The 119,397-nt window shown below is 38.5% G+C and overlaps 3 protein-coding genes across 4 annotated transcripts; 2 read left to right on the forward strand and 1 right to left on the reverse strand.

The window, feature by feature from the left end:
* The first annotated feature begins 7,339 nt into the window (after nt 1–7,339).
* ALDH1L2 (aldehyde dehydrogenase 1 family member L2) lies at nt 7,340–44,187 on the forward strand. The gene is made up of 23 exons (XM_074581135.1): nt 7,340–7,650; nt 13,532–13,673; nt 15,910–16,144; nt 19,632–19,797; nt 20,637–20,738; nt 22,512–22,601; nt 23,632–23,766; nt 24,166–24,291; nt 25,702–25,793; nt 26,639–26,786; nt 27,537–27,656; nt 28,823–28,950; nt 32,806–32,956; nt 33,662–33,732; nt 33,839–33,944; nt 34,320–34,407; nt 35,154–35,247; nt 35,498–35,594; nt 37,050–37,148; nt 37,909–38,074; nt 39,352–39,457; nt 40,613–40,812; nt 41,839–44,187. The coding sequence occupies exons 1-23, from the start codon at nt 7,600–7,602 to the stop codon at nt 41,892–41,894; spliced, it is 2,769 nt and encodes a 922-aa protein (XP_074437236.1). The 5' UTR covers nt 7,340–7,599; the 3' UTR covers nt 41,895–44,187.
* On the reverse strand, nt 43,713–48,888 carry NOPCHAP1 (NOP protein chaperone 1). The gene is made up of 4 exons (XM_074581168.1): nt 48,766–48,888; nt 47,430–47,516; nt 46,548–46,684; nt 43,713–44,359 (listed from the first exon to the last, which is right to left on the reverse strand). The coding sequence occupies exons 1-4, from the start codon at nt 48,842–48,844 to the stop codon at nt 44,177–44,179; spliced, it is 486 nt and encodes a 161-aa protein (XP_074437269.1). The 5' UTR covers nt 48,845–48,888; the 3' UTR covers nt 43,713–44,176.
* A 2,318-nt stretch (nt 48,889–51,206) lies between these two features.
* Nucleotides 51,207–108,797, forward strand: SLC41A2 (solute carrier family 41 member 2). 2 transcript variants are annotated; one of them, XM_074581150.1, is made up of 11 exons: nt 51,207–51,327; nt 59,130–59,874; nt 62,491–62,598; nt 68,114–68,185; nt 69,041–69,185; nt 71,029–71,175; nt 81,133–81,280; nt 81,849–81,928; nt 95,456–95,587; nt 96,518–96,666; nt 106,833–108,797. In XM_074581150.1, exons 2-11 carry the CDS (start codon nt 59,320–59,322, stop codon nt 107,016–107,018), a joined length of 1,722 nt encoding a protein of 573 aa, XP_074437251.1. In that variant the 5' UTR covers nt 51,207–51,327; nt 59,130–59,319; the 3' UTR covers nt 107,019–108,797. The 2 variants fall into 2 exon arrangements, 1 of the variants encoding a protein (XP_074437251.1); XR_012586291.1 differs by lacking the exon at nt 51,207–51,327 and adding an exon at nt 102,175–102,363 and having other exon boundaries at nt 59,178–59,874; nt 106,833–106,935.
* Nucleotides 108,798–119,397: the final 10,600 nt, after the last annotated feature.

The raw sequence follows: 119,397 nt of genomic DNA on the forward strand, positions 1-119,397 counted from the left end.
CCTTCCGAGGTTTTCTTACAGTCGGTAAGAGCGTGACACCCCCAGCACTTCCCCCTTTCTGATGCTGGAGGAAGGGAGCAGTGAGAGGAACTATCCCAGCTCTGGAGCTCAGCGACAGCTGCAGTAGTGTCATCTAATCACCTCACTGGCATTGGTTGTCACACAGAGCCATGAGGTACTTACCTGCGTGCCGTTAGTCACTGTTTTGTTTTGTTTGTTTTTTTTCCAGGGCCTTGGCGGGTATAATATCAGAGAATAAAAATAGAAGTACTTTGGAATGCAGGAGAAGTAGCTGTTCAGGGCCATTAACAATGGCCACAGCAATTACATTACTTCAGCAGAATCTGTAGCATCAGCAGAAAAGGAAATGGCTTCGAAAGCAGTGTCACCAGGAGCATCAGCAATTTCAGTGGGGAAAGAGCAACAGAAATAGCAGCTCCAATGAGAGATGTATCAGTAAGTGCAGGATAAAAGCTAACTGTGTAATGCAGCAGGTCTGAAAATAGCACCCGCTCTAAGTGTTTTCTGATTAAAAGGAATCCATCCTTTGGAACCTATTGATTTTAAAAGTTTCTAGGAAAGAAAGATCTGGTTGGCAGGTTTATTGTTGATGAGTTTTTACCCATTTCAAGTGCACTCTAAGAGGCCAACCTGGGTCTGTGAAAGAAGAGATAAAAATTTAGTTTTGTGCGAAACAACATAAACAATGTTTGGAATTTTTTTTTTTTTTTTTAAGGGAGAGAACTCTGCTTTGGTAAATGTTGTCAAATAATCATACTGTAAATGAGTCTCCTCCACTCATTGGTTTCTGTACGAACTTGAGATATTCATGTTGGGGTTTTTAAGTCCCTAGAAGTTTAATTGTGCAGGATGTTGACAGCTGGCTGTGAGCATGAGTGTCTCTAAGGAGATAACTATCACACAAAATGAAACCACGATTTATGCTAGACTTTAAGGATTGCATTCTGTCTATAGCCATGCATATGCAGCTTTCATTGAACTCAGTAGAACTGCTATATATTTATTCAAAGCCAAGTCTTCCTGTTTTGAAAAATAAAACAAAACAATATAAAACTTTTCTCTAAAAAGCACCTATTCATTCTTTGAAACAAATACTGATTCTTTCAGTTATGGAAGATTGCACATAAACAGAGGCTTTCAGACTGCTTGAAAAGTAGTCACCAGGCTTCTTGTTATCTGTCTCAGAAAAATGTGTCCTTGAATTAATTCTGCAGGATGGTACAAGAGAGAAACTTGTAGAACTGGCACTTGGTAGGGCCCTCCCTTCCCCACGTCTGAACTGAATTTGTAAAGAGCGAAATACTCTAGGGTTGGTTATTGCAAGGCTGTGAGATTATCAAAACTGCATGCAGGGTAACCCAACTGGTTGGTTTATACAATGGTCACACCAAAGAGTGCACTGTGATCCCCACAGCATAAGCTGATGTAACCCTTATTTTCAACATGGAAAAAAGAAAATTATTTCAAAAGAAAATGCATTGAAATAGTGCATTTCTGTAATTGAAAAAAAAAAATCACAGTTAGACTCATGTACGTACACCAGTTAAATTTTATGCTGCCATTCATGATGCGGTTATTTAAATGACTTATTACTAGGATTTCCTTTCGCTCACTAGGTGGCAGTGGTTTGTTGCTTACACTGAAGTTATTTAGGTCAATTCTAGATGCTGCTAGAATTTCTATTTCCTCTGAAGATCTGATTTAGACTTTATCTTGAAGCTGACTGTTTTAGTGACAGCAAGTCTAGCTCAGCTTTGATAAGTTTTCTGTGCTGTTTATCAGTGAATGGCTTTATGCTGTTCGCTCATGTGAAATTATTGACATTTTATAAGCATAATTTGTGAAAGTTGGGTGACACTTATGGCTTCCGTTTGTACCCAGAAGCTTTTATTTGGTACAAGCTTATAGGATGTTGCTAAGATTGCTCAAATATCTTTTAGCATCTTCAGATAATACAGCAGTCAGAAAAGTCTTTAGACTTTGTTTAATACAGTGATTTTTGGTAAGCTGAACGCAAGCATAGTTGAGAAAAAAATAATTTCTTTTGACCAGACCAAAATGATCATGAAAGTAAAATTTCATATTGGACTTTCACAAGAACTGAGTGAAATGTGAACGTAAATATGTTCCAGCTGAAATTACCTGTTACACTTGAGTACTAGAAACGGTAGGTGTGAGAATGAAGTCCAAAATATAGTAGAATTAATATGGTACTATGACCATTTTATTTATGGAGTGAAGTGGCTAGGTCTCTATGGATTCATAAATCAACAGGGGCTTGGTTCCATCGAATATTAAAAATCTCTTTTCCCTTGAAATTATACCAGTTAGAAATATCATTCAGCATTGGACAATACAGTTACCTGGTATTTTTAAACAGTATTTCTATGATGTTTGGAAGCTTATTGAAAACTTCAACACATCATTCAAACAGGAACCATTTTTATAAAAAAAACAATAGTGGAAAGCATCTAGAGCAAAACTTGCTTCTCGTGTATAAGGCAAAGCTTCACCAAGATTGATAGAATTGTAGTTACTTACAGAAGAAAGAATTTGGCTTGCTGGATCTGCAGGAAACCAACTATACTATACATTCCTTGTCCATGGAACATTTAATGCTCAGCTCTCTGAATATTTTAAGTAAAATAAAGTTCTTGCTCAAAGTTTTTGTGGCAGGATTCCCAGAAAGGATTTACTACTTGAGATTTGCTCTTTGCAACTCTGTTCCACAAAGATAAAACCAACTTTTGCAGAAGCAGTTCTATTCTATTGTATGGAATTTGAGAGACTTCCATTTATGCATACGAGTAAGGCATCTGCACATTTCTACTGGTTAAACTGGTAAAATAATTCCCTTTCCTCATCAAATACATGCCTCCTTTTGGTTACTCTGGAAAAAATGAAATGTCAAGCATGAGGTTTTAAATGGTTGTCTAGGTGGCAGAAAATCCGTATCAGTAGGTTGTGAAAGCCTTACTGTCATGTGGGTGTCTGTCCTGAAATGAAGTTAAGACCCAGTAAAAACAAAAAAAAAAAAAAGAAAAGAAAAGCAAGTTCTAAATATAAACATTGCAGAGATAAAACAAGAAATAACTTTCCCATGAAACCTTGCTTCAGCAAGTGGAAAAACATGAAAAGTTTCTGTTGTATAAAATTTGGGTTGAAACTTGTCATGCAATTAACATAGTTAGGGAATAACCAGTACAAAGCCTTTATTTTTTTTAATTGCTCAGTCTTTAAGACTGGGTGAATTCTGAAGTACTGAGGAATTTGAGTCTAAACGATGACTAAATCTTTATTCATCATGAAAAGCCCCATCAAGGCTGATTTCCAACGACAGAAAGCCTATGCAGAGCTAATTTAGTTGATTACTGAATCCCAGGGCATGATTTTCAAAAGAAAGCAAATCCTGGAAGATTCCAAGCAGTTTCCCAAGTACTTCAGTATGCGCACGTACTCGGCGTCCTGTGGAACACAGCCTTCCCTAATGATCTTGCCAAGTCTTGATGATATCTTCAAAGGCACTGAGTAGCTTCTGCTTCACAGAAACCAACAAGGATTTATAATGTTCAGATGGATTATGTTTTACATTTGTTCTGTGCATTTCTGCACATACAAACATATTTTTCTATGTGAGCATACTATTGAACAAGCATGTTTAACTCAGGAAGAGTTTCTGTGTACGTACTTCCCTGTCTGTTTTTGTGACTTGCTGACATGCATCTCTGGAAAATTAGGGAACAGAATGGGGGAAGCCCATGCTAGAAAGCTTACTATGGGTAATTGCAGGTTTTCTCAAAGCTAAATTTTGGCTTTAAGAAACAAGCACCAGAACTGGAAGAAAAAAATTAAGAAAACTTAATGTATAAAATGTGCGCCAAACCAATTGCATGAATTTACACTGACGCTACTGGAGCTAGGATTTCTCCCCAGATTAAAAAGAAATTTTGATAATTTGCAACGTACTTTTCTGACTGGGATACAGAAGTCAGCAGGGAATACTTTGTGTCACTTTTTCCAAACAACATAAAGCCCAGAGGAGTGCATTGTAACCATGATAATATTTAACACTGATGTTGGAGTTTACTAGGTCACACAAAACCTATTGCTTGTTCTCAGACAGACAGGTCAACCTTATCATTTTCTGCATGACAAAACCCATAGGATTTGAATTGACTGTCAATGTTCACACTGATTCTTGAAATTCTAAGTAGCCAATTTGTGCAATGGTTGTTAAAACCCATGCATATGAGTTCATGACTCTGACCATAAGGAAGAAGCTGATGGTATGCAGATACCATCCTTGCATGGGATTTGCACACCCTTATCGCTGTTTGTCTCCCTGCCCCTCTCATTACTACAAAATTTAAAGTAAACCCCACATCTTACTCCCCAGCTCTTCTTTATACCGTGGCTCTGCTGACAACAGACACCTCTTGTGATTTTTCTCTTTTGTCACCTAACACTTTAGTAGTCTATGAAGTAAATGGAGATACATTATTGTCTCAGTAGGTTTGGAGTTGTGTTTTGGAGATGAAGGTATGCCAACTAATTAAAACCTTGGTGCTTTACACATGCATTGTTGTATGTGTGTGTATAACGAATAGAGCCAGAAGTCATTACAAATTGCTTGCTTAGGAAAACCAAGTATTTTGCCGTAAGCCTGTGCATCAGTGGTTAAATGCCAAGTATGTGGTGTTCTAGTTGGAGAGGATTTGGGATCATGAACCAGGATTTGGAGTGTCATGAACTTCAGCAGTGCTTGAATCCAGTTCCAGACTTTGCAGTACAGGACCATTTTGATGCCAGCTTTTATAGTAGAGGTTGTTTGCACTCTATTGTATGGAATTTGTGCAACTTCCATCAAGTGGCGTGAAGACTACACATACACCGATTCCTTCTACTGTCTGAGTAGTAGTCCTTCAGTAAGGACAAAATGTCTGTACTTTTTATTTGAGCACATAGTGGGTTTGGTCAGTTGCGTGACTGTCCTGTGCATGCATGTTCATAGTCCCTGTATTGCTACAAAATGACCTATCAAACCTATCAAACCTGTCAAAAATGACCTATCAAATGACCTACAAAACTACAATTATTAATCTTTCTTAAAGAAATTTCTAATTCAAAAGGAAGATTAACAACAGGCATTTCAAATCAACAGTGCCTATAGTAGTTAAATGATGCATTTTAGTCCAACAAAATCATTAGTTTTAATGTTTTTATTGTACAATTTAAAGGGGTGTATTTTAAAGAAACACTTTTAACAATGAAATTTGGTAGATTTTATGTGAGATAATTAGAAGATATGAGGCTACATACCCATAGAAGTAGCCAGTAACAACAGAATATATAATATTTTAAAAATAAGCCACAAAGCAAGATCTTTTCGCTTTCTTAATGAAAATCTGGAATTACTATACACCGTCCTTTTAAATCCCATAGTACCACAGATACTAGAGAAGGACCCACTTGTATAAACATATTGTCTCCCTGTGTTAATGGGACTTTTTGATGAATTCTTCTAGTTTAGTTTTTAATGTCTCAGGGCAAAGAAACTCACTAATTCCTCCGGTTGACTATTCCTCAATCTAATAAATTACCACATACTCCAAACGAAGGCATCATGAGAAGAATCTTCACTGAAGTGAGCCAAGTACTCCCCTAGGTTTTTCACCCCTTAGAGAAGAAGGTGGGGGCCTTGGAATTAAACCCTGGGGGTTGCTATCGCACATCTTCTGCAGGAAAGCATCAAAAAATCAGTGAGACATGGATGTTTGCAAGGCTTTGTCTACTTCATTTTCTACTGTAGCAAGATCTCTGCAGGTCATAAATTTGGCTTAAGTGTTGGTTCTGACTTCTCTGAGGTGGTTCACAACTCGGCCATAGGATGACCAACTTCTCCATTTTTTCCTTTCTTGTTTTCTTGACAGGAAGAGTGTATTTCAGCCTTTTACTAACCACGTTCTTTAAGATTAAGTGTTGCTGGGGTTTAAACTTGACCCACTTGGCAATTATAAAACCATCGAATGGTTTGGGTTGAAACGGACCTTAAAGATCATCTAGTTCCAAACCCCACTGCCATGGGCAGGGACACCTTCCAGTAGACCAGGTTGCTTAAAGCCCCATCCAGCCTGGCCTTGAACACTTCCAAGGATGGGTCATCCACAGCTTCTCTGGGCAACCTGTTCCACTGCCTTACCATCCCCACAGTAAAGAATTTCTTCCTAATATCTGATCTAAATCTCCCCTCTTTCAGTTTAAAACCGTTACCTCTTGTCCTATCATTACACTCCCTGATACAGAGTCCCTCACCATCTTTCCTGTAGGCCCCCTTTAGGTACTGGAAGACCACTATAAGGTCTCCCCAGAGCCTTCTGTTCTCCAGGCTGAACAACCCCAACTCTCTCAGCCTGTCCTCATAGCATAGGTGCTCCAGCCCTCTGATCATCTTTGTGGCCCACCGCTGGACCCGTTCCAACAGGTCCATGTCCTTCTTGTGCTGAGGACTCCAGAGCTGGATGCACTATTCCAGGTGGGGCCTCACCAGAGCAGAGTAGAGGGGTAGAATCACCTCCCTCGACCTGCTGGCCACGCTATCTACTTTTGGGTTTGCTATTCATACCGCTTTTGGGTTCATTTTCATTTGCCTTCTGATGTTTTTTCGCACATTGAATTTGTATTTTCAAGATCTTCTTCATACCTCTGACAAGATTTTGTTGTGACTTTAGAAAAATATTGAAGTTGAAATATTTATGCTAATAGACGACCTCTAATGCTGGAACACTTTTTTTAATTATTAAGTAGAACGAGCTGCTTTAAAAATACCTGTCAATGTTGGCAATATGGTTTTCCAGAAAGTCATTAATGTTTTTTAACCTCATTACTGGCAATTTTTGGCGTGCAATAAACTAAAATGTAATATCGATAATCTACATCATCTTTTGACTGTCCCAGCAGATTCACATGAGTGTGTCGCTGACAGCCTTTGTCCGAGGGGACAAAGCTGGAGACACCTACTCTGCTCCGGGGCTGTACATGGGCAGGAGCTGTCGCGGCCCCCGCGGGGGGCACACTGCTGGGGCCACTGAAGGCGCCTCGGACCACAAAATACCGCCCGGGTGGCCGTGACTCGCGTCCCCGTGGGCCGGGAGTCCCTCACCCCACCCCGCTAGTCCCTGCCGTCGCCCCCGTGGGCAGCAGCGGGGAGGGAGTGGGGGGCAGAGGGGCCTGCCTAGCTCCCCACCCTCTCCCCGGGGCTGCCCGGCCCCGCCGCCGGGGGGACGCCAGGGGTCGCCGGGGCCGATCCCTCCGTGCAGCCGCCAAGGAGGGCGCGGTGGCAGGGGGAGCGGCAGGTGCGGGGCTTCCCCGCCTCCACCCCTCCTCTGCCCGCCGCGCCGGTCCCCGCGGGCCCGGGCGGGGGCGCGCCGCCGCGGCCGCGGCTGCACGGTGCTGGCGGGGAGCCAGCGGCATCGGCGGCGGGGTTGCATCAGACGAGGCGGTCCGCCGCGGCCGCGGTACACGCTCGGTCTTCGCCGGGCGGTCGAGGGAACCCCGGGGGCCCGGCGGAGCTCCGCAAAGATGCTGCGGACAGGCCCTCGGCTGCTGCGGACGATCTGCACGACGGCCGCGGTGAGTGGTGTGGGGCGGGCAGCGGGGGGACGTGTCGTCCCGTCGTCGTCCGTCCTCCCCCCGAACCCCCGGCGCCGCGCCGTGCCCCGGGAGCGAACGGCGGGGGGCTGCTCCTCCCCGTTCGGAGGGCAACCGGGGGCCGAGCAAGGAGGGGGAAGTGGCATTTTTCGGGATGCGATGCGTATTGTCTCCGCCGGCGTTTTAGTAAAGCGCGTACGGGCGCGGGAAGGTGAGGAGGGCTCGGGAGAGGGCTCGGTTCGACTGCAGAAGCAGCGTCTTGCCCGGCTAGTCTGCGGGAGGGATCGCAGCCATCATCTGGGCGCTGCATCTTGCAGGGATGTGGCTGAAAGCTGCAGGGAACGGGCACCAGCGATGCTGTGATAAATCCCCAGTAATCGTGTGCGGAGAACAATGTGAGCGTGGCTGTTGGCTGCCTCCCTCATGCTGGATTACCCCTGTGAGAAGCTGAAGGTTGCCTTCTCGGTTAGGAAGGACCATGCCCGTCCTCAGCGCTGGAGAGAAGCCCCACGCTTTGGCCTAGGAAGAGTGTTTAGTTTGTGACCTTCTCATCGCCAGTTCCCAGCTCCGGGATGGTGGGTTGCTCGGGGTTGAAGTCGATGGCCTGAATTCTTCTGCACCCCGTGGTTTAGTTTTTTACAGCTCTGCGCATTTGTTCCAACCCACTCTTTATGTCCTGTTAAATATATAAACTGCAGAACTCCTGCAACTAACTGCTCCCTGAAAGCCTTGCCCAGTCCAAATTGTCCAGATGTGTAGGTCTGGCAAGCTGAATGAGGCTGGGAGATTTTTTTTCTCTCCTAAAGGCTGTTCTTTGTTTCATGTTTGACCAGTCAGTTTAGCGTGAGGACAGCAGTCCTCCAAAGGTATCTATGTGGAAGGTGTTAGAATAAAGAGATTTAACACAAGCTTTTGGGAAATGCAATCAGCAGTGCCAAAACATGAAAATGAATGACTGGTGAGAACACGCTGCCTGTAGATGTGTAGATGGGAGGGGAGGCTCTACGATAGGTTTCTATTTGGAGGCACTGGAATTTAGCACAGGTAGGGGGAACCTCTGTAGAAATAAAGTTGAAGTACTGCTTTTCAAAGGAGGCATAATTCTACATTCATTTTAAAAAAGATGTATCATATTAAAATATTTACTAGCTTCACTAAATTCCTATACAGAATAAATAAAATACTGTGATCTTTTTAATACTAAGCTTCATAACCACAGTAGCAGTTACTAAATGTTAACCTTCAAGAAATTCGATTAAACTTATAAGCAATTGATTGTTAGACACACATATGAAAGAGGCAGTAACAGAAAATTATTTTTATCTATGAAATAAATATTCTCCTATGAATAGGTTTTGTCACATCAGACTGTTCTGAGAGATGAAAATGTACCTCTTGGACTTGCCTTCCATTTTTAGGAACTAAAACTTGACAAGATAGTTAGCAGCATTTGTCAGGCTGCTTCTCTATGCAGTGCTTAATGCTGTTTATTAGTTTTATTTTTGATTAAATGTTTTTGAGGAAAAGAAGAAACAGAATGGAAGCAAACATTAAAACACTGTATATCTTTTAATAAGCCATTGTAAAATAAATTCCAGTACTGTATAAACAGATGATCTGGCCAGAATTTTTAAATAGGAAGTTATAATAGGCAGTGAAAAAAAAGTGGACTTTCAGACAAGTTGAACATTCAACATAAGACTGCTTGTACAAGTAATTCTCAGGTTTTGTGCTCCTTGTCTTTAGCTTATTTTCTTCATCCAAATTGTGAGCACTTGGGTCAGGGAAACAGAATTAATATTAATCTGTGTTACAATATAAACAAAATAGAAGGTTGAAGAAGAAATTAAGAGTTCAGACAATGAAAACATCAGAATTACAGTAGAGTGAGCACCAGCTTCTAAGTTCTTATCTTTCGGTAGCACTGTCATAATGACTACATTATTCTATGATTACTAAAGTAATAAAAGAAAGGCCAGATCTCTCGAAGCCACCTGAGCTGCCTTGTTTGCCGTAACTAGGGACTAGGTAATCTTACAAAAGTACAGCAAAAAATCCACTCTGATATTACATGATCATTAACCTTCCCGTCTGTCTGTTAATTAACGTTGTATGTCTGTAGTCAGCCAGGCAACTGCAAAAGAAATCTAGTAGAGCCTCTCAACATCACTGACAGAAACAATAAAAAGTTTAATTGTTGCACGTGTTAGTAATGATGCAGTATCCATCCAGCACATTATTCAACAATAAGGTTGTTTTACTTTTCTTTAATGAGCTTCCTTTCTACAGCTGGTAGTGATGGTATGCTGGCCAAAATGTGCTATTTCTATAAGAAATTAAAAACCAAGCTGTTTTTCATTTCTGCATAATCTTGCAGAACTTTCCATTTTAATGGTGTGTTATGTCCACATTAAATTATTCTAAAAGGATTTCACACTGTCACAGGTCTAATTCATCTTATGTAAAAATGCTTGAGGAGAATTTCCAAAATAAGATACAGGGTGGCTATAAGATCTTGTGCAGTTGCTCAACTGTCATGTTTCAAATAAGACAAAAAATGAAGGATTGAATTTGTTGTCTGATCATGCTAGCCCTTCCACATATTCCACACATTTCTCTTTTTTTTTTTTTTTTTAACTCAGTAGAAATCCTGTGCATGGCTGACTTGTGGGTTTGGCTTCTGCTTTCTACTGATGGCAGGGTATGTGTTAATGCGCTACAAGCAACTTGCCACGTCTGAGCCAGATGTTAATAGAAATTACACAATACACATGTACTATTAATTGGAAAAGTAACTCAAGAATCACTGGTCATAGCACAATTGCCAAATCAATCTTGCAATTGAAATCAATCTCCTTTTGAGTAACTTTCTATAAGCGTGAGACAGCAAAGCTGATTTGCTGCCCAGCTAATCTTTTTGTGTACTACAATGAAGGAATGGGACTTAGCCAGTCTGCAATCTTCTCAGTTTTGCCAGTTTTGGTTTTTTTGTTCCTTTGGAGTCCGTGTTCTATGTTTACTCCTCACCATTTTTTGACTCAGTTCCACAACTAGCACAAATTAAGCATGTGTAGATCTGTTGATTTACAGCAACTCATGCTTTGTAACTGAAACTGGTATGTAGTTCCATGTAATATGAGAATCAGATTTATTGATGGGGAAAAGTGAACTGAAAGTTAAGTTTAGGAATAGCGGATGCATATGTTGTTAACACTTTGTGAATAAGTGGAGAAAAAGTTGCTCTCAAAGTGGTGATAAATTTGGACTGAAAATTACGAGAAGATTGTCCAAGTATCAGAAAAGCAACAGAGTACAGCAGTGAGTAAAAGTACTTTGAAATGGAGGTCAGATAAATTAACAAAAGCAATCGTATGATATGATTGCTTGTGATCGCAGAGGACTAGATTTGTTAGCTAAGGAGGTCCCTTCCAGTCTTGTGTTCTTACTGAGAGATGTTAACAAAAGGATGAAAGTAAAATAAGTAACTCTCATCTGGACTATCTTTAATGTTTCTTCAATGCACTAATTGGGCTACCACTGTAAATTAGCACTGTACAGAAATCAGGATTTCATACCATGCCAAACATGTTCAGTGATCCAGCAGGTTAATCTTTCTCCAACTTGCCTGCTATAGTTAAAATAATTAAGTGACTAGGAAAATCTGATGGTTACTTTTTATAATGCAGCAACATTTCTGCTGTAAAAGCAAAGGTATCAATTGTAAAGCATTGGTAATGGAATCTACCTGCATCCATTGGGCCTTTCCAGACAAAGATTGCAAGGATAAGTTGTGCTTATTGTAATTCAGAGTAAGGGCTTGTCTTTATTAAGAACAAATAGTGGGCGTATTTTAGGCATTACTGCCCCCAGTGCAGCGCTGGTTAGGAATATAATCATCATCAGTCTCACAGATGTTTTTTACCAGCCAACTATAGCAATCTGATTTTGCAAGAGTCTGAGTTATGTTTCACCTTTGCATCTTACTAGATGTTACTATTGCAGTTGCAGTAGTGCTGACGAATGCTGTAATACAGGGGCAGTTTTAGTACACAGTTTCATTCTAAGGGAAAATATTGTCCCTGGACAAATAGTTATTTCCTCTTGTTTTATACAAAAAATAAAAAGCACACTTCAATATTCCTCTAGTGGAACCTGCCATTTCATAACTCCCTTTTCTGAGGCTAGCTGAACCACTAAAATGTAATTTGAAAATAGAAAAATGTATCCAAAATATTTGAACTGTGAAATGAATTGCAATGAAACAGATTGTGGTTTTGAGTAACCTGTTTTTCAGGACATTCCTGGTTGTCATAGAACATGTCATGTGATCTGATGGGCAGTCCAGACCATTTTGTATCCAATCAATGATCCCCATAGTCAAGGTATCCTTGTGTCCCAGCCACCGTAAGAAAGGCAAAAGAGGGAGGAGAAAAACATACAAGTGCCAACGTACAGAATAAATGTCAGTGGTTAAGATATTCAAACAGTGCTTTGATTTCCCTTGTTGTTCCGAGCTTATGGCATCTAATGGGTCATTCAAAAAAATGGAAGTCAAAGTCTAGTGGGTAAAGATGAAGTTAAGAATAAGGGTGGGGAGTATGTGGATTTATTTTCTACCTTTCATTCAGGCCTCCCAAGAGGAGGGATCTTTAATGGTTTGAGTCTAGGAATAGTTTGTACTACACACAACTTTGGGGAAGGTAAGTTTATTCTGTCTGGACGTTTCCTTCATAACCAGGTCTGCAAGTCCATTTGTTTTTCAAAGGTTTCCAGTTTTCAGTTTTCAGAAGCTGATGAAAAATGCAAAGGCGGTGCCTATAGCGACAGTCCCACCCTTCTGCCAGTGCCTGCATGCTCGTTCCTGCTCCCCCGCTGGACATGCGCTAGGACCTGTGGCAGTGCAATGAACTAGATTTGTGAATAGATCCAGTTAAGAATAAGATGCATTTTGTCAGGTCAATGCTTCCCTACCTCAGTACCCTAATCCAGTTCATGCAGCTACAGGAATATCAGTTCTGGCATGAAGGAGGTGTTAGAGGTGAGGGACTGGAGATAGGGTGGGAGAGGAGCACAATTGTCCCTAAATCTAAAGGGACTCTGAAGGAATAAGTAGTTTTCTCAGGGTGCAAGCACATGAATGACATAGCAGTATGTGATATCCTGATATCATAGTAGTGTTGTGATTCTAACTATCCTAAAAATAAAAAGTTGTGACAGTTATTGGCACCAGTCCCTCTGAAGAAGCTTAAACGCACATGTCCAGTGTACTGGGATGCAAACACAGGAGGCAGTGGAAGTCAAACAAAGGAACCTTGGCAGCATTTCCTTGTAGGAGGATCAAATGAATGATCATTACCTTTAACTTTGCAGGAACAATGCAAGCTTGTCTTCTTTAGCCTATACATATTAATCACAGACAATATGCCACCATTTAATTATGGGGATTTAGAGGGCGTGTTCCACGCACCTAAAGTAAGCCTAGAAAAATGTTTTATGTATCTGTTTCAAAAACTGTATTTTCATTTCTTATCGTATGTGTTCTGACTATGAATAAGATCATGGAGCCTGTTATTCCTCTTGTAACAAGCAATGGGTCTGTCTGATGAAAATACTGAGAAAGCAATATAAACATCAGTGACAGTATCAGATGATACTTTTATGTTAAGTGTATTCTCTCTGAATGGTACATTGCCTGTCATTAATCTAAAAAAAAAAAAAGATTATTATTCCTTCAAAAGTGATTGGGGTAAAAAGACTATTCCATTTTAAATAGAAATTAACATTGATAAAGAAGGAGGAAAAGAGTAATGTAAGCAACAACTTTGCATCCTAGAACATGCATTGTTTTAATTCTTTTTACCAGGCTTATCAACATAAGCTAAAGCTAGCCCTGATAGGTCAAAGTATTTTTGGACAAGAAGTTTATAACAAGCTGAGAAAAGAGGGCCATAAAGTTGTGGGAGTATTCACAGTGCCTGACAAGAATGGACAAGCTGATCCTTTGGGTAAGTGTAACCCTAATCCAAATGTTAAAATTACAGGCATACATAACAAACTTGCCTTTTCGTGAGAAGGTGGTATCTATATGGGAATGATTTGCATATATTGCCTTTATTACACTGGATTCAGCACAAGAACTCTGCTTTAACAAACACAAGTCCCAGAACAGGTTTAACCTTGTTAGTTAGTCAGTATTTAAAAGTAGTTTCTAACCATACAGAGCCATACATTATGATATTTAAAAAATAAATTAATCTGGTTGCTGTTGCTTTATTTGAATGTACATGCTAGAGGTAAACATCCTGAACTAGATCTGTATCTTAAAGCAAATAGCTGCTGAGCCTGTGCTCAGGCTCAAGTGTCTGTCACCTTTTTCACTGTGCTGTCTAGAGCACTCAAGGCATGAGGCCAAGACAGTTTATCCCTGGCTTTCTGCCCTTTCTGACAAGCTTGCATGCGGCAGTGTACCTGCAGAGCCTCTTCATCTTCCACCTGGACTAGGGAAAACTCATTGAAAAGGGCAGAGGAGGCTCTGCTCTCCCTTTTCCCGTTGCCAAGATGCATAAGGATTTTCTAGACTTCCTAAAGAAAGAGTTGTTGCCTGACGGGTATTCAGAATTGTATTTATACAGCAGAATCCAGTGTAACAAAGAAGCTACTTTGGAATCATCTGAATTGTAACTTTTTTTATTTTCAGTTGCACTACAATAGTGAGTTAATATGATTAGCAAACGCGAGCGCCAGAATGAAGTACACCTTTGCGGATAATCAGAAATTAAAACTACATTCCATGGGTTGTCTCAAGTCTTTTTTCTTTTTTTTTTTGGTCAGGTCCTGACAGGTTTTCACAAAATTCTTATGAGGGAAGAATCAAACATAAATTTTGCTTACCTGGACTATGGCACTCCCAAACTAGCATATAGTGCTCAAGTTTATTATATTGTGTAACTCTACCTCATTAAAAGATTTAATCACACTTTGAAGAATTAGAGGAGGCAACTATTAGTTTAGAAAAAGACAATTCGACTATCCAGCTCTGGAAGCATACCATAATACTTGGTTATTTTATGTAAACTGTTGTTGTACAGTTATTACCCTAGCAGATGTAACTAAGCAAATCTTCTATCGATTTCAATCCTATATTTATTTTAACTAAACCATAGAATTAGTTTGTTTCTCTCCCAAGGAAAAAAAAAAGAGATAAATTACTAGATACTTTGTTGCTTTTTAGTTCCAAATGACTCAAACAGTTTAAGTCTGAAATGAAATTTGCTAATGTTTCTATATCCTCAGACAGCTATGATTTTTATTTCTAAAAGCAATTGCAGTACACACTAATGTTCATGGAATGATATTTAAGGAAGTATTTACTTAAGACCGAGGCTAATAGGCTAAAGATACTTCAGGTCAAACTCAAGATCCAATTTCAGAAGTGAAAAAGGTAAAGCAAAGTCCAAAAATGTGGTTAGAAATACAAATTAAATCAGGTGAATTTTCCATACCTCTTCTTGTTTCCCCTTTTCTTCCTATTACACATACAACTTGATGGATGTAGAAGGATGTATTCTACTATCCTACTGTCTGCGATGAGTTATTAAGCAGTTGAGCAATAGAATTTATTAAACCCATAAAAATTCTCTCTGCAATCAGTGCAGTTGTTTTTTTCTCACCTTTGAGCCTAATTTTGGGTGTAGCTGTGTGTCTCACAGATAAAAGGAAGTATATCCAGCAGGCATCAGTAAAAAGAATTATGAAAATATTACTGAAGGCCTCTGGCATCTCTAATTGTTTGCACCGCATGGCAAAATGCTGCTGACTTGAGTGATTATTAGTTGTACTCACATTCACATACAAATTGCTGATGTGGAAAATTAAGTTCTGCTAAAAGAAAACCTGTTGCAGGCAAATGTAATGACCGGACAGGGCATTAAGCGTCACTGTTAAATAGTCAATAGCCTTCATTGTTCTTTTCTGCTTTCACTGGTACTTATTAACCAAGTCATAAGGGTGAACTTAAAGTTGAGAATGACATAAGCTGAGGAATGAGAATCAAAGGCAGAATTAATAAAATATATCCAAGTGCAAAGGTTTTTAAACAACATACGGAACAGTACAAAGGGCGCTCCATAATCATACACTTGATGATCTGCTTGAGTTATCATGCAATTTCTCTCTGATTTCAAGTTTGAATTTTTAACACAAAATGTGAATTAAAAAAAGAAAATTGTTCTTGCCCCTCAGCACTGGCAGCAGAGAAGGACGGCACTCCTGTTTTTAAGTTCCCCAGATGGAGAGCTAAAGGCAAACCTATCCAGGAAGTAGTTGCAGCCTACAAATCGGTTGGAGCAGAGCTAAATGTCCTTCCGTTCTGTACACAGTTCATCCCCATGGATGTTATTGACTGCCCAAAACATGGCTCAATTATTTACCATCCATCCATCCTACCACGTCACCGAGGAGCTTCTGCAATCAATTGGTGAGTTTTGTGTGTCAAAACTACATGTAGGACACATGAGGATGTCGGTCTGTACCCATTACTCGTGGTAATGTTGGCACAGTTCTGTTGACTTGCAGCTGCCCTGAAGGAACTTCTCTGAAGCAGCTGAGTATTTGATTCATCAACTTCACTTCATGTCTGAGATTTATTATAATTTCCAATGCAAGGGCAGCTGTTATTCTGGGAAGACCAGTGCTGTGACATCCATATAATTTGGTCACACAGGCAAAATCAACAATCTGTAGTTCTCATAGGCGGGACACTGCCCTTCTGGTTCGTCCCCCACAAACGCTAGATCACTGTCACAACAGGGCTTGATGCAGAGCCTAAAATTTCACAGAAGGAAAGGAGAAGGGAGAAAAGAATCCACCAGAATAAACCTTATTTTACTGTCTTCCTAAGCAATGCACGGCTAGATTCAAAATGCTACTGTGAAAGAACTACACTGCAATAATGACCATAGTAGACTCAGATTTAGCATTCTTGTGACAACAGAAATGCTGTTATCACAGTGTTTAAATTCAATAAGAAATTCTCTAAATATGAAGAAACAATCATGAAAGTATCTTACAGGCAGCATGATGATTATCTAAAGACACAATATTATAGATTCAAAGTAAAGGCTTTTTTTCTTTTTTTTTTTTTAATCCATAACGGAAAAAAAGCTAAGCTGAACTACTTAAACAGAGGAGTAAGGGAGACCATTAGAGACATAAAGAAATCCTTCAAAAAGTGGCAGTTGAGTCCAAGTGAGTAAAATAAAAGAGGGCATAAACTCTGGCAAATTAGATGTAAAAAGAGAGTAAGGCAGTCCAGAAAAGAAATAAAGAACCAGAATTTAAAGGCATAAAATTGAATAATAACTATGTTCTCAAATGCATTCAAGGTGGGAGGTGTATACGGTGATATAGGTGTTTGATATAAAAAAAGGTGCTTATCAAAGAGAACACCATAGTAGGAAATCTGTATTCAGGATGGAGGAGCTTAAGAGCTTACTACCATACAGCCCTTCTTTGTGTAGAATAAGTCAGAACAATTCTCTTGTGCTGAACTGTGAGTAAAGGAGTTTTTAGATAAACTGATGAATGAATAAAAATCTCTTCTTAGGACCAGGGGACTTTCAAGCAGAGGTTCTGCAGCCTTCTGTTCCTTCAGATTGTGTTGGTGCAGGAGACTGGAAAACAGCAAGAGCAATACCAGTTTTAAACGGGCTCTGAAGAAAACCCAGGAAACTATAGACCAATCACTCTGATTTCAATATGTAATAAAGAATACAGTTTCTACACAAATGGGTAAATGTGGTAATGTGAAAGTGAGGTTAAGAAAATGGGTGGTCAAATTCAAAGTTAAAAAATATAATATACATAAAGGAAAAAAACCAGCTATATATAAGCAGCAATAAAATTTAAGTTTGTTGTTACTCAGAAAAGGGACCATGGAAGGATCTTAAATATTGTCTGTATCTCAGTTAGGACATGAAGGAGCTAGAAATGCTTCAGAAAAAGCTAAGAAAGGTGGTCAAAGCTGGTCAAAGAACAGCTTCCACATGATAGGAGAGAAATCTAGGCATCTTCAGAGTGGAAAAGAGGTCATTGGGAAGGAAATGTGCCAGCAGTGTAGTAAGCCACAACAGACACGTGAAGGTGAATAAGGAATGATTGCTCATTCTTAATCAAAAATTAGGGGGCGGTCTGCAAAGAGATCAGGTAGTAGGTTTTGATTAAAAGAGGAGGTACTTTTAACCCGTGTAGTCCATTATTAAACTGTGGAACTGCACACCTAGAGAGCTCTAGAAGCATGTTTTCATGGAGGAAAAGTTCATCAAGATCTATTCCACAGGAAGATGTAGATACTGACTCTCTTTCAGGAAGTTTCTGAGGTGAAGGTTTCCAGAAATGGGAATGTATCCCAATGGTGGATCACAGGGTCCTTCAGTAAGCACCTGCTCCTGCCCTTCTCAGATAAAGGCTGTTGTCCTAAGACCTGTAAACTAAGCTAGGACTTGGCCTTGGCTGACCATTCTCATTTTTCACCCTTGTACCCCTTGCTCTCATCATAACTTCTTTCATCTGTTGTGGCTACAGTCCTGGTGCTGATCACACCCCCCTTTCCTCCTACAGTGTGACCGAGAAAGCATGTGGGAATTAGGCATAGCTAAAGGGCCACCAGGCACAAACAAGGGTCCTAGGCCTCTGAGGGTTCTTCACTCCATCCTTTACAGCCTCTTCCAGCTGCTGCCACTTTGTTATCAGCAGCTGTCTACGGAGGGAGCTGATGGGTGGAGGAGGGGGCACACAGTAGTTCTCATCCTGTCACCTATTCAGCATCAGGGGCATTTGCCCATGGTACCTTCTCCTCCAGCCATGCAGAGGACATCTGCTTCTCACCAGGGTGCTCTTTCAGTGTTTGTACATAATATAAAAAGGAAGAGACGCTGCTTAAATGTGTGAAAAGTCTGATATGGGTTAGCCAAACTTCTGTAAGCTTTCACTTTTGTGAACCTGCCAACTTCCCCAGTTGGCTTTAGAGTTTGTCCCTTGTTCTGCACAAATGTGTGCTTTACTCCTTTTATTAATGCAGTTTTCAGTGACTACAATGAATAGTGATTTTTCACGTATGTAAGCCAGATCTTAGATGATCCTGTTACAACAGGGACTGGCAAGGCAATACTTACATGAGATTACGTCTTGCAGAAAATGGCATTGGTGTTTGCATGCAGGCGAATGGTTAAAAGCATGAAGGAAAGATACGTATCTCTCCATTTCTGGCTGCTCCCTTAAACACACTTCTTTTTGATTATACATCCTTCTGAGGCACATGTTATTCCAAAGGAGAACTGGAAATCTAAGTGTCTGAAATTCCCTTCAGATTCAGAGGCAGATCCTGAGCTGATGGGAATCGGCATAGGTCTATTGTAAGCAGTGCTATGCTCATTCACAGCAGCTGAGAATCTGGCTGGATATAAATTCCCGTAATAACTTTTCCTTAAACAGTTGCATCATTTTTCACTCTGAGTTTAGCTCTTTTTCAGCATGGGGCAACTGTACTTCCCTTGCTGACCTACAGATAAGTTGTGAGGCTTAGCTAATTACAGTAAGCTGTGAATTATTCAGATAATATGCTGTGTAGATGCTTCCATCTTTTGAATTATGTCATAACTATTGCACACATTTGGCTCTGTGTGTCTTACCACTAATAATACTTTAAAAATAATTATCACAATGAACTGTTTGATAGACATCCTGGATTCAGTTGCAGCATTTCTTATGTCACTTGGTGGAAACCACACATCAACATATCAAAACTGGGTTTCTGACTATGAAATGAGCAATGAAACTAGTATTAAAGATAGTTAGGAATTTCTTTTTTATCTACCTAACACAAATGAGTGTGTAACAGATAGGTTTATATCCCTGACTACTTTTCATACTGTCTGTATTTAATGTAAGGCTTTTTTTATGTCCAGGACTTTAATTCAAGGAGATAAGAAAGCAGGATTTACTATTTTTTGGGCTGATGATGGTTTGGACACTGGACCAATACTTCTGCAGCGAGAATGTGATGTTGGCCAAAATGATACTGTGGATGACCTGTATAACCGGTTTCTCTTCCCAGAAGGAATAAAGGCTATGGTATGTTTAGCTCTACTAAATATCCACATTTTAAGAGGAAAAGAAAAGCAACTGCTGGAGTTTGAAAGTGAAGGAAATATAGTCAAGATGCATATATTTGGTAAGACAGAAGTTGTAGTGCTCAGCTGAATCCTAGACTTCAGTGGAGCTGTGCTGCTTTACGACAGCTGAAGAAGTGGCCTCAGAATATTTGTTGCTGGCAGTGGGCAGAGCATATCCTGTTTCCACAGAAGTCAAGAAGCCAATTTGTCTGAAATGTAGCTCTTTCCACAGATTTCTTGAATGTTTTTACGAGGTGAAATTTTTTACAGGCTCAGAGAGAGCAGAAAGTTAGGGGTGGGGTTTTAAAAAAAAGGAGGGTGTTTTGAGTTCAGAGCCCTGGTGAATTGGCTTTGGATTTTCTATGCTTGTCCTTTTTTTGTTTTGTTTTAAAATGAAGAAAACAAAATGCATAAAAAATACTTAGCATGGCTCGTTAGGGAATTTTTCTCTCTCTCTGTTTAAATGCAGATAAATAACCTTTTGCAGAAAGAAAAAGGAAAGAGTTGAATGCAAACATACAGAGACGCTTTCTGGTCCTGCAGAATTTAGGCGGCTGCTATATATTTGGTGACTAGGTACCCCCATCAAATTTCTGAGGCTATGTCTTTTGTCAAAGAAGTTTAAGCATATATGTATGTTAGTAAGTGCAGCATTAGTCCTCTAGATTTTGGAAATCCTAGGTTTTAAAAATAAACCAGTTCCCCTTGTGGCAGGAAGTCTTTTTCTGTCATTCACAAGTAGGACTGAGGAAAAAGGGCAAACCAAGCTAACATTAAATTTGTTACTTTTTCACTTAGGTGGAAGCTGTACATCTAATTGCTGATGGTAAGGCTCCTCGTATACCTCAGCCTAAAGAAGGGGCAACATATGAAGGGATCCAGAAAAAGGAAAATGCAGAGGTAGTGTTAAATAACACTTGTTTGTGCGTATCAGTAGAAAAGTTGTTATTAACCCAGATTACAATAGTAGTGATATCAAGTTAACATGAATTTTAACTCAGCTGTTTCCCCACCTCTTGTTCCTGGGATAACTCCAAGGATACATGTTTCAGCAGCTACATATATTTAGAAACTTGGTGTCATACTTGGGATCATCTACACACAGCTAGACGGCATCTGCACCTTCAGCGGATTCTTAATGTGTTACCATACTTTTAAATGCAGCATTGAATGGAGATAGCTTTCTCTGTTTGCCAACAGTGCGTACTAAATTCTCTACCAGAAATAGATTTGATATTAACAAGAGCAAGTGTTGGCACCTTTCCTATTAGTACCAGGAAAAGAAAATACAGGTCATGTAAACAAACAATAGATAAAAAAAATATTTAAGCACCCATATAAGAACTATATAAGCACCCCCACTGCATTAGTTGGATCTTCTTTGTGGTTGGGAAGGCCACCATAAAATGGCAGTGAATGCTGCCTGTAATACCTTCTTTTCCTTTTCCAGACCAGTGCAAAAGTTAAAAAAAAAAAAAGTAAAAATTATTCCAACTATTTCAGTCTATTGCCCATGGTGACTGTAGTCCTTTCCACCTGAAATATTGTAGGTGATGCTTTTTATCATGTTTCAGTTCCTGACTTACCTTAGAAACAAATAGCTTTCCATAAGGATATTGTTTTTCATCCCTTTAATATAATATGAGGAGCTCCCTTGGAGTGAACTAGCTTAATCTCCCTGATGTAAAACTGTTCTCATTGGCTTATAACTTGCTTCTAAATATTCTTTGTGCGTAAACTGAGAAGGATGATGGGATGATGGCTGAGTTACTTTATTGAATAGCTATTCTGATACTTTCATTCATTTTGTACACGTATTGACAATACTGCAAAGATAAAGGAATACATTTGCACTGGTGTTACATATTAAATATACAGGACATTCTTAAAACATTATTTCCTTTTTCCTCAAAGTCTTACAGGACTTGCAAGTGGTAGCAGGGATTCCATTTGTGAAACAATTTATAAAGGGCTAATAAATTATTAGAAAGGATGTTAATAAAGGTTCGTAGATTTATTAAAGAACTTAGGATCCAAGCAATAAATAGATCATCTTCAGCAAAAAGTGATACCTCAGACATACACTTATTTATATTTATACTATGCTTATAAAATTTCTTAATCACAATATTAATTATTTATGGATGAATACCTGGTAGCAAGAGTTATAGTTTCATTATATTAGTCTGAGAAGGAGAATCTGTGAAAAGATATAGACTGCACAGAACACAGAAGCGTTAAGAGCATCCCATTTGATAAGTTTTTGATGATTAACCAACTGGAGATCACTGATCTTCCTTTATTACACCAGACCCTTTCTGTGTTCTTAAATAAATGGATAGTTGAAAGAGAAGGAGGGAGAATGCGTAATTAGAATCACAGAATGGTTCGGGTTGGAAGGCACCTTAAAGATCATGCAATTCCAATCCCCTGCCATGGGCAGGGACACCTCCCACTAGACCAGGCTGCTCAAAGCCCCATCCAGCCTGGCCTTGAACACTTCCAGGGATGGGGCACCCACGACTTCTCTGGGCAACCTGTTCCAGCGCCTCACCAACCTCATAGTGAAAAATTTCATCACGATATCCAATCTAAATCTTATATAGGAAAACATTACTAAATTGATTTGTACCTAAACAGAGAAGAATTAGCTGGCATGTCTTTATTTCCTAGATCTCCTGGGACCAACCTGCAGCAGCTCTGCACAATTGGATTCGAGGGCATGATAAAGTGCCTGGAGCATGGACAACAATAGATGGCCAGGTATGCTCTGAAAACCAGAATAGTCTTCTTTTCTATACCCTCTTTTTGACCTTTTTTATTATAAAACTAAAGGCATCCTCATACAGGTGAATACAAATGAGAGTTACATTAGAGTAGCTCTCATTTGATGATGATGTTTTTCATATATCTAGAACATGCACCTAAAAAAATGTACAGAACACAGTAGTTAAGATACTTTATTTTTTTTATGATAGATCCATTTAATTCAAAGAAAAATAAGAACAATATCTGAAAAAAAAAATGGCATGGTACAAAGCAATACGTAAGAAAGGTAGAACCAGACTGTGCCAGTCATTTTGGGAAGTAGGCATGCATTACAGTATAATGCAACCCATGCTGTACAGTGGGCAACATCACAGTATTAACAGCAAAACGAAACACTGTGAGCTACTGAAATAACAAAGAAGGTTTTATTTTAAAGAGATTTGGGCCTAGATCATTTGCAGAAATAAACAGATCTCATTTTATCCAAAACCAGCTGCTTCCTTTCAATGTATTAAATGTACTATACATTTGATCCACACAGTACTTACTTAAAATACTTAAAAAATCTCATTATCTTTACTGGCTGTGACGTGCAGAATTTGTTACTTAACTATTAGCTATCTGCTGGCAGGCTGCTCCAAAAGCCTGGTTCTGCCCTAATATCCAGGAGCTGTTGCTGATTTGAGAACCCAGAAAGAACAGAAGTGCCCAAGAGAGAGGCAGCATTGCCAGCCTGGGAGCAGTCAGGCTTCTGCCCGTCTCTCATGTTGGGCACGCACTGAGAAAAGCTGCTTCCCTTTCTGCGCTGGTTCCAGCATGCACATTGTTGCAGCTAGGCAGCTTTGCAGGTTTAGGCAGCTTGCAAAGTTTTACGTGTCATGGGTTATAAAGATACAGAAATAATGTTGTAACATGTTTTCCATGTGTAGGTACTTGTATTTTACTTATATTAAAGCTTCAAAACAGTATCATTTCTTTATTAGAATTTTAGAACATGTGCACTTTTAATTCCATTTATTTTTAGGTGGTTACTTTTTACGGGTCATCGTTACTTGATGCTTCAGTGCCTGCTGGACAAGAGCTGGCAATAAAAGGTGCTTCAAGACCTGGACTTGTAACCAAGAATGGTCTAGTCATTTTTGGTAATGATGGGAAGATGGTAAGTGCCCACCCTGGCAAACATAAGCATGGATGGAATAACTTTAGCAAGAAGTGCAAGTAGTGTGGAATTGTCAGGCTATACAAATCTGGCTGCTAATGATAGACAGCTAATTTGCTTGGAGTTAATCAATCCTCTACCATCCTATAGTGAAGACATTCATGTTTTGCTTCTCACTTGATACATATTCATTTCCAATATGGATTAAAATGTTCTATGACTAGAAGAGAATCTGAAAGACAAGTAGGAGTAGCCTGTGTTAAACTACCTGCATTGTAGCAGCTTTCCTGCAGGCCATTTATTTTACTATTTCAATAACCATACCAATGCCTAAAAACTCTTCACACAAGGATGTATTGCCTCCCAAATAATTTAAAATCATGTGCTCTGATTTTTCAGGTACTAGTGAGAAATCTGCAGTTTGAGGATGGGAAAATGATCCCTGCGTCTAAATACTTCTCTGCTGATGAAACAACTGCCCTGGAACTTACAGAAGAGGAGAAAAAGATGGCGGAAGATATTAGGGTAATTCAATAAACTGCTTTAGTAGGATATTACTTTAGACAAAAGCATTGCATACTTCTCATTATAGGCAAGGCATATCTTTTATTTAGCCATGCAAGTTGTTTTTTGATAAAATGTACTCAAAGAGGGGTTGAATCTTTAGTTATTGACATTCAGGTGGAACTGGGAATTCGCTAGAGTATTTACATGTCACTTTAGAAAGTTTTCTTTCAGATACAAGTGATACAAAGGCAGAGATTGCAGGGTCAGTTATGGTAAATATCTATGAATGATGAAGGTGGGAGTGAGGAGAAACAAACAGACCTTCACCTCACAACAGTGAGGTTTTCAACACTGACAGACGTGGACAGTTCTGAAACCCTTTCTTCACTGTGGTGTTACTCAGTAGGACGTGCTCAGATTGGTCCTGTCGGACAAGCTCCAGGGAGTCTTAGAACAGCAGTCTGAAAGAGAACAGTGTCAGTTTTCACTCTGTACCCGTGTGCGCTGTCTCTCTTCTGCCACGGCCACACACAGGGGGCTGGCTGCAGAGGGATGCAGCAACGGGGCAGCAGGAGCGGAAAGCTCTCATAGCCAGAGAGGCACTTTGCTGCCCTCTCCTGTAATCCATCCCTCTGTAGTGTCATGGGCTTAGCTGAAAGTCTCATTTGTCATTAAAGTTTTCTCTCAGAGCAAGTGAATCACAGATGTCTTCCCTTCTGCTAACTCTGCTACAGGGTCAATAACTTTTGGCACAGGTCAAGCAGCTTGATGCACTAATATTTTAAACCGCTGCTTCAAGATTACCTTGAACCTGCTTGCCAGCAACCTAAATGCTGCCTGGAGCTATTGGCTGACTGAGACAATAGCAAAAAGAAATATAAACTCTGCAGTTCATAATACTACCTGCTAACTCTGAAACCTAATTATAATTAATCGAAATGTTACGTTACCAGTTATTTCACTGTTCGTGTTGGTGGAAATCTCCATCTCATGTATGTAGCTTAAACTACTTCTCAGCTCTGCCCAGGTGCCAGAAATGCCATCAATCCAGTCACAAAGTGCTCCAGGCTGTCCTTGCCTCTGCTGATGACGTATTGCGTAACGCAATGGGAAGTTATCATTTGGAGGATAAGGATCTTAAAAAAATGGGCCTAAAAATTATTAGCATTGTACCATTCAGGCTTCTTGCCTGATTAGATGAAATTATCATGGACAAACTAATATTTTTAATAAGCTAATTATGCTGAAGAATTTATTGGCTAACATCAGGTCTCTAGACAGCTTGAGACCCTCTTAAAGTAATTTTCTGTTTTAGAATTCTTTGAAATAATACATGTTGTAGGCACAGACACCAGAGAAAATATGGTTTGATAAATATTTCTTGGCATTAGGGGATTATTCATTATTGTTATTTTTATGTATTACTAGGCTATTTGGAAGGGAATTTTGAGCAATGTTGCTGTAATTGAGGATTCCACAGACTTCTTCAAATCTGGAGCATCCTCTATGCATGTTGTCAGGTAAAAAATATTCAAAATAACAAAATTTTGAAGCCAAAGTTGATGGAAACAATGTTGTCATGGTGCTTTTAAATCAGGGTTGATCAAACAGTGATAAAAAAAAAATCCCTGTATATTTTCCAACACTAACTATTCCATTTCCTACCTTTGAAAATGTAGTACGGTTCTGCTCCCAAAATTAGGAGATATTGGCATAATCCTGCTCTTTCTATTGAAGGAAAATTCCCCTTAACTTCAGGAAAATCAGCTGTATGGGGGAGCATGGTGATGCTTGAGCCTGTCTGCATGCAGTGACGGGTATCTTAAGACCAGGGGGCTGATTGGGAAGCTGAGCAAAGAACTGAGAGGGAGAGAGGAGACTTTCACAGAAAGAACTGAGCCTATGCTTACAAGTGCACTGAGTTTATGCTGTGCTGGGTCACCTCAGTTACCTTCTTTTTGCAACTCACATATCCCAGGCCAACATCTCAGATGTTTTTTTTTTAACATACTAATTCTTGTTGTTATTACTTACCAGTCTCATAGAGCTCTGAATGACCTCCATGTATTGGTTAGAGTAGTCCCATATACTGCTTTATCAATCAGTATATGTTATTTGTAATTTATTTCCAAAAGTTTACGTAAAAGTACCCCATAACTGACATTTCATAACACCCCCAAGTAAAACAATGGATTTCAGTAAAATGCACAACTTCTGTGCCATTGTTGTCAGAGAAACACACACACATATTCACATGCATACAAACTGGTGCCCAGCTTTGATCCCTTTCAACCTTCTAGTGATTCAGTTATTTAAAGAATTCTTTCATTTGTAATTAAACTTATTCTTTCTTCAAAATCTTTAGAATGCTAGAAGAGATCAAACAGAAATATAGTGGACTGCAGCTGCAGAATGAAGATGTGTATATGGCCACTAAGTTTGCAGACTTTATTCAAATGGCTGTCAGAAAATTCAGAGGAGAAGATAAAGAAGAAGAGTTAGTCATTGATTATGTAAGACCTTTTATTTTGCCTTATTTCTTAATCTTTCTTGGGCTTGGGGGGGAGGGCAGACAATGCATTTTATTAGACTACTTGATGCAGTAGGAAAAGCAACCAAATATTTGGTCATACAAACTCTCCTTTGTGACTTTTTTTTTGCAACTTTTATATATTTGCATTTCGTAATGGAAATATATATGTAATGTCACTTAAAATATTCCAGAAACGAGGAGATCAAAAACATGCCGTAGTTTACAATAGCTCACACACGGGCAGATATTCCTGTCTCCCCTGCGTTGTCCTGCCAGTATGCTTCAGTCAGAATGGTTCCAGATCTTCTGCTTTCCTGAGGCAAACAGTGCTAGATTTTTCTCATAAGAATCTGGACAAAAAATTTCTGTGAAAGGAGGATTCTGTGTTTTTTTAAGTCATCAAGCAAGTCAGGATTTCTTTAACTTGGGAATTATGCATTTGACTGAAGTCCATTAAGACCAGCTTTAACCAGGGTTTAGTATTGGTTTGAATATCAAGATCCAATGGTAAAAAATACAGAAATCTGCTTAACTATCTCAGAGTATGTTTATTGGCATTCAGGGAGAATATGATTTCTGTTTCATTTTACTCTTTTGTCCACTCCTAACAGCCATATATACCTCCTAAAATCCATCTGGATGTTGGCTGCAGATAGCAAAGCTTGTTAAGCTACATTAAAATCTTAGTTATTAAAAATTTAAATTAATTTGTTGTTTATTTCACTCTTAGGTTTCAAAAAATGTGAACAACATGACTGTGAATATGCCATACCAGTGTTTCATAAATGGGCAATTTATAAATGCTGATGATGGAAAAACATATGACACTATAAATCCAGCAGATGGATCAGTAAGTAATTTCTAAATATGACCATTACCAGTTTTCTCAATTTCTTTGCCTGTTATAAAATCTAAACCACTAACTGAATATAGCTAATTTCAAAACCATACAGTACACATTAAATAGCCCCTAGAAATAATTTGAAGTTTTAATTTACTTCTCAGTTTGTATATTCTACAGTTTTCCATTTCAGTCAAGCCGCACAGCAAAAATAACCTACTTCCACTTCAACTATTATGTCAATTTCCATAACAGTCTGTATGTTTTGCTTTGATTTCATTCTTGTTTAGCTTTGGAAACAAAAATTGCTGAAGTTTAGTTGCTAAAGAAGTATTTATTTTAGGATATTGTATATATTTCCTGCCAGTCATCAACTTCAGTTTTTATTTTACTTTTTTTTACAAATCGGTCATCTTACGGCAAGTGTGACTTTAAAATGTCCCTTTAAATTCTCAGCAAAGAAAATGACTTTTCAGTAGGAAAATATATACAGTTGCACTTCAGTCCTGAACTACTGAATCTTGGTTGAGCAACTCGTAACTATGAATTATAAATAAGAAGAGCAACTCTAATGTCTACATAATTGCCATTTAATTCTGGAGTAAATTAATTCTGCTGAAATCAATGCCACAAATTTCGCTATCATCAGAAGTCAGACTCTGGTACTTTTTCTGAAACTCATTATGGAATGGAATAAAAGTCATAACAATTCTGTAATAGAATTTACAACACGTGTATTTATAGAACACAATCATCATAAAATACCGTGTGTATATGGTGGTTAATGGTAACAGAAGCTCCATTCCTTAGGAATGGAACATGTGGGAGTCATTTTAGCATGTTTAGATATTAGATCATAATAGCACATATAGAGGCTTCCACATTTTGTAATATCACATTGATTTTACATATGGAAAGAGAGTGTGAAATCCAGTGGGACAATGCACCTTGCTGTTAAGAAGAAAGATCTTGGAATCTGAGTCCATGCAGCGTCCTCCAGATTCAGCCACCTCAGTTGTGTCTGAACTTTTTGCAGCCTGACTCACCCATGACAACCGCTGAGGTTGAGGTTATTAACTATTTGCTTTTACCTGGACAAAGAGTTTTGGAAGAAGGAATAACACTCTGCATCCCAGTCTCTCAGTTTGAGCTAACACAATGCTCTTTTTGGACAGATAATAGCCAGTGTATCTTCTGCTTCGTTGGCTGACGTTGACAAGGCAGTGGCAGCAGCAAAGGAGGCATTTGAAAATGGTGAATGGGGAAGAATGAATGCAAGGGAAAGAGGGCGACTCATGTACAGGTACGTGAAAGGCAGCTTGTGTTTGTTTCATTTTCTTAAATCTTATTGCTTTGTTCCTCTGAAGAATTGTTGCATAGTTTTCTGAATATGATGGATATTCATAATCCCACTGTCAGAGGTACCAGACTAGTCAACTTTTCATCACCTAATTTACTTCAGTGACTCAGGTCTTAGCTGAATAACCTTTCTTGTGGCAGAAAAGAATCTTCTGATTTCTCACTGCCACCACTTTTTTTATTATTAATTATGAATGGCAAAAAAGAATTTGAAGAAAACATCTTTTAAATACTTAATGGCTTCAGTTAATCTCTATGGATTTTGTGGCAAGGATTGAAAATTTCCTTGTAAAGTCCAAATTCTTCTGTATACATGAGGCTAAGTTTTAAAGGCAGAGTCTACCTATGTTAGGTAGGCGGAGACTTTTGACCTTGCTAAGCCTGCCTGCATCTGCTCTCCATACAGTAAACATACAGTGACACTGCCACCAATTTTGAAATAGACTGTGACTGATGCTAGATTTTCCAGGACCATATGCCAGCGTACTTCTCACCTGGCTAAAGACCCACTGTAGGAGATGTGTTGTGGTCTGTTGTGGAAGAATTGTCCTGTGTAGAAATTCTCTAAGCTGAATCCTACTGAGACACTTCCAGCTGAGCTGAGGCACTTCCAGCTCTCTTTTGTATCTGTTTCACTGTGTCAACCCTAGATAATGCCTGCTTCTCTTTTTGGCTGTGTTATTATTGTTTCAGAAGATAAACAATGGTTTTGCTGAATGAATGGTATTTTAATGGTGAGTTTTAAGCCTTGATGGGCAAGAGATGTTCTTGGAAAGATGACCATGTTAGCTAGATATTGTGAGAGCAATAGCGGAGGCAGCTAATAAAAGCTCAATTCCTATGTATTCTCCATACACAGCATGATGCTTCTGGTGCCTGACAGCAAGCACAGGGAGAACACTGTCTTGCAAACTTGGGGTGACTGGAAGCTTCAGAGCTTCTCTTTAAAGAAAGCCTCTTTTGTGGAGCTATATGAAGAGCTTTCACTGCTTTTTTAGTTCTAGGACATGCAAATGAATGAGTAGAGATGGGTAAAGAAGCAGATCGCTACTTTTGAATGCCCCAGGTTCACATTTAGTTAATGTGATGATGGAAAACCAATTGTCAGCACAGATGTACTAGTCAAGTTCTGATCCTGTTCAGTGGATGGAAAGCTACTAGTTACTGTGCTTGACATAGCGGTTGGCTTTAAGGAAGTTAGGATCTCAAATAGACCTGAAACTTCCTGCCCTAAGGAACTCATGAAGGAGTAGATCCTGTGTATCGACACCTTTCTTCTGCAGGGTGTAGTCTGCAGGCTCATCAACATTACTGTTGGATGTCCTGGTCAAGTCAGTTGTGCTGAGGAGACTGCACATCTGTCTAGAGGCAAGAAAAGGAATTTTTTTCACCTTCAGAAAATATAATCTTCAGTAGCGTGCCCATACCCACTGCTATATGAAGCCTTTATTGTGCTGTTCCAGGAGGCTAGCCCTGGACGCCAGAACACACAGCAGAAGAAGGATCAGTTACACAGTGAGCAGCTGCGGGATGGCAGCAGGCTATGCATTCGGGTGGCAAGGCAAAATAACAGTCTGGCAGTTTGGTTGGGTGCAAGGGTGGGTCACTGCTCTGGGTAACATCTGTGAGGGTGTGGAAACTGAAGATCCATCTCATTCAGAGCTTTGGAATATGCAACTAGAAGATGACCCTGTTCTCATAAGGGTTTAGCCTGGTGAGACAGGAAGGAGTTGGGAATCCATTGCACGTCTGTGGTCTGGCAGCTAAGGAAGAGGAGCAGGGGGAATTGTGATTCTGTACTTGGGATACTTGGGCTGTGTCCATGTAGTGTACGCAGCAGATCATTTGTTATCACATTAATATAGCTGTAAGACTTCTTACTTTGTTAAATGCTTTGGGTCCAAATTCCCCTCCCCTCTTTTACCATAGCCTTATGAACCAAGTAGATGTAATTAAAAATAAAAAAGTATTAAAAAATGCCACGTTTTACAAGACATTGAGGTATTTTAGCAAAAAAGAATGAAAGCAAAACTGAAAAATCTTTTTGTCTCATAAAGTATGTGACCAGGCCTTGGAAAAAGGCCTGTAGGACTCTAAAAAGTTGAGTAGGCATCACAACAGCAAGTCAGAACTCATATTCAAATTAAATACAGTTGATCACTTAAATTTTTCACAAGGGTGCACAGATTCAAAGCATGTACAAACTTGGGTTTAATTTGTATTAGGAATGTAGAGTGCTTGAGAGCCCAAGTTAACTCTGCCCCAAAGAGGAACTTTTAAGGTCTTAGAGCTACTGCTCTGCATTTTACAGTTGCAAGATTTGTAAGCATAACTGTTAAGCACAGGGAAAATGTAACTCCCCTGCACTACATAGATTATTCCTGGATTAAACTCTTCTCTCCCTAGGTGACTGGCTTTGTAGGAGAGTTATACCAGAGTGTTTATGTTGCAAACCACTCCCAGTACGAGTGAAGGCTCTCTCTGGTCCACCTTAATTCAAACAAGGCCCCTTTTTCTCTGGCCTCTGTTCAAACTAGAGATTTTGAGCGATGAACCAAAGAGAAGGTTTGTACTATTAAAGCCCGTAGCTCTGCTACTTTGTCTTAAGGCATCATTAATAGAAGATATTAAGCATACATTAAATGGAACCTTCTCGTTGTCCCTGAGGTGCCATATCCATTCTTTTACACAGTATTGCTGATTCCTGACCTGTAGGTGGGTCTCCAAGATACAGTTAAAAAAGGTATTAAAGAGCATTTTTCTACATCTCTGCAAATGCTTTAAATGGGCAGAATTTACATAATGGAAAACTGGGTTTCACACCCAGTTTTTAATACTCTTTACAGGATCTAAAATGCACTCGGTTAAGCTCTTAAAATCACATGGGAGTTCTGATTATATTTCTGAGTATCAAAACACAGATAGAAGCTTAAGAAAAACATTGATGCATCTGTTTCACTGCTATGTGAGAGATCTAAGACTGAATGTAAAAAGTCATTCATGCAAACAGACCTTTCTGCCTGAGCAGGGGACCACTGAATTACAAGAGCTCCTCATAAGTATAGGTATCTGTCTGTCCAGATGCATTTTTGAGACACTCTGATAGCTACTGTTAACTCAATAATATTCACCACAGTCTTACACTTCACCATATTGTTTCATAAATCTAACAGATGGAGAACTTGAGGCCCAGGGAGACCATGGCCCAGATTTTCAAAGGTACCAAGGCATATAAAATTCAATTTGCATTACAGCTAGAGAGCTCTGCCTTTGGACATCCGTGTGCCTTTGAAGCATTTAAGTATTTTAGTCCAATTTCAGACAATACAAAGCAGCATTATGAAGCTAGGTTTCTCAAATCTTAAACTAGGATCTTGAGTGCTCCTTCTTGGTACTTTTGATTACTTGATATTTCTTACATTACCGTGTATTTGCTTTCTGACTTACTGGTCTGATTTTCTATTGCTGCCTCCTGGTAGTACAACAGAAAAAGAGTATAGCTTTTCTAGTTATTATTTTATTTACAAACTCATACTTGAACAATCATCAGGTAAGTTTTCACAGTCCATGTCTTCATCCAGTGTCTACTACAGCCAATGTGAAGACATTTGCAGACCTTAACAGGCTATTGTTCAAGCTCTTACTGATATCAATGAGCAGCGGCTCCAATGCTCCACCTCCAAATTCAAGGGAAATGCTATTTTAATTGCGGATCTCTGCCATACTAAATATCATTTTAAGCTGTCAATGGTTAGATGTCACTTCTCTTTCACATGAATTTGTAATGATTTTATTAAAGACTTGCAGACCTGATGGAAGAACATCAAGAAGAATTAGCAACAATAGAGTCTATCGACTCAGGAGCTGTCTACACGTTAGCTTTGAAGACCCATGTTGGAATGTCTGTGCAAACATTTAGATACTTCGCTGGATGGTGTGACAAAATTCAGGCAAGTGAATATGTAAAGGTAATAATCAATGGCGGTGCTTCCCTACACTTTTTTTTCTGACACAGTGCCAAAAAGCAGTGTTACCAAAAGTAATCAAGGAATCAAAAAATATATCAAAATCAGAATTTTACCTAAAATGGGTCTCCCTGGCAATACAAAAGTGCAATCTGCTTCCAATTGGAGAATATGGATTTAGAACGTGACTCTCAATATCTAAGAAAACCATTGAGGTGTCATGGTTGATCTACATGCTTAGTCAGCTCTTGATTATTGATGGAGCAAAATGTCATTGTGGTCATCATGTGGGTAAGTGCAAAGACTCATGTGCTATGTCACATTCTGACTGAGGCTGGTGTGTTTGCTTGATGACACAGTCCGTGGCACAGCTTGAACAGCATTTCCTCAATTATCTTTAAGATACGCAATTAAGAATATCATTCAGCTTTTTTTCGTCCATCAGACCCTCACTTTATGTTCTTTGATACTTTTGTTATCTATGCTTTTATTTCATCCAGCTGAAAATCAGGAGTTGACTACAGTATCCATAGTATGAAATACAGTAGAAGCATCCCTGCCCCTTTCTCTGATGCAAAAATGCTTTGGAAAGCCTACTCTGTGGCTTTCCAAAACATACCTATATGGCAAATATATTTGTAATAAAAATGATTGAACAGTATCACGATGTGTCCCTCCGCTGTTTTTTAGGGTGCTACAATTCCAATTAACCAGGCCCGGCCAAACCATAATCTAACATTCACCAAGAAAGAGCCAATAGGGTAAGCATCACTTTTTTCTTCTTAGTGACAGCCTTGACATACAGAAAAGACATTCAAAAGTTGCCATCAAAATTTTGATTTTTCCCTGTTTTTTCCCTACCTTAAGTGTCTGTGCAATTGTTATCCCCTGGAATTACCCGCTGATGATGCTTGCATGGAAGAGCGCAGCATGCTTGGCTGCAGGCAACACACTCGTACTCAAGCCAGCTCAGGTAAAAATAAAAAGGGTTGTACAGGTGGATCAGGTCCTCCACTATTTATTCAGGCAAAATAATTCAGGCAATCTAGTGGATTTCACCCATAGGTTGACTGTGTCATATGTTTTAAAGGGCACGTATGAAAATACAAAGTGCCTTGATGATACAAGGTACTGATTGGCTTCAGTTCTACCCTGCTGCTTGATCATGATCTTGAAAATTCATTTATTTTCAAGAATGAATTCTTTTCTGCAAGAAGCCATCAGTATTAATTTGATAACTGTGAGTACGAAGATGAATATTGTATCAAAATTCAGATGTATTGAATGTAAAAGATATCATCACACATTTAATTAAAATAGGAGACCTAATCTAAATGTTTCTACTTAGGTCACACCTCTGACTTCCTTGAAGTTTGCAGAACTCTCAGCTAAAGCTGGATTTCCTAAGGGCGTTATAAATATTCTGCCTGGTTCAGGTAAAACTTCAACTAACCATTTTTCTGGGAAGAGTAGGTCATGCTAAAACTGGTGAACTAGCATTTTACCTTTTTGGAGACCTATTACATAAGTGCATGTATCTTCATAGGTCGTAGGCTTGCATCTATGCCATACAGCGATTTCACATATTTCCAGAACAGAATTGGAAAAATCTGTATGTCACCTGGCTCTAGCTAGTGGTAAGAGCTGTCAGCCTACACCCTTTATAAGTTCACACAAATAGCATGAATGCTCTGGAAAAGAATGTATTACAGAGAAACATGTTTCACTTGATTGTAAAACTTCATTTTTTCTCCTAATCTTATCACCACTCAGAAGTATTTAAATGTGACTGTGAGGCCTAAAGCAAGCTGGTAAGATGCAGATTGGTCACTATAGGTCATGGTCCACACCATTTTCCTCTTTCCCCTAAGGAAGAAAAGTGATCAAGTAACTGTATGGGGCAGGTTCTGTTGCAAATCAGATTATTCCACCTATAGTGGAACATTAGGAAGGAAGTTCTTTAGTCCAGGCAGGTGGGGGAATGTGGAGACACTAATGCAATCCAAGTTAACTAATATGAGATTTTTCATAGTCATATGAATAAAGCTGTAAATACAAATAAGGATGTGATACTGTACTTCATTGACATATTGTTAGCTCTTTCTGTGTGACAGTGCTGCTGCTGCAATGGTAAAAATTGCCTATGCGCTGCCTAGTTAAACTGTTTTCCTCACCTCGATAGGTGGCTTAGTGGGACAGCACCTGTCTGAACATCCAGATGTTCGCAAAGTTGGATTCACTGGTTCAACACCAACTGGTAAACAGATCATGAAGAGGTACTCTCAGCAAAAGATGCATAAATAAACACTGCTTAACCTAGTTCTGAAGTATCTTATTATCTATAGTGTACATGTAGCAGTAATAGAAAGGCATAACTACATATGGTTGTGTACATTTATGTAGAATTTTTCTAAGCCACTACTGGAAAATAGAGGTTTGTACATTTATACAAGATACGATTCAAAGGAAATAATGAAATAAGCTCTTTAAAAGTTGGTTTTATATGATTATTTCTGTTTTTTACAGTGCAGCCACTAATCTGAAGAAAGTTTCTCTTGAGCTTGGTGGTAAATCACCGCTGATCATATTCAGTGACTGTGAACTTGACAGAGCCGTAAAAATGGTAATGTTACTTCAAAGTAAAATATATTCAAAGCCTTTGTGACATACCCTCACAGTATTACAATATTCTTCTTGACTTGCCAAAAACTGCAGTAGCCTGCATGAAACATCATGCAATCCGTTAGAAAACAGACACTCTTTCTACAGGATGTTTCTTTATGCCAGCACAATTAAACTGCTTGTGCTGCACCAAAAATGCAGGGATCAGTACTACAAGATATATACATTAGAAAATGCACACACAAAAAAGAAATATATCTGGAAGGTATTTTCACTAGCCAAGTTAACACATTAAAATTCATTTGTCAAAATCTGATACTCAAAAAAAAAAGCGCTTAAAAAATGAAAGCCTGAAGGTGAGTTAAAATATATAATGAGCTCCCTATTGCCATATAGTTCTTCTTAATTCACTATCGATCGTGATAATCCACCTTACCAAAGTTCATAAATAAGATGTGCAAATGAGAAATTCAGGGAATTTAGGGAGCTTATTTCCTGCTCAGGTAATCTGATTCATCAAAATGACAGCAGATGCAGTTTCCTTGCTAAGAAGCAAACAAAGATCTTCCACACTTACCCAAAGTACTAATTCTGTGAATTCTCTAAGCCAGCGTAAGCAGGTACTGCTACCAGGAAGAAACTATTATACACTTTCCCCATTTTTGGAGTGTCTTTTGGCAGGACAAGTGTCCGAGTGACTGCACAGTGAAGGATATGTGGAAAATAATAAAAGCTGAAGCTTCGCAGTCAGCGCGCTGCTTGGCCCCGCCACTGTTCTCAGCTGTAGAAGTGAGAGGGTGACGCAGAGGCTGGCCTGGGCTATACCTGGCATCGATGGCTTTAAATTGTTGTGAAACAATGCTTTTTTTGCCACAGTAGCACATGATCCCGGTCATACCTATTAATGCCAGGACCCTAGGCCTTTCCAGCTGCCAGAAAACTACTTTTTTAGGAATTTTATTTGTCCTGCTATTCATTCCCCCACCTCCCTACCCCCCTGAAAAACAATGGCAGATATCAGATCTTGATGAATAAAAAGGAACAATCTGAATCCACACTCTTTAAATAGGAGGCGCTCTGCAGATTAGAGTTAGGTGATGCTCACCCAGTTACATGCGACTTTTGACACACGAGGAGGGCTCAGTGGATCAGCAGCTTCGTATTCACTGGTCGTGCTGCCAGCCCTCTTCTCTGTGACGCTGCAGCAGATGTTTCTGTGGAACACTGGTGGAAATGGGAAGAGCAGTGCTGAGGAGTTCATCCTGAGCCATTTGTCCTCATGGAAGCGTGTTTGCCGGTTATAAGATTAGTCTGCTTGTTGCATTGATGATGTCCCTTTACATAAAGCGTGACATGTTGAGGGTCACAAACACAGGATGCAACCCAAGGGAACAGAATGAAAGGGAGACCGAACAAAAGGACGCATATAAATATTAATGTTTTTTTCCCTGATCAGGGTATGGGAGCAGTATATTTCAACAAAGGAGAAAACTGCATTGCAGCTGGCAGACTGTTTGTGGAAGAATCAATCCATGATGAATTTGTTAGAAAAGTGGTAAGATATTCAAAGAACAAAGTTTAAGCAGATGCTTTACTGTGGCACAAAGAGCCACCAGTTTTAAGACATTTGCATTTCTTCTAATTTTCAGTTGTTTAAATCAAATTGTTAAATTAAATATTGCTAATAGGCAATGTTGTTTCTCGGGAGCCTCTTTATAGGGTTAAAAGGAAGGCACTGAAAGGAGATATTTTCATCAGTAATGCACAGATAAGTGACATTGAACTAGATATTCTACCTTAAGTACATTGTACCTTGAGGCCATCTCCTGACTAGGAAAGTAAGATTAAGAAAATTACTGAACTTAGGTCAATGTGATTGAAGGCTGCAGTGAAGTTCAAAAAAAAAGGGATATTGGAAGTGTAGCTAGAATAATACAAAGGTCATTATTGAAACTCCAATAGTACCACACTGTACCACTGGAAAATTCATTCATCTAGCTCAAGAACAGGAAATCACTGTGATAACTCATTTACCACTATAAAAGCTAACATTTACCTGCCTATCTTAATAGCAGAAAAGAATGAATGCATGAAAACAGCATCAAAACCTTTCAGAAGTAACCAGAAATTATCAAACGTAAGACACCGTACAAAGCCTCATTTTAGAAAGGGAAGAGCTTTCCACCTTTTAAGAATCCAGCCCTTTCTTAGAGCCAAACTTCATAGTACTAACAATGAAGCATCCCAAATCGCTGATCACTTTTAACAACTGTTTGCTGTGTTATGTAACTTCATTTTAATTGGGTAACCCATAGGTGGAAGAAATAAAAAAGATGAAAATTGGTGACCCGCTTGATAGGTCTACAGATCATGGTCCACAAAATCACAAGGCACATTTGGAAAAGCTGCTGCAATATTGTGAAACTGGAGTAAAAGAAGGAGCCACTCTAGTGTATGGAGGAAGACAAGTACATAGACCAGGTAAAATAGTGTTCAAAGGTGTTTGGAACTTTTACACTTTAAATAAAAGTTGTCGTGGTTGTCTCTTCTGCGTTATGTGAAGTGGCAATATCATGGGAACAGTACCAGGTAAGCCCAAGATAACACTTGAGGACAGGACTTTCAAGTCTCATATTAAGAGAACCTGCGCAACTGAAGCATAACACGAAATTGAATCAGAATCTAATCTATACGGGAAGTCTTCTGCCGATTTATTCCTGTTGTTTGTGAGGCATTGAGGCCTTTTGTGCAACATCCTTGAACTATCAGGAGCCATAAGTGTAATTATATCCATTTAGATCAACAAAACACTGAAGATGACTGAGGAAACTGCTAGCAGAGTCTACGTAAGGTATTATTATTAGAAGACTTTTTTGCTATCTAAAGAATATGTATGCTAAGTTTAATGGGAAGGCATGAAGGCAACATTTTCTTGTGGACATCAGTCCTTTATCAATAATGAAGGAGAAACATTTGCGTCAGAGTTTCGAAACAAAATGATTGCATCCCCAAATAAAATGAAAATGGAAGTTTATAACCATATGAAATCAGTGTAACAAAGCTAGATGGGAAATCTTATGGGAAGGGGAGGTAATTACAGAAAGTCTCTGAAGCTGATTTTACCCAGTTGCACTGAAATACACTCGCTCACCAAGATGTTGGTGACCAGGATTTCTTGTGTATAACACCAGGACAGTTCTGGACTTGGCAATGGTGAACTAGTTTTTGGACAGGTTTTTACACCCTTTAGAAGTGAACAGTTGTTACGTAGAGGTCCTTTCCCTCAGAATTTTCTTTACTTCAGCATCCATAAATCTTAGGCAAAATCGCTGCTTGTTGCATGTTTTTTCTTGTTTGGAATATCCAGATTTTTATGGCTACAGTCTATCTTCTTGTTGGGTAACAGCAAAAACAGTGGCCTCTGTGACATGCTGTAACCTTGTCTTCCTGCTGTCAGAGTGCAGGGTTTTCCCCAGAGGGTTCCCCTGGGCTGTGGCATGCAGACCTTCCCGAAAGGGCAGGGAACAGCACAGGTTGTTGCTCTGATCCATACAGGCCATTCTCTTAACCTTTTTTCTGCTGTTTCGCTGGTGCTTACGTGCATCTCCATCCGTACTTCATTCATATCAATCTTGGTATTTTCTGTTTTCAAGTCGCAACTTACCTATGACCTCAAAGTATGGGAAAGAGACAGCCTGGACAATACAAACCATGAAGCATCTTCGCCTTGCTTAAATGATGTTCTGTCCTCTGTTTAGGTTTCTTCATGGAACCCACTGTATTCACAGATGTTGAAGACCATATGTATATTGCCCAGGAAGAGTCCTTTGGTCCTGTGATGGTGATTTCTAAATTTAAAAATGGGTATGTTCTCCTCCGGTTACCGTTAGAAACTTTCTCATTTTCACTCTAAGTGTAGAAATGATAGTGTAAATAGTCTGATTTTGTTAAATCTTGTAAGATCAGTCTGAATTCCTGGATCCTCTTCCAAATAAATTCTGAGAAAATACCCTCTTTTTTTGTAAGGGGTATCCTGCTCCATGTTGATGTAGAACTAATGCTACTAACAGTGTGTGACAGGATGGAATGCAACCCTAAGTGCCAGTTCTTAAATAAGACTTAATATTCAGTGAAACATTTTTACTGAAGTTGATGTGGTAATTGCAACAGCTTGATCAAATTACAAAATGTGTATTTTTTCCAGTGGAATCGCTTCGTTTTTGTTTTGTCACAAAAGACCACATAGCATTGTTGTGCATTGTGTAACATTGGCACATTACTGTTGCAATTGAAAATCCCTCTGTGTATTTCGTAGACTGCCAGTTTTAATAGCTTCCATTCCAAACCATAGGAATTATTTTACGCACAAATGAGATTAAAACCCTATATGGAAACTTCATATAACTATTTCCACCAGGCGTCATTTTCTGCAGTTTGATAATGCAGTTACGAATCAGCCACACAGATAACCCTTCACATCTATAGATTTTGTATAGTGATAACGAACTGCACTGAGGTTTTTAAAGTTTTAAATTATTATGGATTTTTGAAGCTATACGGAGATGAGATGCAAATAGAAAATAGCACTCTGGACATGGCCTGAAAAGTTGTGTCTCAATAGAAGGCTGAGTTTCAGCACTTATTCTCCATTAACTTGTAAAGCAGGGCCAAAAATTTATCAAACTGATTCATAATCTGCTGCCAAGCTCTGCTTTACAAATATTTTTGTATTGCTCTAGTCCCCAAAGTTGGTCTGCGCCGTGCAACTTTTCCTTTGACACTTCTTAGTGTAAATCTGAACCACTGAAATGTAAAGTTACGAGCTTGAAGCAAACGTATGAACTTCCATAAATCTGTCGGATTGACACACAGATTAGTCCTTAATAAATTGCCTTCAAAAAAGCTAAGTGGAGAAGGAAAGAGCATGGGAAAGGGTGCTTCAATGACACTGAAGGTGGAAGGTTGCTAACACTTGTTTATTTTACCTAGTTGCAATTAAATATTTTCTTTCCCCCGTAGGGATGTCGATGGAGTGCTGCGACGGGCAAATACCACAGAATATGGCTTAGCTTCAGGAGTTTTCACAAAAGACCTAAGCAAAGCTCTCTACATCAGTGAAAAGCTAGAAGCTGGAACGGTTTTTATTAACACCTATAACAAAACTGATGTGGCAGCACCATTTGGTGGATTTAAACAGTCTGGCTTTGGGAAAGATTTAGGTAAGTTGGTTCCTTCTCTCTCATTACTCATCTGACAGTCCAAATCAATGGAAAGGCAACCTTACCCGCATACAGTGTATCTAGTAAAACAGGAGCGATGGATGCATTTCCTGTGTCTCCTACATTCCTCCAGTTACAGTAATCTAGTTCCTCTCCCATCCCTACAGTATTCCCACCTCAAATACCTCCAGTTCAGCCCTTCCTGTACATTTGCTAAATGATGCTACGGCAGGCAGAATATTCCTCTCCAACTCCTCTCAGAGCAGTCACGTTACAGCTTGACCAGAGCTGCGTACAGGCTACAAAATGCTGTCAAGCAACAAAGGAATTGGCCAAAATCTTCTTTCCTTTCCTTCAGAAAGAACTTAAGTTTCTCCTCTAAACTTGTAAGAGCATGGGAAACTTTTTAATGTATGCCTTAAAATGTCATCAAAATTTGCCAACAGCCACAGAGAAAGATGCATTAAAAAAAAACCTTTTCTTTTCCAGACCAGTTTTTAAAAAAACCGAAGTCTAATCTGTCAAAGAAACTTTACAAGTCTGGGCAGATCATGCGTTGCGGCAAAGAAAAATAAAAGAAAAAAAAAATTTTCAGTGACACAACAGATTTTTGCCTTTGGAATGTCTAGCAAGTATCGGGCATTTCCTGAAAGCAAAATGAGTAATAGTATCAGGAAAAAAAGATTACCAATTTTTACAGAGCTGCTTTCCCATACCAAAGTTCATAAATTCAACTGGGAGCCCCCAGTGGCCATCCAGGGGCTGCCACTGCTGCAGTCCCACCCAGGTGGCTGCTTGTTAAATTCCAGCCCCTTTTTCTTTCCACATTTGTTGAGTTTGGTCTCTTCTTGTCGAACCAGTTCTGTAAATCTCAGTAGGAGGGTAAATTAATTAGTTTCCATTGTTCCTTAAGGACCCAAATATTGGCTAGAGCATTTTAAATTTCTTCTTCATAATACAGTTAGTCTCTGACAACATTCTCTCATTTAGCTGCTACTCTAACTAGTGAATATTGTGCTTGTACAGGTGAAGAAGCTCTTAATGAATATCTCAGAACCAAGGCTATCACTGTGGAATATTAAAGGAACAGCTTCACTTGGAAAGTAAACTTTCGGCAGAGCTTGAATCTTAGTGACTCCAGGAAGCACTTAACACCATGCCCAGGATATGCTGTCTGCAGTGCTACCAAAAAAAACCAAAACAAAACAAAACGAAAGAAGAAACAAAACACCCTTTCCATGGATATGTTTCTATAAATCAGGTCCAAATTTTATCCTTTCTGACAGATAAAAGCATTTGGAAATTAACCTTAAGTTATTTACATTATGCAGCAGCAGTTGTTAGCACAGGTTTAGTTTATTTTTTTAAATACAACTAAAGAACGAGTTCTCACATGCCTACTTCTTACTTGTGTGAACACAACATATACATGATAATTTTAAATCCCTAGGCTTCTCTTAAAGTTGAACTAAAATATACTGATTATGCCATTTTTGCTATAAACCAGTTGAAGTTTTACAGTAGCAATTAAACATTCTGCTCTGGTGATTCTTCAGCAGTACAGAAAACCTTTGTGCCATAAGAAGTAAATCAATGCAAGAAAGTGCACTTACTATGATCTTTGTATAGTACATACAGAGTTCAACATCGGTGTTAAACTATGCATATCAAGCTAAAGTTACTGAAAATATTTTCTATCTTTTTGTTGATATGGAATGTGTGATCTGCCTGCAATTTGAAAGGTGGTTACATTAACAGATTAAAATAACTTTTTGTGTCTGTGCACATACTGTTACCACTGTTTTATACAGCATGATTATTACTCTCCATTTCATACTTTTTTTTTTTAGTCTACGGGAAAATCTCTTGTAAAATGACTGAGTTAAGATCTTGGCTTTCAAACTTTCTTTAGTTTGAAGGACATTTTCCATCGATTGAGACCTTATGTAACAAACTATGCCTACTAAGACCACTTGCTCTTCTTTGAGTGAAGCTCCACCCAAATCTTAATCTGATCTGTGGGCTGCCATTAAAAGTAGCAATCCCATTCTTGATTCCCAACCTTCCCCTTTGCTACAATATTTTGTGGTTTAGTCAGTTAATCCCAGTAAATCATGCCCCGATTCTATTTTTTGGAATCCGCATTGTGAAAGAAAGACCAGAATCCTTGTTATTTCTTACCACAAATATTATAGAAACAGGTATTAAAATTACAGCTTTAAGTATGAAATTCAAATATTCTGTAGATAATTGCAGATTTCGAGTCATGACATTAAGTTTAATATTTGAGCAAATACAATATAGAAAATTTTACTTTAATGGTGTGAAAAATACAAAGTTCCTTTAAGAAACAAACAATGACATCCAGGAGCATGACAGATACTTCTGAAATGCAAACAGATCCATGAAGTAAATACAACAGCTCAAATCATTGTATTGTATCACTCTGAGGTAAGTATGAGTGAGACATATTTTCACTGATTTTGGCTACGCAATTGTTTCAACGTAACCTAAGTACAGACCAGCTGAAAATTCACCTTTTTATTCTTCTGTCAGTGCGCAGTTAACAGTTGTTAACAAAATGGAGAGGACAGAAATGTGTCAGGGAAAGCAGGAGATGAAAAGTGTAGCTTAAAGGAATTTTAACACCAGAAAGGGAGACTTGAACATTTAAGTACTGAGGGTATATGCACTACAGCCACAAACGTTCCAGAGATGAGCTGGTAACCCACCTGTAATGATACGGAGCTCAGGGCAGGCACAGAGGGTAAGTAATCCTTTGCTGAACTCTCTCGAGTCATGGCTGTCCTTACCCATGTCCTCACCTCATCTTGAAATGACCTCAGCCACTGCTTTAGTGTTCAACAGTTATTATCATGAATGCAATGTGGACATACCTATAACGTACTTTAAAATAATGTTTAATATTGAAGACATCGTACATAACACTTTACAGGCCACGGAATATAAAAAACAAAGCTTTTTTCCTAGTTAACTCTTTCCTGCCCTTGAAGCAAAAACTTCTAGCACACTACCAAAACTTTTCTTAAAGCGAGAGAACAAGAATTTTAACTTAACTAGTTCAAGTGCCCCAGATTCTAGCTGCTTTCATAGTCTAACCTATGATGAAGTTCGTTTCCATGTTGTTTGATGAATAAAACCGTGCTTAATTATTCAGAAATCCAATCTGCCTCAGTCATGAGAGGAACCTGAATTCTCCACCATGTAAACTATAGCCTTTCACATGATCCTGAGGAATGCCACACTACGCAACAAGATAGTTTCAGGGGCCAAGTCTTCAAAGTAATAAAACATGATTTGATTTTAGTTTTGTTTTTTTTTTTTAAGTAAAATAAAAATGGATTTACTCATTCACTTCGCTGTCTAAAACTTCTATTTTGCCCTTTTCTTCCTTTTGTTTAGGAAACTTAATGTTGTCTATTGTCACTTCACCAGTTGTACAGTCATCTTCAGATTCTGAGTCATCTTCTGAAATCAGTATCTCTTCATCTGTATCAGAATCACTCAGTTCAACTACAGCCACATTCTGGACAAAAAAAACCCTTAGTTAACACATTGTACATTTCTATACCACTTCTATCATTCGAGTAAAACATAAAACAAACACATGAAACAGCCTAGAACCATAAGAAAACCACAACCACAATGAGAAAGACTTTCGGGTTCTCCTAGCATTATGACAGATATCATTCATGAACAGATTCCTAAATATTTAAATTGTAATTTATATTGCCCAAAAGCAAATATAAGGCCATTTTTATATATGCTGGTTTTGGCTGGGGTGGAGTTAATTTTCTTCATAGTAGCTAGTATGGGGCTATGTTTTAGATTTCTGCTGGAAGCAGCATTGATAACACAGGGATGCTTTTGTTATTGAGGTCTTTTCTGCTCCTCACACCACCCCCCCAGCAAGGGCTGGGGGGGCACAAGATATTGGGAGGGGACACAGGTGGGACAGCTGACCCCAACTGACCAAAGGGGTATCCCATACCATAGGATGTCACGCTCAGCATATACAGCTGGGAGGAGGAGGAGGAATGGGGGGGACGTTTGGAGTGATGGTGTTTTTTTTCCCCAAGTAACTGTTAATGCGTGATGGAGCCTGGCTTTCCTGGAGATGGCTGAACACCTGCCTGACAATGGGAAGCAGTGAATGAATTCCTTGTTTTGCTTTGCTTGCATGTGCAGCTTTTGCTTTACCTAGTGTACTGTCTTAATCTCAACCCACTTCCGACTTTTATTCTTCTGATTATCCCCCCCTATCCTGCTGGGAGGGAGTGAGCGAGCAGCTTTGTGTTTAGTTGCCGGCTGGGGTTAAACCACCACATTATATCATTATCAAAGACAGTATTGAGTCGATAGCTGAACTCAGATAGTTTAAACCAGATATTTAAACTGACGAGCAGGAGGCATCAAAACTGTCATTTTCAGTAAAGATTTCAAAAGAAATCATTTAGTGTACGAAGGGTCATGCTATATATAAACATGTGTGTTTATTTATTAATGTAGTTCATATCTTATAACCTAGTAGTGTTCATGGCACTACAACTACTGCAAAACAGCAAGTAGTTTAAACCACCACGATATTTTTTTGAAGCAAAAGTGATCATATATTTCCATATGCAGAGCCATGATTTTTGAAGCCTGTTTTTCTCTCTGAGAATATCTGTCTTAAATTGATAATCCTCACCTCAAAAACTTCCTGTATGCTGCAAAGCAAAATACAGGAATTGAGATGCAAATAAATTTCTTCAGTGATCTGCAAACTGCATTATGCTATTAATACCAAGGTCTCCTGGCTTGTTTGTTATAAAGCCAAGACACTTCTCAAACACTATCACATGCAAAACCTTTTAAAAATCCTGTCCAAGTTGCACATTCCACCTAAACATATTAAAACAATTTTCATGATCCACCTCGTTTCCTCACTATTTATTTGGAATTTTTCAGCATATACCAGCACTGGACAGCCCATTGCATGTAGGCTGGATGCAACCTATAAGAACTTTGAATCCAACCAGAGGCAAATAAATTATTCTGACAGCTCACACACACCAAACCCCTGGCTGCCTTATTTCTGCCTTTTATCTTGTGGGTCTGCAGGCCAGAAGGCACTTGTCTGGGACGTGCACATATCACATCACCTTCATATTAAAATGTTCTTATGTGAGCAAGTGGCTGCAGCACTTCAGTTAAAACGAGAAAGAAAATACTGATGTGAATGTAAATAAATAGACAAATAACAGCCATAAAGGATCACAACAAAACTAACAACTTTTCTAAAGCCAGGACCTATAGCCAGTCCTAAAGATACTCACAAAGCACAACTGAAAGCCAGTTGTTACTCTCATACTAAAGCCTTCTGTTATGCCTTACTACGTTACATTGTCCAGTTTCTGAAGCAAATTACCCATACGACATTTAAAATACAATTTGTGACTTTTGATTCAGAATTGCTGATTCAAAAGTATGTCTTATTCTGGCCTTAAACCACTTCATTCCCAGTCATTAAATTCTGCAAGTATGAAAACCAAGTAGTAAATGCTTAAACAAATAAGCATTTTTATTACACCTATGTTTTGAATTTGCAGATTGCACACTAAAATGGTAAAGATTTAGCCCTAACTATCAAATTAGCTCATTCTGAGATCAGAGAATTATTTTAATCACATTTAAATTTACTTTCTAAAATAAAAAATATAGTAAGTATTTACCATTTCTATAACTTTTTCTGTTGCGCTGTCTAGATTTTCAATATCAAACTGATGAGCTGGTGCTGTTACCATTTTTCTTCTTAGCTCATCATTGGCATGCGCCATCTGTGGTAAAAAGCTCTGTACTCGGTCCAAAACTGAAAAAGAAGTAATTATCTCACGTATATATACAAACAGATGCACATTAATTTATACATTTATACCTCAGAAATCTGAGCATTTACACAGATTCCATTTCAACTGTAATTTCCAGCTGTCTACCATATTTAAGATGTTTTAATAGAAGGATTTATTATAGTATTCCGTTTCCCAAGACATAAACAGCAAAAAGATATCGAATCTATTGGTCAGCATGTGATGCAGGAAGAAATCACTTCAATTCCATTTGGATTCTTAAAACAAAACGTGACTACTTTACAGAAAACTTGCTTGTAAATTCCATGGTTTTGTATACATATTGAGTGCCATCTTGAGAAACTTCCACATCAGCATTATCTCCAATGGAAATACAATTACGTCCTCTTTTCTTCCCCATTAAAGTATTAACTGAAGGTCTCAAAATTATGTGTAGCACAGATGCCACAGATGTCATGCTACACTAAAGAAAATTCAACATAATTATCAAAAGGGTCTCTAAAATTACGATGGTGGGAGAACAAATAAAGCACTTATCCTCTACAAACCTAACTCTGCAGAAGCAGCAGTGAAACGGTTGGTTAACCTGTGGGACGCGCAACTGCAACAGAGGACCAAGCACCAGTAGAAACAGAACACAAGAGTTCCTCCCTTTACTAATGCAAGGAAGGCACTGAAGCAAAAGTAAGTTATGTCAAAGATGTCACCTAGTACTTGACACCGTTCCAACAGCGAAGTCCTACTTACCATCACTCCTTGGCATCCTAACTGTCTGTAAAGTTGTGGCCGTCTTGCTGCTACGTTTTGAACTAATCAACAAAGTTTCTTCCAGCCCTGGAAACACACAAGTATTGGAGTGTTTACTTACGTCAACAACAAATGTCACATTTTAACTGTGAGGCTCTTTTCTTGCTGCTAGTTTTCCACCTTTCTACACGACTAAAAATGAGGATTCAATTGTCCTTGCTTCCAGGAATTCCACCCTGCTTCCCTGCAAATACCGTTTCTTGACTTCCATTTGGGGTGGTTGCCTCAGTACTTCTATAAGCAGTTGGTAGTGAATGTATAGAACGTGCTGCCACAAGAGGCTGTAAAAGCAGATGGATCAGCAGGTTCAACATAGAATTAGACAAATTCAGGGCAGCAGAGTCATAATCTGATATTACAGAAGGAACATACCCCCTAGCATCCCTACCCCTACAACTGAAGGTACTGGGCAATTACAAGAATGGGCAGCACACTGCGCTTAAACTAACAAGTTCTCTGTAATTACCGTTTCCTATTGCAGTTGTTGGGAGACAGAACACTGGGCTATATGGACCACTGGTTTGACCGTGCTGGTCACTTCTTACAGGCTCCCACTGTTTTTAAGTCCTTCGTCAAAGATTTATTTAGTGACAGCTATCGACACATGGAGAAACTACTGTCAATAACCCACAGCAAAACATACTGAGGTAACAACCAACATGTGCCAGTTACGTTGATTTAAATCCCTCCCTCACGTGCGTGACTGTGGTGCAATCAATGAAAGCAGGCCACAGACTGTGGCGGTGCTAATGACCTAAATAAGTATTTTCAAGAGTAGCATCGTAAAATCCAAATGATCTGGGGAAACTGCACAATTACACAAGTTAGTTCTTATGACTGCCAATACAGACACTGGCTCTTTACCACTAATTAAAATAAAGCTTTATTTTTTTTTTATCCTCACAGAAGCGTTGTTACGACTATCGATACTAATTTAAACTTTAGTTTTGGGGTTTCTCACCCTGTATTTACTTCGCCCAACACCAGCAGCGCCCCGGAAAACGGCAGCTCTTCAAAACACGCCAGATGTAACAAAAAGTGGGGTCCTAGCAGCCAGTTAGCCTGGAAAGCGCACACATACCCCCCCGCACTGGCAGCCCACCAGCGGGCGAGGCCGGGGGCTCACCAACCTCCCGGCCCGGGGAGGCGGCCAAGCTGGGCCCCGCCGCCTCAGTCCCAGCCGAAAGACGGGCGGGAGGCCCGGCCCGGCCCGGCTTAGAGAGCGGCGCCGCGCTTCCCGGCCGCGGGGCTCCCCCGCTCCCCGGGGGCCGCTCACCTCCTCGGCGCCCCACAGTCAGCAACTCCCGAGAGGCGGCCGGTCCGGCCGCTCCCGCCGCTCCGCGGTCCCCCGCCATGTGCCGCCCGTACCGGAAGTGGCGGCGGGTCGGCCTGCTCGCCCCGCCGCAGCGCAGCGCCCCCTGGCGGGCGGGAGGGGCAGAGCCGCCCTGTGGCTACCAACACCTCTAGCCATGTAAATCCGGTGTCGGTAATGCAGAAAGGAAAATAGTTCACGTTACAAATAAAAAAACAGCTCCACTATTTTTAAATCTTTATGAAAGGATTTGGCACGAAAGGTCCATCCCATCACTTGGGAGGCGAAGTGAGAGCACGAAACTGGGCTGTGAGCAGGGAACAATACTGGAATGCCTGCCAGCAGTTTTCTTTCAAAACCTCCCCATTTTCACTACGCAGAATTTGACAAATGCACCCGAAACTAAACTTCAGGCCCCGAAGGAACTTTAATGACCCTTTGGAAAAGAAACTTACACAACCGTCAAGCTCAGCTGGCCCCGGCCAACCTGTTATTCAAGGTTTGTTCTGCACTTTCTGTCCCTACCTGTTTATAATCTTGACAATGTGAAAACTATAAGAAGAGAACTGAATGGTCCGTAAGAGATGAGACGGGAAGTCCAAGCCACAAACGAGAAAAAGTAGCGGTCAGGTAACTTGTGTTTATATGCCCTCATTGCAAAAAACACAAGAAAAAAAATAGAAACAAACAAACAAAAACAACAAAAAAAACCCCAAACCAAAACAAACCCCCAAACCCAGATCCCAACATCTCAGAAGTAACAAATACAAAGGAGTAAGAAGCAGCAAACCTCCTGCAAGGCCTCAAGCAGGAGACTCCACTGCTGTTTTCCTGAGAGACACCAACCCGAGCAAGTGTCCTCGGCCACTCTCCCAGGCCTCTGGCGGCGCCAGGTCCATCCCACTGCATTCGCTGCCTGCTCTGCGCCTTTCTACCCAACTGTGCTCCAGAATTTCAGTTTCCCAGAAAAATCCTATTGCTAGCTTTGACGACTGAAAAATCTCAAGGACTGAGGTTTGTTTCTTTTTGCCTTGGGCCACAGAAAAATTAGTCTCTCTGCAATTGCACACAGCCCAAAATAACAGCACGTGAGTCTCAAATAATGTGTTTCACCCACGGGTATTACATGATTTCAGTGGAGGGAGGGGTACAACACTGTCAAGGAATCTGTAATAGGGAGTAAGGAAATGATTGCCCAAGATCACCAGACAAGCGATTAGAAAAGCCAGAAATAGCACCCTCAGGTGCTATTCCCAAACCTCAGGTTTATAGTCTAACCTGCTGACAGCGGAGGCAGATGCGATCTTTATCTGATTTGCAAGGCAGCCCAACCATGGATCCACACCACGCGACACGTGAGCACACTCAGGGTATGGATACTCACAGCTGCTACGAGGGTAAGGGGGCAACAGCATCCGTCGCCCAAATTCCCAATAAATTCAGGCTTGAGACAGCATTGATTGAATAGCTCTGAGGTCTGGGTTGCTTCATTCGTTTAATGCAGTATTGACTCAGAGTTCAAGCTGATGCTGTGTATTTCACTACTGTAGTGCAGATTGTTTTGGCCCAGGTCCTGCAAATACATTCTCCCCTGCTTAGAGTGTGTCTCAAAAAAAGAGTTCTGAGGATTGGTTAACCGGGCTCAGCAAGGCCTTGACTCCGTGTTTAGTTTGACGCTGGCAGCCGACTTCCAGCGAGTCACTCGCATTTAGGCGCCGGATGTTGGGCGCAGGCTCCACAGACCAGCTTGGGCAAGAACAGGAATATCCCAAATGACCCAAATACTTTAAAAAAACCGAATTTCCCAGGAAGCCATTTTTAGCCAAGCTGCAGTGAAGAACAAAAAAAACCCCGTCCCAGTAGCTCACACTCTGGAGCCAGCACAGTACTCTTGGCTCCTCGTCGCCAAGAAAGCTCCTGTGACTGGGAGCAGAGGCCTCCTCGCCGCCGGCCAGGCCAGCGCCTCGGTGGCTGGCGCCGCTCCCCGGCATTTTGTTTCCCCTCAGGCCGCCGAGCCCCCTGCCGGGCCGGTGCCGAGGGAGCGAGGCGGGGGCCCAGCTTCGGCCGCCGCCGCCGGGCGCTGCCCGCGGGGTCCCAGGCAGCGTAGCGGGAATGGGAAGCCCGCGGTTCCCCCTCAGCGCTGACGGGCGGCCGGAGCTCGCCGGGGGAGAACGCCGGGCCGGGGTGTGAGCGATGGCGGGCCCGTCCCCTCTCGCCGCGCCCCGTCCTCTCCCTTCAGTGAGCGCGGGGCGACAGTTGGCGGCGGCTCGAGCCCCCGGCGGCCGGCTCCTCCCCCGCCCGCCGCCGAGCCGGTGGCGGCGGCAGCAGCAGCGGCTGCTGCGCATCAAGGGCCACATCATCGCGGGGGCTGCCCCCCTCCCCCCCCCGCAGCCGCTTCCGCGCCTGCTCAGTGGCGGCGGCGCTCACCTAGCCCCGGAGCTGTCACCGCCGCCGGGCTGGTCCCTCCCTGCCTGCCGCAGCGATGGAGCGGGAACGCGGGCCGCCGCCGGCATCGCCCGCGCCCAGGTGAGGGGGAAGGCGCGGCCCGAGGGGGGCGGCGGCGGTGGGGTTTGGGGTATGCGGGGGGGCACCAGCCAGGGGAGAGGGGCCGGGGCGGGCCGGCGACCTGCCGCCGCGGGGGCGAGGGAGGCGGCGGGCGGGAAAGTTTCCTCACGAGTGGCGGAGCTGCCAGGCGCCGCGCCCCCCGGCCGGGGGCAATGTGTCCGCCTCACCCCAAATGCCCAAGTGCCGGGGCTGCTGGGCCGCCCGTCCGCCTCCCACGCACGGAACCGGTCCACGGCCGGCGTTCCCCCCCGGACCCGGTACTCCGGGCCCTGAGGTGGGTGGCCGCCCGCCCTCGCTGCCACCCTCTGCGCCCTCCTTAAAGCCCCATCCCGCACCCTGCAGCCCCCCCGAGGCTGGTCGCCGGCCTGCCCGGGTGTCCTGCGGCCGGCCTACCCAGGGATGCTGAAGGGGGTAGGGCCGCCCTCGCCCCGGTACCCTGTGCTCCTCGCACCCCCGCAGCTCTTTTCGTCAGGTACGCGTGATTGTGCACTGCTTCAGGTAGGCTGGACAATGAGCCCTTTCTTTGGTTTCTCTAGATCTGCCCAGCATTCCCAGTGGCCCTCGTTCCCTGGCGCTCCGCACATCCCTGTGTGCTTGCATTTCTGTTCCCACCTTTGCACCTACAGAAATGTGCCAGAACCTGCCACCACAGATGCAGGCTTCAACGTTTTGTTTAGGTTTTTTTGTTGTTTTTTTTTACAAGCGTTGTGATTAACGTGTTATGATACATTTATGCTCTTTCCATACTTTTCTGCCAAAAAAATAGGAGCTTTTTGTGACTTACTCTACTTTCTACTCTGTCATTAGTTGTCAAGTAAGTTCAAGTTGTAGCTTGTCTTTTTCTTTAATTTCAGTGAATGTTATAATTTGCCTGCCCCACTGTCCAGTTGTGTGTCTTCTTCACTCACATTTGATCCTAGATTATAGACCACACTACATTAGCCCAGCACTGGCAAATGGAACATATAAAATTAAATAATATTTTAGTCTTAGCGTCAGGAACAAAACATAAATACCTGAAAAAAGTCTGCTCATATGTCTTTTCTAGACAGAATCCTAGCAGGCTTTGGTAGACATCCTAAGTTATCCTCACTACCAGTTCAGCAATGCTGATAAAAGGATGAGAGCAAGTGGGAAGACCTGTTTTGGGAGCATTCCCTATGTATACTGCCTTAAAGAGATTGTGAAACTGGAGCAATAAATATTGCAGTGTGACTGGTAGACACTTCATAAGGAAAAGTAAGTGTATCATTTTCTTTTCAAATAGCTTAGGGTGTTATCCACAAAAAACAATGTGAAGTCTGTATCCTAGTGCCTGAGTTAATAAGCAATTCATCCCTCCTTGGTGATGACAGTAGAAACCTGTTATCAGGACCTCAAATAGTACAGTTATGACTCGTCCTGGTTAAGTACCTCTTGGTTCCTTAATCTATAGCACTGCATTATCTCTTATATTTCAAACTTTCCCACCAGCTTTTGATGGTCTGGATGTGATTTGCCTGGTATTTTTCATGTTGATATTCTGTTTGGGTGATTTTACAACCTGACCACATTTCACAGCCTTGCTACCTTGTTTCTGGCTCCGTTTTGGTCTCTTCTGATTGAGTTGCCTTAAAAGTGTAGAGGCAAACCAAATCTTTTTCTGACAGCTGGCTTTCTCTTCCTTGAGGCCAAAATCGAAAGCTACCACGTTCAGGAAGTGGAATGCAGCAATCTCAAACTTGTCTGAAAACTGAGCCTGAGGCTGGCAGCTCTTTTAGTGTCTTATATTCAAAAAGGCATCTGGTGGTTCTTTAATCTGTTTTTTCCTCTCATTATTTTTTCTTTTGTTTCTTTTGCTATTGATTTAACCTACAGCTGCCATACAATAAACACCATGTTATCCAGTTTACTGCATAATATCTAAGAAATGGTATATAATGCTCACATATATATCTGCTTTGCATGCATCATTTGTTAATTTTCAGCATGTTTTCCAGTCTTTAATACCAAACATTAAGTATCTGGCATAAATAATCTTAGCCTAGTGCAGCACCATGGGTTCCGGATTCTACAAAATGGTTAATGATAATACAGTCTGTTTGTTTACTCTCTATATGTGCTAAGGTAGTATGATGTAGCTTTCACTTTACGCTGATATATTCACTAGGATACAAAGATGTAAATAAGTAACCACAGGTGTGATACGAGTGTGAGTGAGATTATGGGAACTTCTACGTATGCAGGAAACAATAGTGGAGAAGAGGCCGTGCAGATCGCTTTATCACCTGTGTAAATATTATTCTGAACTTTAAAAAGTCCTCCCAAACCTCACATTTCAAACTTCATGGAATCTCAGAATTGTTGAGATTGGAAGGGATCTCTGGAAATGGTCTAGTCAACCACCTCTGCTCAGTCTAGGGTCAAGTATAGCATGTTGCTTAGGGCCACATCCAGTTGGGTTTCATCACCAAGGATGAAGAGTCCATAACCTGTTTGGACCAGTGTTCAACCACCCTCATGGTATAACAAAGCTTTTTCTTATATTTAAATGGAATTTCCTGTGTTTCAATTTGTGCCCAGTACCTCTCATCTGCTCACTGAAAAGAGTGTGGCTTTGTCTTTGAAGCCAGAAAGGAATCCAGCTTCATCTTTGCTTATTATGGCAAAATATTAAAGCTCAGTTTTCATTAATGTTTCATATTACTTTCCTGAATAACCCTTTCTGAGGCTCATTCTTGTACTGGGAGGTGTTTCTCAGGCAGGCATGTTTAAGCTATTGTGTTTCATTGTAGGCTACTTAGAAGCCGAATGCAGAGGTTATTCTTCCTTTAAAAGATTACCTGTAAAAATGTTTGCAGCTTTTAGGAAAAATGGCGTTTGACTATGGTGTGATTAGGCTTCGATCCTGTGAAAGCTCTCAGTATTATTAGATAAGTGTTATCTTTTGGTTTTGTTAGCAAAACTCTGAAAGAAATTAATTTTCCTAGACTTAGACTTTGATAAATATTTGGTTTAGCCTGTTGTAATGTTGACTCTGCATAAGTTTCATACTCGATAGTTCACCACTCTTCCCCCTTCCCCCTTTTTTGGAGGTACTTAAAAAAGCATGATGATTTAATTCCTAATTGTTTTCATTCTTTAAATAAATTATTCGCAGTCTAATCACTAAATGATCAAATTTAGCTGTAGAATCCAGTCCCTTAATCCTGCTAGTGCTGGATGTTCTTTAAACCTTAGGAAAGCATGGAAGAAGCATCTCCTTCCCGTGCTCTTGAGCACTGACTGATGAGTATGTCCAAAGCAATGTTGAAAATTCATTTGGGTAGTAATAATAAAGAGCATTCTTGCTGTCTCTTCCTGAACAGTTACATTTTCCTTGTCATCTTCATCTTCCTCAGATGAATCAAGACCAATCAAGCCAATCAAAGGTGCAGGATGAAAAAATGTGATAATGATCACGTGTACAGTTTCATAACTGAAGTATCGAGATTTTTCTAAAACAGCTATCCATTTCCGAAACTCAGCATCTCCTCCAGGTCATGGTCCTGTGTATTTTCCACATCATCTGTTTTTGCCTGTCTATTTTCCACATTGTATATACTGTGTCTGTGTATATTTTTTAAATTGCTGTATGCATCGATCGTACTAATTCTTGTGGGGAAAATTGGTTTGTTATCCATTGGACTGCTGAGTGTCTCACTTTTCAGGAACATGTCTTCAGCAAACAGCAGGGTATGGCTGTATTTCCTATTTTGTGTGTTTGCAGGACTGTTTGTTTATTTGTTATTGTTATTATTTGTTTATGCTTGTGTATGTTTGCAGGACTGAGAGAGGTGAATAATACACAGTAATTGTTATGTGTTATAAAATGTATGAAGGAAGAGAAGAAACTATTAAAAGTAGATACTTAGGAAACAATGAAGTGGAAATTATTATATTCATAGTCTGGACATAGCTCATTATTTTGCTTGTAGGGATAAAGACAAGGTGTCCTTTCATTTCATATATAACATGCCAGGTATGATAAATTTGAGGCTGCTTCCTGTCTTCTCAAAGGATCTTTGTCACTCTCTTTTCCTTTTTTTAATACTTCACCTTTCTTTGTAACCTTCTGATTATGTGGCAAGAAATCAAATTCACTTATCTCCTCTTCATACAGAAACGGGGGGTAGGATTTTTGAGATTTTTACCACCTTTTCCTTATATGAGTTATGCTCCTAGAGCTTGCTTCTTTAGCTGGCTATGGCTTTTCTAGACAACACAATAAAATTGGCATTGTTCTTGTCAATAATAAAACTTCTTAGGGAGTTCTTGTCCTTGAGATCACACTGCTCCTTAGACCGTTTGCTGCATTTCATAGGTACAAAAAAAATCCTAAAAGTACAGCAATATTAGCATCCCCTAACTCAGGATAAAATTATTGCATCAGATGACATTTGGAAAATTATCCTTGTTGGAACAGGTTTTTATAAATTAATAGTTATATTCAGAAGGCTTCATAGTTATCTTCTCTCGGTATGCTCTGAGGAAGTAATTACTCTTCACTGTATAGTATATTTTCAGTTTGTCTTCTTAAATTCTTTCTTTTCAGCATTTATTATTAGCTCACTTTTTGTCATTCCAAGTCTTTTTGGTAGGAAAAACATAAATTATTCTCATCCAAATTGCTTTGTACTATTTCAACTGTTAGCCGTCCATGCCAACCTTTTCCTCTGTTTGTAACCTGCTAGTTGACCAAGTAATTTTTCTGTTCCTCTCTTTTTTTCTTTTAAGTGCTATTTCTATTTGTTAACACTTTCTCATATTAAATGAAATCACAATCTTCCCAAAAGATTTGGTTCTTAAAAAAAAAAAAGATAGTAAAACCTTAAAAGGAAAAAATTCCGTATGTTAGAAAAATATGGATAATTAACCCAAATATTTTTGGCCAGAGTTCCAGACCAATGAATAATTTCTGTGAGTCACTGGTCTAGCACTCTAGTGATGTGACTGGGGGACATATTGGAAAAAACACAATGAGAGCCAGGCTCTGCCTTGTTAAAGCTGTGGGGAAATTTTCTCAATGTATTTCCCCATGAGTGAAATAAAATCCTTCATTTGTTACTCCTCCACCTCTCCTCAAAAAAAATACCACCACCCCCCAAAAAACCCCAGTGAGATAGCTGCAGGTCTAAGTGCGTGTCTTTCATCACAGACATTTTTACGTCTTAATGCTACATCCCATTCTTGAATTCTATCATAAAGTTTCTCTAATCTAGATGTTTCGTGTGACCAGCTGAAACTCAGGTGGCTAAAGCAATCCAAAGCTTTTCCCCCTGCAAGCTTCCTAAGTAGTGTGCCACTTCCCATCATCATAAATCAGTTGGCAACCTTCAGCACCGTAGGCTATACCCTTCACGAAATTTTAATTTTCCTCAACTTCCATGAACTTCTTTTCTCTTGTATTCCTCTTAATCCTTCTATAAAGCTCTTTGCTGTTGTCATGAAAGTTGATAATAGTTTGCTAGTTTACATCTGCTTCTGCTTGTCTCTTTTTTTTATGCACGGTTTCTTTTCTTTTACTTAGATAATGCTGCCTTTGGGCCAGGAAGAAACAAAATTACCTCTTCTAGTTCTGTCTTTCTGTAGCACTTAACAGAGCACCATTTTGGCCTGTGGTTAGAGCTCCTCTGGAGAGCAGCAAAAGTTGTTTTGTTCTCCTAATTAAAATGTGTGGAAACCAGAATTGAGGCCTAGGAGGTTTTGCGCGCTTGTGCTAAAAGGTTCAACATAGCACAATCTGCTACAGAGCAGCAAAAGATACTGCAGGAATCTTGGTTGCTTAAATTCCTCTGTTGGTCTTGTGGAAAAAAGATTTCTTTTTCTTGTAAAACTTGACTTCTGTCTAAATCAAGTGATAAACTCCACTGTCATTTTTTAAATATTTGTTTCTTGGTCAGAGCTCCACTGGATAAAGCCATTGACAGAGGGAAAATCTTCATGTTATGTCTGAGTAGTCTCTTCACTCGCAAAAACAAAATAAGTAATTCTGTGACCAGTGGGACTTTTGAAGTGGACTTGCTGTGGCTCTATATGAGTGAATTATCCTGACTAATGTTGGAATGTGCCTTACAGCAAGGGCACACATTTGGATCTCTTATAAGGCTGTTAGTTAATAAAAGCTTTCACATCTCTACTCGCTGTCAAATCTATCTGAAATTGCTCCAGAAATATTGGACGACTTAAAAATGTTGAAACAGAGGAAGGGAAAGCGTAGGGATCATAACATATGATCTTTAAGAGCCCTATTTTCTTAGGAAACATGGATTAAAAATCCTCCAACTCTAAACTATTTTTATTTCCTGCAGTCTGTAAAAATATGTTTTCACAGCTTTGCAGAGATACAGTGTCTTGAGCTTGTGGAATTGTGTTATCCCACATCGTGCTGGTGTGGTCTGCCTGACCTTTGTTTCTTTGTTTATGCCAATCATTTACTTGTATTCATGGAGACTAGGAATAAACACCAAAGTCAACAAAGCTTCAAGTCAAATTAAGACTGTTCTTTTAGTATATTGCTGTAACTATTATTACAACATGAAAATTGAAGAAGAGGAAGTTAAAGTGGCTTCTGATGGAGGAAATGTCAAATGACTTGGGACTGCCGATATATCATTGTTTAATTTTCTGCCCTGATGGAAATTTCGAAGTAGAAATAAATGCGCATTAAATCACATTAAACGTGAAAGATATATTGTATTTGTATAATTTGCAGAAAGCAAAACAAACCACATCAAGTGTTACTATTGATCAAATGATTACGTTTTAGTGGTTACTAGGCATCAGAATAACCTGTCTTTCAGGAAATATCTGCAACCTACACCCCATGCAAAATTAAATTAAAATCAGATTTTTAGTATCTTTGGTTTAATTATCCTAACTCCTAACATTTTTTCTAGTTTTAATTACATTTTAATGTGCCATGTTCATAAATATAGTACTGCAGGTTTATTTTAAAATTAGATGAATTTAAACTATTTTAGACTAATTGGTCTGAATTTCATTACTGTCTCCTTTTCTTGATATTGTAGTATTTCATGAAAATATGTACAGTTTTAGTATGTATATAGTAGCTCTTTATATTTAACATAATTTGTATGCTTGGTTCAGAGAAAATTCTGTTACTATGATTTTAAATTAGCTTGCTTTTGAATTATATATATCAATATCTGTTTGGCATCTTTTTATGGGGGTGGAGGGCAGTCAACACATAAGGCCTTTGCCACCCAGAATATTGCTTTGAGCTTACCACCTCTGATAGCATTTGGAAAGTTCAGGGTTTTTTTCCTGATTTTTTTCCATGCTCCTTGCCATTAGCATAGAGTGGAGGAACAACAGTGCATCATGTGGGTTCCATTTGTCCATAACCTTCCAAAAACACATTTCTCTAGGGACTTACTGCTTTCAAGGCCTCTGGAATTCTGGGGCTACACACAGTATCTGCCTGAAGACTTTGACTTCCTGGGCTTCAAAAAGGCAAAAGCTAAGCTGTCACTGGTTCTCTTACAGGCCACCTTGCTGCCTCTTTCTTTCACTGGAAAGTACACTGGTTTGTGAAAGTTCCTCACCTACCAACTCTCCCTTTTTACCTCCTAATTTCTGTCAACTTAGGTAATTGAATGTTGGAGAAGATTGGCGTTTCTATGAATACTTGCTTTGCAAAGATACAGATACTGGGTGATCTGAAAATTCTATAGAGTTAAAATATTTTAAAGCTTGAATATATATGTTTTTCTTTTTTGCAGATCCAGTCTTGCATACAGAATTGTTGAAGATCTGCGGTCAATGAAAAAACATTTTTGCATGCAAAAAAGGATCATTTTGGTTTATTTGTTTTAAAATCATCAAGTGTGGGGCTTTGATGACTCATCTACAAGATTTCTTCACTGACGTCTGAAGAACAAAGTGCTTTTCAACCTATACTTCCGTAGCACTATGACTAACTGTAAAGGCAGATCTACTATCTCCAAAACAAATAGCAAAGTTCATGACAGAGAAGGTTTTGTGAACTGGACCATAAATCTTAATACGATTCAATCTGATAAGTTTTTGAGACTGCTTTTGAGTATGGTTCCTGTTGTTTACCAAATAAACCAGGATGAAAGACACAAAAAAGTTAATGGCGTCTGGCAAGAGGGATTACAACCAGCAGGACACAATTTTAATGTTAGGTCTGAACAACACACAGAGTACCATCACTTCTCAGAACCAAGTTTTCATGGTAGCAATGGACACAGCTCATCTAGCTGTAGCCCTAAATATGATGATTTTACCAGTTATAATTACTGTGATGGAACGGACGCTTCAGAAACAGATGCCATGTTGCAGGAAGACAATTTATCTAGTGACAGTAATGAAGATATCATTGTGGAAGGAAGTAGAAAACAACCCAAAGAGTCTAGTAGTATCATGGCGTTACAGATACTCGTACCTTTTTTGCTAGCAGGATTTGGAACTGTTTCTGCTGGCATGGTTTTGGATATTGTACAGGTTGGTATTTGCTTTGAAAGATGTCTTTTTTAACAGGTAGTCTGTGGGGTTTATAATTCTAACATGTGATATTGTAGATGTTTACAATATTGAGGAGTAAATTAGGTCTGTGTATGGTTGTGCTACTATATACTCCTTTTCCCCAAATATCTTCTTTAATACTTCCAATTTTTAATTTGGAGTCATTCAAGTCTTGGTAAACGTTGTCACTTAGCCACAGGGAGCTGGTGAATAAAACGCTTACCTTCTGCTTTAACTAAGGATAGAAATATAGAAATGGTTAAAAATTCTGTTGACACTAATAAATGTATGCATAGTCAAGTAGGAGTTGTAATTAACCATAATGCTGAAATACATAGGAGTCTAAAAAGATCAGAAGATTTTATAGCATTATCTCATCTCCTTGTGTACTTCAAGTCTATGCAATTTCTGACTTAGTGTGTAATTTAGTGCATGATAATTCACATGGTATATGAAAATGTGCACTACATTCATATGGTATATGAAATTAATATGAAGCAATTTAGAGCTTTTTTGAATATTCATGTGTATATGACTTTTTTATATAAGATTAAGTATACTGAACACTCAGAATTACAAACATCAGTGACACGAACAGGGCTGCAAAGTCACATCCACCTTAAAATATAATTGTAGTAAGTCCAGAGAAGCCCGATTATCTTGGCTTGTGGTAGCAGATTTAACTGATGATAGTTATTCAGGACTAAGATAAAATAAACTTTCTCTGAATTTTAAGACTTAAGTTTAATAATATTTTGTAAACCTGTTTTGGAGTATTATATCACCAAGATCCTACTGATACGGAACATTTTTAGGACTGGTTCTATCTTAACACAGTTGTAGATGTCAGCAGCATTTCAGTGGAGTTAAAAGTAATGGTTGCCTATGAAATAACTCTGTGTGCAGTGATATTTGAAGAAAATTCTGGAGAAAGTAACAGTTAAGAATGGTTTATTTGACTGGCTAATATTCTTGCCCTCTCTTTGCCTTTTCAAGACTATACTTACTTTTATTTCCTACCTAATTTCTGCTTTTTTAGAAACAGAAATTTCGTATAAATACAAACCTCATGGATTCTCTCTTCCTGTATGAGTAGATTCACAAAAAATTATTCAAAAATATGAAATAACCACAATATCCAAACTTAAAGACAGTAGAGAAATTAATCTGGGGTTTTTTTCCCTTTTGTTTTGGTTTGTTTCATTCAGCTTTAGGGTTTTCTTTAGCTACACTTAAGGGTTTACAAAGTTAATTTAAAGAGGAGTTAGAGGTGACCATCTTTGTCACTCAAAATTTTAGGAGTTTAAAGGAAGCTTGGACTTCAATCAATTGCAATGAAAAGTCACTTTTATACGTCACGAAAAAGGAAAATAAAAATTGACATGCAAACTTTACTACGTCATTGCACTGTTTTACACCAATCTTTTGCTTTGTTCATTTGCATCTTAGCAGTTTAGTCTTTGGACAGATGCTTTGTTTTTATGCTGTTAATATATGATTTACTTCATGACGCAGCATAATGATTAGCCAAAAGAGGCAGTTGTGCCTACTGCCACTACTGACTTCCAACCAAATGTTTCACCTTGCCTTCCTGCCCTTAAGAGAATTTAAGTGTTCGTATAGCTGGTTTTTGAGATGCACTGAGATATATCTTGATTTTTCATTCTATATTGCTTTTAATCTTGATTGGTTTCCCAGTCCAGCTCACCATGAATGAGAGATGTAACACAAAGGCAAAAATAAATAGCTATTGTCAGTACTACCTTTTTTCACCTTAAACTAAGCATTATTCTGTGATGTCAGTAAAGCAGGATTTTGAAATGTGACAGAATATGTTTTGAAAATGAAAATTTGAAGACAGCAAAGCATTCTAAGCTTGTTTTTTACAAACGGTTTCATGGCTATTCTTTCCCAGAATACATATGTAGCAATACAAAGGAAATTCTCAGTTCTTGTTTACATTTGACAATTGAAGATTGAGAATTTTAATTAAAGTAATAATTTAAATGATTGTAAATCCATGAATGTAAAGACAGAAAAAATTATGGGAGAGTTTGTCTTTGTTTGCTTTATAAAATCTGGGTCTTGGAAAACTGTACTCTTCTAAATTCCACACTTAGAAGTAAAAAAACAGAGAAGCTTTTTTTACTTAACAGGCTCTGTTCATTTGACAACTAATTCCTTGCTGTTTTTATGTTAGGTTTCTACACAGCTGGAAGGGAAAAGATGAAAATATTATTGTAAATTAAGAGCAGAATTCAAGAGCAGTCATAGCACCTGGTACTATTTTAAAGTCATGAAAGAAAAAAGACTTGAAATTAATTACATCTTTTTTTAACTAGGTTTGTTTTAAGGCCAAGTTTTGTATCTCGTACTTTTGGTATTGTCATCTTTGAAGTAGTAATATGCAGTCATAAATCTATTTTATCTAGATAGATAACAGTTCTGGCTTTAGACTTCTAGGTCTAATATAAAAAGATTGATTTTTTTGTTTTAGAGGCTTAAGTTATGAGTTACAGGATTTTTTTCAATACTTTGCAGATGGTCTAAAGAGAATTTTTCAATTGAATGTTTCCCACTGTATCCTTTATATAGCATTGGGATGTGTTCAAGAATGTTACTGAAGTTTTTATCTTGGTTCCTGCACTTCTTGGTCTCAAAGGAAATTTGGAAATGACCTTGGCATCCCGTCTGTCAACTGCTGTAAGTAACTTTCTCTTCTCCTTCAGTCTTCAGATATATGTTGTAAGTATTTCAAAAGGAAACAAATCTTTGGAACACAAGTGCTTTATGTTTATGCCTTAATCTGGCTTTAGGGGGGCTCTTTAAATCTGTTATTAAATTGGAAAAGTTAAAAAGATGACCCTCTTCTAATCTTCCTACATAAAAAATTTACATCTTTGGTCTCTTCTGAGTCATCATTCAGAACAGATAGAGTAGATTTTTGAGATTTACATGTGTATTCTGTAAGGTTGACAGATCTCTTTGGCCTTGATGAGGTTTGAACAGGCTAACAAAATGTGTATGTTTTGAACAAATTTTTCTGAAGACCACTTATGTGGCACCAAGATAAAGCATGGCTAATGTTGCTACTCTAGACCTTTGTAGATCAAACTGTAAGAAACTCTGTTGTAGCTTTCTGTCTAAATAATTTTATTCCTTTTTTGTTGTGGTGATTTTTTTGGTGGGTCTGCTTATTTTTTGTGTGTCTGTCAACGCTAACATAGCATAACTATGTTTTTTTCTACATCTTCTTACATATTTGTCACAGTTCTTTTCTGCATCTCAGAGGATGCTCCATTCCTTCCTTTTTCTAGCCTAAGCAAGCCAGATTACCTTACCATATAGTTTTTTGTGTGTGTGAATAACTGTAATGAACAGAATGTTCTAATAACGAGGCTGAACTATCTCTGGTACCTGAACTGGGTATCTCTGTAAGACACTGCCTTATGCAGTGTTTCTCCTTTTTAAGATAGTTTTTCCATTCTCCAGCAAGGCCCCACTCTCTGCCTGTTCCTGCTTGAATGAATCTTTCTAGAAAATGTTTGGTCAAAGGTGTAAGTAACTCCAGATGAGACCTTACTATGGCTTTGTAGAGTAGCACTTCCCTATGTCTCTCAAAAATTGCTCTTGAAACTTTGTAGGTTTATATGTACTTATTTTCCTAACAGCGTCAGATTTAAACCTCACAGTTGCTTGGTGATCAATGTCTGTGTCCTAGTATTTCTCCTTTTGTGTTATTTCCAGCTGTCTCTCCCATCTTCTGGCAGAAATATTATTAGTCCTTATGTGCATGACCTCGCGTTTCTACTGTTGAATTTCATCTGTTTTCATTGCTGTAATCCTCAAGGTCATCCAGTTTTTATGCAATATTACAATGCTTTGTATTGACAAGGTCTCCTAGTTTTCTGGCATTAATAAATTTCATTGCCACATTATATTGAGTTATTGCCCAAATGCATGCTATGATGGACATAGCCTTAGCAGTCCTATGAAGGTTTGCTTGTGTCATGCCCATTATAGAAATTGATTACTTTTGCCCCATATCAATTCTTTCATACATAGGAATTGACATGTTTTGTTGTATCTTTATCAATTTCAGCCTTAGCTATTCAGTCTTTTTTTTTTCTGTTTTATTTTAATGCTCTTACTTCTCTGAGCATTCTTACGGTTTCTTAACAATATTTTGTGTTTAAACCTTACTGCCTTTACTGTCAGGCATGAATACTTTTGCCTTTTACCTTACTTTTTTTTTGGTGTTGACCTGTTACTTAATTTCTTTCTTTGGCCTGAGGATTGAAAGTGCTTGTGTTCCAGGGTGAAAAATATACCAAGTCCAAGGTCTACCAGTGCCTTACTAAAGGCTTAAAAAAAAGGTCAGAATCAGCTCCTCCATTTGTCCATTTTAAGCCCAGGCTCTTACCAAGCCTCAAACAACAGCTCACTCTGAGAGGACTTATTTTGAGGAGTGTTACCAGCGCCGCTCACCACTGTCATTAATTCTCACGAAGATATAAATCAGCTGATGCTTCAAAGGTTTTTACTCAAGCATGCCAGGAATATTTCCTCTCTGGTACCAGAAATTGTTGTGTATCTGTCTTGGCCAAATTGCGTTAACTCTGTTCACATCCTTCCACTATGAAGGTTAATTAACCGGCCACAAAGAGGTCAGAGAAGCATATAGTTCTTCAGACAATACTATGTGACATGTGGGAGCTCCAGTTTCTTTGGCTTTGCCTGAAGTCACGGTCGCAGCAGCCTGGCACCAAGCTACTTCCCAGCTTTGCATCGACAGACTTGTGGGGTTTTTTCTTTTGTTTTCTAATGCCTTTAATTTCCTTGTATGACCTGTTTTCTTCAAGAATCATGACAGACTATGGACTAAGTTACACAAGTAATTGAAATATTTTCCAGGACTTCCTTAGGCATATTATAAGTTCATTGGACGTCCTTCACAGGGAGGAGGTAGAGGCTTATCAGGGTTCTGTGAACATTCTGTCTTTTGCCAGTGATAGTTCTAATTTGTTCTAGCTGGTGAAAAGCTCATCAGTAAATGTTGTAAAGCGTGTGTATGTGCGTGTGCACAACACAGTGGAGGTTTAAGAGAACAATATTTTACAAAATATGAACAGTACAGATTAGTCATTATCAAGATAATGCTAACAAGATTGTATCTAGTTTTTATATGTGAAAAACAGAAAAAATGGCTTTTATCTTGCAAAGAACCTTCTAACTTTCTCTTGTGTATCTTTTGTCATGCTCAACACCAGTTGCATATGCACAGCTCTACAAGCTGGTGGATAGCCAGCCTCATGCCAAGTGCTGCCACAAAGGCAAAAAAATAACACAAGAACTCCGTAATCTTTCTAAGTGTTAATTGAAAAACCAAAAACAAACCAAAAAACTGTGGAAACCTGCTACATGTTATATGTAACTTCTTACAGGTGACAGCTTTGGCTTAGTTGCCAGATAGGAATTTTAACTCCAGGACATTGCCTTGTTGCTCTGCTTCCCCTAGGTTTTAAAAACAGGTGCTGTGTCATATTGTAACATCCCTTACTGGAGAAGTTAATCAAAAAGCTTGCTACTGGACCTGCAGTTTACATGCCAGTTCTCCCAGACCTCTGTGAAAGAGGTTATTCTGGCCTTTGCACTCTTCACATTGATTTCATTGACCCCTAGTCTCTTAAGCCATCCAATCTTTGGTCCTGTCATCCTCATCCTAAGTGAAAACTGAAGGAGTATATTAATTCAAGGCATATCTTAACTGTTATTTGGAGGCAGTTGTATGATTAAATTTCCTTTCTTTGACCTAAATTTGCAGTAATTGGCTCCCCACCAGATACTGTCTAAAGTAAATGCAAGACTGCACCCCTGTAAATAGCTTTACCTTTGAAGAGGAAATGAGTTCAGCATTGGAGCTAATATATATCCTTCTTCTTGCTCCTTTAGCTTATAATTGCATCTGAATTTGTCAACAGGTTTATGCTCTTGGGACTGTGAACGAGTTATCTTTACTTCATTGTAGTTGCGTAGTCAGACATAATGTCTTGTTAGCAACTTTCTGTTGTCCATAATATATCTGTTTTCAAGTTTTGCCTGATCACTTTCATTCATCTTGTTGCCCAAATTCCTATTTTGGCTGCTTGTTACTGGTCACTCACAATTTCCCATCCACTTTCCCGTCCACTAAATATGCCGTAAGACTGTATGGCATAGCTTGTACTTCTCTTTGGTGTTAGTGTTAATGGAAACTGTTCTCCCTCCTCCCACTGCTGTGCTGTGTGAGGTATACTTAGGTCAACTACCCATTCAAGCACAATATTTATATTGTATGTTTTGTATTCTTCAGCTTTGTTCTGTAGTTTGAGTCGCTCCCATTGTCTCGGTTCACACTGTTGCCTCTTCTCCATATTTCTTTTTTCTTTTTTTCTTTTTAAGAGGAAGTTAAAGAAAAAAAACAACAAGCAAAAACCAACACCAAAACACCACTCATTCAGTCATCCCTGTAAACTTGTGCAGACTCTTATTTTGACTGTGTGTTATTAGGGTTAGGCATTAGCAATATGACTTTAGAAACTTTTTGTTTAGGTCCATCGATTCCACAGTATTACAATAAACTTGATCTTACGTTATGGAGATCTGCAGCTGAAAGGAGTCATCCTGCTTTTTTTCTCCCTTCCAAACCCTAAGGGCATTTGGGCATGGTTGCATGTGACGGATCAGATAATTGTGTAGAAGATAAGCCCTGTTTGTTCCCTGAAAAAAAGTGTTTTCCATCAAACCAGCAAGCAAATTTGTGTTGCCATGAACTCACTCATGGAGTTGATAGATCTGGTTTAAGAAAGAAAACATCAATGTATAGCTGATAGTAGGGGAGAGAAGAACTATGCCATTTAGCAGCAGCTCACGTTTAGGCTGGATTAAGCATTTTGCAAGATTACTGTTTTAACAAGGATTTTTTGGTTACTTTTCAAAAACTTCTTCAAGGAGAAAAAGAGCGAAGCTCTCCTTAGCCTGCCATTTATTTCATTTAGCATATATATTTAAGAAGGATGCAAAGGAGATTCTTATCTGCACTTCCTTAAATATTGCTGTAATATTTAAAATCAACGCGTGTGTTGCAGAGCTTTGACTGTACTTTGAACACTGGAAAATATTTATAGTGTAGATTGAGATAAAGCGTCTTCTTATATTTCTAAGTTTTTGAGTTAGCATTTGTTATAATACTTTGTTCCTCACAAGTCGCTACTATCACAAAATGGAACAAAGTGGTAAAGAAATGGAGGTAAAACCAACTGGAAAGAAATTATCAGAAGAGGAAAAAAAATACGCATTAAGACTTTGTTTTGAGAAGTATGTTATCTTACAAATTAGTATTTTATGTAAAAAAACACTAACATTTATGCTCAACATGTAAAACATAGTTCAGTTATCTCAAAAGGGAAGTTACTTTAGATACAGTCGCAGTACAGTGATATGTACTGTTCTTCAGATCTTTTCCTCTAACTCAAAAAATAAGTAAAAGTAGGAAATACATTATAAAAGAGTATGTATGTACTTTTTCATTTCTTAGAATAATTTATTTTCTGCCTTTCCAGCTACAGCCTCAGGACTGGACTTGTATCATTTACAGCATCATAAATCTCTAGCTGTTTTGTATAAATTAAAAGTTAGAATCCTAAACAGTGTTAGATGTAGTTTCTCATCTTCTGTAAGCCTTGCTGTTTCTCTATGCAGGTGGTTTCCCTGCAATCAATTAACACACTTGCATTAGACTGTGTGTGTCCGCACACATGTGTGTGTACATGTTTTTCTATTGGCTCACATAATTTAAGGGCTATGGGAACAAGTTCAGTCCTAAAATGACTGAATGCTGATAAGTTTCCCTTCCAGCCACTGATCTAATCACTAGTGGCCCTTGAACACTCCTGGAATGTAAGATGGCTAGTATATCTTGCACAGTAAGCTAGTGCTAAACAAGTTTCTATGTGAAACTGCATCAAGTTTAGCTGCTTTTGGGCGGATCCTGTAAGTACAAATTAAAATCAACAGCAATGCTTGACTTGAAAAAAAGCATAGCTTGGTTTTAACTTGCTTTCAAAATGTCCCTTTTTTTTTTTGTATGAGTTGAATTTGTGAGTTTCTGCCTTGTTAGTGCATTTTCAAGTAGTACAATTTTAAATACAAATGTCTGAAATTCTTGTAATTTTGACAGGTAAATATTGGAAAAATGGATTCTCCCATTGAGAAATGGAACCTAATAATTGGCAATTTGGCCTTGAAACAGGTAAATATAATGGGCTTATTTGATTAAATCTTGTAAGTGAGCGAAGTTATTGACAAAGTTCATCACAAGCATTGGTAAGTATGGAGACGCACAGTGTTAATGGGAAACTAGCTCTACTACACTGGCTCATACTTAACATACAAAGTTTACATGACTGATTTTTTTGAACAGTAGAGTACTCTAAAACAATACGAGCTTATATTTATCAGAAGAAGAGGTAAAAAATTCTTTGTAAAATACTACGGGTATTTCCTTTTTAATTTTTCTGAGAGAGGATCTGAGGATGATTAGAGAAAAATTTCAGATTTGGCCAAACCTTTCAAATTTGACCGCTCAAATGTTTTCAGTACTGTATTTGCATTGGATTCAGTGTTTAAAGGAAGTATGTGATAGAGCTTTTGGATAATGAACAATATTTTAAATAGCTGGGTCATTTGAGGAAAGGAGTGTTTGTTCTCCAAAGCAACTCTTTCTTAAGATTAAGAACCATTTCATGTCCATATGTTATAATACAACATGCTCAAAAAGTAAACAGAATGTTTATGCTGTGGCTTCACTGTTTTAAGTGGCTTAGCACTTCAGCTTTGGCTGCTGGTAAATCCTCAGCTCTTTTCCTTGATTTTACTATTGTTATTCTTGAGTCTCTGAAATGTTGGTAAAGCCTTTTCTGCTGGCATAAGATTTTTCTTCTTGATGATCCAAAGTTAGCATAATTTCTACAAAAAAGGGATGAGCATGCTCCCTTTACACCTCGCAAATAAATGTAGGTAGGCAGAAAGAATAATAGAAAATGAGTCTGTAGTCCTCTTAAGTCTGCCAATTTTAAGACTTGTTCACCTTCTTTTTCTTTTCTAGGTTCAGGCAACAGTAGTTGGTTTTCTGGCAGCAGTGGCAGCAGTTATATTGGGCTGGATTCCAGAGGGCAAATACCGTTTTGATCATTCAATCCTTCTGTGTTCTAGCAGCGTAGCAACTGCCTTCATAGCTTCTCTTTTACAAGGTAAAAGTAGTATATATGTTACTTTTTACAGTTAGTTTTCTGTGCGTGCTGAATGTATATTATGTTGTTATTCCTTAAAAATTTAAATCCAGAAAGGTGTAATACAACTGCAACACAGCAGAGGATAGGATGCCCTTTTGCAATTTCCATGTAGGTCTGAATATTGCATTCCTCTTCTGTCATATTCTTTGAAAAGATTTGAATTGCGTGACCTCCTGAGCATATCTAGAACAGAAAGTATGGGGTTTAGATTTTACCTAATATGATGGAGACCTTTTCTTCCCTGCTTTCTATATTCGTTAATGCACAAAATATATTCTTAGCACTAAACAGGTAGAACTTATTTGCAGTTAAGCTCAAGATGTTATCTCAGCTGAATCCAAACTTCCTGGTTGCCCATACTGCTTTTATGTTAGTTTGTGCTCTGCTTTGTATCTGAAGTGAACAAATTGGCTTGTTATGGGAAGGGTCTGGCCCAAGTTCAAGTTCCCCTCTACAAACAGTGCCAATGTCTGTCTGGAGCCATATGGCGTGATAAATTTAATCTTCTCTTCCCAATTGTCAGGAAACATTTAACCATAAAAGATGGTACTTAATGGACATGAAGGGGAAAAAGTACCACTACTTGTGACATATTCTTAATGAAAATACATAGTCATTAGTCTTAATAATAGTAAGTCAAATAAAATATTTAACTTCCTTTTTTTACCAATCTGATATGCTTACTTATGTGAAAATTACAAAATTGTTGAAGTTTTGCATGAAATTAAGAACACGCACTTTTTTTTAGTGACTACAGAGCCATTGAGTTTGATCATGCATGAAATTAAGAGTAGCAAGAGAACTGGAGAACATGAGTGCCTTTTATTCACTTCTCATGCATAATTTGGACATTAAGAGAAATTTTGTTGTTATTTGGTGGTGGGCCAGCACAGGAAATTACTTTCTAAGCTTCATCTTCCTACTTGTGAAACAGGTGCTTTTGTAGTATTGTGATCCTACAGGATCATTTCAGTTCTTTCTTTTGAGAATTTAATGGAGTATAACTCTATAGGCAGTTTCTCTGAAACTGAACTGCTAATGTAGCCTACAATACATAATATCGCTAAAATACATGAAAATTTTAATACGGATTTTTCAAAAATTCTTTAAAATAACATAAAATGGGGAAATTACTCAAGTTATGCCAAAGACGACTGTTAATAACAATGTTAATTTTATTTTTAGTAGCCACTTGCATTCTGCAGGAAAATGCCTCTTAAAAAGTTAGTGTTGCTGTTCATACAGAAGAAAATAGAAATCAACGTCCTCAATTTAAATGTTTTAACTGTATAGCAAGTAACATTTTTATATGTTGGCTAGTTTTTAATTTATGGTGTAGCTTCTTGACTTTTGCTGCTAAGTCCATGACTGGACATCTTGCACTATATCAGATGTTGAAGTTTTTAATGTAAGGGTGGTTTTCAGCCTAGTGAAATTTAAATTTCAGTCAGCTAAAGTTAGTAGGGTGTAGAAATAATACACTGCATATTTTTATCTTCATGAAATAGGTGATTTACAATTTCAATAGTGCTAATTCTAATCATAAGCAAAGTAGGTCATTGTACAGATGGTTCTTGATTTTGTGTGTGTGGTTGCTGTATTTTTTTAATATATACCCTAATTTTTAAAAATGGCTAAAACTTAAAAATAGAGACATCAGTCATGTGGGAAGAACAATCATACTGGGGCAAAAAGCACTGACCTCTTGCTTATTAAGTTTGAAAGTGCCATTATCTTGGAATTTTCTGTGGAGTTACAAGAGTAGATATGGTTACTATCCTGTCCTTTTTATTGATTGTAGGAATAATAATGGTTGGAGTTATTGTTGGATCAAAGAAGACTGGTATTAATCCTGACAATGTTGCCACTCCTATAGCAGCAAGTTTTGGAGATCTTATCACGCTTGCTATACTAGCGTGGATAAGTCAGGGTCTTTATGCTTGCCTTGGTAAGTATGTTTCTAAGTGTGTGTGTCTCCCTAGGAACCTCTTTTGGGTCAGGAGGGTGGGGAGAAGGCAGGGGGGGAGAGGTTTAGAAAACCTTTTAGCTTGACTGACTTTTTTGTCAACATTTATACCACTGAATAAGGAATCTTGGGTTGCAGCATTATGCCATGATCTTTTTTAAGATGATAGAAGTCACTAACCACAATGTTGGCACAGCCTACTAGTAAGTGGAAGACTCTCACAGTATCACAGTCAATCTACGTGTGAATTAGAAACTGTAGTTGCTGAATTTACTGTGCTTTCTTGGGGGGAGGAAAACTGTCTTCATCCAAGTTTTCTTGAATGCCCACCCCTAAATCAAATATCTGCTTCCCAGAGCCCTTTTGAAGCGTTCTCCCCTTGCACTGAGGGCAAGGAGTTGAATTGGCTCTCTTGATCAGCTGCTGGGAGAGTTCTGCTGTGAGAATTCTTTTTGTTAGGGTGTGGTTTTGGGCAACATTCAAATACATCTTGAGCTGCAGCTGTGCCCACAAACCAAAATAGCAATAATTTAAGTACTTTGAGTAACAATAGCACGTCTACAACAAGTATGTATTCAAAGAAGTGAAGCCTTATTTTAGATAGATTTGTGCTTTGTGAATGCTGTGACTTTTAAATGATTTATGCAGACTAGTGTGAGTTTCCTTCTGATTCCTTCCAAGTTCTTTCCAGCTCCCATTGCAATACCTCCTTGTTTCCTCATTTTTCCTGCTCCAGCTTCCAGTACCAGTTTCCTCAGCTCTTTCCTATCTTGTTTCCCTCACAGTGTGACACTTCCATGTCTCTCTCCTGTTGCCTGCGCCTGAACTTGATTTTACCAGCATTTCCTTCTGCTTTTCAGTAAATGAAGTAACCGCTTGCTTCCAGCTTCTCCAAATAGTGGCCCTACTCTCTTCTGTTTTCTTTTTTTTTGTTTTGTCTCATAAATTTGATGACTATATTTCAAACATAAATCTTATAATGTAGCTGTAGCTTTCTTCAGAACAGCAGTTCTGCCATGAAAGATGAAAAAATGTATAACCACTCTGAATAACTAAGCAGCAAAGGAGAGGCCTTCACTGACTACTGACTACAGAGGGCAATGATCTAATCCTACTTCACGTATCAATTCTGTCTGGCTTCTTGATGACAGTTTTTTACTGTTTGCTTATTTTCCCACTAATAGCTATGAACAGGTGAATTATACATAAACAGCTCCAAACTAATTTTCTTATGAATGACTTTTTCTTTCAGTCTGTAATTCTTCTCTTCTACTGAAGAAGGTTCGTCATCACAATGTCTGCTAAAAAGGAATATACCTATAATTATTATTATTATTAGAAGCATGCTCAGATAGTAGCCGATGTAATGAAATGCTTGATTGTCACAAAGGAGATGTGAGTTTGGAAAATGAGAATTAGGAACTCAAAAATTGGTCCTTTTCTTCCTGTTTCATCTCTCCCATGAAGAAACAAAAAATATGAAAACATTTTCTCATAGGAGAATGTTGCGTGAAAAGGGGCAAAGCGGTTTTGGCAGAAAATAAACCCCCTTGTGTTCTAACACTCCTCACCGAGGTGGGAGGCTAGGTGTGGCTGGGTTTAAATTCTGAGTGATGCCCAATTCAGCACTATCAGTCCAATCGCGTTTAATATGTATTAAACTACTACGATTTGGATACACTAATAGTGGACTGCACCTTCAGTCTAATCGTGCTCATGAACTAGCACGGCCACTCTGGAGTCTTTGGTCGCGTTCAGTGAGAAACCAAAACGACTAGCTACTTAAAAAAGTGCAGTTTATTTAAACAACAGATATATAGGTTCTTAGGATTGCCAGTGATAAATACACTGTCTGCAAAGCACGTGCAAATGAAAGTATTGTTACATATACAAAACGCGCGACAAAGTTATAAACGATACAGCCTGGCTATAAATGTAGAAAAGAGAGTCTCTAGAGAAATTTCTAAGTTTCCCGAGGAAGCACTCGGTATAATCTAAGTCTTACCCAAAGGCGTCCCTATAGCAGGGAAGAGAGGCTCAGCCCGTCGACTGATCCCAGAAGTCAGTGATGCAATTCTTTGTGATGGTGTCTTCCCTGGGTATCCCCCCTCTCTCGGGCTATTTTTATACTATTTGTTATCTTCAAGGTGGAGTTTGAGTGACTTTAGTCATACGTACTTTTATCATGATTGGTGTAAATTTCTCTCGCTTCACAATTAAAGGTATAGTTTACGAGAAATTCAGGGTGCAGACTCAAGAAGGAGTGGTTGCACCTTGGAGGCGGGTAGCCTTCGGGATGGAAGTGTGTTTTGGTACTATAATGACATTATAATGAGCAAAGTTTGCACAAAGGACAGCATTTCATCAAAATTTGACAAAATGTTGGCTCTGAGTATCGAGCGGGCAGCTAATTGGCAGCTTATCTGTTTCATGGTATCATCCCATTCCCATATCCGCTATACATCGTAAGGTAAAGCCACGGAATAATTGCATCCCGTCCCGTACCTCATGTAGCTTATCAGGGAACCACAGATGTTGTGTCCTTCATGCCAGCTGCGGCTATTTTCTACCTCAGAAGCCTCTTGATTTTGTACTTTTCCTTAATGTGTGAACAATGCCGTACTTTCGTATTTTTTAGCCAATTTAGTATTTATTCCACATAGAAGAATGTTCATAATACTATTTCAAATTAAATTATTGCTGCAACTGACTCCTTCCATAGAAACATATTTAGAAAGTGTTGATGTGATGTCAGCCTAAATGTATCAGTGTGCAAAGCAGCCATTTTTAGTATTTTCTATATTTTTGTTAAAACTTAAATTGTATTGTTTATTTTGTAACTATATTTAAATACTTTATATTCTAATAACTTATTTCTCAAATATTTTCTTCAGATACTTCTTTTAAGGAAGTTTATAGACTTGCAGTGAAAGAAAATTTATAAAGATGTTTTTTAACTTCTTTATTTTTTTCTGATGAGAAGAACAGAGAGGAAGTCTCTTTTCTCATGAAATTTGGTGTCTCTAGCTAGTGCTAGGACTGGAATAATGATTAGAGTTTAGCTCATTAGAGACTGTTTATCTAGACCCATTGTTATGCCCAAAAGTCTGACCGGGATGGAACTTCGGGTTATTCTGCTTAAAATAGATTTCAGGTCCCAACAATTGATGTGTTTGATTGGAATTCAGTTCAATGTTAGGGTTTATGCTAGTCAATGAAGTGCCAGGGAAGTTGGTATTACCAGCTAGGTGAAAAGGAGTTAGCTAGGATTATGGGCATATAGTAACTCCCTGAGTAGGTGTGGAGTTGGAAGAGATTGCCAAATTTGCATTAACACTGAGATTAGACTTGAGGCTAGGGTTATGATTAAAATTTATTCTGGTCAAGACCATGTTTGATTTAAAATAATTAAGGACAGACTTCAGACTTTAAATGTTAACTAGTAAGTATTTCAAATGAAGTTTCTTGGAAACCTGTGCCCTATAGGTCAAACTTCATTTTGGTCTTTAAAATTTGCTTTGTAAACTACATTGTAATGAATATGCCAGTGATTTTTCATTTGTTTCCTAAATCTTTTCACTACAATATTAGTTTCTTATGGTTTTGCATTGTAATATTCTCTGTATAATTGTCTAAGTTGAACCCATATGACTCAAAGATAGTAAATTGTTAATACTGAGTCTTACTGGTTTAAAACAGTTTCCTCTACTCCTTTCCTTTTTTTTTAATTGTGGCCACAGGCAAAACTTAGTTACATGTGCTGGTATTTTAATAGTAGCTGGATTGTAATAGTAGCTACATTTGTCCTTTGTAAATAAACAATATAGTATTTTTTGTGACTATATCTAGTACTGCTTCCTATGCTTTATATAAATTACAGATAATATGTTTCTTTTTTTTTCTAAAGGAGTAACTAATTACTACCAATATTTCGGTTTCTTCTAAAACATTCTTTTTCTTTTTTTCTTTTAAAAAAAAAATCTAAAAAGCCAAACAAAAACCACTCAACCCCAAAAAGAAGATGGGGAAAGAAACTTGGACTTCTTTCTTCCTTTCATACATTTCCAGAAATTTACATCTCTAGTTACAGATGGCCTAATGTATCTCAGAGAAATAAAAAAAGGAGTGGGGCCAGGTCGAACTGATCCTTTGCTACTTTTACAGCTGTCATGGCCACTCACATTTTAGTCAGCCACTGCAGTTGAAAAGCAGATCCCACACATGTGTCGGGGAAGGATAAGTGCGCTGAAGTATGCTTTTAAGAGTGATTCCCAATTTTCTTTCTTTCTGTATGGTGTTCTGGAAATACTTCTCTTTGTGGTATGTGTAATTGTCTGATTACTGCTAAAATGGCTGCTTCTGCTCTTTATATTTTTTTTCAATGTCTTTCTATTTCTTTCTCTTGGGAAACAGAGACTCTTTCTAAATTCAGAACATACCACAAAGCCCTTGGAAATGCGTGGTTTCCAAGAGCCATGTATTTGAACTATGAAATAGGAACATGGAATAGAAGTATGGAGTAGCTTCAGCTCAGGAGAAGTATACAAAGTTGTGAATGACAAGGAAGAGGCATTCAGAAAACGATTAGGCAACAGGTTAAAAAAACATTAAAGAAACTCTTTTACAAGATATGTGATTGGGATGTGGAACTTACTGCCCTGATGTATTAAGAGGACCAAAGTGATTTTAGAAAACTATTTGGATAAATTAATCAGAGAAGAATCCATTGAGTATTGAACAGACAGATGCAAACAGAAAATGGATTGATGCAATCCCTGAGGCAAACAGCAGCGGAAGCTGGCAGAGCACACTGAAAGAAGCAGCACTAAACTTGCCATTTTCTTTTCTTCTTTCTGCAACCCTGAACCATTGACCATAGTCAGGCACAGGATACTGGACTAGATCAGACCTTTGGCCTCACCCAGCACAGATGTTATTAATGTTCTTTCGGTTGTTTCCCTGCTTTCTTAATTCTAGAATAGCAAACACAATAGGAATTTTATAAGAAACACAGAGTTTATGGGCTAGTAATGAAGCAGGTGGGATTCGTGTCTGAACTGTATTCTGAATTAACTATTTTCCCCTATGATTTATTAGCCTAACTACTCAAATATACTGAAACAAAGTATAAGTTTCTGGCTCCTTTCTGCAGGGGAAGAGTTGTTTTCAGATAAGAAAGCTGGAAGGGGGAAATTATTTATGTACAAACTTTCTGTTTGTAACAGAGCTGTACAGCTGTGCTCAGCCTTTGGTTTGAGAGGGTGTTTCACGACATACTGAGAAGAGGCAGGGAAAAGAACTGTAGGATTCTTACCCAGGCTAGGGCCAAATCAAACATCTTGTTCGGCCACCATTATATATATAATTTCTTAAAAGTTCATCTGAGTGCTTTAAAAAATATGGCAAAGCTATCAAACATGGGCATTCGAATAGTAAAAGGTTAACAGTTCTTTCTCCCTTAACAACTCCCCGAGAACTGTATCTGTGAATCGTTGTTAAATAACTGGGGGAAAGCACTAGAGGGCTCCCCAGGACCGTCGCGGGGATCCTGCTCCGGTTCCTCGAATAGAACACGAGGAATGCTCTGGAATAGGAAGACCCAGTATATTAAATGTGGAGGTCCGTGGTGCTTGTCATTTGTCAGTTATGATCTGAAGACGTTGTTTAAAGCTTTCCGTTTTTCTCACAGAATGTGGCTTAAATATATATGCATTTACCTCTCGTGCATGTTGGATCCGGGTTGCGAAGACAAACTGTGTGATTCACATTATTATTTTCAGGTCCCTCCCAGTTGCTTTGAAGTAGCATATTTCCAATTTACCTCTAATTCCTACTAGAGGTTGCATTGTTTTCAGTGGCACTGCACTGAGCAGTAAGTCACGGTAGATGCCCGGCACAAGGACTAAAACATTAAGCATCTGAGTTCTCTGAACTAGAAGATTAATTTATATCCCTGTTTACTGAAGGGATGAGGGCTTAAAGTAAATGAAGATCAGTAAGGACTCGGTTGAGAACCTTGAATCTTTCTTCTTCCCTCCTTCCTTTTCTAATTTAAAGTCACAGTCAGAAGCTCATTGAAGAGTTGAGTGCTTCTAGGAGTTGATCTTTCACTGTGGGATGCTACAAATTCTATAGCAGAGCCAGGTTGAGTTACCACGTAAACTACCTATTGTAAATCTATCAAAAAATGACGTGAAGTGAGCCCCAAAAGAGGGGTCGTTTATTCCCTCTTCCCATTCTCCAGGTGTTGTAGAATACATTTTCTTCTTCTGTGCTCTATTCCCAAGAGTTAGGCTGGAGCTGAGTAGTTTCACGGGTCTTGTAGTTAACTGGCATCTGTTGTTGCTCACTTGTGGCAGATTCTGTAATATAATTCTAAACTACTAATTGTTTCTATAGTTCTGTTTTTAATTAAACTTAATAGGCAGTAGAATTTGAAGTTCTAGTAGGGAGCAGTTGCCTTGCCTTAATTTTTACATCATCTTTGCCTTAAAAAACCTGGGCAGGGTGATTTTCGGTTGTCTGGTGTAAAACTTGTAAACAGATTAATATATATACCTGATTTCCTCCTTGTTTAGCAACATGGGGATGGTTGGTGACCGGTTTATTTGTTTATTTATCATTCCCTCTAGCACTTTAGAACAGAGAATCCCAATAAAGTGCAAGTATATTATCATAGCAGAGGGGCTGCGTCCTTGGAGATCCCCCACTCCTGGCTTTTGCTCTTTCAAGAAGAAACTTGTGGGAGTATTGCAACAATGGGGTAGCTTTTATAATCCATTTTATGTCTAACTCTGTTTAAAGGACTCAGGTATAAAACCTGTTTTGTAGGTTTTCTCTGTACTTTTCTCCATGGTGAAATTAAGACATTTGTACATACTAAAATGTTGAACAATAAGGCCAAAAAAATTAACTCCTCTCGCTTGCTGTTGACTGTTGACTCAAAGCAACAAAGTTAAGCCATTGCTGAGTAGTCTTGAAAGTTCTATCTTAATGTGGAAAAAAACCCAACAAAACAAAACCCAAACAAAAAAACCCAACCCAAACAAACAAAAAAACCCAAAACCAAAGCCCAAAACTGTTTGCATTTTTCATATCATTATCTTTTATATCATTGTGCACTGTAGTTTTATTGCTATAAAGCACACATTCACCCTCTTGGAAGTTCATCTAACTTTTGCTTTGTTTGCTTTAAAAATGACAGCTTGTGCCATTTTATGGATGCATATTTCCTTACTTCCTGTAGCTGCTGTTAACTAACTTAAAATATGTTGAATTCAGCTAGTGAAAGATTTGATAATCAGCCATGCATTAGTCATGTTTTCTAAGATTTGTAAAGTTGCGCTTGCTTCTGGCTACTTGCTAACTTCTGAAATGGTCCTGTTGCACAGTGGATATAAATTATATTTATTTTGGTTATAATTCATGAATCATTATACACTAGTGAGACTGTCTTCTCATATTTTTTTTTCCTTTTTTTTTTAAACTTACAAAACATTTCTGTGGAAAGATGACAAGTGTATGTATATTTTATATTTTACATAGTTATTATTTATTTAGAAGTTTCCTATTAAATAATTCTTGCTTTGTATTCATTGTTAATTTGTGGGACTGATTTCAGTTTTATCTATGTGTGCTTTCCTCCCCCACTCCATCAGAAGAAAGGAATTATATGATATATTTTACTTTTTTTCAGTATTCTTTGTAATTCTTGGCCTACATTCTTGGACTAGCTTTGCAAGCTTGAAGACTGGTGCAGATAGTTAAATACTCTCCCTTTTTTCATGAACACGTTCTAACAAGTTCTTTAGTTGTTAGTGCGATTAAAAAAGAAATTATTGTAAAAGCATACTTTTTTTAACTTTAATTTCCTTTCCTGTGTTGGTAGAAGTCCTGTAATAAAGAGTACAGTGGGCTAATTGTTGGTGTGCAAGTGAAAGAATTTAAAAAATTAGTGATTAATTTGAGTAATGCTCACCGTTACATCTGTATTTTGCTGTTCAATGTTTGTTTGCAACAGAGGATCTTTACTGACCAGCAGACTTCACCTTTTAATAAAATTGGCAAAGTCTCCAAAAATGTGGCAGACTTGGAACTTATTTTGTGCCCTTTTATATTTTACTAAATTTACTACATTAAAGCTAGTCTCTCATTCTGTCCTTTACATTAGTTACTGGGCGTCTGGTACATGCTAATGCCTCACCTTGGTTCCATATGAGAGGAACAGACAGAGAAGGAGAAAGAAAAAGTAGCAGGGATGCAGTATGATTTATGTCTTGGGAAATAAAAAAAAAGGGGGGAAAAAGGGAGGGGAAAAAGAGAGAAGTTTCAAAATTTTAAATAAATAGGTGTAGAATGAATGATGCCTTTCTATGTGACTGATCTTAGTACACATAAAGATCTTTCTTCATTGCAAGAAGGATGTATTTACCTGGGCAGTAGGTAGTTCAAGAACTTTACATCAGTACATTTTTGTCCTTTTTAGTAAGTTTGATAAGACAAAACTATAATTATCAAATAAAGGAATCGCGTATTGTGTGTGCTGTTTTGAGTAAAAACTCTTAACATTAGGCCCACCTCGGAGTTCACAGGAAGAGGGAAGGGAGGAAAAAAAGGCACCACAAAGGAAGGAGGAGATAATATACTGTAGAATAGTTATATAAGGAAAGGAAAAAATTACTTCTCTTTTGGGCTTTGTCTCATTCTCATTCTAATAGCTTTCTGCTTTTCGCTTACCCAGTGAAAGGTATCTTACTATCTTTTCTGCTGGCTCTGCTGGCTCTGTAGTTACCAGTCAATGCAGCAGGATAGTAACTTCTAAAAACCCTACAGCAATTCTTCCAGGAGTAATTTTAGCTCCACCAAGATAACATCAAAGTAGTAATTGCTTGAATTTGCAGCCTTTGTAATAAGCTATAGTACATGGGTGAGAATACATTTTTATATACTAAATATTCTTCTTTGGTAAAGTGTGTGTTCTACATGAAGTACTTCAACCTGTTAATTTAAAATATATTTTGCATTAAGACGGGTCCAAATTCTGCAAGTTTAGAGAAAATGTATTTAACAGTAAATACATGACCACATTTCTCATAAAACAAAATATATGTAAAAGTGGAACGTTTTCATAATTTTTTTATATATATATATATATATATTTGCCATTAGGATAATTTTTCCATTATTTACCTCGCCATTGAATTAGGAAGTCTTGGATCACTGTAATAGCTTCTGTGTGGATGGGATTATAAAACAAGTAATCCGAAAAAATAGTCGTCTTTCTGTGGAGGCAGCTGTTTGCCTTATAAGGTCAGCTTTATGACGGGACTCACTGGTGTCTGCAGTTGTGTTCCTATGAAATACGATGCAATTCTGATGGATAGGTGCAAGCAGCAGAATTGTGGCTGTGAATTTTCAGATTCAGACAGGTTATGAAACAACTGAGCTACTGATATAAATGCCTCAATATTACACATTGTGCTTGCATCATTTTAGATGCTATTTCTGGGAAGATTACCACGTTATCTGTGCTTTGGAAAGAAGGGGGTGTACATATGCTATGAATCTGTGTATAAACAAAATGCATTTTCAGTATATTCAGCTGCTTTTTTATAGTAGATACATTACAAAATAATGTTTTATATTCCGCATCCTTATTGCGTTTTTATCATAAAGCATCAAATAAAAATTCCTACTTTGCACAGATAGTTCTGTCCTTGAGAAGATGTGAGACAGTCATCACAGATGGCAGATGTTAACCATCTTGTTTAGTGCAGTAGTTGAAACTTTAGGTACAGTAATGATAAAGACTATTAAAATTCCTCAATTGCTTAATATAGATTAGAATTTATTTGAGAGTTCTAAATTAAGAAAAACTTAAAGGAATGTCTTGAAAGTAAAACCTTTTTTTTTATTTTTTTTCCTGTATTATTATTTTAGAGACATATTACTATGTATCTCCTTTGGTTGGTGCCTTTTTTTTGGCTCTGACTCCGATGGGGATTGTCATAGCTGCCAAACACCCAGCTACCAGAACTGTTCTCCATTCAGGATGGGAGCCTGTTATAACTGCCATGGTTATAAGCAGGTAAGTCTATTTGTCTTGCTTCACCTTGATAGTCGCCCTGTGTCTCTACATCTTATTTAACACCTGATTGTACTTAAAAGAAACATTTAAGGAGCCTCTAGAACGTCGAGTGTGGATAAACTTTAATCTTCCCAAAACGAGGAAGTTACAAAGTTAAATCACAGGTGGGAATGAGTGGGGGAGGCAGCAGTGGCCTGTTGGCATTGACTGTGCAGGAGTTTGTCGGATCAAATGAAGGAAATGGTGAGCTATTCATCTCCTGCAGTTTCCAGTCAAGATTATACACAGATCTAAGAGATTATTTAGTCAAATGAAAACCATAAATCTTAAAAGTGGAGTGATTGGCTGAAATTCTATGGTCTTTGTTATACAATAAGTCAATTTTAATATATGAATAACTAGAGCAATGTTAATCTGTAGCTGAGAATGAGGTAATAGCAGGGGGGAAGGTAAATTGAGAAGAAAATTGTGGCTTGAAGATGTTCTAAGATAGATTGCTAAAAAAGTTTTGAAATACTAAGTAATGTAACTACTTGCCTTATTCCAAATATTGCACTTTGTTTTTCAGTATTGGTGGCCTTATTCTGGACACAACTGTATCTGATCCTAACTTAGTTGGAATTGTTGTTTATACCCCAGTAATTAACGGTAAGACTGACAGGATTATGTGCTACTATATATCAATTGATATACCTTGGTTTGAGAAAAGTCTCTTACAGTAAATTTCTGTTATGCTAATTAGTATCTGGTGTATTAATTTCAAGTTTTTGATGCCAACAGTTGTTTCTTTGAACACTTAAGGAGTGCTTTCTCATCTTATTTACTACAACCATTAAAACATGACAGAGAATGTGAAGTAGGAACCTAAAGTATGCATTAAGAAACGGAAACTGTAAATATTGAAGTAGTATATTAAAATATTAAATGATCAAATATTATATGTAAACAGTTTTTTCAAAGGATTTGCTTATGAACATCCAAGGACAAATTTTCAAAACAGCACTTTACTATTTACATGTAATGTACACAGATATAAGACCTAACAGGAATGCTACAGGCAAGTAAATAGATTTCTCAAGGAAAATGTGTGTTGTTTCCCATGCTTGGTATGCACTTTCCAGGTGTGTAAGAATGTGTTTGTGAAAATTTGGTCATTAGGTTGTGCTCTATCTTCTAATGATAACAACAATGCAAATTTTATAAGAATAGTTAATATCTTATCAGACTGATGCAGTTTGAAAATGCTTTTTTTTTTTTTGTATCACAGGGTTGATGCATATTTAGTTTGCAATAATTATAATCACCAGATCTGTTCCCACTGTATTGCTGCCTAGCTGTTATTTTCCCCTTTTTTATTTCTCTATTTAATTTCTTACATTATTTTGCACTTTTATGTATTGTTGATTTTTAAACCATTCCTCCAATTACCAAGGTGATTCTGACTTCTAATTTTTGGTGTACAAAGTGTTTTTTACTTAACTTGGGCTTTGCAAATTCCATATGTGTACATTCTATTCTGTTTTCTAAGCTATCAATTAAATGAGTTATGACCAGTTGTTTTCCACATTGATAATAAAATATTAATGTGGACATCAAGTTTTAGTTTTGAACCACATTGCTGTGATATAGTTAATTTTCCAGAGGTTGCTAAGGGAAATGTAGCATGGGATAGCACCAAAACATTTTGATAAGCTTTACTACAGTTAAGAGTTAGTATATCTATTGCTGTGGCCATCAGGCAAGCTGTTCAGTTGGAGGAGGAAGTTGTATTGTTCTGACAGAAACATGTTCTTGGCAAATTCATGTTAGCTCTTGTTTTACAGCTTTCATATCTTCTAGATGCATATAAATTGTGTTTTTAATAATTTGTTCTAATGCTTATGTAGGAATATAAGTGTCACTGTTATACAGATTCCCCACATCATCCTTTTTGGCCCTTTTTAAAGATATATTTTCTGTTTTCCCTATTACAGCCCTCTGGTATTCTCTAACCTCCAAGATAATCAGTTTGCAAAAGTGATCACTGATAATTCGTGGACTGTTCATCTAGCTCTCTAAGGATGCACTAAATTTAACTTACCCTGAGGCCCTACTACATATCAGTCTGTGATCAGATATCACCACTTTTATGAAGGCAGTAGACAAAAGGAACTGAGTATTTCAGTCTTCCATAGAGCATGTTGCTCATTCTTCTTTCCTGTTAAGGCTCTATATTTCCTTTCTTCTTATTTTTGCATTTCAGTTACTACTTGTGTTCCTTGCTAACTGTAAATTAATTTTTACACTTCAGCCTTTATGTTTTCTTGCCTGTGCCTTACCTTTATATTAATTCAAAATTGCAAGTACTTGCATCTGCCTTTTGTGTGTCTCCATTTTGATTTCCAGATACCTCAAGAGCAGGGCAGACATGTTGATCTTCAACTTTTTTCCACTTCGCATCTGTAACTTTTTTTATAATAGTCCTTTTTGGTAACCCTCTGGATTTGCTTCCTAAGAGAAGAGGATTGTTTTTCTTTTTAGGAAGGTGTACCCAAACCAGTACTTTTACCAGTGGTCCCGCTTTCCTAGATGACATCCCTTGATTACAATAGCCAGCTACTGTCTGGTGATTGTTTCTTACTGTTTCCCCATAGGCTTCTATTTCTGCCTCAGTGCAGTACCGGAATACTTCTGGATTTTCTCTATAGACTCGTTTATTCTCTATAGACTCACTTATTCTGGACTTGCTACCTATAATGGATACAGGTCTCATGGATACATGCCTGTCTCAAGGCCTCATGCTCCTACCAGATGTTGCAATGATGATGATGGTCTTTTACCCTGTAGCGGTTATGGACTGCTCTTCTAAGTGGAACTATGCATCCTATTTAAGGTCATTTTCTTTCACAGAAATTGGCTGCAAGACTTGGATTGCCTGTGTATTTACATTTTACCTTTTTTAACATTTTTAGCTAATGATTGGACTTAAGTAAATAATTTCAATTACTAAGAATGACAGCTTACTATAAACATGCCTCTAGAGAAAAGGGTAAATGTACCACTTTGTTTCTTATTTTCTTTCAGAAGTTTTTCAACAGAATTAAGGCAACGTGCATACATTCTTTTGAACTATCTTTACAGAAAAAGAACTAGCCAGAAGCTGTACATAGCGCTGTGTGACTAGCTGCCAAATGGAAAGATGCTCGAAGAATAAGGCACGTGGAAGAGAGGGAAAGCTGGGGCTATTGGAACAGAGAGAGAGAGAGAAAGAGTCCTTCAAGAAGGCAGGGATGGCAAGAGGCATGCTTGTAGCTGTGGCACTCCCACAGTGGTCCTGTGGTGGTGATTCCTGTGATGATTGTACCACCCGCATTCAAAATGTTGCTTTTTCATAAGAAGTTTTGCAGTTCTGGACTGCTCTTAGCCTTTGCCATCTGCCCCCTGGAGAGCTACACAATGCCTGAGAATGTTATTTTCCAAGCCACATTCCATTGTTCATCTGGATTTTTCATGCTTAGCTCCTTTTCTTGTTACGCGTAAAGCAGTCTTTTCCCAGTTCTCAAAGTTTAAACTTCTTCAGTGACTAGTAATGAACCATCAAGTCCCGTGTCCATATTTTCAGACCTTTACTATTATCCCAAACTTAAACTCTACATTGTAAGAAGAGAAACCTCATACCGAGCTCCATTTTGTAGCTCATAACAATCTCACGACAAGCCTAATAGGCCAAGACTAGAGTCTTGTAACAGTAGTGTAAAGTAAAGTTAGCCTAAGGCCCATGTGATAATGCTTTTGCAGTACCACTGTGCAACAACAGAAGCACTAAGGAATTCTGGTTTTCCCTCATCCACAAAAGACCAGAGGGGAGCAACGTATAAGTGCTGTATGTGCGTGTGCTAACCCCCTCAACCCTCAGAATTGTAAGGAAAGTGGCATTTCTATTGGAAAATGTAGAGAAAATATGTTCTGTGTAGAGGATGCAGAATTGGCCTGTTTTATGGTACACCTCCTGGAAAAGGAAATTGTAGGTAGGTGATTTTTTGGGTTGCTGTTAGATTAGCCTCTCCTGGGTTTCATAATTCTAGTGGCACCTTTTGATATTGCTGGTCAGTATAGTGTAGTAAACTGGAGTTTAGGAAATCTTTCAGTTAAAAAAGCACATCTGTTGACACTCATTTACTGACACAAAAGGTGCGCTAGACCACTTAACAGATGGCTTTTTAAAGATTACTGTTGCAGAAGGCTTTCTCTACCAGTGCTTTCCTGGCCTTGGAATTCTCATTGTAAGCCTAAGTAGCAAAAGGAGCTGAAGGTTTTCCCCTCAAAACACTTTTCAGATGCCTTTTCCTTTCACTTACCTCAAAGTTTATTGCTCCTGTGACACAGAAAACCTGAAAGAAACCAGGGAAACCTGAAAGAAATATTGTAACCTATTGGGATTGTGTCCAGACAAAATTTGAGGACAGTGTAGATTTGTCCAGGATTTCAAGATGTCACTGGTTTTTTTTGGTGCCAGTTGCCGTATCTCAAAGTCCTGAACAGTATGCCCTGCAAAGCTGTCAGGTGTTAGACTTCCTGTATGCGCCTTTAAGAAGCTTTCAGACTGGTCCTGTCTAGGTGACTTGCATATTCTTAGATGGGAGACAAATTACTTACATCACATATGTTACAGTGTGGAGCCAGAAGTCTTTTAGTTTAAGAAATATTGGTCTGGAATTTGAGCAACCTCAAAGGTTCCTACCCCTATTAACAATAACTGCAAATATTTGCCAAGAATATTAAAATAGTTCTTAAGCAGACAGGCATTTATAGTCAGCTTTACTGCTGGCAGCCAGAAGTATTTCACCATCGCTTTTCCAATTTTCCCTTGTTAAACACATTTCTTGGGATGAATAATTATTTTTAATTCTATGGTTGGTTGGGTTAAATTGTAACTCCGCTTTTTAAAAATAAATAAATAATTTTGTGGTTTTGGCCATTGTGGTAGTTATAAACTACTCGAAATTTAGATGTCTGTATTTGATGTGCTGAAGTTCTGAATAAAATAACGAAGGCCAAGCGTGGCTGTGCTTCAGCCTAGATACTGAAGTTGATCTTTATGTTTTTTAATGGATGAGAGAGTTAAAATTTGCAAATCCTCTTATAGCATCACAGCGTGTTGAATTTGGCTCAGGAATTGCAATTTGCAAGTAACTGAATTCCTTTTGTGCAGAAAAAAGATAATGCCTTAAACAATTATATGCCTCTGAATATGCAGCAGAAATGAACAGTGCAGTTACCAGATGGAGCCACTTTTCTTCCCATTTTCGTTGTATGCTTAGACAAAACATTGTGAGATGTCTTCTAAGTATTTGCATTTCAGGAGTTACTGCATAGTAACAAACACGTTGGTAGACCTTACCCCATTTTTATGCATTTTGTAGAATGGAGGATCTGCAAACTAATTCTGAAAACATCTGAAAATCAGAAATACTTTGCAGGTTTTATGTAGAAAAATTTGCCTTTGCAGTTGGTTTGAAGCAATACTCTTTAAGGGTAACGTAAAACTGTTGTAGTATTTCTTACTCTTTGGCTGCACATATAGTAAGATTACTTGATATCTGGAGGGAATAAATGTAGAACAAGGAATATGAGAAATCCATATGAGAAAATCTAACACAAAACTTAACTGAAGGTCTGTTGTCTGGGAACTGAAAGTTAACGTTACATTGTATATTCCCCAAACCATACCTTTTTTATCTGTTAGTAGGATAAATTGAATGACAGACTTTCAGGTTTTTTGGAGAGCTTTTGCTGTAAATTGTGTGTTTTGGAGAATATGGAAAGAAAATACCCAAATACCATTCCTCTTCAAAAAAGAAAATGCATTTTTTAATAATTTTGTATATTTTAATCTCTTATAGCACAGTTGTACTCTCAACTTTCACACAACAGAGAAGTGCTTTGATTAGATCACCGTTGTCTCAGACAGTTGAGCATCTGAAATTTGCCTCTGTAAATTACAAGGGAAAGCATTAGTGTACCTGTATGGTAGTAGAGCAATTTAGCTGTGTAGGAAATTAATTTTTCTGCATCCTGAATTGGAAAGAATGTCTTCATCTCAGAAGGCACCTATACTGTACGAAAATGGTGATACAATTCTATAATATAATTCAGTCTTTATTTTCACATGAAAAAGGAGGAGGGTTTTAATTCTGGATATTTAATTTCAATGCTAGCCTGTACAGGTAAATCTGTGTATTCTATGCTACTAGAGATGTGTGTTCTTTCTTTTATGTCTCACTTGTAAATTTTTTATAAGATTTCAGTAACTATTACTTCCCATGTCAAAATTATATCTAGAATATGTTCATTTTTTGACAATCACAGAAAAAAATTTAATTAGGCATAAGAAAGAAATGATTTTTAAGGCAAATCCTTTTCATTTCATTTTTGTAATACAAATGACATCAAAAAGCAAGTTGTTGAACTGCAGAAAGACTAATTGGCACAATTGACTATTTTGAACTGTGCATTGTATGCAGGAGTGCACAAAAGTGAGAATGTTCTTGCCTTTCTTCTCTTGATAGACTTACAGGAAAAATCAGTTTGGGAATTGCATTGGCCTTATTCTTCCCTTACGTGGGTATTAATTGATTTTTGTGCCATTGCACAAGCTATATTGTAAGTGCTTGGGAACAACATGGTATTCTGTCACGGGTTAATCTCTCTCTGTAGAACTGGGTTGCTAAAAATCTTTAATCTCAATGAATTGATATGCATATGGTTTGCCATTCCTGCACAATTATTTGTATGCCACATCAAACAGCTGTTCTTTATAGTCTTGTGAACTGTTATGGCACTGGTCATTAAAACTGAATATGTAGGGTTTATCTTGTGGTCTCAGTGCTTTCATAGGAGGCAGTTTTCTGCAGGAACCTTTCTTTGTTTACATATATTTAAGAAAAAGAAAAAAGGAAGCATGAGAGGAGAGGAAGTGACTTTACAAAAAAAGTAGTTGAATACTGCTTTGGAAAAATTGCTGTTACCTATCATACAGTTCTCCCCTGGTGCTAAACAAGTACCTTAAACCAGACTTTTTATAATTAATAATAACTTAATTCTTCTCTTTTTCTGGAATCCCTGATTAGAGATTCTGGATGTGACCCACAGAAATACTAAACATTTATTGGTACAAATTAAATAATTGAGAAGTCTGCTTCAAATACTGAAACATTTTGGGGAAAAAAAAGACTTAAGTATTTTACACTGGATATCCAAAACTGAAAAATGCTCTCTGCAGAGAGTACAAAAATATCACTCAACAGATATGTTTTAAAAATAAATGCATTAATGTTCGTAAAGCATTCCAATTTATAGTGACAAGCACCGCTGAAAAGACGAAAGAAAGCTAGTAAGTCTCTGTTCAGTCCAAGATTTGAATAGTGCATATTAAATAAGACTATCAGGTATTTATTATATGCTAGGGATAAAGCAAATTATCAAAGTGATGTTTAGTTAGGCAATACTCTGTAGCATTGCATTAGACGTCTGAGAGGAAGAACAGTAGTCATATTATTTGACTGCATCTTAATTTATTCCAATTCTACCCATGGAACACTTACAGATAGGTTAGAGGGCTGCATCTACTCTCAACTTAGGCTTTGGAACACCTTGATTCTGGGTGCATGGCCTGCAGACAAATTAAAACCCTGAGCAAGGAGCTCCCGATGGTGTCTGAAAGACAGTGAGCTACCTTGGAAAATCACAGGAAGATGAGTACCTTGTCTGCTCAAGATTCAAAATTTAGAGTCATTTTCTAAGTCTAGGTGGATACATCTGTTCTTCAAAAGCAATAAGTAAGTAGTGGTTGCTCTGCACGTTAGAAACACAGCTAAAATAGAATTGGAAGGAAGAGGTGACTTTATTTACTTTTTTATAAAAGCACAGAATCATTTAGGTTGGAAGAGACGTTTTGAGATCTAGTTCAACCCCCTGCTCAAGCAGGGTCCACTAGAGCAGGTTGTCCAGTACTGTGTCCAGTAGGGTTCTGAATATCTCCACAGATGGAGACTCCGCAATCTCTCCGGGCGACTTGTTCCAGTGTTTAACCACCCTCAATATAAAAAGTGAGGGGTTTTGTATTCAGATGGAATACCTTGTGTTTCAGTTTTTTCTCATTGCCTCTTGTCCTGTCGGCGAGTACTACTGAGAAGAGCCTGGCTCCCTTGTCTTCATCCCTCCCCTCAGGTATTTATATACATTAATAAGATCTCCCTGAGCCTTCTCTTCTCCAGGCTGAACAGTCACAGCACTCAGTCTCTCCTCATATAAAAGATGCTACAGTCCCTGTGGTCCTGTGTTGGACTCACTCCGCTAAGTCCATTTCTTGTACTGAGGAGCTCAGGAATGGACATGGTACTTCAGATGTGGCCTCATCAGTGCAGAGTACGGAGGAAGCATCACCTCTCTTGTCCTGCTGGTGATGGTTTTCCTAATGTAGCCCAGAATGCTGTTGGCTTTCTTTGCCATGAAGGTGGATTGCAGGGACATGGTCAACTTCTTGCCCTCCAGGACTCCAGGGTCCTTCTCTGCAGAGTTGCTTTCCAGATGGTCGGCTCCCAGCCTGTACTGGTGCATGGCGTTATTCCTACCCAGATGCAGGACTTCGAGTTTCCTCTTGTTGAACTGTATGAGATTCCTCTTGACCCAATTCTCCAGCCTATCCAGTGCCCTTTGGATCCCAGTACAACCCTCTGGTTTATCAGCCACTCCTCACAGTTTTCCCTGGAAAATGTTGCCCTGTTTATTAAAACATGCAGTATAAGATCTGAGGGGAAAAAACAGCCCAATGTGTTACCCAGAATGCTGGATAGTCTCAGACTAGTCTGCATGAGTAAACCCATCCAGTTTCACTTAACTTCTGTTTTTACCTGTAATGAGGGTTATGAGACACAGTTTTGCTTTGAAATATTCTTTAAGATGCATTGATGTAAAGTGCTTTTAATGTGGTTTTCAGAATAGTATGGTGACTTCTATTATTAGAAAAAAATCTTTTTTCCAGATAATGATTAACACAATCGTGCCTGTAGGCCTATTCGCAAATACATGATGTGGTTTTGTCTCTACTTTGAATACGGTTTTCTGTGCTTGTTAGACAGAAAAGCACTGTGATAACAATTTTCAGAAGAAGTATTTGTTCTTGCTTAGCCCTTAACTGGCTCGATAAAATGATGAGGTTTTCAATTTTCTGTTAATGTTGTAAGTCAGTGTGACATCCTTCACACTTTAGCTGACAACGTCTCTTCTGCTTATTGACAAAGTAGCACTCTCATATTGAAGTTAAACACATCTGCTGTTCTGAGAGGAATGTAGTAACAGTTGCAGGATTTTACTTTTGAAATAAATTATTTTCCTCTGGGTTGTAGTTCTCATGAGAATGAAAAGAAGCTAACAAAGTTAGTCTGTATTATAAAGTATTTGCTATGGTGACTGAAATACTGTTTTCCAGGAAAAAATTTCCTGACTTAAATGTTCATGGTAACAGTCCTCATAAACGTCTACAGAGATTCTCATAATATGAGCAGCTGTTGAGCACACAACCGTGTTACGCAGTCAGAGGATGCTGAGAAGCTATCAATTTTATGTATTGACATCTTGTCAACCTACGCAGTTTTATCTGTTTTCTGCATCTTGCAGGGATCTGATTAATCTAATACTGCCGAGATAACTTCACATACACGGTAACTGCTGTTACAGAACAAACTGTGTATCTCTGTACATATTGAAGTGATTCATTCAATGCATGCACAGCTTTATACAAGTCATTCTGTGACCAGCAGAATAATGAAACCTGATTCCATGCTGAGTTTTTAGAACACCAGATAGCCCTTTCAAGCCCCTGTGTTCCCTGTGGCCTCATGTCCCTGCAATACCCGCTGTTCACAGCGTTCTCTCCACTCTCCCTCTGCTTTCCACAACATCATCGTTCCTCGTCTGTGTCACTGAACTCCTGGCTGAGCAAGAGGCATCATGCCTAGCTCCAAGCTAGGTGCTTACTGGCCAGCTGGCCTGCTTATACTGTTAACTGTACAGCTCATATCACTGCCTTTGTCTCACTGAGGGCACGGAGTTTGAATCTTTCTCTTTATTTACTTGGCCACCGCTTCCTTTTTGTTAGCTTCTTTAACCAGATTTGGAGATAGTATCTCTAGGAATCCTTGTCTCAGATGTGGTTGAAATTGGCCCAAAGGTTCAAAAAAAGTTAGAAGGAAGAATTGGCAGATGGGTGGACAGAACTAAAAGACAGCATGACTGCTGTTGTCCATCACCATCACCAACATTGTCGGCTGGTTGAGACTGAGAGCGATATACGGATTCTAGAAGCTTTTTACATGTCAGTACACCTGCCTGTCTTCTGTGAGTTTAAAAATATCCACATAGCACTGATACTAGATTATTGAGACTAAGAACAAATGAAATTTAAAATAATATTTTTAATATATGAATATTGCATTTCCAGTTAGCTAAAATAGATTGCATATGTTCAACTTAGCTGTAGTTAAAATAGAAAAGAGACTGTTACACCTCTTGATATCACACCCCACACTGGCTGTTTTTGTTAGCATGTTAGCTTCCTTTGCAGAGCAGATATCACCTCCTTTTTGCCAGCATCCCAGAGCTGTCCAGTTTGTTTTAGAATCACTATTACTATTTTTCCTTCATTTTTCTTGTTATCTACATGCACAACAGGGCTTGGGACATACTTTCTCTAAACAATGGTTTTAAAAGTAAAAGGATTTTTGATTAATAGCGATGCATCAAAGGACTGACAACCAATCTCATACGTTCTTTCATAGACTTGTCTATGTCACTGTTGTCCAGACAGGTTTCTTACTGCCATTTCAAATGGGCAGATTTCCATTTTCCTTAATTCATTTCTCTCATGCAGTTTCCTTTGTTATTAATTAGGGAAAGAGGTCCAGATCATCTGTCATATTTCTGATTGACTGAATTTGTTGAAGCAGATAATTGTCAGTCACAAGAGGAAATTGCATACCTCCTAGGAAATACTTGAAATCTGTTTTTTTGTGCCAACATGGTTTATGGTTGCATTGCTACAAACCTCAAAGCATACCTTGAAAAACAGCCCTATTTACTTCTATCTTTTATTTCTTCTCATAGTGCTGTAATAGATAGAGATAGTAAGATAAGAGTTTATGAATTTTTTCTTTTAATATTGTTTTGAATATATCAGTTTTATATCATTTGTCAGCCTGCTTGTAATTACCCAGATTGCTTTTATCCTCTCTTTTTAAAGCAGAAACTTTTAAAGCAGAAACATATTTTCTAGTCATATGGCACCATCCCCAGCTTTGTAGCTTTATTAAGAAGCAGTTTTACATAACAGCTTTTTCATAATTCAGTCACAGAAATTATCTCATCCCCATCCAAATGTAGTGCATTGATCGGTAATTTTATCTCTGCCTCCCTTTCCATACCTTATTCTCATTGATCAGAAGTCTCAAACTTATTGTTCTCAAGGAAAAGACAGACTGTGGACGCTACTTAGATTTTTTAAAAAATTTGTTTAAACACCTTTTGTAGTTTATATAAATCTCTTATTTTACTTCTCTTTCCGTAGTTTCTCTGAAAAAAAGCTACTACTATTTTAATTTTCTTTGCTAAAAGACTGACTCAACCTTTTGGTAGTTCATATTTTTCCCTGTATCTTCTGACTGGGAAGATGCAGGTAAATTTCATGAACAGGCCTTTCTGCCAACTCCATGATTTTTTCTAATATCTCATTTCCTGACTTGTATTTGAAGCTTTTTGCTTACAGTGCTACTTCCTTGTTAAGTTCTCCCATTAATTACCTTTAAGCAGTGATGAGGCAGGAAATCTTCTTTAAGTTCTCAATATTCCATCTTTGTCTTAGCCACTCCATACCCACCAAAGGAATTTCACAAGTATAGTCTTCTGGTGACCACAGATATTTGTTCTGCAAGCAAACAAAGCCCTAAACATCAGATAAACAAATCAGTTCAACTACAATAAACAAAGACTTTCTCCTTCCTAAGTTGGGACAAGATCTGCATTATTTCTGCCTAATCATATCTTCCCAGAGCAGCCCATTGCTATGTAAACGTCGGGGGCGGGGGAAGAAAAGTATATGCTTGATATGCAAGTAGACAACTCTGGAGTATAATAACAACAGGAAAATTTTATGCTAGCACCACTGCGTTCTATAATGTAGATGTAACAATCTGAGTTGTTTTTCTATTCATTAAAGTAAAAATTCATAGAACATCCTAGGTTGAAAGAGACCACAAAAGATCATCTGGTCCAATCTTTTGTGGGTAAGGGAGCCTCGGTGAGATTATCAAGCACCCTGTCCAGTCACTTCTTGAAAACCTCCAGTGAAGGGGATTCCACCATGTCCCCTAGGGTGGTTGTTCCAGCGAATGATTGTTCTCACTGTAAAAAATTTCTTATATTGATACGAAACTTCTTCTGGTGCAACATGTACCTATTGCCCCTTTTTCTCTCCATGTGGCTCCTTGTGAAAAGAGAGCCTCCGTCCTCTTTGTATCGACCCTTTAACACTGGAAAACTGTGATAAGCTTTCTCTTCTCCAGGGAGAAAAGACCTAACTCCTTCAGTCTTTCCTTATAGGGCAGGTTCTCCAGCCCTTGGATCATCTTCATGGCCCTCCTTTCGATCTTCTCCGTTCTGTCCACATCTTTCTTGAATTGTGGGGGCCAGAATTGGACACAGTACTCCAGGTGCAGCCTGACAAGCACCGAGTAGAGTGGGATGATCATGTCTCTATCTCTGCAAGTAGAAATGGATGCAGCCCAGGATCTGGTTTGCCTTCGCTGCTGCATCAGCACACTGCTGACTCATGTTCATCCACCAGGACCCCCAGCTCCCTTTCAGCAAGGCTGCTCCCCAGCCACACAGATCCTAGCCTGTACTGGGCTTTTTCGTTATGTTGTCTCAGGTGCAGGACTTTGCGCTTGCCTTGTTAAACTTCATACTGTTCTTGGTAGCCCACTCTTCCAGCCTGTCCAGGTCTCTCCATAAGATGGCTCTCCCTTCTGACGCATCCACCTCGCCACCCATCTTAGTGTCACCAGCAAACTTGGTGAGGGTGCTTTCAATCACATCATCCAAGTCATTTTTGAAGATGTTGAACAGTGTGGAGCCCACGTGTGACAGGCGACCAGCCCGAGTAGAAACGATTGATCACCACTGTCAGAGTGCAACCTGTCAGCCATTTTCCGACTCATCTCACAAACTACCCATCCAGTCTGTAATCTACCAGTTTGTCTAGGAGGAAGCTGTGGGAAACTGTTAAATGCATTGCTGAAGATGGGTGTGACATTTGCCCTCTTCCAGTGGTCAGGGATATCCCCTGATCTCCACAACTTTTCAAAGATTATAGACAGTGGCCTTGTAACAATGCCAGCCACTTCTCTTCGTGCCATAGGGTGGTTCGTTTCATAGAAATCTTTTTTTCTATTGGGAAGGATATCAACAGTTGTCAAGGAAAATGTAGAATCTCCATCGCTACCATTCTTTTAAAAATTAGTTATTCAGACACTTGTCCTTTCAGCCTGAATTATGAATGGTAGAAGATTATATTTAATCCTGCTCTGTGGCAAAGGGGAATGGATAGATTAGCTCTTGAAGTCTTTTCCAGCCCTACGATTCTGTGTGTGGAATCTGCATTTATGCGTGTGGTAGCGAGTGCATCTGCTTTGCGTTATTTGTACTTGCCAGCAATACTGACCTAGGAAGGTAATCCAGCAATGGCACAACTGTGTAGTACTTCTGTTATTCCAAGAGGGATTTCCAAACAAGAGGGAGCAATAAAAGGGAGCTTAACCTATGAGACAGCATCACATTGAACCTTTTGGAGGAATCTTTTGCACTTACCATGACTTAAAACTGATCTCCAATTATCCAAATTTCCAATATGGATATTCCAAATATCCAGTGACACACTAAATTGCAGACCAAGTTTTTTGACTTACTTTGGTGCTTGGTGTTAGCCTGTCTATAACTAATATACATTCTAAAGATGTTTCTCTTTGAATTTTGTGTGTAGGAGACTGTGGTAAACGTGGAGGAAGTTGGTGAATTTGCAAAAATATTGCCTACTAGAGGAAAAAAATAGTTGAAAATTTACCACTTGTTCCTTTTTTATTTCAGGTATTGGTGGTAATCTAGTAGCTATTCAAGCTAGCAGAATTTCTACCTACCTCCATTTACATAGCATTCCTGGAGAACTGCCAGAAGAAGCCAAAGGTTGCTATTATCCATGCAGAACCTATTATGGTACAGGTATGTATTAGTCAGTTAATTGTTAAAACTACTGTCTCATGTCTCCTCTTTTTCCCCCTGTATGCCAGACTGTGCTCCCAGTGTGAAATGGCAGCAAACTGAACTTGTTGCATGCAGTTCAAAGGCAGCAGTGGGTTTGCCTGTGAGCATCACAAGGAACTCCCTGCAGGAGGTGATGGGCGGAGAGGAACACAGGGAAAGGTGTAACCCTGGCAAGGGTCGAAGATAGGACCCTATGATATGCACTCCGAAGGATTTCAACCTTCATCTTTCCTTAGCTTGTTTACCTGCTCCTAACCTTTCTCATTTAACTCCTGAAGTTCAAACCAATGTCCTGTTAGAACCAAACTTTATATCTAACATTCTCACTAAGCCAAGTCCCTGCATTCCATTTCCCATTTGCCATTTTCTTTCTAGATTCTTGCTTCACAGCTTATTCCTCCCCTGTATTGTCCCCTTTCCTAATAATGTAGTAACTGTGGTGAAATGTGATGGGTCAACAGCATGTATTACACTTGCATTTTATGAAATTAATTGGAACGGATGAGAAGATGGTAAATGTGGGATTACTTTTTAGAAATATAAGGTACTTTTGAGGATGTCTTGAATATGGTGTCCAAAACATCCTCTTTCCTAGAAAGGCTTTAGGAGGTCACTGCAGCTCCAAAAAAGTAGATGGTATTAGATAGAGAATGAAAGCAGACAGGTTGCACCCTCTTCTGGAAGGGTCCTGCTTAAATTTTCTGGCAGACAATAGAGGTGGCTTTTTCCACCTCTGTGAAAGGAGTCTTCTAGCAGAAAATAATGCCTGCTGTTCCACAATAGTCAATGCTGTGGAATTCCAAAACTGCTTTTTATATTATAATTAATAAAAATCTGATACAGTAATTGAAGAGCTAAACTGAATTTTGGATTTTTTTTTTACTGTAGGAGTAAATAACAAATCAGCCCAAGTTCTGCTTCTTTTGGTGATTCCTGGACACCTGATTTTCTTGTACACTATCCACTTAATGAAAAGCGGCCACACTTCTTTAACTCCTATCTTTATAGCAGTATATTTGTTTGCAGCTCTGCTACAGGTAAGAATAAGTACAACTTGAAAATGCTCGTATAAAATCAAATTCTTTAAAAGAATAATGTTTTATCTGATTTCTGAAATCTCATGAATAATACAAGAAGGTATATGTTAATACTGGCTTTCCGAACAGTTTTGAAGTAACTAATTATCTCCACATGTATACAGCTTACACAGGTGTATATTGTGAGTGCTTTTCAGAAGACACTTGACTGCGTTATTTCCCAGTCATGCATCCTGTGCTTTCTCTTTCACGTGCTTCTTGGAACCATTGCATCTAAAACCCCTATCATTTTAATCAACTAGAGGGGAGAAGGGGATAAGGAAAAGTATATTTATGAATAATGAATACATCAAGGAAAACTCTCAAAGAAATCTCCTAAAGTGGTTCACATTACCGTTTTAGTTAATATAGTCAAATATGCAGTAGATGAGAATATTATGGCTTGCATAGTGCATTCTTGATATTTATTAAAGTCAAAATTAGTCTGTCACTGTACAAGAAATTGTAATTGCATTAATTGTCAAACATTGTTACATTATTTTGGCTGGTCTTACCTAGTGGCCTGTTCACACCCAGCAAGGGCAGTTCTTGAAAGATGCTTTTTGAAATAGCAGTTTCTGAAGATGAAATAATTTTTCTTGGAGAAATCAGTAATACAAAAGGAAATGTTTTTATTAAATCCACGCCAATTTTCAGCTAAAACCTGGCTGAATTGACTATAATGTTTCATCATGCCTTAAAACCAAAAATTGACCGTTCATGTTACACAATAAAAATACAGTTGAAATATCTGTAAGTTAAATACATGTCCTGCTTCTAAAGATGCAACCGATTAGGTTTTAAAATACAAACAACTATCATCAGTCAATCCTCAGCAAAAATTTATAATTTTTAATGTTCTGAATTATCTTTCTGTTTATCACACTGCTATTTCAATAAAAATAGATTTTGAAAACTGTTACTATTTTAATTTCATATGCAAATTCTATACTTTTTAGGTAGAATATAACTGGTAACATTCCGACCTTTGCGAGTGAGAATGTCATACTAAAAGTTATAAATTACTCTTTATTTTCCTATTACATGATATTCCTAGTTTCCAGCCTTATCACTTGTTTTATAATGTATTTTCCTAAGGAAATGGTGCTGTTCCTTCACTCTTTCCTTTCTAATAACTTTTGAATCCTTTGGCCCATTTCAGTCAAGTTTTTCTAAGTCTCGGCTCTCTCAGTGATACTAAGTTCCTATAAGCTTAACAAAAATAGGTGGGGAAAGAGTCCCTGTTAATGCCGCTGCTAAAGGTGGGACTTCAGTGTGATTTCAGCCTTTATTAGACTTCAGAGATTTCACATGGGAATCAACCTGAATTCATAAATCCATGTGAAATCCATACAGTCCTCCTACTCACAGAACTGCAATCGTAACATGTTCAGGGATACAAACCTTTTCTTCAGCAGCAAAGGATAGGGTAAGACATGAGCAAGGCAGAAGTTCAGCTGAAAACCAAGTCAAGGCATTAGGGCAGGACTTTCAGATCACACAGTAATTCAGACCCAGCATTGGCACAAATACACGTGTAAAGTTGAATTTATAAAAATCGAGGTCCGATTGGAGTATTCAGTTTTGCAATCATGCATCTCCATTGCAGTCCATAAAACCACACCTGGTTTTCTTGATTTTTCACCTATAAAGCAGACATATAGCTGTTTTTCTTTTTCCCCCCACTTCCTTTTATAGATGATCTTTTCCTCTTTATCTTCTGTCTTTAGCCATAACAGGCAGTTTGAGATGTATTTACTTTGAAACTGAGTAACAGTATTGCACACTGTAACTTCTTATGGATCTTGACAGATTTACAATTTGGAACCCCACATTTTTTAACACCTTCTGAAAATATTTAAGAGTTTCTTTTCCACATTTTAGTTATTCTGGCATTTTTCTAGTAGTGATTATTGAAGTTTTGCATACCTCTAATTAGAGCAGATTTAAATTTTTCGGAGCGATGATTCTTGCTTTAACCCTTAAATCTTGAACATATTTTATTTACCTGTTGGTCGGAAGCACTTCCCTGCTGCAGTTGTATGCTTTTAAGTTTCTCATTTCTCAAGGAAAACACTTAAATATTTGCACTCATTCCTCTTCCCTTTTTTCAGTGACATCATCTATGCACCTGGATATAGTAAAGAACAGGTTTCAAGCTGCCATTTCTTTTGGCATAAGCCAACATCTGCTGATCTCATTTTCCCAGAATTCTTTTAAATCTCTCCCAATGAGAGCTCTTCCAGCTCTGCTGTAAAACTACAGAGCTAATTATTGTAATTTCAATTATCAACAAAACAAATCCATTGTCAGTCTTTTGAGCAGTAAGAGATTTGCATTCCAGGCCTTTTTAATAATATATTGGACTTTGCATTTATTTTCAATTTGCATGGAAGGCATATGAAAATGGATGTCAAAAGTTACAAGCTTGCTTGCAGGCTGTATCTTTTATGTTTGAGGTGGTAGATGATACTTTAATAGAACATAGTGATTCCCAAAGGTGAGAGTTAATTATGGTCAGTCCTGTGTTTGAGGAGGTGTGGTATCACTACTTTGCCCTTTGCAGTTCCTTACTTATATTGCGCTGGGGAGCAGAAAGGTTAACTGAATGATGATTATGGCAATATACCACCTATTTACATTTTTTCCCACTATGTTAAAAAATTAATGCTAAATTAAAAAACAACAACAGCAACAAAGCGAATTTTCTATCTTTAAAATTCAAGTGACTATTTTAAGATGTTAAATTATTTAATGACATATTTTACAGTGGACTGAAATAGATTGTTAATTAACTTCAGGATCTGTTTATTATCTCTGATTGTCCAGCTTTGTGTTTGTTTAAAATGGAGGGGAAGGGATTAGGGAAATGACAAAAGTAGAGCTGGAATGTTATAGTAAGCTGAAAAAAAAATCAAGGAAATATTAACACAAAAAAAAATTAATTATGACTTTTATATTTCTCTCTTCTTCTGTCAGTTTATGCTATTGCACATTATATCTACAGTAAATTTGTAACACATATATGAATTCTATTTGGCATTTTAACAGGACTTTTAGATTGCTTGTAAACTTCAATATTCTTCTTCCCAAAGTGATAAAGCAGAATTTATTTGCATTGCAAGCTCTATACAGTATTACTGAAGTTCCAATCACAAAGTTAATTTCATTTTCATCCAGTTCTGATACTTTCATAGTTTAATTTTTGTTTTTTCACCACCCTTGCCTACCAGCTTCTTTGCTCTCTTCTTCCCACCTGTTCTTAGATATTCTTTCCCCAGCATGTCATTTAATTGAAATATGTATGGGAAATAAGTAATTAATATGGCATGATGTACATTAGCAACAGTATGATTTAGTTATTATTGACCAAAAATACACTATGTAGTAAAACAAAGTACAGTTTCACTGAATAGGTAGTTGTTTCTAAAAATCATTAAATTAAGATATTTTAAATAATATGGGTAGCCAGTATTATGGTCTGCATTCTCCCTGATTCTCTCTGAACAAAACAGTTCTGGGTTTCTAGACTTAAGAAAACCCAGAAAGTATTTTATTTTCTTTTATTTTAATTTTCAGTTGTTTCTTTTCTTTAAATAAATACATATTCTTGAAATGTTCTTCAATTAAATTTATAAATTGGTTCTATTGAAATGCAAGGCTATGCTCCTTTTGACTTTAGTGGGGCTAGGATGCCACAATGATATTTTCGTAAAGGTAGGGAAAACTGCACAAATATTTGTGTTAATGTGCATTCATCTAGAACTTTTAGGTTCGAGCTCAAAAGGTCTGAATTAGCTCTGTAGTGAAGAGTCTGTTCTGTGTTTATGAATGGTAGTGTCAGAGGAAAATACAAAAAAAAATAGATTATGAGGTAGGTATACCCTGTAAGTATGTAGGGTACTCCACATAATGCAGCGTGCATTATCTGGGCAAGCCAATGTGCATTATTGAAAACCAGTATATTGATTTTAAATGTGTTTTGGATTTGGTGAGTATCCTCTATTTAAGAGGAATACTCTTTTCGTGAAAATTTTACAAAACCAAGTCACACATGAGCACATACCAGTAACTGCTACATGCAGTTACAATCTAACGTTTGACCAACAGAGAATATATTTATTGAAAACTAGTTCTCCTCTTATACCTCACAAAGGCCCAAGTATTTTTTAACTGTGTGAGGCTAGGCGCCGAACAAAGTTTCATCCTCTGTCTTGTCAACCAGCAGTAGAATGAGAGCAGCACTGGGACTGCGAAGCCATCAGTCCTGGCGCGGGGCTCTGAGCTTTCAAAGGCGGCCTCTGTTCTGCATGTTCTCACTGAGCCAGTAAAACGCCCTCTAAGGAATTTTCACACCTCCTAACCAAATCTGAGCACACAGTTATGTTAAAGACTCGGGGAATAAACAAACAATAGTAGATTCCCAGAGCTATTACCAAGCAAATAAGTAATTCCAAAATGCAGTCCTTCTTATCCCGTGAAGGTCAGGTGTCTACTGCTGTGAAGTAACTTTTTGCAGTGCTTCAGGGCTGTTTGGGGCAATAGAAAACCAAGAATTCAGCAGTGCTGATAATGACTGCCTGCTCCCATCAAAAATGTCATGGATTTCTTACTAGTGTGAGGATTCCAATGATGGCATGGGCCTCTTCCATGTGGAAAAATAGATCATGGGGTATACTGTACGTTATAGAGAAATAAGGAAGATTGTGTTTGTAGAGAAAATGTTGATGCCTTTTAAATACTGATTTTTCTGATAGGAAAGGTTACTTCTGAAATGTAGAGCATATAGCTGCTAGAGAGACCATATGATTCAAGGAAATACGGAAACTAAGGTCCAAACCTGGACAGTTGCGCACGTTCAGTGCTTTCTCATTGCAACATGAGAAGCAGACTTGCTGGATTCATTGGAATCTAAATGTGGGTACTGCCTACTCTTCACTTCCAGGCGTGTTGGTGTCTGTGGTGGAAGCCCAGCTCCTACCAAGTCATTAGCAGGAATATATAATTTTTGCTGCCAGAAGGCAGAGCTCAAGGTGCTTATGTACGTAGCATGACACACTGACTTGTGCTACAGCTAGTGCAGGTTGAGCATACCTGAATGCTTAATGGTCTGGGTTGCACTCCTCATTCAGACAGATGACAAACAGCCTGAAATTAGGAATGTCTTGGTCAAACCAGGGTGTCTGGCAAAGCCACAAAGAAATCAAAAGGACAGAACGAGGAATTTGGATTCAGACTGTGGAATAAAAAAAAAAGTTCCCGCAAAATTACATCAATATAGTCAAACTGATTTAGAAACAGCTTCAGTTAAAATGGTGTCTTCTTTTTTATGTAGATGAGGTTTTAGTCTTACGTAAATGTATGCTGTGTCTGGGTACCTGGATACCATAGTGTAGCTACATACCATTTAGCTACAACACGAACTACAACAGGAAGAAAAAACTGTGATGTTCAGTGGTTTCTTTGCAGCCAGACATTGAAAGAAATCTCTGTATGTTTGGAGAAAATAGCGACTTATTTCCCCTGGACATGACGCGCACCAGATACGCAACTTGAGAAGACAGTGGAAAAAAATTTCTCTTGAAACACATGTGTAGACCCTACTCTGGGACTTCACTGACTACAGGATTCTAGCTGTAGACAATGGAAATTCAGCAAGTAAGTTCATTGTAGATCAATTATGAGTGCTTTACAGTTACCACTTGGTTTCACATGAAGACATCAAAAGCCATTTAATATCTGAGAAATGTGATATATAATTTAAAAATTAACTTAATGACAGGTCAAAACCACGAGAAGACCTAAACCATAAATCTGGGGAGAAAGATGTCAGAGACAGGACATAGTAGGTTTTAGAGATACTTGGCTTTTTCACTCATAGTTTTAAAAAAAATGAACTTACCTTTGAATTTCATGGATTTATAAGAGTGCTTATGCAGTAATTATGAGATCTTGTCATGGTTACGTTATAGGTGAATTTTGAGTCAATTTAAGTTTGAGGGTAAAGCAAAATTAAAATGCATTTGAAAAGAGGTTACCACAGTTTATTTGCATCTGTGTTTCCTGTCTAAAGTAACAGAATTAAACTATTCTGTAATGCTCATTCGCATGGAAACAGTTTAAGGTGAATCAGCAGTACCAGTAACATGCTGAATATTCTGTCCATCTAAGGCGTGCGAAATAAACTGCTAAAAGGACTTCGTTCTACATACTAAACTTATAGTAGAATTTTGATAACGCCTGTGTGCAAAAACAAATGTAAATATATAACCTAAACTTTCTCATGCCAGACCGATGTTGGAATTCACTAATTACAGCAACCAATGCATAAACTAATATAAACAAAGAGTCAAAGCTGTTTTACAGATACTATGCATTTGAATGTTATACCTTTTATCACTGTAAATTTGACATACATTCACTGATGAAATATGGTCATCCCAGATGAAAGCAACAATAAAAATACTATAGCATCCTGCAATGTATCAATTAGGCTATAGGAAGCTTAGACAGTATTAAGAATATTTGGAGGCAGTTGTGTATTTTTATTTTAAATAAGAGTTTCATTCTTTTTCCATTGCAGAGATCATGAGAAACTAATTACATGAAAAAACGTGCATAGCTTGTAGGGATCCTTACTCCATGCAAAAGACCAAAAATAACTTTTCTTTAGCTAAACTTGTTATTTGTATCTAAAGACCTGCAAAGAATGAAAGCAAATTTTGTGCCCAATAACAAAGGAAAAAACCTGCTTTGTAGTGTATGAAGTTCTCATTTCTAGTCTTGCAATCATAAGATTTGAGCTTTAAATAGTGAGGCTCACTGTTACTTCAGCATTCATATTCAATTTCAGTTTCAGTCTGATATTCATAATTGGAATCCGAAAGTTAAATATCGAGAATTACTCTATTTCTGTCCTTTGTTGTACAAAATAATATATGTACTTATACTCCTTATTTTCAGATTCTTCATCATTAGGGTTTGATAAAGATTTCACTCTTGCTCTTTCCTTTCCTCCCTCCCTCCCTCTCATTCTTATTGCTATATTCTGCTTCTTTAGTCTTCTGAAGACCTTTTTTGACAATGTGACTGATAAGTCTTTTTACAAATGCACATCGATAAATGGAAAATATCAGTCATTATTGGGATACTTATTTCATATTTTCTTGGTTTAAAACTGATGATGTCTTTAGTTTCGTTTTCCTCAATTTTGATCGTATTTTTTTCCAGAAGAGTAATAACTCAGCATGACCTTCCTTTTAAAATATCAAAAGATTTGGAATGTTGCCTGTATTTTTGCAATCCTTGCTCTGGCCTTTTTTTTTTTTTTCATCAGCGAACAGAAAGTGTCTCCCTTTTTTTAGATAGACCCTTTTATGTATATAGATATTTAGTTATTTTTTACCTTTTTAAACCTCAGGGTTATTTAATTCTTCAGTCTGGAAGAATTCCTAGGGCTCTGTTTCATAATGCTACTACTCCTCATCTCTTTTTTTCAAAAAACCACTTCATTGTTCTCTTCCTCTGTATTTCATGCTAAACAGATCATTTTTGTACTGTCTTATTAGGCTTTTCTGTAATGTTGATCCCTTCATTTTTTCCCTCAAAACCAGCTGGTTTTCAATTTGCAGTATGAAGGCTTTCTTCTTCATAGCATGAGTGCAGAGTAGAAGTACACAGTATTTGTTCTGCTGTGCCATCTGTGTGATTTTGCTGAAATAAGTATAGGTCACTGATAAATCCCAGAAAATGTGAAGTGTTGTGCCACTTAAAGTAACAAGCCTTGTAATGTCTTTTTGTATGATTTTTCTCTTCTTTTTACCTCTGACAGATCTTTGTGAGTGACTTTTCTTAGCACTTTAAATGCAGGGACTGTCTTACTTTCAAAAATCAGCAAACTCGTAGTAGGGCTTTTGCTTATTTTTTTTCAAAAATAACAGTTGATTGATGACTTTGGTTCCCCCTCTTTAACATTGATAAGAAGTAAAATCTCATTAAAGATTTAATTCGTGTTGATCTTGCAACACCGACTACAGTGGCGAAATACGTAATCATTTCCAAAGACTGATCTCTATAATTCTTAAATGTTAGTGAGTTTCCAGTCATGCAAATGCATGATGACAGCATTATTCCTTCACCAAAACGCAGGCTGGAGAACTGCAGTCTCATTCCGCAAGCCCAGATGTCCCAACTGCCATCATATACTTTCAAAAGCATCAGTTTTATATAATATGCTATAACTTTTTGCTTATTACTTAGAGAAGCCGAGTTTGTTATAATTTCTGTTATGCACCTGTAAGTTAATATGAGAAGGTTCACAAAACTTAATTTCCAAACTACCCATTTTTCACAATAGTTTAAGTCAGTTATTTTAAGGTGGAAAATATATAGACAAATTGAAGGTTTTCGTGTCATGACTTTTAAAAGCCAAAAGTGCATCCTGTCATTTAAATTGAACTGTATATGCTATGTCTAATTGGTTGTCATATAAATGCATTATAAATTACTCTTGGAGTGAATGCGCTTATCTTCTAATAGAACATGCATAACCATTGTTGATGTGGGGCACTGCAGAGTCTTCTGTGCACATCCTGTAGGAGATGTTAATGTACAGTATCTTTTATAAACAGGCCTCTTTTTGTCTCTGTTAGAAGAAGGAGCTGACTCAAAGAATCTGATAGTCTTCCAAAGAAAACATCTGTTTCAAATATATTTGTTTGGATTCCAGTCAGCACACCTAGGACTTGCATAATTAGCTTAGACTACAGAGTTCCCTTTTCAGAAGATATGTTTATATAAATAAGCCATGCATTTTTCATTAAGCAAATACTCCTCCCTTTCTTTCTTTTTTTTTTTTTAATTAGAAATTCAGGCTTGTGTTTTAACATACACTTTTGCAAAGCAAAGATGAATTGAGAAACTTTTTCAACGTTTTTTCAACATTTTTTCATATGACATTCATTTTGTTATGCTTGGCATTGTGGAGTGTCCTGCAACCATCTTATCAGTATTTCATAAATGCGTGCATACATTTATGAAGATGCTTTTGATACCAGTAATTGATTATTTACTAAACAAAATACAAATTTTGTACCTTTTACTACTTTTGATACTGCATATTCTTTTCAATGTACATAGTAGACTTTTTAAAAATGAATTATGGTAGTAACCGTCTCAAGTTTACCCTTCATAAAGATCTAATTAACTAAAAATACATAAAATATGGTGTTTATTTAATCTTAAGCAGCTCCTTAGAAGAGACAAAAAAGAAGTGGAAGCTCAGTTAGCGGTCTTTTCTCCATTCATCTCATGCCGTGCCACACCACATGATTCCACTGAACCAGAATCTCTTATCATACAGCTGTGCAACATTAAAAGAATTCTTTTCTAAAACTGGATTAATGATTATGCATAACTTTGGTATTAAGATCAAACCTCTCGAATGTTCAGACAGTCACAGTTGGGAATGAAATCTTTTACTATGGGATAAATTCAGCCTGGAGTGACAATTTCATAATATATATTGCAGGTGTGCCTTACTACGGAAGGGCTGAAGCTGGTATTTCATCCATAAAAGTAGCTTCTAGGCCATTTTTTGCAGTTCATACAATCCAGATGAAACTGTTCTTAATCTGACCAGTTATTCTTTATATCACATCTGGTTTCAGCTCAATTCTAGACCTGTGGGAACAAGAGTTATGCCTGTGTTGGGTGTTTTCATCAGGGGCAACATCACTTGGTCCTGAATGATCTCAAAACCCCACTTACACTCTCGCTGTACAGAATGTTGTCTTGTGGGAGAAGCGCAGTCGCATGTTGCGTTGGAATTTTTGCTTTTTCTTTCCATTTTCAGAAATCTTCAATCATAGACTCGGTGAAGAATGCTGTCAATGATTTAGTATGTTGTTTCTGACTGTGCGTGTGTTTGACTCGGAGAAGTTGTCTAAGTGTCCCTGTCTCTAGTTGTGGGGAGTGTTTCAAAAACACTGTTTTTAGAAAATAATTGTCAAAAGCAGTTGTATACAACAGTGCTAAGTACTAAGGAGCCAATAATGTTGGCTGTTGACTTCCTTTCAATATAACTTAAGTGATAATAATACAGATTTTGTTTATTTGATGTTCCGTAGGTGTTTACTCTGTTATGGATTGCTGACTGGATGGTGCACCACTTCTGGAAAAAAGGAAAAGATCCTGACAGTTTTTCTATCCCTTATCTTACTGCACTGGGAGATCTGCTTGGAACTGCCTTATTAGCTATAGGCTTTCATTTTCTGTGGCTCATAGGTGACAGAGATGGTGATGTTGGAGACTAATTATTCCGATGGATGCAATGACTTTTCCTGGAAAATTGACAAGACCAATTGTTCCACTTGAAGGTCCTTAAAGTGACCGTTCCATTTGGTAAAAGTAAATCAAGTTGACACAGCCTTAATGATTTGAATTTGGTTTGTTTTTTAAAAAACAGGATGGAACTAGGATACTTGAGACCTTTACTCTGAAACCAAGGTGGATTGCTGCTAGTTGAAAACATCTGAGTAGACTCAATGAAGATCAATCCTTCACCAAGTTTTAAATTTTGAAAAGATCTGGTCTTTTAAAAGAACAGTTTCTTACCTGTATTGCAAACCAGAACAGTCTCTAATTGCTCATTCAGTGGTGATGAAGAGGGTAAGACCCAGTCTCAGTGGCTTGCCTTGTCTTTCCCTCCTGGGAACAAAGTGGGTATATATTTTCATCTTACCACAGAAGTGGTTAGAAGACCTCAGATGAGTTCAGTTGCATAGACATTACCTGATTAGTTGGTGATATGTTCTTATCTTGCAATTTCAGTGCTGTAGCACTCTGACCATTGCCGGCTTGATATTAATAATAACTGTTATGGTGATTTGAACCCTGGTTGTCTAAACATTTTGTCACTTTATTTCATGTATACTAATATGACCATCAGCATTTATAAAATTAGAAATTTGAAAAGCACTTCGTGCTAAAAAGAGCAACCTAATTATTTTGCTGTTGTGATTTATTAGAACAAGAGCATAGTAAAGACAAATAATGTGTCACTGACCTGATCAATAATAATGGATGAATGATTAAAAGTCCTTGTGTTGGAAAGTGTATTTTCATTTAGCAACTGAGAAGATGTTTAACTAACTGATATTAATGGTGTTGTGATGGCCAGTATCCTGATTTTAATGAAGTATTTAAAGGTGTTGATTAAAATGTAAATACTGATCCCTGATTAAAGCTTGGGGTATAAAAAATTATGTTTCTTTTTTAGGCATTTAGGAAATTACATAAACTTCAAAAATTCCAGAGCTATCTATGTCATCCATTTCTAAGCAGAACTCTCTGCTAACAGGATTTCTGCTTTCAGACTGTGGAAGTAACATGCTCAATAAGGAAGATGACTGCTTCTGAGTGATTTCTCTTATTTGTATACCTCAATATTTCAAATAATACATTGATCATGAGGACTCTGGTTGCTACGTTGAAGAAAGGTACTAGTCGCTCTGCTTTAAAATCTAGTGGGAGTTCCTCACAGCATATGTTTTTAAAGACTATAGCATATATCCTAAATGCGTAATTAAATGAACATCTCATATTTTAAATGTTGTGATTGAAAGTTTTAAATTTTGAGACTTAAATTAGACAACTAAACCCATATATCAGCATATGTTGTAATCCTGTAAACATTAGTCATGTGATCTATGCATATAAATCCTCCCTTGTAATTTGATGGACCTACTCAGATGAATTAAATTATGTGGATAAGTGTTAATGGAACTTCTATAGGTGTCGGTCGGTTTGCAATTCTGAAAATCAAACCAGCTATTCAGTGCCTACACTTGGATTTAGATGCCTGACTTTTAGCTCCCTCATTTAAATGCTTTTATTTAAGCTTTTTCTTACAGTTATGATAATATAGTTGCTTGAATGAACATATGTATTATGTCTTTTATTATGTGAGAGAAAGATAAAATCTTTCTAACTTCGGGTTCTTTGACTTTTCTTAGTTTGTATTAATGTTATTTAAAATAGTTTCTTGTATGTAGCATTGCGGGAAATACCCCTATTAAATTGTTTTAAATGGACTAGATGTAACTCCTTTTTTAATTTCTTTTTCAATAACGGTTATTTTTGGTGCAGATGTAGATGCAATTTTTTTATTCTGACAGAATTGCCATCTGAATGAACTAAACTAAGCTGCCATTTCAAGCACTTTTCTCATTAGAGTTACTGGATTTTAAGGTCCTTTTTAAATGAATTGCAAGATTCTTAAATGTATAATTTCTTGAGATACTTGTGATCTGTGCTTAGCTGAGGCGGGTGTGCTTATCTGTGTGATCTGATGCGTGAGGCCGTTGTAGTATTTAGTCATGACAGTATCCTTAGTGTGTGAAATATTTTCACAGTAAAGAAGCAACAACTGTTGGTACAGTCTGATGGCAAATGGGTGGGGTGTTTAAATTGCGGGATTAGGGAAGAAATATTAAATGGGACAAATTCAGTGAAATTTGAAAAAGGAAAATATGCTGAAAGACTGGAATAATCTGTGCATGGAAAAAATAAGTGATGGAAAAGTATAATGGGAAAATCTGGTACTTCAAGACAGGGAAGGTTCGTTGCGTAGTTGAGAGAGCAAAATCCGTATCGTGGGAAAGAAAGAGGTGCAGACTTTCACACAGCATTCATTATGAGAGGCAGAAGCAAACAGAAGGAAGCTATTCAGAGAAAAGAATAAAAAGGCACAGCCAAACTTGTTTTTCAGGAAGGGAAGAAAAATATAACTCGTGTTGAAAAGAGTTGGGGAAGAGGTGGAAAAAGAGATACTTTGGGGAATGGTGGAAGTGAGGAAAAAAAAAAGAATCCACTCAGTAAGATGTCGTTAAAGAGGAGTTTGAGTGAGGAAAGAAGTATGACATTGATAAAGCAGAGAAAACCTTGACATCTGGAAGAGCAAGGAGTAAATAATCTATGATGTGGAAAGGGGTTTGATTCCTATCTGGAAGGGGCATTTAAAAAACTTATAGGCTTTGCTATCTCTGCTACCTAGTGTTATGAAGGTAAAAAGCTCTTACTACCGAGGTTCGTGGGGAATATTATTCCGGCCATGAGGATAATATGGGAGAAGGCACCAAAGAGTACTTGGATACCAGAGAATCTCAAAAGCTGTAGTCCCTAAACCAATTTCAACTCTTGTCAAGTCAACCTGTCCACAGTATTCCACCAACTTGATTTTTTAAAGTCATCCCAGTAGTAGTCAATTACTTCACTGTATGTGTGGGTAAGAAATGCTACCAAAAGTTCTACTAGAGACAAATTGTGTGCTTTTTGTACTGCTCAAAGCATACAATTGAAAGGGACATCCTGAGATGTTATTCTAACTTTTGTTATCACAGCGGCCACATTTTATAATCTTGCAGGTAAAATGATGACTCTCTAGTAAAATTAATGAAGTGTTTTCCTCCCTTCCACCTGCTAGAAGATTCTTTCAAACCTTCCTTTATAATTTCTAGCCTAATTAGGGCTATGGCTGGTTCACACCTTTTTGCTTTTGTGTCAGCATGTAGCATTTTCTTAATTTGACTCTCGCTCATATTGGCTCATTCACCTTGTTTAAGTTGCAGGTCATCTTAAAGGTCCTCCTGCAGCTTCTTGTATCACTTTGATTTTGCTGATGAGCTAAACCAGCCAGAAGCTCCAGTTGCTTTGCCTTTATGAGTTACTATCTGTAACCTGATGCTGAGTAACTGTTGGAGTGCTCTTGCACGGCCATTCTGTCTACTCTTTTTTCCTCTGCTTCAGCAATATCTCTAGGGTAAATAGAAGTAGGGGCAGGTTATTTGAAATGTGTGTTGTTTGCCATTCTGAAGGATTTTGTGACCATCTCAATTGTTCTTTGAGCATTCATGAAAGCGGACAATTTCATTTGTTGAACTACAACTAAATGCAGCTTCAAAATTTGGGGTCAGAATCATTTCCTATCATAGGCATTTTATTTTCTTTTTCTGTCTAATGCTTTGAAATTATCTTTGCTTTCTAGTGAGTTATTGAATGACTCCAGCTTATTTTAAGAGTGATTGTATAGCCACGATAGTTCCACAGCTTTATTATGCTGTTTGATACAGGGGAGGATCCTTCTTTTAATGTATTTAGATCAATATTTTGAGTTTTATAACATCACTGTACATCTTGCCTTAATCTATGATGTTTAAATTTGCAATATCCTCTTCCACTCCCGTGTTTAATATATTAGTTTCACCAGGGCTTTTAGAATGCTGATGAGAAACTAGCGAGCAGCAAATTAATTTCACTTCTTTTTACAATTTGCCAACTAAATTACACTTTTCTCATACAAAGATTAAAACAGCATGAGGATTAAGGCTTTATAAATGCAGAATAGTTTGCAGAATCAGGACTCAAAATAAGGCCTATCATCTTTTTAATGGATCACTTCAGTTCTAAGCATCGTGAAAAGCTCTCTTAAGTCCAAGAATAACCCAGAACACACATTGGGAAACAGTAGTATAAGCACTCTGCGAAGTGAAGTGTTTGAAATTCCTTGTTATTATTATAATGGTAAAATTGCTATTGCAAAGGAGATAGTCTCTTTAGAGATGCAGAAAATGGCAATAGAATATGGTAATTGAATTATAACCTGCTTTAAAAAGAGTAAGACAACGTTCAAAAACAGCACTGAAGGTACTGGAAGCAATGGGAAGTCTCTTACTAGCATTTTTCTTTTAATTTTGTCTAGGTTTTCTGTGATATTTTTCTAATTGTGTTCTCTAATCCATTCATAATCAAGTCAGTCTGTTGTTCAGTTATCTTTTGGATTATCATACTCTACTCATACCCATACATACTCAAAGTTAAAAAATCAGCTTTCTATATATAGAGGTGGGGAGGAAGAACTAGTAAAGAGGTGTGTTTTGTCATTAAAGCCTCTTTCTGATAGTCATAAAGGAAAGTCTGTTAAATTCAATGAAAATTTGATCATCATGCATGCTGTGCATGGATACTCTAGAGAATCTAGTATTAACAAAACATGAATAATTCATGATTAAATATAAGAACCAACATGTTTAGTAAATATACAAGATCACCATGTTCTGGGTGGGTACCCAAGCGCAGCAGTGCACCCCTTAGTCATTCAGCATTGGCAGGGCTGGATGGGCTTTACTTTCTCTGTAGCTAAAAATGTAATTTGATTTCAAGTCCTGCTAGTTGTTTATTTAATATGCAGGATAGCTCTGGGCTTCTGGGCTTCTGGGCTCCCCGGTTCAAGAGGGACAGGGAACTGCTGGAGAGGGTGCAGCAGAGAGCTACCAAGATGATGAGGGGACTGGAACACCTCTCTTATGAGGAAAGGCTGAGGGATTTGGGTCTCTTCAGTCTGGAAAAAAGACGGCTGAGGCGGGACCTTATCAACACTTACAAATACTTAAAGGGTGGGTGTCAGGAACATGGGGCCAGGCTCTTTTCGGTGGTGCCCAGTGACAGGACAAGAGGTAATGGGCACAAACTTGAGCATAGGAAGTTCCACCTAAACATGAGAGGGAACTTCTTTCCTTTGAGGGTGGCAGAGCACTGGCACAGGCTGCCCAGAGAGGTGGTGGAGTCTCCGTCTCTGGAGACATTCAAAACCCGCCTGGACGCGTTCCTGTGCAACCTGCTCTAGGTGACCCTGCTCTGGCAGGGGGTTGGACTAGATGATCTCCAGGGGTCCCTTCCAACCCCTGCCATTCTGTGATTCTATGATCATATGCTCTATTTATGCTTTTATTTCTCAGTTCAAACTATACTTGAAATTTGCTTCTGCCTTTACTTAGCATTCTTCAACTTGCTCATGTGGGAGATGATTGTTTCCTTTTCAAAAGTTGCTAAAAGTCTTGAGAGGTCAAGGAAGTGCTTTCCTTGAATAATTTTAAATCTGCTTTTTGCAAGTGAAATAGGGTCCCAAATGAATTATATGGTAGACATCTTTGGGAATAATTGACTTCTGAATAGTTCCTTGAGATTTACTATCTCTAAGTTCTCAGATTTACATTCTAAATTTTACTATGAACAGGATCTAAAAAGGATTTTGCCTGTTTATTAATATTTTATGTCATCTCCTGGTTTTGATTACTGAGGTTGTTGTCATATCCTATCTACAGTAGAACAGCATTTTAATTAATTTGACATTCTATATGGTTTTCTAAAAATTACGAGCAATAATACTTGTTCTGTACTTGGGAAGCAATCACCCACTGCTTTCCTATGAATTCTCATACTATGGTTAGCTTTAGATCATCCTAAGGCCGCTTTTTCCTGTTTGTTTCCGAAGCAGGTGTTCTTCCCTGTGCTGACGCAACCGATTATTTTATTTTCTTATTTTATTTTCTTATAGTATCCAAGATTCTGGAGTAACATTAGAACGTGCTTCATCTCAATTGTTTTGAATACTGAACCAATTTTTACTAATTACATAGGAAAATTTAGACATGTCTAATTCTAGTTGGAACTAGATGAATGGTGGTAGCTGTCACTTAAAGTAGAAGAGTATCTCTGAAGTTTGAGCATTTCCAAAATAGAAGTTAGCTCGTTAAGCTTGACCACATTAGGTAAATGAAATCAGCTCAGGTATCAAGATCATCTGAATTTGTGGACAAAAGTGTAGATGATTTGGAGATGTAGGTAAGCTCTTTATTTATCTAATACACGATGACTGGCTGATCATAGAATGGTTAGAGTTGGAAGGGACCTTAAAGACCATCTAGTTCCAACCCCCTGCCATAGGCAGGGACACCTCCCACTAGACCAGGCTGCTCAAAGACTCACCCAGCCTGGCCTTGAACACTTCCAGGGATGGGGCATCCACAGCTTCTCTGGGCAACCTGTTCCAGTGTCTCACCACCCTCACAGTAAAGAATTTCATAGAATCATAGAATCTTCATGGTTGGAAAGGACCTTTGAGATCATCGAGTCCAATTTCTTCCTCACTCCTCTCTGTTTCATTCATTTGATCTTAATGCTTTGAGATTGCCATTGCTCCTTCTTCAGAGCCAATCCTTTAAGGCCACTAAGTACTATGGTAGTGTAAGTCTATCAGATATGTATGGAAACTGTGGTCCCCCTCTGTAACAGAAGACGTTAAGGCCTTTGGAAAAAAAAAAAAACTTCACAAAACCTGCATGTCATTTATGCAAAATGAAAGATCTAAAATGCTCTGAATTCAGATACAAAAAGACACGTTCATTCCTAGGTTTCATTTCCAGCTGGCCTTTGCTCTATTCCCACATTAGAAAGCCGATTCATTTTTTTAAAAGACTTTTTTTAAAGCACTGTAAGGTTGCCATGCCAAAGAGCATGAAACCGGGCTCTGTTAGCTACTATGTCTGGTTTTGTGCTCCGTGCAGGAGACTGACATGAGCTATAACTACATCCTCCCCTTGGAGAGAACTAAATCCCTTGCTTTGAGCAAAGCCCGACTGTATAGTCTTGGCATTAAAGAGAACATGGCACTCTGTTGGATTGACGCTGTGCTGAATATGGGGTACTGGCTGTGCAGGGTTCTTCGCCTCAGCTCTATAGCTGGAAGAGCCGTCACCGAGACACCCACTGTGTCGCTGGTACACAGTGAGACTTGGCTGAAAACTGGGAAAGAAAAATTGTCCATGCAAGAGTTCCTCTAACCCATCCAAAGGTATTTAGTGAGCTACCCAGCCTCTGCTCCGTGGGCCTTCGCTCTGCCCCACGCAAGGTGTCTCAACCATCTGTTTAGGTTCTCCTTTACCTTGTTGACTTCCTAGGGGATGGGAATGTGCAGATACCTCTGCAATCCACATTCTCCATATTTTCACATTCTACTAGAGACACGGGAAGATGTAGAAACGTCCATCCGTTCAAAGGAAGTCCAGTTCTGCTGTTTGCTACAAAAATTGCATTTTAAACATTTATTACGACATGTAAATATTTTAAAGTCCTACTGACTTGAGATTATTGCATTACATAAATGTTTAATAGATACAGAAGCTGCACTTGAAGCACTGATTAATGCATACATACCTCTGGAATATGTATAGCTTTCAGACTGGCATTAAAAGAAACAAACCTGAATGTTTTTAGCACTCATTGCAAGAAGCAGAAAAATGTCCTCTGACCACAGGAAGCCTCTCACAACATGTATTCGTGGGACAAAACTAACTGTTCGCCTTTCCGATTGTTGATTCTCATTCAACTCTAACAACATTGCACCCAGTTTTCTGGCATCTTATGGCACTTGGGTGTTCAGAGTAAGCTCATTATTAGTTATGTGATTTTTTTCAGAGCCACAGCATACCTGCAGATACCCTGCTACCTCGATCATGTCACGGTGGTGCGTATCCCTCACATATATTCATGGTCAAGTCTCCTGTTAGATAATGACCATCTCTTGTAATCCTTTTAGTCTTGTTCATACGTGTATAGAAATCTCCCACCACACATAAGAGAAGGACATTTTTTTCCCCCCCTTTTCTCCTGTTTTTAGGAGGGTATGGCTTACAGCCCTGTGGACTAGGCACAACCCAGGCATCCTCTGCGTGCTCTGAGGGCAGCTGTCTCCGGTTTGACAGCAGCCTCTGAAAGCCCCTTGGTAATCTGGAGTCCCTTTTCCAACATGAACCCTCAGGATCGGGAGTAGGAGGGCTGCGGTGGCAAGTGCAGCTGTGCGAGCTCAGTAACTAGCCCTGCTTGCCTGTGGCGTGAGGAGGGGGTCTGTGCGCTTGCCGCTCAGGGCTATGGGGGGGTGACAGTGGCCGTAGAGCAGAGCCAGCTTTGTTATAACCCTCATACCGATTTAATTCCTCTTGTGAAATGGGAGATCTGGCCCGGAATCCTTAGTCAACAACCCACAGCAAATTTGTCATCATGTAAGATTTTTCAAGTTCGAGCCAAAAAATAACAGGGAGCCACAATTGCTCTGTGTGGCAGACTGATGGTCACTTGATAGAAATGAACCGCTGTGAGTGACGGGGGGGGAGGCAGGATGCCCAGGTTTTGGATTCTTCTCCGCTGTCTGGCATCCACCAGCAAGGCGGGAAGCTTCTGGAGATGCAGTGTGTAGCAGCATTCAGTTCACGTCTGCCATGACGTACATCCAGATCACATCAGCAAGATCTCCGATGCAGACGGAAGCCATTAGCTATCAGCATCATCTCTTCAGCTAATTATCCTGAGGCTTTTTGCTTGATCAAAGGAAAAATGAGAGCACGTTATTTTGCTCGGAAGCAGGAGCACACCTGGGTGAATACATCTACTGAAATGTCTTCCTAGAGGGAAAGCGAACATCGCTGCCTGCAGATGGAAATCTGCGCACCCCTCAAAAGCTCACTTTGAATGGTAATTTAGTAATAAAGGAGGAGTTAAGAATAACACTTACCACAATGACTATGACAGCACCCGGGAGCAAAAGGCTGACTGCAGCCGTATCCTGGTTTAAGGTGTGGAGGACACGCTATTCTGAAGGGCTTTACATGGAGCCTCTCCTGTTCAAAACCAAGCACAAAACATCTTAAACCTGAAAACAGTTTATTATTTCAGGAGTGTTCACCCACTTCCCATCTGACATCTTTGCACTTGTGAAAAGTAAGACTGAAATCCAGATAAGGCAAACTAAGTGTGTAACTCCTTGCTTAGGAACTGGGGTGAAGCTTATGTACTCTCCTCCAGCGACATTTCCCAGCATGGAAATACTCATTAATGTTATAACGTTATATGTGAGACATCCATAGTTTTTATTTTGCTTCCAATAGCTCTGTCAAAGATTTGCCAGGTAATCTGAAACACGCTAGAATAAGCAAAGCAAGATGACTCACCTCACTCTGTTCTTGAACTCTTTCCTCTAATTTAATTCTCAATATCTCACAAGGAGTTTCCCCAAACTGAGACTTTGCATCCCATTCCTTTTCCACGGTTATACAGCCTTAATTTCTCACCTGAATTGCACTCTGTTGTTCCTCCTTCTAATTCTTGCACCGCTGACTTCAAGGGCTTTTTTCGTAAAAAAAAAAAAACAGTTGTGGATTTAATTTTTAAAATTTTCCTAAGTGAAAAACGGAAGCTTAAAAGCATCTGCTGTAGGAATGATATATATTGCACGTAAAATTGCATACACAGCAGTAACATTTTAATGATAAAATAGCGAAGTACATTGTAAAATTAATACAAAACAGCTGAATTGTTATGTCTTTCCATATAACTGAAGGCAAATTTCTTAATAAATCACGTACAGCTATAATTCCAGGAAGGAAAATATTTTGTTTTTCTTGAGTGAGTGTCTCAGCATTTACTTGGCTGCCTCTGCAAACAGCACTTGCTTCTTCATAGCATCACTACTTGCTTTGATTTGACCTTCTTTTTCCCCATCCATCTCTTTCGAGTTCAAAAAATGGTAAAAAAAAAAAATAGGCAGTGACTGATTGCATTGATGGAGCAAACAATCATTTTTTAAAAAAACCCAAAACAACAAAACAACCCAGCACCTCAACTTTAGATATAAAGCTAAACCTGTTTTAACTGGAATAGTTATCTGCTAAGCTAAGTCTGATTGAATTGAGGCTAAGGAAGGTTTAGGCGATGCCCAAACCCTGTCTTTGGAAAAGCTTTAACAGAAAACTGGGGCCTGTTGGGGGTTGCAGGCTTTGGCTTGACGTAGGGCTGCGAATACCTGCTGACAGCACGGAGACCTCTTGCTAGCTAAGAAGTCATGAATTGCCACAGTATAATTCTAGTTTTAAGAATAAGCCGAGGCTTAATAGCTTAACTGTTATTATTCAGCTGTATGTCACCCTGACAGCTTTATGTATTAGTGAAAAACATAGAAACGAGGGCATAAACTTTGGATTGATTTTTCTCTTACTGAGGAAAACAGCTTTGCTGGTTGTTTGTTTTTTAATTAAAAACTCTGACTGAAATGAGATTTTCAAAGCCACATAATTTTACTTGAAATGCCGTGTCTCCTTTTCCAAAATACCCTGCATCTTTGTTGCATACTGAGAGGACGTATACTACTAAAAACCTAACGAAATGTTACCTCAGGTCCGCATTGACTCAAAAAATAGGGTCTGAAGAAACAATTTCAATGTCAAAGTCAGTTAACATTCCTAAAATATTGGCAAAATATATTTTTAACAACTTACAAATGAATGAAAATATCTTCTATATTTTTCCCTCCGTGAATAAGTCACTATTTCCAGTCCTAAATGCCTCTCTCTGACTTAGCCAACAGCAGCCATTTAAATGACAGTGAGTTGAATCTCAGCGCTGAGAGGCTTGAGCACGCCAGTAGATTGACGGTTCAAGTAATGGGGGTACAGGTCTGCTCTTCATCATTCGAATACAGAAAATAAAGTTGATTTCTTTTTTCTTTTAACACAGATTTAAAAAGAAAAAAATGATTTGCGTGCAATTTGAGGAGGTGGCTTTTGGCTGTTGCGCTGGTTTTGATTAATTTTTTTCACAGTAGCTAGTTTGAGGCTGTGTTTTGGATCTGTGCTGGAAACGGCGTTGATAACAGAGGGATGCTTTCGTTATTGCTGAGCAGTGCTTACACAGAGTCAAGGCCTTTTCTGGTCCTCACACCACCCCGCCAACAAGTAGGCTGGGGGGGCACAATCTATTGGGAGGGGACACAGGACCCCAACTGATCAAAGGGATATCCCATACCATATGGTGTCACGCTCAGCATATAAAGCTGCGGGAAGAAGAAGGAAGGGGGACAACGTTTGGAGTGATGTCGTTGGTCTTCCCAAGTAACTGTTACGCATGATGGAGCCCGGCTTTCCTGGGGATGGCTGAACACCTGTCTGATGATGGGAAGCAGTGAATGAATTCCTTGTTTTGCCTTGCTTGCGTGCACAGCTTTTGCTTTACCTATTACACTGTCTTTCTCTCAACCCCCAAGTTTTCTGACTTTTACTCTTCCATTTATCCCACTCCATCCTGCTGGGGGAGAGTGAGGGGGTGGCTGCGTGTTGCTTAGTTGCCATCTGGGGTTAAACCACGACAGATACGCTGTCCTTTAGTGCATCGGAGAGTAAAACCAGACTGTAATTTTTCAAAATTTTCAACCTTTGGCAAAGCTGTAAGTGCAAGTGGAAAAGCAAGATATTTTTGCGTGGCATCAGGCATCTTGTACGTGATGATGTGTAACACAGCTAGTGAGAAAAGCACGGCACTGCCGGTCAGGAAGCATATGCTCTATTTTCCACTTGGCTGCATTTGTTTAATTTCTTTTTCTCTCTTCCTTCCAGTTTCCCAGATTTATTTACTTTTTTGTAATTATGGTAGAATTAAATGAAATGTATTTTCATCCAGACAAAGGTTGGGAAGTATTGTCAGAACTCGTGCCTGCACGGAGAGTGTTACGACCACAGGGACAGGCTTTCTTCAAACTTTGCATCATCTCCACTGGGGTTATTTGCACGATTTTGTCACGTCCCCAGGTGAGAGGCCACCTCAACTGTGCGGGATCCTGCTGCTTCATCACATCCCCCAGTGCTCCACACTCCTCTCCCCAGTGCCCGCAGGTGCCACCAGCTGCCACCAGCTCTCCTGTCATTCAGCAGCAGCTGGTGGTCCATACCAGGAGGCAGCCGCGGGGCAGAAGCTGTATGCTGAGTACCAATGGGAAGGTATTTTTGTAAATTTGTAATTATTTAATGTAAA

The sequence above is a fragment of the Larus michahellis genome, chromosome 1 (genome assembly GCF_964199755.1).
Source record: "Larus michahellis chromosome 1, bLarMic1.1, whole genome shotgun sequence".
Lineage (NCBI taxonomy): Eukaryota > Metazoa > Chordata > Aves > Charadriiformes > Laridae > Larus > Larus michahellis.

Bases quoted from the DNA above. Each gene is read 5' to 3' on its own strand.
- SLC41A2 (XM_074581150.1), top strand. From the start codon at position 59,320: ATGACTAACTGTAAAGGCAGATCTACTATCTCCAAAACAAATAGCAAA. The intron at 59,875-62,490 runs GTTGGTATTTGC...TCCTTTATATAG, and splicing joins TGGTTTTGGATATTGTACAG to CATTGGGATGTGTTCAAGAA. The intron at 69,186-71,028 runs GTAAAAGTAGTA...TATTGATTGTAG, and splicing joins CATAGCTTCTCTTTTACAAG to GAATAATAATGGTTGGAGTT.
- ALDH1L2 (XM_074581135.1), top strand. From the start codon at position 7,600: ATGCTGCGGACAGGCCCTCGGCTGCTGCGGACGATCTGCACGACGGCC. The intron at 26,787-27,536 runs GTAAGACCTTTT...TTTCACTCTTAG, and splicing joins AAGAGTTAGTCATTGATTAT to GTTTCAAAAAATGTGAACAA. The intron at 35,248-35,497 runs GTACTCTCAGCA...TGTTTTTTACAG, and splicing joins GGTAAACAGATCATGAAGAG to TGCAGCCACTAATCTGAAGA.
- NOPCHAP1 (XM_074581168.1), bottom strand. From the start codon at position 48,844: ATGGCGGGGGACCGCGGAGCGGCGGGAGCGGCCGGACCGGCCGCCTCT. The intron at 46,685-47,429 runs GTAAGTAGGACT...CTTCTTTTTCAG, and splicing joins TAGGATGCCAAGGAGTGATG to TTTTGGACCGAGTACAGAGC. The intron at 44,360-46,547 runs GTAAATACTTAC...TTTTTTGTCCAG, and splicing joins CAGAAAAAGTTATAGAAATG to AATGTGGCTGTAGTTGAACT.